The following is a 144,179-nucleotide window of genomic DNA, read 5'->3' as shown; positions in this document are numbered from 1 at the left end:
TACTAATCACAAAACATGTACTATCATATAATGGAAAACACAGTGAACTGCAAAAACTTTACTGCCCCCTACTGGAAGAGGAATGACAACCACCATAACAAGTAATAAAAACATAATTATAGGCTACTTGGAGAGGAAAAATTGTTGTTGACTTTTTAGATACAAAGATTTTTAGATCACCTTTTTGGTCTTTGAACAAACTGGATTAGGACATTTTTGGAGGGTGATGGATAGATGTTGACAAATTCTAATGAAAAAACAGATTACAAAACCCCTCTCTTAGGTACAACTTGGAGTATAGTAAATTGGATTGAAAATATCAACTATTTCTTTGATTTTAGGCAAAAACCTAGGTAAGTTTAAAAAGCAAAATGGCCCAAAACCAAAAGCATAAATAGTGATCATAATATACTGCCGCGTCTTCCCTTAGTCACTCCTTTATGGTTTTGTGGACCTGCAGAGTTGTGCTTCTGGGCTTGTTCGAATGACCAGACGCTTCATGCACCGCCGGAGGACCCACAAACGCAGCGCCCTTATCCAGGACCTCTTCTTTTTATTCCCCACAATCCTCTGCTCTAACCTGGGCTCCTGCTGATTTCCCCCGAGGACAACGGCAGCAGAGAAACTTTATCTGCGGAGCCAAAGTTAATGGGAGGAAATCAAGGCGTGTTGGAGCAATGATCACAGGGAGTGTTGTTATGGCTCAGAGGCAGAGGAAGACTCAGCCATCGATCAGAGACGAGGAGCAGATACTGGTGGATTCATTGTTCTGGGACAGAGGGACCTTCATGCAATAATTAGGTATCAACAAGGTCTATAGTAAACGAAGGCATTGTATGTGATGTACATCTTGATACACGCTTTCACAAGCTCCATTTTTGGATGAAAACTAACATCCTAAAGCTACCAAAAAGGCATGTGGAGAATGTGCTCAAGACAGAGAGAATGTGTTTCCCAGCTTATGGTCATGCCAAGATAGATATAGTCGGTAGATAGAAAGCAAAGGGTTTATTTGTGGACAGCAGTGTCTCCAGATGTTCTGTTAGGCTAATGGTCAGAAGAATCACTTGGCTGGACTGACTTTTCCGCACATCCCGATTGTTCACTTCAGTTATTAATGAGAAGCTCGTCTCAGTCAGAGTTCATAGCGAGACATGGTTGAGACGTGAACAAGGAAGATCGCCCAAGCAATCTAACTTCCTGGTTCAAATGCACTATATTTTAGCACACATCATAATTTACTGATAAAAACTTTAACATTTTCAGATATATTCACCCTCCAATGAGCATAGATGCAGCCAAGCTTTACATGCATGCAATGATATTTTCACATCTTACATATTACATTACAACTTGGTCTCAACCAACCAACACTGCGATACAGCCGCTCCCACTACTGTAACATTGTGAAGGAAAATAAATTGTTAACGTTGTGTCAGTTTAGTGTTTAAAATTCGTCATGATTTGGCCCCACAGCCCCTGAGACTGTTTGTGAAATCTCGTGAAGACGCAGGACATAGAACTACACGAGAGGAGGAGCCTGTTCTGTAAACTTTAGATCCTCTACTTTTGGACAGAATTGCTTCTCTGTGAAAGCTGCAGGGATGTGGAACTCATTGCCATTAACTGTTCAAGAGAGTAGCACCTTGCAACAGTTTAAACTTAAAGGAACAGGCCATCGTTTTTACATACTGAGATATGTTCTGAGCTTAGAGGAGTTGATGCGTACCTGTCTGGTCTTTGTGCGTGCCCTCAGTCACAACCAAAGCGACCAAAGCTGTTGTTAGCATTTGGCCTCTCCCAATGTATTCCTATAGCTCCAAACACGGGGGAAGTTAGAAGCGACCAAGCTCTTCCACGGACACAGACAAAGACCAGACAGGTAGGCATCAACTTTTCTTTGCTCAGGTAAGAACTTATCACAGTATGGAAAAAACGGGGGCCTGTTCCTTTAACCAGAAGAAGTGGTTGAATGACGGTCAGATTTGTGATCATTAGCACAAAACCGGTTAATCAGGGTAGTGTTAAAAATGTTAGAAGGTACGATAAAAATAAAAATAAACTATATAATTGTAATTGTTAGTGTAAATACTGTAAATATTGCATCTGAATGTTTGTTGATGTGATTCTTTTGCCGGTGCTTTATATGTATTTTATATTGTGAATGGACTCTGAATGCTCATTGGCCACTGTATAAAGCTGCTGTCACTCTGCCTCTGCAGGGACTATACAAATGTATCTCTGGTCTGTGCAACACATTTGTTGAGCAATGTCCCTGTCAAATAAATAAAATAAATAAACAAAAAATAAATAACATCGCACATGGTCTGTTTTTTTTTCACAGATGTCACGTTCACAGTAACAATGAATGCACATTATAAAAATCTAACTGCAGCAGATATGAACAATCTCCTAAAGCGCTCCTGAACAAAAAACTGATAAAAAACCATGATGGAGATTCATGGATGAACTATATTAATCATGTAAAACCCTAATATACCCGTGTATTTCCCTACAACACCTGACTTCTTTAACTCAGTCACTGGTTTTGCTTTATTTAACCTGTTACACAATCCCGGTTAAATAAAGGTCAAGAAATGCTGCTTCCTTTTTTGGTCATAAAACTTTGGAGGATTTCATTTGGTTGAGTAATTATGATTATTTATAAAACGTCCAAACAGTTACATTACCCAGATGTCAAACAGATGTTTCTGAATCCCTGACAATAGTTTACTGTCACACGTCCAGGGTCCTCTCATGACCTCATATAAACCAATGGAAAGTGCAGTTCTCAGGGGATGATCTTACTAAAGTTAATTCTCCATCGTAACCTCTAGTTTCCGTGGCACTGACTTTAATAAACTATTGCTATATGACTGTTTTCTACATTTGTTAGTGAATTTAAAGGTTGTATTTTGAGGTAGCATATTTGCACATTAGGTCGGGGTAGGCAACGTCAGGCCCAGTGGCCAAATCTGGCCCGCCAGCACAAAACCTCTGGCCTTTATAGGGGTATTCTAGAAATGCAGAAAATACTGTCAATTCCTTTAAAATATATGGGGTATGATGCCTACTCCCACTAGGTTTTCATGTTAACATTTTTTTCCTCTTCTTTTAATTGTAAGGTGCCCTTGGGTGTTAAAAAAGGCACAAAACTCCATATAATTTGTGTTTGTTTGTTTTCTTTAATATGTATTGATGTACAGCACTGGCTTTGGCTGCGTTCAAAATAAAAGCACACAGCTGGTCTCATTGATTAGTTCAGCAGGTACTTGCAACATTATAAGAATATAATTAAAGACACATTTTAAGTGGCGTGTCTGTTAATAGTTAGGCAGAAAGAAAGTTGAACTAATGAACTGCTGAACAAATGAATAAGATGGTGCTTTTATTTTGGTGTGCTGGATCGAAACAGGAAGTCACTTCTTGGGCGGTGTTTTCATGATTTGAAGTTATGCACAGAGTCAATTTTAAACTAAAGGCTCTTGAGAAAGTTGTGATGTCACGTGAACGCAAGCTATTGGGAGGTTCGGGCCTTGGTATTTTGAAGAAAAAGGTTAATTATTGATTCCTGAAAACAGGATAGAGGGAATGAGGTTGGTGTAGGTGCAGCTGTGACCATAATGAACCAATGAGCCGTGAGCATTAATAAGTCACTTATTATAATAATGATTATTGTTCACTCTATGTTGATTAAAGGGGCTAGATGCAAGTTAGCTATTTTACACTCACTGCTGCCACCTTGGGTCATATGTGTAACTGCACCTTCTATATTACGCTCGTGCATTACGGCAATTCGGACCCGAATGAAAACCTTTTTGAGTGACAGTGCAGGATTTCAGTGGTAGTTGTGGTGAACAGGTTTGGGCTCATTCTACACCTTAGGACATTGTTGGAACATGTAGGGGGAGGAAAATACTTATATTTGACATTGTTGAACTCTGTTTAGTCCCTTTAAATAAAATGTTAAATTATTGTTTTCATCTGACCAAAAACAAAGATGGCTCAATACATTCAAACATTTCTTCTTTTTTCCTGCACCTTTGGCTGTTCCTTGCCTCTAATATCACTTTCTATAGGAAGTTTACATTTCTCCCACAGCAGCAGCAGTCGTCGTATTTCACTGTCGTCCGTCATGTGCAGCTGCGGCTCACAGCTGGTGCCATCATTTCTCTCCGGCTGCTTTTCATTGTCATCGTCCAAAACTTCACTCTGTAAAACAACTGCTCACTTCAACAGAGTCCAGTGCCGGGAAGAACGAGCTGCGTGTTTTACTACAATATGGAGATGAATATAATGAGTTATGTGTCCTCAGTGCTGCTGGTTTACGGAGATTTGTTAAGATGGACCCGAATAGGAAGAGATAGCTGCAGAAACACAATGAAGATAGAATGGCCCGATGAGGAATGAAAAAAGCTTCAAATGTGATGTTGGTAAAGATAAGTCAGAAATGTAAATTGATACAAATGCTTTATATTTAGATGCACACTGTTTTCAATACACTGAAGGAGAACAAAATAATTTCATTCTTTAACTAGAGAAAAAGATGAGAGGAAAGGTGCTAAAAGACAAAGTATGACGGTAACTGTGGCCAACACAAGCTGTCGGCATCTGGCAATCACAGCTTTCGACTAGATTATAAACAGTTACCGCTGTAGAAAGTGACAATGAGTCCACTATGCATGTTTCAGAGGGATCTTGGAGATAGGCCGACTAAAATACCTTGTCCAAGTTGCTTTCAATAATTGCCAAACTAGAGTTCATTCCGGAAATGTCAAAATCAGCTGCTAGCTTGACCTCTGTCCGTAATCTTCACGGTTTGGATTTGCTTTTCAGTGAAGAAATAAATGAGGTGTTTATACAATGCGGACACATTAACATTACATCATGCACCAAAACTTATCAAATGCTGTTGTTGGCAGACCTTGTATACATGTACTAAGTGGTTCTGACCTCACACAACCTGAAAGTGAATGAGTTCGTCAAAACAGCAAGTCTCAAAAACACCTTTTATTGTCAGGCAGAGTAGAAAAATACAGATTTGTCTCATTGAATTGCATTTTACAGTCTCTAGTGGCTATAACAAAAAAATGAAAAGCTCGCTGAAACTTGATTACATAAAAGGCTCTCAATTCAAACATCCATCCAAGGTTTGTATCAAAAAACATTTTTATTTACAGTACTGCATTTGTATAAAAAGTTTTTTTTCTTTTTTAAACAATAAATAGATTTGATAAATAATAATGTTTATTACAGTGCATTTCAAAAGTGGCCTTCATGGACAGATTGGATGTCATCTCATCCTATACTCAGGCCTGGCATTTGTACGCTGCAGAAAAAGAAAAGTTTACAGGACTTCACTGTTTTCTTGACTGGTCTAGGGTTTTAATCGTAATTCTGACTTGTTTTAACATCAAGCTAAAACGTCAGCATTGGGAAACAGAAATGTTGTTTCAAAACACATTCCCGCATTTGGACTTTTCAAGTAAATTCATGGGAAGGATCACGGTCTCGAACTTGTGGGTGAGCTGGACTTTGTGACACGGCAACAACTCTTAAAATCACTTAAACTACTCTCTAAATAGCTTTTTGAACTCTCACTGGCATATTTCAAATCCATTATCTCCTATCGGCTCAAAACGAGACCAAAATCCTAAGTGAAAGTCGTGTAAACTCATGTATTTTCACTTTCTAGCAGAGTGTTTTTCCTTCTCCAGCTGTTAATCATTGTCCTCCCACTGGTTTTCCTCTGGAGTCCTGTCCCAAAGCGGCCCTTACAAAGACCGGCTCAGATCCAGCCGAGCTCACATCCTCCTCCTCCTCCTCTTCCAACTTCGGGACCTCGTCTCCAGATACCTCTCCCCCCCCCAAGACGGGCCCCTCAGCCTGGCCCCCTCTTTTTCTGTCTCTTCACCCCCCTCGCAGTCACTTCTCAATCCTCTTCTTTCGGTAGAGGCACTCGTGTTTGCGGGTCTCGTTTTTGTTTTTGCTGAAGAGAAAGAAGAGAGTAAGGTTAGACCATAATTGGAAACATCTGGAGTTTTCTGCAATAAAACCTTGTGTCAAAGACTGCAGGGATTTTAATTTATTTGTGAAAATAAACCTGATAGCTGGTTTGGCCTCATCTAACTTTTTGCTCTATTTGAGTTGTAATTTATTCCGTCCGGACGCCAGTTTAAAAGCTCATAAGTGGTTTGCGTTCCAACAATTCATAAACAGGTTTCGCTGAAATGCTTTGGAAGCATTTGCAACAACACAGGGGGTTCAAGATTACATATAAAACCATATAGAGCATATAGATTTGGTTTGTGATTGGCACAGCAAGACATTTTACAGCACAGAGCAGCTGCGTGTGGCAAAGATTCAAAAACAAATGCCTTTCCATGACTCTGAGTATCAGGGCTAGTATTAGCGTATTGATCTTTGTTTACAGTTGCAGAGAGAGTTGCTGGACTTTCGAGTTGAGTTCAAAATAGCTAACAACATGCTTACTATAAAGTCGATTGGCATGTTTCAAGTAAAAAAATAAAAAAAATACAATAAAACAACTTACTTCTCCCAGCATTTGATATAAGCCTTGGCCATCTTCCCAGCTGGATCAAGGCAGAGTCTTTCTGTCGAGTTTTCCGCAAGAGCCACAGTAACACTAAAAGCAACAAACAATATTCAAAACAACATCCATAAATCGGAGAGTATGTGTGCGCATCGGTTTACTTACATGACTTCGGTTTTGTCGCATCCCGATCGTCGCTCCAAAACTTCAAAGTCGGTTACGTTGAACTTGGTGATTTTCACAGTGTTGGGGCAAGAACAGCGTATTGAGATGTTTTGGGCTGCGCACGAGACAATGACAGTGTGTTATTAAAACTCCGGGCATGAATTGGTTTTTCGTGCAAATTTTGAAAAAGTGCAATAAAAACGTACCTTGGTGGATCTGAATGCACACGGCAGCCAGCGCAACCAGCAAAAAGGCAAATCTCCTCATTGGGGCAGGCATGGTTTCAAAGTCCCAGTGAGTCCTAGACAAAGTAAGCTGGATCGACTTGAGCTACTGAGAAAACGAGTGATGCTGTGCAAAGAGCAGCGGCCCCTTTTATAGCAGGCAGCAGGGGTGGGTTTTCCCAAACTTCCAGCCTGTTTCCCGTCAAGCATGCTCCCTCCAAGCAAGATTGCGCGCTGGGAGCATACTTTGGAATTTCCACAGTCAGAGGGCACAAGCTCTGAGGAATGCGAGCGGAGCAAGTGTGGGACAGAGAAAGTAAAGATTAGCGGGAGTTCAAACAGTGCCCTGGGTTCCTGACATCATGAGTTGGCCGTAGGGAAGAGTGTAAACAACAGTCTGAATCACGATGAGAAAAGATGTGTGCGGCACTGTGTCCGGGCATGTTCAGGAAAAGGCTCTTACAGTGAACTCCAGGAACATGTGAGGGCAGCGTAGTTTGTAAATGAGACACTGTGCCGTACTGTCTCCTGTACTCAAAATAACTTGAGTACTGGAGAAACACCACAAGTGCCAGCATTCAAGACCCTCACACCACAGCAAGCGGCAGCATATGCAGTACTATATCCCTCACTGTCACATGCAATTTAAGTCCTAATGGCCCTCCCATTTCTTTTGTATTACTTTGAAGTGTTGAGTCGCACCCTGAGCACATGGCTACTTAATATGCATCAAGAAGGAGGTACTTGTTTATCGCTCCCAATTACAGCTATTGACTGACTCTCAATAGGCTTCATGAAAGCAAAAGAAAAAGTATGTCTCTCCTTTCACTAATCGTTTTTGGCGCAACGCCTCCACAGTGAGTGTATTTATAAGCTGCAGTGGATGCTAGCTAGCCGTATTAGCATTAGCGAGTCCATTGGGATTAGCCTATTTATTTATTTATCTATCATGGAACCAAGAATATGACTGTACTACATGGCTGTACAACATGACCCATTATGATGAATATAATTAATTATATAATAATAATATAATTATAATGTTCCTCAAGCTTGAGCTCAACATTTCTCCTTTCCACCGCTTTGACTTGCTCTTTCAATTCTACTTTACAGTGCTTATCTACTGTGGTTCCCTCGTCCTGCAATCATTTCTACAGTTCTGGCACAATTACATCATTGTTTGACTGACATTAATCCCAACTTCCGCAGTCTATCTTTGCGCATACGTAACTCGCTTCAACTTTGACGTCACACATATTTCAAAAGTGAGGAATTATTCAAATATTTAAAAAAGTTGTGCCCTAAATTAAACAAAATTGCACTAGACTATCAGTAATGTGTAAAGCAAAAGGATGGGGCAAAAACAGAGAGGGAATTTCTCTACATGGATCAATAGAATATACCTTAAAAACAAATATCAGTCCAAAGTTAAGCATGGTCGAAAGGAGTTTGAAGGAAGCATATCGACATTCTTTCTTCATAGGCAAAAGTTGGCATTTCCCTGTCACGATACAAAACTATCTAAGACAAGAACACTCACACTTATCTATCCGAACTGTGACCTCGGAATGAGAATGAGTCTCTTTATTACGATCAGTCCAGAGCCAGACTCACTCCCAAAGTTTGGTGCCGGCAATAACAATCTCATACCTCCTCGGAAACATATTGCTTTATGTTTCATGCATTTGCTGTGTGGTCTTGTTCTACACAAGGCACAACATGACGGTTCGAGTCTTGCCAAACCTCTAACCGCGCAATGACATTCAATAAAGTCACTGAGTTGCCTCCCTTGTGGCACAACTTTGACGTGAGAAGGTTGGCTATTTGACAGAATGCCACCTTGTTTCTTCTGGGGACTTTCCAAAGATAAAGGCAGATGATCTGTCAAACTAATATAAATGCAAAACAGTCAGTGACGACTGACAAATTAACAGTGTCTAACAGTGTAATGCCAATTTATGTGGGTGGTTACCGCGTACTGAAATGCTTTGATTTTGCAACAACTCCGCTAATTATGCACAAATCAAAGCCATTTACTGCCATATGGTCCATTACTTCTTATTTTTCTCTGTAATTGTTTCAAATTGGATGAGACTAAGTGGAAAAATGGGTAAAAAAAATACTCTTTCTTTTTAGTTGTTGATTCTGTATAATTGGGCCACATTCCTCTGCACTTGTTAAAACACTTTACGGTAACCGCAAAAATGTGATGAGTCGTCGCCGTGGGGACCGGCTGATCGGCGGGGGTGTTGCGCAGGAGGTGGTGGGACTTGAGCGTCTATCTGTCTAATGAATGAGACACATGTTTAAATAGGGCGGCAGACGCACTTGTTTGTCCCCTGTGTTTGTGATTAATGCACAAATTATGGAGCAAGTGATGACCACACGTGTGACTTTCTCTGCTGTTTTCAAAGCTGCTTCCTGGTAGATTGGGCACTGGATAGTTTAGTTTGATAGACTTTTAATAACAAAGCTATTTCAGATTGCCTCCTTTTCCTGTTGTTTGATCTTTCTTTCTTACCCCAGAGCTGAAAACACTGAAGAGCACCAAAATGACGCTTTTTGTTGTTGTTAAAGAAATTAACCTTTTACGTAGTATGCCCTGTTGACTTGACCACAAATTCCTGCATTTACTGCTTGCGGTTTCAAAGAAGCCATGTCTATTGGCTCAGACCAGGGGGTGGGGGTGGAGGAGAGGTGCTGAGGTTGTTTAATGGGGTCAGTTCAGTCCAATTTATCCTATAATATATTATAGGATATTATAAACAAGGGAAAAAGGCAGCACATAAGCACAAACACAAGCGCTAGCTCCATCAGCATTAGAAATAGCAATAGCAAGTGAGTTGAGATTAGCCTATTTATTTATTATTGAGCCAAGATTATGGCTGTACTATAGAGATAGTATGGCTGTACAGCAGGACCCAATATTATAAATATACTGACTGATAAACTGATACACACAGTGACATGGAAATTCCCCAGAATGCCTAAAATGTTAAAAAAAAATTATATACATTTCATAAATCCTTGAAGACATGGGTTGGTTCTGAAGCAATTAAGTGCCGCTCACCCACTCCAGTGAAATAGGTCAGGACACCTCCCTGGAGCTGCACTATCTGACGTCTTTCCAGCATGATCAGCTTTGTTGGGCGGGACGGTGCAGGGGCCAGTCTTCTTTCAGTGATGGGATTTTCAGCTTATTTTGGTTAACCGGATCTTTTGGATCAGCTTACCAAAAAGACACAGCTCTTTCGGCTCCCAATTCGATTTTCTTTTTTTTACCAATACAGTTTAAGTTTCAGACAAATTTAGCTTTTACCCATCAAAAGTTTAAGACCAGTTTTTGCATAATAAAAATGCAAAATGTGATTATTGTTTTGTTTTAATTGGAGGAGTTCAAATATCTCAGGGTCTTGTTCAGGAGTGAGGTACGGCTGGAGTGTGAGATTGATTGACGGATCGGTGCGGAGTCGACAGTGATGCGGTCGCTGTGTCGGACTGTTGTGGTGAAGAGGGAGCTGAGTGGTCAGATTGAAAGCTCTCGATTTACCGATCGATCTACGCTCGCACCCTCACCTATGGTCATGAGATCTAGGTAAAGACTGAAAGGACAATATCGTGGATACAAGCGGCCGAGATGAGTTTCCTTCACAGGGTGGGTGGGTGGGTGCACCCTTCGAGATCGGGTGAGGAGCTCAGTCACCCGGAAGGAGCTCATAGTAGAGTCACTGCTCCTTCACGTCGAAAGGAGCAGCTGAGGTGGCTAGGGCATCTGTTTCGGATGCCTCGTGGTCGCCTCCCTCGGGAGGTGTTCAGGCATGTCTTGTTGGGAGGAGGCCTCGTGGAAGACCCAGGACACGCTGGATGAACTATGTCTCTGAGCTGGCCTGGTGTCGCCTCGGGGTCCCCCCAGAACAGTTGGAGGAAGTGTGCGTGGATCGGGAAGTCTGGGAATCTCTGCTCAGACTCTTGCCTCGGATAAAGCAGAAGAAAATGGATGGATGGATGCATGGATGGATGGATGGATGGATGGATGGATGGATGGATGGATGGATGCATGGATGGATGGATGGATGCATGGATGGATGGATGGATGGATGGATGGATGGATGGATGGATGGATGGATGGATGCATGGATGGATGGATGGATGGATGGATGGATGGATGGATGGATGCATGGATGGATGGCTGGATGGATGGATGGATGGATGGATGGATGGATGGATGCATGGATGGATGGATGGATGCAGGGATGGACGGATGGATGGATGGATGGATGGATGGATGGATGGATGGATGGATGGATGGATGGATTGTTTAATGAGCCATTTTCCTGCTCCCTGCAAAAAACTAGAATTGCCATGATTTGACTTGTAGTGGTCTGTGTAGTTGTTTGTTGACTTTGGGATGCGGTGGGACTATTGTTTATTACAGCAACACCCACGCCTTTAATCGCAGGTATTACTTCTTATTTATGTACTTTTTTATTTACAGTCAAAATCCTGTATTAGTGTTTTCCAGTGGGCCCCTAGTCCCTCTCCTGTGGGGCCCCAGTTCCTCTGCAGCCTGTGTCAGCTCCGCTCCTGTTCCTGCCCCAGTCCCGTCTGTAGTTGCAGCCTCCAAATGAAATTAAAGTAAAAACTTTTTTACCAGGATTCCTGTACTTCTGCTTTTGTTGCTTTGTAAAAGACTCATAAATGGAAATATTGTGTGGGAAAAGGCTGACACAGCGACATATCACATATTGTTTACTTTAAATTCCACAAAACCAGCGTAATTCTATCTGACCATTAAAACAAAGCTATGAGGCTGATTGTCGTTAATTAAAAAGTGACTAAAAGCTAGAGAATTTGTGGTTTCGTTTCTGTTTGTCGAGTTTTTGATTTTGTGGTTAATGTTGTTGTTTTTTTACTATTTTACTACTATTTTTTTCCCTCCTCTCTCTCCCTCTGTGGGGCGTTTGTAGTGCAGAGACATGCGGCGCTCAATCAACAAGTAGCTCGCTATTTCTCTCTTTCATGAACTTCATCCACTGCTGATTTATCACTGTTCTTTCCACGGACAGAAATGTATCAATACAGATCATTTCAGACCTCAAGAGCTGCATTGTGTTTTTGTTTGTTTGCTTTTAACTTCAATTTGATCAGACCTCCTTCGATAAATTGCTACCAGGTCCAGTCGCAAGAATACCACCCCTACTGTATCTTAAATCAATCCAAATGAGTTGATGGATCCACATGTTGTGTAATTTCGTTGGCGTATGTTATTGCTGTTGCGTGTCAAGTCTTGCTCGTGCCCAGCTCTTGCTTTAACGTGGGAGACTAACATTTTCTCAGACTTTAACAAAGCACTTAACTCAGCGGATGAAAGTCTGTCAGTATGTGACTGGTGTGTGATTAGGTAGTTTACAAAAAGTGTTTACAAAAAGTGTGAGCGTGTTAATACAAGATGACAAGGTGCAATATTGAGAACTGAAGGAGGTGGAATAGCCTTTTCCCCCATCTGCTCCCAAAGTATACTGCAGTATAGAGAAAGAGAGTGGCTGTATCTGCGCTCCTCACGTGTAGCGGTATCATCAACTCACTCTCCTCAAGAACATGCTTTTGAAAACTGACATTGCCAATAGAGTGAAAGAGTGAAGAATAAACTACCTGAAAGGGTGCAGCCATTGCTCCCCCATCCTGCACACACACACCCATCCTTTGAATAATCAGGACGGGGCCCGACCAATGAAAATTAGCAAAAGAGGTCACTGGTGTTAGATACAAACTTTATTGATCCCGAAGGAAATTGCAATATTGTCGGCTGCTCACATTCACACAGCACAATAAATAAATGACTAAAATACTAAAAAAATACACCAATTCACCGCATCAGTGTTGCATAAAGGAGTTATTATGGTTTATTTCGGCTTTTAAAACTGCATTTGGAAACCTTCACTTTGGCATGTTTGTAGTTTAACTTAGAATAATGTGTTCTAAACTTGAAAGCCGCACCAAAGCAATAACATCAGCCACTTTTTATCATCTCAAAAACATTGCTAAGATCAGAGGGATGGTGTCGAAATCAGACTTAGAGAGACTAATCCATGCCTTTGCCTCCAGCAGGTTAGACTACTGTACCGGACTGCTCACTGTCGGGTCCTGACAAGAACCAGGAAATGCGACCATATGGCGTCCTGTCGCTCAGAGAATAGAATGTAAAACAGCTCTGCTCGTGGACAAGTCTTTTCATGGTTTAGCATCGAGGTACGTCTCTGACATGTTGGAGCCACGTGAACCGTCTCGGGCCCCGAGAACTTCAGGGAGGCGTCTCCTGGTGCTTCTCAGGGTCAATAATAAACACGGTCAGGCTACGTTTCAGTTTTTTTGCAGCTTTATGAAGATGTGAGACAGGCCTCAACTCTTGCAATGTTCAAATCGTTTTACCCCTGCAACTGAAAGTATTTTATCTGCACTCTTTGCTTTTACTGGAATTAATAACATTTTATCTTGATGTTTTATGGATTGATTTAATCTGTTTTCTTGTAATTTTCTGCAACTGTGAAGCACTTTGAATTGCCTTGTGTGTGAATCGTGATCAACAAATAAACTTGCCTCACCTCCAAAACCTGCTCATGGTCATGCTACTATTGTGAAATTGCTGATCTGCAAACAGGATCAGAGTTCAGTGACAGTGCTTGGACCTGTGCAAAACAAGACAATGCAAATTCATGTGCAAATGAAGCAAAAACACCACCCCAGACATTGCTTTGGACGAGGTTAAAACTGCAACATTAAAGCTCAAAAAAGCTCAAAAACGTCCTTTGAAAACGGGGCGCAGAGCTCAAATTTGGCCAAGAGCAAATAAACTAGTCACAGTAAGCAAAGCAGCTGTAGCACATTTATCCGGTTACCGTCCAGCACATTGCACAATCGCCCAGATTTCTTTCTTGTCCTCTTCGCAGCGGGCCAGAGGCCACAAATCATGGTCATTATCCTGCAGTATTTACAACCTTGATTCACAATGCACTCTTCCAAACACTAAACAGCTAGAGGAACAATCTCCGGAGCCATAGAAAGTTGTGCAACACAAACACTGCAGATCACAAAAATAGCTGCCATAATGCTCCCCTGCTCTGAAATCAATAAAGCTGATCTCCTTTTATTGAAGACAGACTGGTTCTGGTTGTGCGTCGGCGTTGCCAGTTGGTTTAATCATCAAACTCGCTCGCCTTTCTGTTGTTGATATCGTCTGTTTCGCGGCTGGAAAGGGTCCAAACAAGCAACATCAGGTCTCAAGCTTTAATTCAGTCTTTAAATCTTTCTTTTCTTCCTCCTCTGCTGCTTCTTCATCAGGTTGCGACGGCAGTGATGAGTGAGTGACTAAGCGTGAAAGGGCAGCTGTGACTTAAAGTTGCTTACAGTCACCACATGAAGAGTAAACAAAAAATGTGGCGTTAAATTGTAAAGCAACTGAGAGCCCAGAAAGCTATTTAGTCCATTTCCGTTTCACATCTTTCAACGATTGGGGGAGTAGAAGGAACTCGGAGACACAGTTAGGCCACCCATCAACCACATAATGCAATACAAATAGACTTCTTTTAAATTGTAGCTTTTGGAGTTTTTTCCTGTAGCCCCTGTTGTAAAAATGTACAGCTATTCAACTCATACAGTAATATCTTCACGGTCAACCTGATATAATATTTGGCAATCTTAAATGACGTAAAACTAACTGGAGACATCGTTTATTGGATCATAAAAAGCTCATTTTTCAGTTTTCATGTTTCTTGTCTGATATCGTCTGTATTTGTGCAGTCAGCCGCAGCCGGTGTTGCTCAGGCCAGAGTTTATATCAACAGAACTCGCTCTGTCAAACACTTAAACATTAATGGACCATTCATTTTTCATTTGGAGAATCAAGCCACAACCGTTCCTGTTTTTTCTTCTGAAACCACGCGGCATGTTTGGACAAGAGTTCACCGGATTGTACTTTTAATACCGCCTTATCAGTTTGATTTATTCCTTTTTTTTTTTTCCTCCATTCATATTTTTCTCCACTGTGAGTACTAAATCCCCTCCTTCCACTTTGTGACGTTGTGTGAAAAGCACTACCGGTATATATTAAAATAACTGATATTTACTTATCTGACTTAACTTGTTTTATGAAGTGTTCCTTTCCCGAGGCTTAACTCACCCGCTGAATTACCGTAATAAAACTCTTCACAAATCCTTGTTCTCCAAATACTCAAAGCGGTGGTTATGAGCTCTTGCAGCCACATCTGCCCTAGGGCTGAGTGACTGAGGAGTGGCCACCGCATTCCTCATTCCCCCACAACTTCATTCATTAAAAGGCGTGTGTAGAGTCTCGCCCGAGGACGACAACATGTGACAAAAGAAAAAGTAACCACACGGTACGTCAGAAGTGTTGCATTAACTTTCATCAGAATCTTGTATTGAGGATGGGAGAGTGTGACTACGGTGCAAAGCCTTCTCCAGCACATCCCAAACATTCTCAGTGGGGCTCAAATCTGGACTCTGTGGTGGTTAATCCATGTGTAAAAAAAAGTCTCATGCTTCCACTCTTTCATAATGTGAGCCCAGTGAATCCTGGAATATGCTCGCGCCATCAGGGAAGAAGAAATCCATTGATGGAAAAATCTGGTCATTCTGGATGTTCAGCTGATCTCATTCTTTGAGCACATCGTGTTGCTGAACTAGACCTGGTCGACTGCAGCAACAACAGATCAGAACAGTTAGTTAAATCCATATGGCAGTAGGATTGAAAGGTCAGCTCGCATATTCAAAATGGCTCATCGTTTTTTTTTGTTCTGGTCAGGCCTGTTACGATAATTACTGCACCAAACTGATTCTGAATTTTGAAGATATTTTGCTATGACTAAAAAAAACAGCGACTGAATCAGTTTGCTCCTCAAGGTGACATAACCTTTAGAGCTCAGGAGCTCAGTGTAGAGTCGCTGCTCTTCCAGACAACTGAGGGCACTGAGGCATCTCTCGCAGAGGTCTCCCTTACCCTGGGAAGACCTGGGACATCCTTTGTTTGTGACATTTCTGCTGATACTTCAACCACAGTGACCTGAACTTAGAGAAAGTGGAAGAAAATGTCTTTCAGATTTTTGGCACTGAGGAAAAGATGTCTTTGGAGCGCAAGTGATTTTTCCATTACAACAGAACAAATGTCCACTGATCCAAATCAAACGCAGGGGGTCCGTCTCATGATGTACCCGAGTACATCGGGTTGTGTAAATGTTTCGAGACAGACAAAAGCACAAAAGTTTTATACAATAAAGCCTTGATAAAGGCGCTGTTGTGTTTAACTAGTGAACGGACATGCTCTCTTTGTTTATCTAACTCAGCGTTCTTGGAGGAATTACAAGCCACAGCCGCCCAATCTGTTTTATATCAGCTGCGGCTCAGAGTAACTCGCGCAGCTCTGTTTTCTTTGGTTTAATGAGGTTTTCAACAGTGAACAGTGGGTTTGTGCCCGTCCACTTCGTTTTATGTGAAGCAGAGCGCTCTTTTTTTGCTATTGAAATTGTCGGACACATACCTGTGCAGTATAAAGGATTCCATTGAGCAAAACCTTTCTCAGACATTATGTTTTTGTAAATGCTTAAACAAATATTGTCGTGTGTTGTTTGTGGTGCAAGTTGACTATTAGAGAATAAAATCAAAGCCACAGAGACTAATCACTGACATAAACGCAGAATCCCATTAGAATAACACTGTTCTAACCTCAGCATCGTGTGTTTGAGGCTCTTTCACCCTGAGCTGTCCAGTCTGATAAACACTGGGCAGCAACTTAAAAGAAGGGGGAATGCCAGAGACGTTGAAGTCACTCCAACCTCAGATATTCTGCAGTCTGACTTTCGATTTGACTGTGAAATTGTTTTTGTGACACATACTTGTTCTCACTTTTCCATCGTACCAGACTCAAATCTGACTCCAAACACTCTTGTCTGAGTCGGCACTTCCCGTAAATCATGAGCATTGTGCAAGTACAGGTTTAGTTATGGGTCATAACTTAGTTTTATCTCAACGTATTTCACATAAATGGGGCAAAAGTCACAGTCATTATTTATCTATTTTTCCAACGAAGCATCTCCTGTTCGTATGATTCACATGACGTTTTCAGAGTTGCTCAACACTAGCGCTGCTTCAGACCACATTTGGACAGGACTTCCAGCCTTTTTTCTCCAGAAGTCTCTCCCGGGAGCTGGTTTCTCTCTCTCTCGCTCTCTCTTTCTCTATCTCTCTCTAAGCCGACAACATTTTTCTTGGACTCGGATTCGGTGGAGTCTGCCAAGTCCCAGCTGGAGACCGTTTCCACATGTGAGCTGCATTTAGGGGAAAGAGAAACTTAAGAAATTGAAGCAAGAAACATGTTGAAAAGTGCCTGAAAGGATAATAAGGGGTTTAGAGGCCCAAAGCATGTCAGCAAGTCAAGTATGAAGCCGTCACAAGAGTCGGGTGCAGTTTATCATCATTTTATTCAGTCATTGTTAAGTAATACAGTGCAATATAGTCATAAAGTGCTTTTCAAGATGCAGTGCGAGATTTGAACTTCAGTTAATGCTTTGATATCTATTGACATTTATTTGCAAATATATGACTGAATATAATCGCCTTGTGAGCTACATGGACAACCCTAAAATGTGTTGTGATTTACTTTCTGAAACTGCAGAACAGGTTGATAAAACTCTCATCTAAACGGTAATTATATAATTATATAGCAGCAAAGACACCACAAACCATAAAAAAAGAAAAAATAAATGAATCTCTACAAACTGTAAAGCACTTTTCAATTCAACACGTCTTTGTGTCCAAGTCAAATCACAAATCTTCTTTTAGCTTCTCCCTCTTTTTCATCACACACTGTGTATTCAAACAGTGCGCTGTGCAAACCTCTGAAAGGAAAAACACAAAGGTAACAGAGCTGGTAACATGTGACTACCAATTTTATAACACCGTTTTCAGTGTTGGGATAAGTTACTTTAAAATTGTAATATATTCTATATTAGTGATTACAGCTTTAAAAAGGTAATATGTGTGTATTACATGTTACTGTTTCATACATTGCAGAGTTACACTACTTTGAGTTACTTTTGAGCTACATTTTTCGCAAAATCTAAACTGAATATAGTAATAATGCCACCGAGCAGAAGTGCAGTCAAAGATTTCCTTTTGCTTCACTGGGAAAAGCGACATTAGCTGCAGATCTTACACACCAGTGTCCAACTTGATTTGGTGCTGCATTTTAATTGGGGGGATTTTGGCGACTGGGGGGTCTTAAAGTGCATTTGACAGGTATTTTTTAATGCTTTTGGGAAAAAAAGACTTATTTAGAAGGAGAACACAGTTGAATTTTTAAGCTGATGACAGGAAGTGACATGGAAGAAAGTTCCATAGCAGATTGACTCATTTCCCATTGACTTAACATGGTTGGCATGGCAACAGTCTATGTCCCTTCCTGGCGGTGTTCAATCAGAAAGTGAAGCTAAAAAACAACTGAAAAAAAGCTGGCTACAATCTTTAGCAAAATTTTTGCAAAAAATATGTCTAAAGTGTCGTATGCACTTTAAAGGGAACGTAAGCGAAATCTATTAGAAACATTACATAAATAAATATTTTAAAAAGAAATTATATACAAGCTTTTGGAATCTGTTAATTTGGTCGTTTATTCTACTAAAGAAGCGCTTCAATCGATATTTCATTCTAAAGTCCATTTCACTGGACTATGAGCTGTTCTCCTCTCAAACAGCAATAATACAGCGCCATTTTGTTGGCTTCAAATGATCCTTAAGAATTATTTTTATTTTTTTTAATTCCCTACAAACAAAGACGTATTAATACAGGTCCGTACTCATCAAGTGTTCTGCTCATAGACATTATTTTAGGTTATAAACTGTAAAGTGTCAATGCTGAGGTGCCTAAGAGCAGGTTTGTGAATCGGGTTAAGAACAAAGATGGAGATATCCTTTTGAATCCATCTGTCAGTGATCAATGTGTCACTCTTGGAGCAAATTTCATAGACGCTAAGTTTATCTTTCAGTAAATATCATCATTGGGCCGTTCGCTGACCCCTGCTGTCAGTTCACAGTCCCGCGAAAACCGTCTGCGCCACCAGTCTGTCCACGACGCCTTGGCTTGAAGATCTGGACGCCCTCTCTCTCAGGGTGAAAGACACATCAGACAAATCGACGGGACTCGCGGCTGCGTACGCCCCGGGACAGTGCGGCCGGACGGGGCAGGGTGCGGCTCTCGCTCCCCAGCGCCGGAACCCCCTGAGCGGGCCGTGGAGCGGGTAGCAGGGCTGGGGCGGCAGGGACAGCTCTCGGATCGAGTCCATGTATTGGTCCATGCTGGTTCCAGGACAGTCCGTGTCTCCCTCTTCTGAGCCGAGCTCCTGGATCTCACTGATGGTCGGGAGGCGGTCCACGTGAGAGAGGAGACAGCGCGGCCTCATCCTGCAACATAAGAAGCACAAGCAAAGTGGTCGAGCACAGTCTCACAACGGGAGGGACACGGGTTTGATTCCTGGATCGAATAAGAACCTTTTATTATGGCTTGTATGTTATTATTCCAGCTGTAAAAGGCCAATACTTCTAGTTACCCCAATACACAGTTCCAGTTCATCTGTTACACAAACTAGAAGTACTTTACAAAATCAATTTACTACACAATCGTACACTTACAAAGCTAACCCAGTGAGTCTCAAACTGTGGTGCACGTACCATTGGTGGTACTTGGGCTTCTTCAGGTCAGGGTCATCTGCGATTTCAGACCATATTCATTTAAATTGGGCATTTGTGCTTTAGTAATGACTTTAAATTTCTGGTGTACACACAGTTTACATCCAGTGTAGACATAAGCAGTCCAATTTAGGTCTATTTTAGACCGTTTTTAGACCTGGTTTAGTCCGGATAGGCCTCTAGACATGGTGGCGGGGTTTCACTTCATTTCAACACAAACATTAAGGTTAACTGACAATGTAAAAATAAAGTTGAAGCAATTATGTGACGGCAGGCACATAAAAGGCAAGGGATTTTTATGGCCATTTATCAAGAAGCAAGGAGAGGGGTGACAGAGGGCCGGAACAGAAAGTTGGGACCGTCCCAAATCTGGCCGAAGATCGAGAGTGAGACCCGGACACAGACCTGGATTTGGATCACTTTAACCTGGCCAGCCAGACGCTCCTCCTTTCTGTTCAAAAGAAGAACCGTCTGGACAGCAGCCAGTCATTTCCTGATTTTACCACTATCGGTCCACTCACTCACAGGCCGAGGCAGGAGTTCATCGCACAAAGAGACGGAAGTCACTGCGCTCTCCCAAAAAACCTTTAAGATGGCGTGCTCAGCGACTGGTGCATTGTTATTTTCTGCTTGTTCGTCTGTTTTACATAAGAAACTGCTTTGTATTGGCAGAAATTAATGTTTACTGAAAAGGCTCCTTTGCAGCTTGTTCCTGCGTCATATCCGGCGTTGCTCTAATTGGATGATATCGTCTGTCAATCACGCCGACCGGGAAATCGCTGAGATCACGCTCGCTCCCAGACAGCACGTCTCTGTAAAAGCGTGTAGTTTGGCAGGTCAGGCGAGGACCACGACACAGAGCGAGAGGCCTGGTGGTACTCGGAAGGAATCATACAGAACCATATTTTACAGACCTTGGTGTGAAAAGTTTGAGAACCACAGGACTAAGTTTTGTTTCATTGCTTTAATGTTTGTGCAGTGTTTCCTTGATGTAAGGCGACCTTGAGTGCTTAGAAAGGAAAAATCCTACAAAATAAATGGATCCTTTTTGATGTTGAAAAAATAAATGTTGGGAAAAAAATACAGCAGCGTTAATTCAAGATGGACACACTTTCAAAAACTGTGTAGCCAATTACAAAATATGTCCAATATAAATGATATCTTAATATGTAAATATTCTCTAGGCATTTTGCAGCATTATGGGTATTTAAAAAGAGAGCAATAGAAGCTTTAATCATAGCTTTTGATGAAGATGCGATGCTCAGCCAACACACAACACAAACTACAAGCAGAAATGTCCCATTGCTTCCATTGACACGGCTGAGAACTGAATATATAAAGCCACTCTGTGAAACATCACCAAATAAATACTATAAAATACAAGGATCGATTCATAACAGGCTAGGTGCACATTATCACCCACCAGCCAATCAGAATCGAGTATTCACCCCTCAAGTAAGCAATATCCTCTTCCAAATACTTTATTTTCACAGCCTATTGCTAACAATAGCATTTTAGCTGATCATAGGAACACATTTAGTATCACCGACACTTTAACTCATCCACATTTTACTTGGAATATTCCGCAGAGTGGCTTTAATGAAGATAAACATTAAGCAGTAAAGGCTTTAAAAGTTGATGCTAAATCATAAAGCTGTATTTACCTGCTTCTCGTGTCCTCTCCTTGTTCTTGCGCCTCTTGACTGCACTGCTCTGTTCCTGTCCCGGTCCGTTACATGTCATTTAGGCGCTTGACGTGTTCAGATCACCCTGTCCACACAGATTTGTATAATGCATTAGCCAGACCGAGCCAATTATAGCGGCTCCCTGTAGGCGTGTAAAGGTTAAGCCCTGAATGTAGGTTGATTTGTACCATCGGAAAGTTAAAAGTCTGATCTCATTAGGAGGGAATCCAGAGAAAGTACAAATACTTGTGTAAATAAAGACTCTAAAATTAATCAATTCATATTTTGTGTGGTGTCTTTTGGGGGAGTTAAGTTAAGCGAGTACCTTATCTGAGCAAATCCTGTGGAAACTGACTCACTTTGGCCCTGAAGAAATGATTCAGCGACGGCATAAAGAAATGCCCAGATTTCCCAATTTGTTTGGCTTTATTTCACTGGATGTCAATGGATTCCTGTGAATCATTCCTACTGAAACATACAGTATGCATTTTTTTTTGTTTTTTTTTTGGTCCAAGTATCTCCATATGAGCAGAAAATGTTCAGTTTATGGAGATACTATAAAGCAGTGGTTCCCAACCTTTTTTGTCTCGTGTACCCCTTGAGTTGTTCATATATACTCCGGGTACCCCCCACCTCGAGGATCTTGCCAGTATTATTGCAAAGGGACCAGCTAAACTAAGTATTTAAGTGTGTTGTGTTAAAAAAAAATACAGCTAAAATACTCTCATAATCAACCCTTTTACTGAAAAACATGATTAAAACCATATTTCCTTTAAGATTGAGATTCTACTCAGTTTCACTTAAAAAAAAAAATCTGAAATTATTCCACATACCCTCTGCTACATACTCAAGTACCCCCTGGTTGGGAAACACTGCTTTAAAGTATTAAGTATTAACCAGCTCTCTGCCTGACCCCGTCAGACCTCGGTAGCTAAGCAGGGAAGGCCGTGGTCAGTGCTTGGATGGGAGACCGATCCGGAACAACCAATTAAAATCATGTTGCATTTTAGTTCCTCAAATGCCGTCATAATGCTGGATTTTCCCATTCAACATGTTAACGAGTCTTCTGTGAAATAATCCCACCATTAATCCGTCGCTAAAGTCAGTGTTACAGTAAGTCTCCTCAGATAAGACCCGACAGCTGAGTCACAGTTCTCACCAATGATCTAATCAAAGTTAAGAAACGGAGCTTTTTCCTGCAAACCTCTCAAAAAGTCACGAGCAGAGATTAGATATGTGACCTGACCATAAACATAAAGTAAGAGTAAAAATGTCTCAATTTAAAAAAGACATTGCATAATTGTACTTTTCTTATGGGATTATTATGGCAATTTTACTTAACATTTGTTTCTTGGTGGACTTTTTCTCAATCAGATTGTCTGATTGAGCAGAGTCAGAGTGTCTGATTGAGCCCATTTAGCTTAATGTCATTTTATTATACACTGCCTGGACCAAACAAAATAGATTCCACATGCCTGTGGGGGCATTGTTATGATCTGTTGTTGCTGCAGTTGGTCGATGTTCAGCAACACTATGAGTCGAAAGAATGAGATCATCTGACTACATGAACATACTGAATGACCAGGTTACTCCATCGATTTCCTCTTCCCTGATGGCACGGGCCTATTCCAACATGACAATGCCAGGATTCATCGGACTCACATTGTGAAAGAGTCGGACAGGGAGCCAGAGACATCCACAGAGTCCGGATCTGAATCCCATTGAGAGTCTTTGGGATGTGCTGGAGAAGGCTTTGTGCAGTGATCACACTCTCTCCCATCATCAATACAAGATGTTGAAAAATGAATGCAACATTGGATGGAGATTAAGCTTTTGAAATTGCTTATGACACAGTGAATGTGTGCAGAAATCACAGCTAACTTTGACAACATATTTTAATTTAGTTTTAGTCTTTTGACGAAAATGTATTTTAGGTTTAGTCAAGATTTAGTCAAACAATTCTCTTCAATCTTAGTCTAGTTTTAGCTGACTAAAATATCATGTAAATTCAGACAACTTCGCATTTTTAATATTTATTAAAATCCTATTACACAGAGGTCCACTGCTTCATGTTTGTTCTCCCACATGAACAAAGCACAGACCTGGTCCTTTGGCAGTGGATTTAATTCTATGAGGCTCTTTTAAGTTTGGATGATCGTAATTAGTCTCTTCTTTTCATTTTTACTTGTCTTATTTTAGGCAATGAAAATATCTGGACATTTCAGTCATAGTTTTAGTCTCACATACAGTTTTAGTCTAATTTTAGTCAGCAGAAAAATTACTTTAACTAAAATTTTGACAAAATAATTTAGTTGACAAATTAGCTCTAAGCTAAAGGGCCGTCTTTTTTCATCAGGCAATGTTTTCTGTTTAACTTTAATATTTTGTTCTATTATTACCATGTCCTCATAATTAATATTGTTAATCGATGTTTCATGTTACACTATTCGACAAAGGCAATAAAACAGAATTCTGATTTTATGCTGATCCAGCCGTTCTAAACGAGACCAGACCAGAGAATCTCTCAACCCAAACAGAAAACAATTCCTGAATATCACTTCCAATATGTAACACTGCTTTGAGGTCATTGTTTTTTTTTTAAATTGGTTTACAATATTTGTTTGCATCAAAACAAAAAGCATTGAAAAGCTGCCCACTGTTTCACGTCCTGTGCCATTGTGTGCTATTTAAGGGACTTTCTTCTGCCAATATTAGCCGGAGATTAGGGCCAAGGCCGAGAAGAGCAGGGCTGGGGTTAAGTATAGCCTCAGGTGCCGCTCACACGCTCTTTAAATAGGACTGAACTCTCTCGCTGTTCAGACATAGGACTAATCTGATTTAGTGGTCAATGTGTGTTAGCTAATGTGGCGCAGACCTGGATATGGTTTCATAAACATTTCAAGGGGAAGTTGAAGCTGTATTCTGGGAAAAAGCCGATTTACTGCAAAGTTACCAAAATAAATAAAACAAATCACACTGAAACTAAAACAAACAAAAAAAAGTAAATAAAGTTTTAAGTTTTATGACTGTAGACTTACAGCTTGTGGGAGCAAACAATGCAGCCATGACGAAGCTGCGTTTGGTGACTTTGAATCAAGTGGATCCAGCACTTTTTGACAAATTGGACTCAATAATACATTTTTCAAGAGCAGAGGTTCTCAAATGGTGGGTTAGGAACTGAGTGTGGCTTACAGAATCATTTACAGTGGATGTTTAAAGGGATATTTCAAGATTTATTTATTTTTTACATAGGGCCACATTTTCTAGTTATCCAGAGTGTTGTTGATTTCTGGAGATTTTTACATTTTTTAAATTCATGCAGTCCTTATATTTGAAGAGTTTAGTGGTGCTAGGCTAGTGCTAGGCTAGTGCTAGGCTAGCGCATGTCTATGGTAACTAGTAGCCTGAATTAAAAACCTCTTCAAAAGCATCGGGTAGTCCTCCAAACGTTGCCATATCTGATTTGTAGAAAGCTCCTTTGTGAATTCCACATGTAGTAATGTGGCCGCAGGTAAACAAACTACAGTAGATCCGGTAACCTAGCAGATCACTCGCTTACAACCAGGAAGCTGCTCAAAAAAAAGTTATTTTAAATGCAAAATGGTTATATTTAAAAAATGGTTCAGTCAATACAGACATTTATATCAGTAGTCTGGTGTTATAAGTGATTTGCCTCAGGTGCACTGTGCTTGAGTCAGACTGTCTTTAATGCAGGCGACTAGTTACCATAGACATGCACTAGCCTAGCACTAGCCTAGCACTAGCCTAGCACCTCTAAACTCTTCAAATATAAGGACTGCATGAATAAAAAAAAATGTATCTCCAGAAATCAAAAACACTCTGGAAAACTATTGGAAATGAGGCCCTTTGTCAAAAATCCTGAAATATCCCTTTAATGCTTGACCGCTGTTGTAATAAAATATAGGCCTAGACAAGTTAAGAGCCACAGATCTAGAGCAAATTCTGATATTCAAAACTATATGGACACAATGGGAAACGTCTGAGCAAAAGATTGTGAAAAGTTTCAGTCAGAACAGCAGATGAATTTGTTTTAGATCATACTTTTTGGCAAATATATGCAGTACAAAATAGTTGAGCAATGTTGTTGTGGGTCCATTTGGAAAAGAAATTCCCAAAAAATGTAAGAAATGCAAATGTAATGCCCTTTAAAGGCCTTAATTATGGCATAATTGATTGAGTGACTTTAATGCCCTGCGGAAAACCTGAATATAGGCCATGAAAATGTCTGAGGTGAAGGGGAATTTTTGTTAGGTTGGTGGATGCTTTTTCCACTAACCATATTCCTGAAAAAGAAAGTTTGACACTTCCAACATGTAACAGGCGTCTCATTTTCGTCGGGTTAAGTAAAAAAACAGCAGCTGAATACGAAGCCGTTTGAGCAGTACGTTTTATTCAGTGCTTTGACTTGAAAATAAATTATTGCATTTGGATTATCTGCAGTAGCTTTTGTTTATTGTCGAAATCGTGCAGCTCAAAGCGGCTCCGACAGGCAACAAATACAGACCGATTTGAGAGCATTAGAGGCAAATGAAGTGGAGCGCAGACAGATCAAGGTGAATACTTGACTAATATAACACTACAAATTGAAACACAAAGAGATTGTATTGTGTCTTATGTGCCTGTGCAGTGCCCCCATCTGACTAATAGACGGCATTACACCGTATATAGAAACACAACTTTTTATTACTACAGCACAAGGAGGAGGGGCAAATACATCTATACTAAAATACATTGTTTTGTTTTTGATGTAACAATGATTTAACATGTCTTTAAGAATGGGAAGAAGATTTGGTCAAAACCAGATGTCCTCTCAGATTGTGGTGAATACTTTAATTGCAATAATTGAACCCTAAACCTAATTGAAGTGTAATCAAGGCTAAACCAGGTTGTTTTTACGTTGAGCACAATAGCTGAACAATCTTTGCACAGATGGATGAGACCACCAGCCGAGTTGAGCAAGGAATATTTTTGTTTCGCAAGGCGATGAGGCAGATTGTTATGCAAGTTGATAATGCAAGCCCCGAGTCACAGAAGAACCACTTTAAATGAAGTCCATGTGTCATCAACTATAGCTCTCCGAGGAGCAGGCCCAAATCTAATCTATGTGGGACTAAAACTAAACTAGGGTCAAGCCATGGACTTCCGAATCATCTAAACTAAGGGCTAATGCAAGATCAGAGCTAGGACAAAGACAAAACTATGTGTTAAAAAAAGGTCTAAACTACTAAATTAGTAACTACGTCACTTTGTTGAACCGTACCCGTATATTGTGTCTTTTTACGTGTTTTACATATCGCACTTTGAGCTCTTTGCACATTTTTTTCCAATGTGTTTTTTCAAACTGCAAATGGGCCAATAAAATGAATCTGAATCCGATCTCTGAGGGTGCGCCCAGCCGTCCCTCACTCGTGAACAAGACCCCAAGATACTTGAAAGGACTCTCCATAGTTACCCTAGTTTATGTATCTGACCTGCTATGCCCTTACTCCTCGGGTCGCACCCTTAGGTCCTCGGGCCAGAAACTCCTCACTGTCCCAAGAACCCACTTTAAAACCAGAGACAGTGATCTGTCTTTTGAAGCCGCTGCTCCTAAATTGCGGAATGACCTTCCTTTGTCGCTCCGTACAGCTGACTCTGTTGATTCCTTCAAAAAGCAGCTAAAGACGCTGCTTTTCAGACGAGCTTTTAGTTGACAAGGCTGTGATTGTGATTGTTCCTAAGTAAATGATCTAGTGTTTTCTGTGATCCTTTGTGAAGCACTTTGTGATTTTATCTGTGAGAGGTGCTATATAAATAAAGTTTCTTCTTCTTCTTCTTCTTTCCATCGACCTGGAGGGGCCAAGCCACCTTTTTCTGGTAGAGAGCCATGGCCTCGGATTTGGAGGTGATGGACTGTACTTCAAGAAAACTACGACTACTACAATAATTTGGTCTCGAGCAAGACATAATAAAGCAGACGTTAAGCATAATACACAGAATGTATATTTTATTTTTAGTCAACACAATACAACTGAAAAACTCCAAATTAAAATCTCCTTAAATAAAATAATATCACTATAGTTTTAATATAAACACATAAAAAAAATGCTTAAGGGTTCATCTTTTCAACCAAAACCAAAAAACAGAAATTGTCCATGCGGAAAAATGACTTAAGACAAATGGCATTGTAATGTGCATGATTGTTCAAACAAATCCTAATTCAAAATGAAAGATTGATTTACATTTACATTCTTCCTAAGGTTTATTTTCACCTAATGCACTTCATCCAAGTTACTTTTGTCGGGATGCATTATTTTCGCAATTTAAAAAGGTCCCACATTATGCATGAATCAGGCTTTTAAAACAACAGCAACATCATGTGACTCCAGATCTGAATATCCAGGTTATTTCCTCGATGGATTTCTTCTGCCCTAATGGCACAGGCATATTCCAAGATGACAATGCCAGGATTAATCCGGCTCAAATCCATAATTTAACCCACTGAAGAACTTTGGGATGTGCTGGAGAAGGCTTTGCACTGTGGTCACACTCACCCATCATCAATGCAAGATCTTGGTGAAAAAAAACAATGCAACACTGGCTCTTTTGACATCGCTCATTAAACAATGCCACAGCAGCAAATGTGTGCTGTAATAAAGCTAAAGCCAAATATTCGAGCATGTGAGCTATTTTTTTCTGGGTTGGGCAGTGTATAAGTTCTTAGACGATCTCAACAACCTTGCGAAGGCGTCTGGACTTAAAAAACAAAGAAGCTTCATGGATTACAATGTGCTGATAGTCAGAGGAAAGCCCTTGAGTCTAGATTAGATTAGCAAAATTACTGAAGCATGACCACACGCTATATTTCATTTGCGTATAACATTATAACATGGGTAAAATCTTGATTTTGCGTAATACAGGACCTTTAAGGAATGGCACTGTTTTGGAACACATTCAATATGATTCTGAGCAAATAAATTAATGTTACATTTGCACATTTCGACTTCAATCTAATTCTGGATGGAAAGCTCTTATATAAATCCCCGATCAAACAGACCGCATTGTTACTAAACGGACATTGATTTTGTTAAGTTTTCACAAAAAAAAAAAGAGTTTTGGCACCAAGAGAAACCCACAGTGGGCCCAATTACTGACCATTATCATCAGCTTTTCAAACACAGCATCTGCTTTTAGTCTTTTTATTCTCAAAAAATATATATACAACTAAATAAAATACTATACTCCTATTCTTTTTATATCAGTGTAGGCAGTGAAAGTGGACTTAAAGTTCTATTGTCTTGAGTTAGCCCAGATCGAAAGTCACGGGTAGCTCATTTTCTTCCGTTTTCCTCGCCGTGAAGGAAAGACGGTAACTGAGGTTGAACTGGTAGCTGCAGTGGAATGATTTTATGCACGTTTTGGGCACATGCACAGCTTCGGCAGATGGCACAGTAAAGCAGGGCGGATTGTGACCATTACTTCCATGACAAAAACAGAAAATGGCGATCATTAAAAGCAGCCTGAAAAACCAAAGCCACTGTACCACAACGATGAGCAGGATCCGTTTGTTTTTGCTTTGCTTTACACTAATGCTAAATAAATAAGCTAAATAAATTATATTATCTTTCATTAAAATACTCTGGTCTGAGCTCAATCGATGACCCTTTTTTTCATTGATCACGTCAGTACAAAACATATAGGCCACAGTTCTGCCACACTGAGATTTGTTCTTACCTGAGCTTAGACGAGTTGATGTGTAGCTGTCTGGCCTTTACTCGTGCGCTCAGTCAAAAAGACCAAAGATGTTGTTAGCATTTAGCTTCTCCTCCTCTCCTTTATGGGGCCAAACGGGGGTGAAGTTAGAAGCGACAAAGCTTTCACGTTTTCCCTATTTCAATACGGTTACATGATGAGTTACACGATCCAAGTATCGTTCCACTAAATTAAACATGTCGATTTTCTAAGCGGATAAAAAGGGGAACTATATTGTCAGGCGTAATAACACCTCGGGAGCCTTCTCTGCACGGACGTCGACGCCTTATAGTACCGCCTTTGATCCGCTTAGACAATTGACATGTTTAATTTAGAGGAGAGGAGGAGAGGCTAAATGCTAACATCATCTTTAGTCTTTTTGAGAGACATATCTTAGTATGGAAAAACGGTGGCCTGTTCCTTTAAGTAAAGAAGAGCACTTCCTGGATAATCACCTGTGACACACCCCAGTCGAAGAACAGAGCATTTCAAGCTCTTAATAACATTTTCACAATACTTAGGAAAACCTCAACAATGTTATAGGCAGCAAAGAAAAGAAAATAGTAAAAGAATTGGTAATATTTTTTGAATTGATGTACCTGAGATTTGTATTTTTAGAATCATGTTTACACCAAAATGGCGTCTTGCGGCAAATAAGCTTCACTGTGTTGAGCGTCCTGCATTACGTTTGGCAGCTTGGTACTTTTCTCCAGCTCGTGTCGCACTGAAAAGGTAGCGATATGTTTTTAAAGGCTCCAAGTCAGCCCAAAGTCCGGGGTCCAAATGCGACCCTCAGAGTAATTTTCTTGCAGCAAAATTTGAAAATCTCCTCTTGGATGTAATGCAATAAATAGCGCAATCATGTACTTATTTGTGCTTGATATTGGGAGTTATTCTAAGTGTGATTTTGACTTCATTTGGCACTTATGTTATCCACTATTAAAGTCTTTGTTCCAGTAAAATTTCAAACCAAACTTGCTCCAGTGGCTCCTCGCTCTCATCTCCGGTGGCCTTTCTGCTTCTTGTTCCGGGACGGGGCTTTGATTGGCAGACTGACTCGCCCGTTCTCCCGCGCCGTGGGGGCGGGAGCAGCGGGGGGAGAGACAGGAGAGAAGAGATCAGGCTCGCCGTCCATGCTGGCTTTGAACGGCCCGGCGGAGGAAAACTGAGGGCTGAAAGACACAGGGAATGCGTTTAGGTTTTAGAGAACATCTACTGACCGGATATGAAGCATCTGGTGACTGCGTTTGTACCTGATGGGGGTGCGAGGGCTGCTGTTGTGTCGCCGCATCGTTCGGGCTTTTGGTTCAAACGAGAAACCCTCCTTCAGACTCTCCAACACAGACGGGGCAACGTAGGTGAAGCCCTGGGAGGAAATATTTCATCATTTACCATCACAAAGTTGAGAAAAACCCAACGCTTTTATTTGGAGAAAAAGCATCCGGGACCGGCCTCTCAGCAAAACATTTTGGCGCCAAACAATTTCAACAACAGAATATTTGGAGCTTAAACTGAAATGTAGAAAAACATCCCCTGTGATGAGTGCAGTGCTTCACCGGATGATTGGTTAAATAACGGCCACCTGTTGACTCAACACAAGCCCGTGCAAAAGCTCCGCAATTTACCACAATATTACAGTGTGAAGGGTTGCAATTATCAAATCACAAAAAACACAATTATCTAGGCAGTTGAATTTGCAAAAAACAAAAGGGGGAATTTATCCAGGCGGATGCCAAATAGCGAGTGCAAGCTGGAAAATAACTGCTATTTTGTGGGCATGTTGCACCAAATTTACCACTTCCAATTGAGTGTATTGGAGTTTTCGGACTCCAAATCTGATCTGTCTATGAGAGAATGCTACACGAGTGAAAAAATTCACAAATGAGTCTTCTGCTGAGCCACTTTGGCACATAAAATCTGAATCTACTTGTCAGAAAAATTGTCAGACTTTTTTTCCCAGTCGCACTTGTTTTTGTTATGGACGAATGCAAAGCTCCCAATAGTAAAAGAGTTGGATGGACAGTCTTTAGGTGCAGTCATGTGTGCAGAGTCATACATCTCAATGAAATATCGAACGCTGTTTCCCCACAGAGAGTAAAAGAACATCAGACTCACGGCGAAGGCCAGCTCTGCGCTGTGGCTCAGAGTGGTGTCGTCTGGACTGTCCACTGGAGTCTGTCGGGTGAATCTAGTGTCGAACTGACTCACGTCCTCCTCCGAGTGCTACAACAACAAGACGTTCACTGTTATTACACATTTCCTCTGGTTTAGTCCTCATTTAGACGGTAGTTAAGTCTCTGTGTAGTCCTGGTGTGGGTCTGGTCTAGGGATGCACTGATCCGATACTGGTATCGGATATCGGAGCCGATACTGAAGAAATTATGATATTGGATATCGGCTACAAATATCCAATACTGAACTGATACCAGTTTTGGCTATAAACACCTTAAAAACACAATTTTCACCGACTGAATCTTAGTGAATATGGACATGCTGTATGTCATTTTGAAGCCAAGAACCTGGAGGATGCAATTGCTGAGTAAAGTTTTAACATCCACAAATTCTGATTGCCCCGCACAATGTCGCACAATGCTAAAGCTAGCGGGAGAATGCTATAATCAAGGCTGGGTCTGAAACTACTGTATGAGAGCTTGTGCTGGTGCACGGAGGGGCGCAGGCGGATTATCTTCTGAGTGGCGGATCTATGTGCTTTGCACCTTCGCCACTTGTGAGAGGGCATCACAAGAGGAGGTGACTGCTCTGATGGGAGCACCACTGATATTCATTTCCTCATTTAAATTACGCTGCCTTGTATTCTTCCTTAAGCCTTAGGCTCTCACAGCTAAAACTAAAAACTTTATTTACCCCCACCGTGAGCTAAACAATGTTCATGTCTTGAGAGAGAAAGAGCTACAGCCGTCTGCTCTGGAGTGAATTGTCCCAATTGCTGTGAAACAAAACAAATGCACATGGTCACCCCCCACTCCCCAACAACCCCTCGCCAGGCCACGGAGTCGATCTGGCTGGGGGGAAAAAAAGGGTCTCCACCCCAGTACTTCCACTTAAATGCGCCAAGTCTGTATTGGCAAGACCATAAAGTGTGCTCTTACTAAGCATAAAATGTTATGCTATCGTCTGCGTTTTGAGAAACAAGATCGGGCCCCTCGACAAGAAAAGATAAGATTTTATTGAGCACATAAAGGAGATAAGAGGACCATTCACTTTTTCACACAGAGAAAGACACTTTTAAGAAAGTGTCTTGGTATTGGTAAATATTGGCAGATACTGAAACCCCAAGTATTGGTATCGGTTTCAGCCGCAAAAAAGCTGGATCGGTGCATCTCTACTCAGGCCTTGTCCCTTTTAGCCAGTCTAAGACACAAGTTAAAAGCAAAATGAACAGCTTTGATGGATGGATGGTCAGTTGTCAAGACATAACTAATTAGTCTCCATGGTGCCTTTATGTACGTTACTGGAAAAGTCTAAATTATGAACAAAATGAATGGTAATTTTACCAGTGGGTGGACTTGTATGCGGTTTATTTCCATATTGAAACTAAATGAATAAAACAAGATGATTTGGACGCCCCCCATATAATATTCTATCAAAGTTCTAACTTAATTTCAGACTTATAATTTCCTTTGATCTCACCAGCTGCGGCTTGTACGGCGGCTCCACTCTCTTGTTGAGCAGGTCGTCCCACTGAATGTGCTTGAAGAAAGGATGTTTCTAAAAAACACAGGAAGCACAGAGTTATTAATATTCTCTCTCATCTTTGAAGCGCCTCCAAGAACCCAAGTCTCCCCATCGCCACAGTGTGTGCCTCGCTTCACAAGAAATAGAAGTACAAATAAGGTCGATGGAATAACATGATCAAACTGTGCAGTCAAGATTAAGCAAATGCATGGAGCAGAACATGGTCAATGTAATTTACCTGAATATCTGCGCAGTCTGTCTTTCCGGAGCCAAGCCTCTGGGTAGGACTCTTCTTCAAAAGCTGGAAAAGAAATGAGTCTAATTTAATGTAAGCGAAAACATGCCTTTTTTTTTTTTTATAACAAACAAAAGCTTGATTTCTTGAGACGAGAGACTTTGAAATGTAATAATGAGAGGAACTAATCTACTTTGGAAAAGGCTGAGTGCTTTTTTATATGGTGATAAGTAACATGAGGATATTTTTAGCTCTGAAAAGGGACAAAGCGGATGTTGGAACAAAAAACGACATGAAACTGCAGCAGGATTTTGACTGTGGGCAGACAACGATAAATGATACATGAGTACAAACTTGAGGAATCTCCGATGTCCATTAAAAATGTAACTGAACAGAGTTTTAGACACAACGTTCTGGTGTAAAACTCTGGGTCTAAATCTGGTGTTATGTAAACTTTAAAGATTGATCAAAATTGGTGTATTTCGTACGATTTCAGACACATCTTTTCCAGCATCTTTCCCATTCTAGTGTTCCCCATTGAGACAATTTGCAAATCGTCTCCTTAAAACCCTCGTTCCGTTCTGCCACACCAATCACAACAAACGCCGATATATTTGTCAGAGAAGTTGCAATTACTGGACATTTTCTTTGCAAATCCGCTCGGTTTTAGCGCTGTGTTGACGTACCTTCTTAATGAGGTCCCTCGCGTCGATTGTCAGATACGGAGGCAGGTTGAGTTTACACTTCAGGATCCTATCAATGGTTTTCTTCCTGTTTTCAGCTGTGAATGGAGGCTGTAGAAAAATAGACATTGAATAGAGAGAAACTCATTTATGTTCTCTGTCAATCCATGACAAAATCTAATAAAGAACTGCCATCTAATTTGACTATTCTTCTTTTAATTCTTGAGGTTCATATCTTTCAAATGAGGAATGGCATGTGCATGTATTGAAAAATCTCTGCATGTGTCCTGATGTGCAACTTAAAGGGACTATACAGAGTTTAAAACTGTCCAAATGATGTATTGTCCTCCCCCTACATGTTCCAGCAATGTCCTTATGTGTAGAATGAGCCTAGACTTGTTCACCACAACTGCCTCTGAAATCCTGCACTGTCACACAGAAAGGTGTTATTTCGGGTCCGAAGTGCCGTCATGCGCGAGCCTAATATAGAAGGTGCAGTTACACATATGACCTGAGGTGGCAGTAGTGAGTATAAAATGGCTAACTTGCATCTAAATGGTAAATGGTAAATGGTCTCAACTTATATAGCGCTTTTCCACCTACATTAGGCACTCAAAGCACTTTACAGCAAGGATCCACTCACTCATTCATACTCTCATTCATACACCAATGCACGCAGACACTGGGGGCAATGTGGGTGAAGTGTCTTGCCCAAGGACACAACGACAATGTGCTTTCAGGAGGTGGGATCTAGCCCCTTTAAGGCAACCCAAGTTCAGCTGGAGTTGTAGTGCCTAAGAGTTCATACAGCGAACATTGCCATTAATAGTTTTACATCCATGTCTGTGAAATGCAAGGATGTGTAAAGGGTTTCTTTTTTTGCCTCTCTGAATATAATGAAATTTCACTCTTAATGTGAACCATTTCGTTTATCAGCTCTAAAGACCTACATAAGCCAACATATTTCTCATGATCGTGTGCGAACCACAATCCTACTTCAAAATAAAAACTTTCTAAATACTATTGACTGCACATAAAAATGGAAGAATATTTCTTGCCCTCTCTTGAATATCAAAAATGTGGAATTATACTGTTAAAATCTTGTTAAAAACATCTTCAAAATTGTGTCAGATCAACAGTGATTTGTTTGTTTCTTGCTGAAACTGATAATAAGTGTTGCTTTCAGTCTTGTCTTACCGATCCAGTCATCATGTCGAACATGAGTGCTCCGAGACTCCACCAGTCCACCGCTCTGTTGTGGCCCAACCTGGTCAAGATCTCTGGAGCCCTAAAGGGGAGAGGAGAAAAAATCTTTATACTCAAATATGATATCATTCAGAAGTAAAAACCAGCTGAACATATGAAAATATGTTCGGAGATGGAGAGACAGACTTGGGAAAAAGGGCCCAACCGTTATATCGATATGAGGTATTTTACAATATCAGCAAACTGCCAATATCGGCCGATATAATGTCGATATCTCCAAAACCAAAAGTGATAAAAACTTTCCATTTTTCCCGTCAGAGTTTTAAAAAGGGCCCTTCCACAATTTCCAAGGCCTCAGGGGAGCAGAGAAACATTGCAGTGAAAATCGGTCACAAGTTTGTACCTATTTTATACATTTTATGTTGTAGACCTTTGTGTAAAATTTTGGAACAATAAGAGAGAGACTTGCCGTTTTTTTTTTTGGAATCTACTGATTTTTGTCTTTCAAACAAGCCTTGTCTAAATTACCTACTAAACATGAATACACAACACCCCCCCTACTGTCACAGTTCAAGCCTGACACGTTTAGAAACTTAATTTATGGGATTATAGAAGAGACATTTTCCAAAAATATCAGCGGTGCATATCAGTATCAAAATCCCCAATAATCGGTATCAGTCTTAGATAGAAAACATTATCAGCCTCTGTTACATATATTTCTATGATTGAAACCTTTGCAATATCAACAAATGTTTCGCTATAGGCTAATTGAGAGATCAAAAAAATAATAATAATCAAATTAAATTACTTAAAATATAGGCCTATATATCGGCTAATGGCCAGGCCAACCCCTTCATATTGATATCGGACTTCAAAAATCCATATCAGTCAGGCCCTACTATGTATTAAGACTTTTTAATTAAAGAATCAAGAAGGAACTAAGGACTTCATTATGTGTGACTGTTTGTTCTTTTGGCAGAAAGGTTTCATTACCTGCAGGTAAACAAACCTTTCTGTCTTACCAAAAGAACAAACAGTCATAGTTTAATTGAAGAAGACAGTATGAACCTTTTACAAAGACTTCATTATGTTTAAGTGCACTGTGACCCACATGTACTCGATGGTCCCGCAGAAGGTGTGAGTGACGCTGCCGTCGTGAATGGACTCCTTACACAGGCCAAAGTCTGTCAGCTTTATGTGCCCTAACACAAAAAACACAACACAGGGTCAATATTTAAAGACAAACAAAATCAGAACATGGGTTTAGGAACATGTTTTTTTTTTTGTTGGGACAGTGTCATACATCAGGGCCTCTTTCTAAAGAAGTGTTCCAGATTTCCAAATTAGAAAATTAAGTATTTGGGCACAAATCTAGATGAATTTTGAACATTGTTAAATGCTTTTTTTGTCCCCATTTTCAACAGTTGTCTGTAGCTCTTGTTTTGACACTATAGGAGCATCATTTATTCCTTGTCACAAACGTCACATGAGAGAAATGCTTCTACATTCGTCCTGGGACAAAGAAGTGGCAGCCATTCAACATCTACATCTACTTCACTTCTTCACTCAATCAGCAATACTGGCAAGCAACATATTATTGACATGGCACAACATGCAGAGAGTTGGTTCAATATTTCATCAAGTTGCAGGTAAAATGCCAGGTTTTGTTACCTTGGTGGCTGAGCATAATATTTTCCGGTTTGAGGTCCCGGTAGATTATCCCATTGGAGTGAAGGTGACCCAGAGCCAGCGTGATTTCTCCCAGATAAAAACTATAAAAAGGTAAACACCAGTGGCATCCGTGAATAAATCTTTAAATTACCTACACAGGATCAATTTGTTATCCATCACTGCCACAATAAACTCGCGTGACTTTGAAAAGGAACCATAAAACATTAAATAAACAAGCTCCTCTCTCACCTAGCCGTGTCCTCCATGAAGATGCCCTCTTTCTCCAGCTGCATGAACAGTTCACCACCTAAAAGTGTAGAAAAGATCAAAGACTGCTCAAATGTGTCTCTTACCAGTGCCTTGTCAACAAACAGAAAATCTTTGAGAAATGCTATGAAATATGATGTACTTTTATAGATTAAACTGACTCTCAGATATCTGTAAAATTCACTTTAACGGAAAAAAGTGATCCATCGAACAGCAGAGACGGTGACATTGAAACAAATAGTGACTCAACTACACAGAAATTTAGCACCAAGCTAACAGAAAAAATAATAAAAATAAAAAAATTACCGATTACATTACTTTTCTTATTTTAAAATATTTATTGGGTCACACCTATTTTCTAGGCTTATAGTACTCCCATTGCAGTATAGTGTTTAAGTGTGCATTGGTAATAAGTAATACAGAAAAAATATTTGCCTGATTGAGCCCAATATAAATACACTTTGGCCATATGTGGTCATGTTTGAAGCAGCAACTTTCTCCCACCATAACTCTAACAAATGCTGAATTATGAATATATTTTTTCTACTAAATAAAGATAGAGACATAGAGAGAAACAAGGTGGTTCAACAGCTCATAAATACTTAAACGGACAATGCTAAGCAGGAAGCAACATTAGCTTCCTGCTACACAAGCTAACGTTAGCAACGAGTGCCGTTTTTGGCATCTACTGAAGAATTTGCGGTGAAAATATTCTGGCTTGACTTTATTTGTGTATTGATATATTTATATGTGTAAGAAAACGGCTAAAAAGTGGGAAAAGTTGCGATTCCCATAAGAGGTTTTCTTCCCCCTCTGCTAGGCCACGCCCCCTTTGTTGACAAGTTGCCGTATTGTAAACATTACCGGATCAATTTGTTTCCTGAAAATATGCTCACAAACTCAACCCCATTAAGTGGGGTGTGGGATGTGAGTTAGGAATACATTTGGACAAGAAAATTACTAACAATTTAAAATAAAATAAAATTAATAACAGCCACTAGAGAGTCCGGAAATTTTGATAGTCTCTTACTGCTCGAATACATTTGAATAATTGGGAGCCAAATTCAGTAATGGACTGTGGTCATTGTAGTTATTTAATATGTAGCGCGTGTCTTGTAGCGAGGGCCTCACCACTTAAACACTCCAGGATGAGGTAGAGTTTTCCTCCGGTCTGAAACGCGTAGAGCAAATCCACAATGAACGGATGTCTCACGGTCTCCAGAATCTCCCGCTCGGCTCGAGTGTGGGCTGTGTCTTTTGCATTACATACAATCTTTGCCTACAAAAGCACAATAACATGAAGAGCGTTAAATAAGTAAGAAGGGAATTGTTGATGTTCAATTGAGTTACACTGCTTGACCAACCTTTTTCAGGACTTTCATGGCAAATATTTTTCCTGTCTGGGCACCTTGAACTTTACGAACTTGAAAAACCTGAAAGAATGATTGTTTATTATTTGGGTAAAGCTTGTTTTATACACAATGATTTTAAGCAGGACACACAATCAGCAATTTAATTTAGTTTTACAGCTTTTGTCTGTGGAATATATTCTATTACATGCAAGCTTGCTGTGGGACAGACCTTGCCATATGCCCCTTTTCCCAGCACAGTGAGCAGCTCAAAGCAGTCAGGGCCAACTCGCTCACTGTCTCTGTTCACACTCTCACTGGTCAGCTCCACCTCCTCCGTCTGGACACTGGGAACACAATTATTAATTATGATAACATTTTGGGCGCCAGGCTGCTGCAACCATTGGGTTTTGCTATGTGTCTATGTGAGTCAGCAATTAAAAAAAACATGTTGCAGAAAGGACCGTTTTGTGAGATCATTTTGGGTTTGCTATTAGTGTTATTGTGTGTGGGTTAGTTGAGATTCTTGAACAACTTTATAGTCATTAATTTCATAGGTTCCTTAAAGAGACCAAGTTGGTCATTTTATGCTCACTACTGCCACCTCAGGTCTTATGTGTAATTGGAGCTTCTATATTAATAAGCCCGTGCATGATGGCCCTTCAGACCCGAATAAACACCTTTTTAAGTGAGAGTGCTGGATTTTAGAGACAGTTGTGGTGAACAGGTCTGAGCTCATTCTACACATTAGGTAGGACATGGCTGGAACACGTAGGGGGATGAACATACTTAGTTCTAACATTTTTAAACTCTGTGTAGTCCCTTTAAGGGTTGGATATGACTCACTTTTCTGGTTCAGGCACAGTGAAGTCACACACCTCATCCTATAAGACAAAGAGGGCAACATTTCTGCAATTTGTATGGACACCTTTAGTTAGTTAATTTTTATCATCCAATGAGCTGACATCTCCACAAGCTGATCATTATGTACCAAATTGATTTGAAGAAGAAAAAAAAGTTATTTTAAAACCATGAAATTGTATACTTACTTCTGTATCACTAATGTCTTCAGTCTCTAAATCAATGTCGAACACTCCAGCCATCCTGAAACAAACTGTACACAAAACAGATCAATTATTCTATAAATTCTGATTAACAACATTAAAAGAAAGCTTATAATACTACTGTATAATACTGCTACAACAGGGTGTGCAGTAAGTATTAAAGAAATGTGATGATCACAGTTTTAATATATTTTTGCCATAGACATCTCACCATGAGCACTCAGATGACACATCATTAGTGATCTAATGTTAAAAGCTGACATCAGGGTGTGGTGGCCTATTTGTCAATACTGTGCCAGAGAAACACATGAACTTAATGAACCCTTGATACCCTTACTTATTATTATTTTTACTCATAATTCTGTACAACAGTTAATATAACAATCGTAGCTTGTTGTTGTTTGCTTCCATGTGAAATAAGTATTGTTATTTCAAAGCAAGATAGAGATGAGTGCATCAGTGGGTCCAAAGTAGATAAAGTAAAAAAAAAAAAATCAGGTGGTCTTCGAGAACAAAACCCGTGAAAACATGGCCCGAGAAAAAAAAAAGAAGCTATTTCCGTGGCACACTGATTGTATAGATAAAAGTCCTTTATTGAGGGACGATTTATTATTGTTATTACGTCCTACATCAAATTGTGAAGTATGGCCAAGTATGGCATGGAGACAGGTGAGCCAAGTCAGCAAGCTGCTATGATTATTTTAAGTACTAAATTAAAGTACAAGCACTAAAGTGACCACGTACATTATGAATGCGCAAACTTCCCAAATATAAACGTAACATCGCTTTTACTTGGCACTACTGTCGGAGGTTAAAATAACACAAAATGATGTTAGCTTTAGCATGAAGCTAACAGCGCTGTGGTGGTTTGACAGCTGATTTGACAGTACGCGTGCTAACATGCTAATGCTAACTACAGATAAACAAACAAACAGTACCTTTGATTGGTCCTTTTGACAGCGTCAGATCGAGAAGCGAGGGGGATTACTTTATACACCCGGTGTCATTGTCGCTTTTGTTGAATTGGTGATGTAAATGTAGGGAGAAATGCCCCTTCCTCATGCTCTCGGTAGCAGAAGTAGCAGCTTGTGTTGTGGCCGTGAGGAGCTTTCACCCCGCGCGTCATCAGCAGTCCCGATCTGACCCCTGCCCCGACTTCAAAGCCTCTGTCCTGTTAGCAAATTCTTTTTGTTTCATTGCTTTTCGGGTCAAACTTCACAGTTACAGCCTGCAAGGGTTTTTTGGTCATATTTTAAATGTATCTTACTTTTCTAATCTTTTGTAGCTCCTTGGTGTATTAACAGAATTTTGTTCTCTGTTTAGTCTAAACTTTCTTTCTAAAATGTTTCAAATATAAAGAGAAAGAAGTGAGTATGGCTGGCCAGGCTATTGTAATAAGGCCCGGTTCTACATGTGTGCAACCTCATTTAAAATGTGGCAAGGCAAGCAACTCCATGTGCCTCACAGCAACACCCAAACACATTACAAAGCAATAAAACATAATAAAAAGCAATAAAACATATAAACCGATGCAATCACATAAAAAAAATATGTAGATCTTTTTTTTTTTTTGGCAGCAGTAAATAGGTGTCCTTTCAGCCTGGATTTTAACTCAGGGTTGAGGCTTTTTAGGTTGAGGTTGTAGTTGTGACTAGGGACCACCAGAAGACCCCTCTCTGAGGATCTCAAGGCCTGAGGTGGTTCATGTGAACCCTCAGTTTTAGTTTCCTCACAATCTATTTTACTCACAAAAATCTTTCACCCCTTTAATACGCAAATACCCCTTCAGTCAGTTTGTACTGTAGCCGGCAGTAATATTCGCCTTTCATTCAAAGGCAATCATGTGTCTCTGAGCTTTGAGCCAATGCAGCATTAACAAATCAATATGATTATCATTATTTTAAATATCCTTTATTTAACCAAGAAAGGCCCACTGAGATCAAGAATCTAATTTCCAGAGGAGTTCTGACCCCAAAGGGAAACACATTAAAAATGATCATCTTCTCGAGATTAAAACTAAATTTTGAAGACCTGTTCAATGTTGTTCCACATTATTTGTTATTTCCCTGACTCCTTGTAAAGAAATGTGTTCAAATCTGTTGCATCTCAAAATTGAGTAGTCAGCTGACAAAAATAATAAAGACTTTTTAGCTCAGAGGAACTCACCGTTGTCTTTGTTAGAGTGGACATGGTAAAGGTAAACCTGAATAAAAGTATTCCTATTATGAGACCAATGTGTACTACAATTAAAAGTTAATGTATGCATAAGTATGCAAAATACACCACACTTTTACCCATAAATGCTTGACTACACTACAGCCAAAGTTATTGAAAAACACCATACAGCATCACAATATATTTTCCCCCCCCACAAGATCTGTTATAAATTTCATGGTTACCTTTATTCTCCATTCAGGCCCTTTCCAGTTTGGCTTCTCCTACATCGCACAGCTGTGGGCGGTGGACTGTCTGTGGTGATTTGTGTTTGCGTGATTCACTACAAAACCAAAGTGCACAGGGAAAACAACCCTCAGTGAAGAACAAAGGATAAAAACAAGTGTGATATATTTGTATTTCGTCTGCAGGAGCCGACAACTTCACATGTCAGAGTTCACCGATTTCTGGTTATGACAAAACACTTTTTTTTTTATTGCGTGTGAAATAACTGAAACTAATTGAATCTAGTAAGATATTAAGATTATGTATTGTCTGTTTTCAAATATCTTGACATGGTAGATAGATTTTAAATATTTTATTTGCTTTTAAGTAGCATTACATGTTGCAATAAAGTGGTTGTGACATAAGTATGGAAGGAAGACAATCCTTTGCTATAACTACGTTATCCTTATACATGTCTGATGTTTGAGTGCTCTATGCATTCTTTTTTTCCCTCAAGAGCATTTACTATGTCGTCTTATGGTGATTTAGCAGCTTATTGGAATTGAATAATGTTACATCAACATTGGGTGCAACAGGAATAGGACACAACATAAATGAGTTGACAATATGAAACATACATTAAGACAATGAAAGATCATACTTAGTTTTCACTCTTTACATGTCTAAATAGCCCATCACCATGGATTTTTTAATATTGTACCTCTACCATTATGGAGCACTCATTTTTGTGATAAATATAAGTGTTTTCTGGAGGTATTTTTCAAACCCGGACGACACAACACTTCGATTCAGTTAATTCCGCCCCCTCTCTCCGCACATACTTTACCGTAATATAAATAAACAACAATAAGTGAAGTTACTTCACAATGCAGTTATACAGAGTTGACATCTGCAACACAGCTTCATGAATGGCTAACACACATGCTAATATGCTAACACACAAGCTAACCCGCGTTTGGATTGACTCACCGCTCTGCTCCATCGCTGTTTACATTATGGGACTCGCGTTGGTTATAAAAGTTAATCCACTTTGATTCTGGCGAAGGTTCACCAAACATCCATCAGTGACAGTCACAGAAAAACAATATTTTGGTGATAGTCGCTGAATCCCGGAGAAAAAAAACAGCTTCTGAGAGAGTGGCCTCTTCTTGAAAAAGGTTGAATAAACTCATCGTAGCCAAACGTGCTTCTTTTTCTCCGTGACATTATTTTAGGTAAGAATAAAGAACAGATGTCCAGAATAAGTTGCAACGAGCTCCATCTTCACAGCTGCAGCGCAAACATGACTGATCTGTTCAGACGCTCAGGGGATGTGTTTGTTTTGGCCTCAGCTGACCTGGAAGCACCTCGGGCACATCCTTTTTTATTTATTTTCCATCACTTTTTTTTTCTTCTCTTTGTTTCTCTCTTACAACAGAAATAATTAAAAATCTGTTTTACAAATTAAAATCTGGCCGTAAGCATAGAATTAAGACATTACATTACAGACGCTGAGCACTTCCGTTCCGTTGTTACGACAGAACTGAACACTCAGTCGTTCACCAGGAGAGGGAGGAGCAGCTGCTCAGAGAGCAGGATTCAGGACGATTACTGAGAGCTGCGTGAATGAAGCCACAAACCACTCTGGGGGTGTTTTTGATTAGGAAATAGCATAACAACATGGCTAAAAGCTCTAAAAAGTCGATTTTGCATGATATAGGACCTTTAAATTGACCTATAACTATCTATAACCTAATGGGCTTTATGTCAAAACATTATTGCATTGTGTAATACTTGCTTATTATGGTTTATTAAGTGTAAGAGTAATAGTTCAGATCTCTTTATGAATGTATCACATGAGTAGTTGCTCAGTAGAGCAGCAGCAGAACACAAAATGGAGAATCCAGCAGAGGCAGAGCAAAAGAACTATCGCCCGAACAGGGACTTGAACCCTGGACCCTCAGATTAAAAGTCTGATGCTCTACCGACTGAGCTATCCGGGCTCTGACAACGCAGTCAACACTAAGACTTTTTGTTTTTTCCATGCGGAACCAGCACGTGCATCATGTTTTTCACATTTTAACATGTAGACAAAAGACGCAGAAAAGCGCTATATATGCAAGATACAAACAAAATGCTTGAATACATTTGCACGACGCGACCACACATAGGCTTGATGCCAAATTAGCCACATGGTGCGTAAACCTAACAAACGCAGAGCTACAAAAAACAGCAAAGCAGTCTTTTGATAATCATGGACACACTTTAAAATAGCCCGTTTAGTAAAAAACAAAGCTAAAACGTAAGGTGGTTTAGTCTCAGTCAGTTTCCAGTTTTTAGTATATGCAACACAATACATGTTTAAGATAAGTCCGGAATTGAAGTTAAGGCTTGTAACATTAGCGAAAAGTAAAAACAAGGTTTAATGAGCTAGCATCGCGTAGTAAGGTTAGCTCGTGCCATCCAGAAACTTCCTCGCCACGTGCTTCACAAATATGCCATGTTGCAGAATAAACGCCCTCGCGTGCAACTATGCAAAGGTGTAAAATGCCCAAATAGGTATATAAGTGTAGAAAAAGTGAAAAGAAGTCCAGGCCCCAGCGAGATTTGAACTCGCGACCCCTGGTTTACAAGACCAGTGCTCTAACCCCTGAGCTATGGAGCCTTGGATGACGGAACTGACGTCACATTCGGCTAAATCCGTATCGCTCCCATCGTCCTTCCGGATAATCTTCCTAATAAATGCGAATAACACGTGGATGTATCAAAAGACTAAAGGCCTGACAGTCCCCTCCACGTTACTGAATGCTATGATGCGTGAAAGTGTATTTGAATTGACCTGCATTGATCAGAAAGTTTAATTTACTCGACTGGATCGAGTTTTTCAACCAAATTCAGAAGTCCATTTGAAGTAAATCTGGAAATATCTGACCTTAAGCAAAAGAGCGACCTTCTCCAAGCACTTCTGAGCATAATTTCCCCCAAATAATATAACATTTAGGTCATTTTATTTACCCCAGATACATACTCACCGCTGCGCACGAGAGGAAAACCTGAGTGTTGCGATTACATAATCCCTCCACAGGATGGCAGTGATTAGCTATTTTTTGTGTCCACAGCTTTTTTTTTTCTTTTACTTTTTTTTCCCTCACAAAATATACTAAATCTGTTGCTGGAAGACATACAAGCATTATAACATCTCGAGCAATTGGAAGTTGAACAAATAAAATCTCTGTAAGACTAAATAAATAAATAAAATAAATTAAGCACAGGCACTTTTTTGGGACCACAGTTGCTCCAATCTGCAAATGTGTTGTTTTTGCGGCTGTATTTCGCAATTATGATTATTATTTTCTCTCCTTGAATTTGTTTCTTGCAACAATAAAACATGTAAAGTAAGTCTGTAGGATTCTTCTTATTTTTTTATGTAACTATTGTACTTTGGGCAATATATGTATGATATGTATGATTCTGATATGGGTCAGTTATGAACGCTTTTTTAGATGAGATGAGATAGGACTTTATTGATCTTAAAAAAACACTAACTAGGTATCTTACAATGAATGGAAAACTTTAAAGGGCAAAAGTACAAATACATATAAACAATGAAACAGTAAAATGAAACCAGAATAAAAACAGAGAATCATTTGCTGTCATAGTGCACTGATAAAGTGACACTTACACAGAGGTTATTGCGCGTGGTTTAGAAGTGATTGCACATGAGTTACTTTACAGTATAGTGTTGTACTGTTATCAGTACTGTAGTGCGTTTTATCATTCATTTTCATTGAGCCATATAATGAATATTCAATGAACAGGTCAAATGTTTTGCATTTAGGCAAGCAAGGTCTGGCCATTGGCTGTGTGTTTCCCTGCGCCGTGGGAGTCTGTGGTGGGGGGCGTTTTAGGGGAGCCCAAACCCAGGGGCTGTTGTCCTCCCAGTCTCCACACACTATTCATTCAGAGAGCAGGTTTTTCTCGCGACAAACCGAAGATGGAGGCCACGGGATAGCGTTTGGGATAAATGATTCAAATATGGATGACTTAGGAGTTTAGTGTTCGGTTTTAGTCAAAGTTGAGCACCCTCTTCTGAAGTTTTGTTGGAAAGGGGTAGGATTTGGCCACTACCTTGGAAATAAAACGCAAATGGAGCAGCCAAAGGGTTGAAAAGAAACCCCCGGACAGACTTGGGACGGTCCTGGATTGAGTTCCAAGCGCGATAGGACATTTCAGCAGGTGACTATTTTTTTCTTCATCAATACAAAACATCCTCTCTAACAAAGCAACTAAAGCAGGCCTGTTTCCTGAACATGTAAGTGGATAAATCTAATGTTGGGCAATTGACCAGTGGAAATTTTTAGCTCACTTGAAATTGAGGGTGTCTCCAAATAAATAGCAAATTTTTACGGATCTAAACACGCGAGATACGCCGAGTAGCTCTGTGCACCTCAGTGTGATGTTTAGTAATCCACAGACCAGTTGAACCAGTTTCCTGACTGATTCAACACCGCAGAGACTGGCCGCGCGCTGTTGGAACCCACAGCCTTTTCTCTCTCTTTTTTTTTTTAATGAAGATTTGGTTCGCTCTACGCCCAGTGTGCACGCTCTCCGGACAACAGGCGTCAACATCTCCACTTTCCCTGAGCGTTTTATAACTCGGCGTGAATATTTCGACTTGAATTTGAAAGGAAGGAGGCGGAATTGAACGCGCACCGAGGAGAGGTTCCTGCTTTTAGCCTATACGATCAAGACGGGAATCCCACAAAGAAAGAGAGAGCGCGCCGTGCGTAAAAGGCCGTCGCGCTGAGGGAAAGCTTGGGGGGTTTCGGGCTCGAGCTAAAGGAGAAAGACACACAAGAGAGACCGGTGGTGTGTCGAGTCTCTGGCGGATATCCGAGCTCCTTATTACGGCGCTACGAACAAAGACCGCCCGCCCCGCCGAGGAGGGACCGTGATTTCACCCCGCTTTGCCATGCAGTCTGCTCGGATCTTCGCACAGAAATGTATCGCCGTCTTATCCCGGCGTTAGCTCTGCCGCTGCTTCATGTAAGAATGGGGATGTTTTTGTCTGGGTTCTGGTGAATGTTTTGCGTGTCATTTAAACACATATGGGCGGCGGGTTCGTGCGGGTTTGAACGCTAGAAAGGTTAATATTGACCGCCTGACAAAAAGACAAGCGTGAAGGCTCCTCGTCTGCTGGCTGGCCTCTGGATTAGCAGACGGACCCATTTATTTTGGCTAAGAAACCCCTCACTCATGTCAGCCGCGGCTAGCTCTGTTTGGCAGCAGGATACAGCCCTCTTTTGTCGTCTGAAAACCTCTTGATTTCTCCTCCAGGGCCAGCAGTAACAGCATGCTCATGGCCTCTGCGGTGGTGGTGTGGGAATGGCTGAACGAGCACGGACGCTGGCGGCCCTACAGCCCGGCGGTGTCCCACCAGATCGAGGCGGCCATTCGCAGCAGCGACCCCCGCGGAGGAAGCGTGGTCCTGGGCCAAGTGGACAGCCGCCTGGCGCCCTACATTATAGACCTCCAGTCCATGCACCAGTTCAGACAGGACACAGGTAGGAGAGACGGAGTCCTACATTAGCTGACTGTTCCTTGTTTATGTAAGATATGGTGTTTGCTCTCTTCTTTTATGGAGTCATGTTGAATTGAATTGTTGATAAGGAAGGGTAGAGACAGAGCTGCTGTTCCCTGACTGGTTAAAAAACGATAAATCTGGGTGACTGATTCTGCAGTGGTGCTACATCAGAAAATATTGAATTTCATAGTTATACTGCCTCAAATTAACAAAATTGTGCCACCTAACAGGACTTACCAAACAGGGTTTCATTCAGGGCGTGTGGCTTTCAGGTCTAAACTGGCTAAACTAAACTATTTGTTCAAGGTCTATAACAGAACTGTGCAAGGTCTACACCAGGACTAAGCTTTGCCAATTGGCTCCTGCATTCCACCAGAAAAAAAGCCCATAGCACCTGCAACCACATTTTGCAAACCATTTGCTGCAGCATTTCCATAGCAAGCGGGACTGGCGTCTGTGTTTGCATTAAAGCGCAAACAGCAACCTCATATTTTCGCTCCCAAAGCAACGGGGACAAGTGTTTTGAATCTGCGTTAAGTGTGGGTGGAGTGAATGAAGTGATTGTGAACAGATTTTACAAGGAGGATTCCGTTTGCAAAGGCCATGACATGTGTATGACAGTGTGAGTAAAGTTATGTGGGGCGCCATAGCAGCAACGCAATGATAATATGCACAAGCTGGATTTGCTTCAGAGTCCGGTGGTACCACAACAAAGGGCAGTCCCGTTGAGTTGAATGGGGAGGTAGATTTGGAAAAGGCTGTGTTTTTAAGCAGTGGGTGCAGAAGGGAGTATTGCAACGAGTGGAAAATATCCGTAGTTGTGATTTTTCTGGCATGTGCGTTTAACAAACCGAGATTCCGTTTAAATTGCGGATTTTTAAACATATCCAAGAGCGTCAACCTCTGAGAGAAGAATCAAAGAGATACTGTTAGCTCCTCAGCAACAGGTTGGAGATCCTTTATTTATATTCTACAACCATTACACAGAAGAAGAACAAGAGCAACAATGTAAGCTGTGAGTTTAAACCAAGTGTAGCTGCTCATGTTACCTAGAATTTTATTGTGAGTTTCTTCTACAATACTACCTGACCAAAAAAGAGTCCAACCAAATATTCAAGCACGCCTTTAGAACGCCTTTAGCTTCGATTACAGCACACATTCACTGTGGCATTGTTTCAGTGAGCTTCTGCTGTATCTAAAGATCCAGTGTTGCGTTCTTTTTTCGCCAATGTCTTGTATTGATGATGAGAGAGTGTGACCTTTGCGCCAAAGCCATCTCCAGTACATCCCAAAGATTCTCGAAAAGGGTTTAAGATCTGGACTCCGTGCCCAATCCATGTGTGAAAATGATGCCTCATACTCCCTGAAACCACTCTTTAACAATGTGAGCCCAATGAATCCGGGCATTGACATCTTGGAATACGCCCGTGTCATCAAGGAAGAAGAAATCCATTAATGGAATAACCTGGTCTTTCAGGATGTTCAGGCCATCAGCTGATCTCATCCTTTGCGGCCACCCCAGATCGTGAACAGTTGGTTAAATTCAGCAGGTGATTTGTCTTTGGTCAAGGCGGTGCATCCCCAAAAACAAGCAACACTGTTTTTTGTGTTTTGTTTTGCTTTGCACGGACGTCTGGATGCACTTAGGACTTGGTTTTGTTGAGTGTTTGTTGGAGGCCGTGATGGTCTGCAGCAGCTGTGACAGAGTGTGGAGCATTCTTCAGCTCTGAGCCACAGCGCTGAGAACACACGCCAGCTGCACCGGGAGACAGGCCACAGACAGACACACTCCCATTCTGTGGGGAATATTGCTCGTCCTAATGAGAAAAAAAAGTTCTCTTCACTCTAGGACTGCATGGTATTGATCAAACCTAGCGATGAGGAGACTTCAAAACACACAAAATCAGGACCAAAGCAAGGCTAAAATGGAACTAAATTAGGAAAATTAAGACTAAATATAGACTAAACTTTTCCACATTCGTACGTTTTTGTTTGATGCTGAATTTGAAAGAACAAATGTGACAATCTCAAGACTAGTGATCTCGTATATTGCCACCCAATTCAGCAATGTTTTTTGTGATGCACTGCACAGCCTTGCTCTGTCTTTTTGCAGGTACTCCTCTCTACTCCCTGTCTTTCTTTCCCCTCTCTGCGCTCTCTCCCCCTCTTGCCTCATTTGAGAGTTTAGTTTCGACAATGGGACAAATTTCCCAAGGGCCTTTCGGTTCAGGCGTCCTCTGCTTCACAAGAGTTGGGTGTGTGGGGAGAGCGGGTCGTCTCTTTTGGAGCAACAAGAGATAGTAGCCCTCTTTATGCACGGTTCTTCGAGTCTTCGGTTTGTGTGATATTTGTGAGATTGCGTGCAACAGATGTGACTGTGACATAAAAATAGTGTTGGAGGCTTTATGGAGATTGCATTTGAAGTCGTTGCTTATGCTGTGGTGCGGTGGTTCTCCGGCTGTGGTACTTGGGCCTCATGTTACTCAGTCATCATCCATTTTATTATTGTATCTAGGGCTGCTCGATTATTGAAAAAATAATGATCACGATTATTTTTGTCATAATTGAAATCACGATTATTCAAACGATTATTTGTTGCCTTTAAAAAAACACATCAAAAAAGTGACAAAAATCCAGCAAAAAAGTGACAAAAATCCAGCAAAAAAGTGACAAAAATCCAGCAAAAAAATGACAAAAATCCAGCAAAAAAGTGACAAAAATCCAGCAAAAAAGTGACAAAAAAAAAAAAAAAGGCAAAAATCCAGCAAAAAAGTGACAAAAATCCAGCAAAAAAAGTGACACAAATCCATAAAAAAAGACAAAAATCCCCCAAAAAAGTGACAAAAATCCAGCAGAAAAAAGACAAAAATCCATCAAAAAAGTGACAAAAATCCATCAAAAAAAATGACAAAAATCCAGCTGAAAAAAGACAAAAATCCATCAAAAAAGTGACAAAAATCCATCAAAAAAGTGACAAAAGTCCATAAAAAAAGACAAAAATCCATAAAAAGTGACAAAAATCCAGCAGAAAAAAGACAAAAATCCAGCAAAAAAGTGACAAAAATTAAAAATTGAAGAAAAAAAAAAAAATTTGAAAAATGGAAGAAAAAAAAATTATAATCGATTTTTTGCGATTATGCTAATTTTGTAATCGTTTTCTGTTGTAATCGAAATCGTAATCGAATTTCGATTAATTGCACAGCCCTAATTGTATCCATTCTAACTCAAGATCTTTTCATGCATGCTTTTGTAATGCATTTAAGTTCGTTTTTTTTTTCCTAGCCTGGACATGGTTTATACCCAGTTTATAAATAGTTTAGATCAATTTTAGACATTCTTTTACTGTGTGCGTGTTTACAACTTATCGTACAAATCCTAATTCGATATTTTACCTCTAATCAATGGAGCCATACCTGTTTCTTTCTTCAAATGTGAGCCCCGACCCTTTATTTTCAAACGCTCTGCCATGATTAGTTCCACGGTAATTGAGAATGTGCGATCGCCGTGTGTTGTAATAGTCACTGTTTGTGATACTAATCTTCAGTGACATTTTGCGTTTGCTCTATTCTGGTTTTTGGTTGAGCACATTCTTGATAACGCTGTCAGTTGTGGCTAGAGACGAGTTCTTTTTTTTTCCTTCAAGGTTACTGATCAAAAGCACAGTGGCACAGGCTGTCACTTGAATTCCCCAATTGGGTTGCCTCTTAACGAAGAATATCTGATAAGACATTTTTCAAATGCACCGTTTCAGCAAATATGTTGCACTCAAGCCACAACGTTAACAAGTGTGTGCTGACCGATAAGAGGAGCATAGTAGCAGCTTTTGAGGAGGGATTTAGCTGTTACTTCCTCAGACAAAGTAGCGGATGTGTTTAGCACATGTTTGTCATTCTCTGGGGACAGAAACCGAGATGAGCAACAACACATTATGACGCAGAGAAATAAACCAAATATTTTTCCGCTTCATTGTCAGTGAATGAAAAGATTATTATACTTAGACACACAATTTTCCCATTTTTCAGTATTGGCTTGTGTTTTGGCCAAATAACTTGGAGCAGAAATAATTCTTGATACTTGATGCAGAATTTGTTCATTGTCAGAGCTACATGATACATTTTTCTAAACCATTTCAACACTAAATACTAGGGCTGGGACAAAGTATCATATCAATATTTTACTTTATCAAATATCGCAATACTTGTGTTTAGAGGCATTTTTTTACAGTTACACACCACTTTTTACATACTGTGTTGATGCACATTTCAACCATAACACAATAAATGTCATTTGGTTTATATACTTTGGACACAGTACTGCTAAATTTTTACACATTTTAAAGGTACACTGTGTAACATTTTATGCTGTAAACAAAAAATGCTCCTAATGATGCAAGGTCAGTTATATTCCCCCCCCCAAAAAAAGAAAAATTCCCAAAATGATTCTATTGACACAGACATTTATATGGTTAGTCTGGTGTTATAAGTGAATTGCCTCAGGTGCACTGTGGAGCGGGTCAGACTGTTTTTAATGCAGGCTCGCTGACATCGTAGAAATGCGCTAGCCTTGCATTAGCCTAGCGCCACGAAACTCTTCAAACATAAGAACTGCATGAATTACAAGAAAAAAATATCTCCAGGTACCAGCAACACTGTGAATAACTAGGAAATGAGGCCCTATGTCAAAAATCCTGAAATATCCCTTTAAGTCGTGCATCTTGACACTCTTCCGTGCATCAATCCTGGAGTTGGCCACAGCAGACCGACTACGCTCTTTGGATCTCTGATAATAGGATTTACAAAACTAAAAGAAAGTGTCTTGGCCCAAAACAAGCAGACCTCTGGCTTTAGCTTAGCACTAATCATCTTCAAAGAAATCGCCCTCCGCTTCAAACCCATTCACCGATAATGTAATGAGAAGCGCCATATGGGCCAAGCTTTGATGCCTGGTCGACTCACGTGTACTTTCACATAAAAGGGAGCCCCATTTCTTTACGTAATTTGTCACCAGAGATTGCATAAAGTGAAAATGCCTGATATCACCCTTAAATTATGCATCTACTGTCTAATCTACGTTAGACTTTCCGACATAGGCCCTTTGTTGGTTCGCAGTCAACATAAATCTATGTAAAGGTTGCACTTTGTGGCTTTCAGTACGACGGAGGATTGTTCTGAAAAGTTGAATCCTTTTAAACTCGCTAACATAACCCTCTGTGACCAAAAGTTTTGCACAAATGGTATTCATAACCTTCCCAGCTCATAGAACGTTATCAGACGTTGTTTTATTTTGCTTACCTAAAACTAGTCGGAAAAACGTACACATCCAAGAGCGATACAGCACGATGCCAGATGTTTTTTGTCTTCAAGTTCATTCCAATCACATGGAGGAGTTTTTAGCACATTTCAGGGAGCAGTGCTGTAACCGCAATGTAAACAGCAATAACAGCAGGCCTGAGAGTTAGCTACAATTGATAAAAATGCTTTATTATTTCATTTCTTTCATTTCATTGTTTTATATAGTCATTTCAATCGTGTCATTTTCTTTTCCTCACATTATTTCATGCATAGTTTTCCACTGTCTGTGTACAGAATCGAAAAGGAGCACAGAAAGGACTGTCAGAACAGAAATAGTTAATTGGCATGACACTTGCGAGAAGACTGAAATATCGGGCCGATATTTGGGTATTTTCAATATCGGCTATATAAAAAGGCTGATATCTCCGGGTACCGAAAGTGATAGAGACATCCCGTTTTCAGCCACAATTTCCTAGGCCTCAGAGGAGCAGATAAACATCATGGTGAAAATCAGTCACAAGTTTGTGCCCCTATCTTATATGTTTTAGATTGTAGACTTTTGCGTATAATTTCAAAATCATAAGAGATAGAGACCTTCCCTTTTTTGTTTTGGAATCTACTGTTTTTTTGTCTTTCAAACAAGCTCCCTCTTTGAAGTACCTATTAAACATGAATGTCCTGAATAAATCAGCCCTATGCCCCCATACTGCGCCCCCTGCTGTCACAGTTCAACACTGACACGTTTAGAAGCATCACACACAGGATTATAGACGAGACATTTCTATGATTGAAACCTTTACTATTTGAGATATAGAAAACAATTACATCAAATTAAATTACTCAACATTGGCCTATGGACCCTTTGTTTGTAAACACTCCAGGCTTAGCTGGAGGCGGGAAGCTAGATTCCTATCTATCTCCATTGTAGCTGTTGTCATAGTAACGATAAACGTCTAACTGTTGTTGGAAATATCAGATAAACCTTATTTTATCGTCTCAAATGTCATTCCTCTTGTTCTTGCACCTCAAGCCACAACAGGTCAGGAGGACCACATTTTTTAGTTGTAGTCTTACATTTTTCACGGCTAGTTTTAGTTTAATCTAATTTCTCTTGATCACTTCCCTTCTCCAGCTGATGTCACTGATGATGTAAGCAGCGAAAGGGTCTATATATTGGCTATCGGCTGGGCCAACCCCCTTCATATCGGTAAAGGACCCTAAAAATCCATACGGGTCGGGCCCTAATCTAAACTACACCGTTAGAAGATTCCCATTTCTGAGTTTTTTATAAGCAGAAACACACTATTCAGAACCACTGAGACATAAATACCATTAGATATTATACTGCACATTTATTTAACCAGGAAAGCCTCTAAGCATCAGCAGCGTGCGCCAAGAGTCTGCGTAGAAGCCGAGACAATCAACGTAAACGCGGCGGCGGTTCTCTCACTGCTCCGTCGCCGTGTCTTTTATACGGCCATTTAAAAACCCACCTCCACGTCATTTATTTCTGAGCGGGGCGTTTCTCCAAGGCTGGGAGCATCTTTTCTCCTCCTCCCGCTGCCTGTGGATCGTCCTGCTCCAGCTGGTCCCACCAAAGGAGACGCATTCCCAGACCCCCACAATGCCTCGGGGCGCGGGGTCACCGGGAGCAGGGCGGGGGGAGCGAGGGGGGGGTGGGGGTGGAAGAATGGCGAACTCCCCTGAGACAGCGCAGCCCAGAGCGGAGGATTGTGCTGACCGAGAGGGGGTCCGCGAGCACACGGGATCAGTCTGGGATCAGTCAGCTGTTTTTTTTTTTCATAATGAGAAAACCGCACAGACACTTGTTGGGACTTGCGTTTGTTTGTCGTTCGTCGCTCCCCTCAGGCGCATCTCCTGTTAAGCTGCTTTCTGTTGACAAATATTTTCTCATGTACGTCAATTGGCTACGGACTCGCATAGGTTTTTGAGTTTAGAAGGTGGAGAAACAAATAGTGACACTGCCTTTTTATAACTGTGGCAACATTTGCAGTGATTCAGCATGTGTCATGATCGGAGTCTTGTATTTTGATAAAACCAGCTAAACCTGCAATATAAAAATACTGATTGTGACATTCAAAAATTCACCCTTCACATGCAGAGCTTCCTGAGATAAACTACTTTTTTGCTATTTCTTGTCACGTATATTGTAGGTTGTGGAGTTTAGTGCTGTGTGTTCAATAGTGGCACGTGGTTGTACACGGTAACACGGCACCGTTAGTGATCTCGCCTCACAACAAGAAGGTCATGGATTCGATGGATTCCCAGGGCAAGTGGGGCCTTTCTGTGTGGGGTTTGCACAGACTGAGAAAATCCTTTGTCCCTTTGTAAACCGGTGCTTTAACGATGCTTAGTTTACTATACCGATACCTGAACAATACTTTTTTTGACACCTATACTAAAATATTTTTCATCCAAGTAGAGCAGGGCTATTGGGAAGATTAATTCAGTGATATTAGGGCTGCAACCAACGATTATTTTGGTAATCGATTAATCTGCCGATTGTTTTTTACGATTAATCGATTAATCGACTTGGCTGTGAATGGTGTATGAAAATTGCATTTTTTCATTTTTTTTTATCACATAAAGCTAAAGTGGCATCAATTGAGGACATGTTGATGGAGTAAACTTAAACTGAGTCTTTTTGGAGGCTCTTAGTTCCAATTCTGCTTTATTAATTGGAAGAGACACAGACAGATATTTATGAAATTTTCAATGTACAAAACTCTACAGAAAAACTTGAAAAACAAAGTAGGTTTCCATCAAAAAATTTACAAAATCATGTAATTTTTGCTCTTTTTTAAGTCTCTGTTTACTAGAAAACGATTAATCGATTACTAAAATAGTTGACAACTATTTCAATAATCGATTAGTTGCCGATTAATCGATTAGTTGTTTCAGCCCTAAGTGATATTTTATTCTCTTTTTTTTAATTCCTCGCAAATATGATCTACTCAAGCAGTTTACATCCTTCATGTCATTTTACTTTTTAAGCACCTGTCCCCGTGGTGTGCAGTCAGTGTGTCCACAACGATATCAAAAAATTATATCGCAATAATAGGGATGGGACGATAATGAAATTTGGGGTCACGATTATCCTGGCCAAAATAATTGATATTTGCCGATGATTTAATAAATCACTGGAAGTGCAGAGATGATGGGGATTGGGCAATTATTAAATATTCCTCTTCATGTCTGCTGTATATGTCATATTTAGTGAGACATAAAGTGTTTAAAGGCACTGTGTAACATTTTGGACTATACTATTGTCATCAATACTATGGGTAAAAGAATGGATTTGGATGAGGAACCAACCTACTTAAATCTTAAATACTGCTGACGTAAGTCACATCTCCATGGAGACGTACCCACTCCCGGTAAAGTCACCCGCACTGGTTGTTATTATTAGCACGATAATAAAAAAATGTGGCGATCGATTAATTGACACATTTTTTATCGCGATTAACGATGTTGTTGTTTATCGTCCCATCCCTATGCGATAACGATATGTGATACGATAGCGGTAAATGTGTATCATTTATTTGAGCTGAAACAACCAAGTCACTGTCTTTAATGCTGGACCCAACAGGCATCAAAACTTGGTCTCTAAAGATATACATTTTTTCCATACCTGTTTTTGGTACTTTTTGGTAGCACCTAAACTTGTTGTCTCGATACCATACTGGTATCGTTTAAGGGTATTCAGCCCTCCTCGTGCCATTAGATCATACATTTCTCTGACTTAAGAATCCATGGATATTGTGCCATTTTAGTCATTCATATTTACTGTGCTGCGAGCTGCTGACTACTACAATGTAATTTCCTCCAGGATCAATAACTAAAATCTATATCTATCTATCTGGAGGTTTCTTCAGGTTGCTCTTGTTTCCACTTCCACCAAAAACATGTAGCTGACAATAGATTCCCATGTGACAGAGACAGTAATATGTCAGTCGTACTTCCCTGGTTAAATAAAGGCCAAATATATGAACAATCAATGCCTTTGCACTTTTGCAGCTGTCTACCAATAAGTTCTTGGTCATGTCAAAGTGGCACAGATATAGATCATTAAAAGAACACACTCTTTTTGACACCTGTTCTTTGTAGACTCCTATCAAAAGTTCTTCTCAACCGTAGCCTTTTCATGCCTTTTTTTTTCTTTCTCATTTAGTTAAAAGATCAAGTTGGATTAGATTTACATTTTGCCGCCAAGATCGGAAACATGCCGAGACCTGTCCACAGTTGTTTGTCCCTTCAGGGGTGACTCCGTTGTGCTACTTCCTGTTGTCTACCTGATCCGCGTTACTCCCATCTTTTCCTCCTTTCTCCTCCATCAGTTTTTTGTTTCCTCTTCTACACTCTCTCTGAAGCCGAAAATTGACTCTGAACTCAAAACTCTAGGGACGGGACGCTTTCAAGGTGATACAAAGTGGAGACAAAGGCACAGAGAGCGCGGAGGGGAGTCGGGACAAAGTTAGACAGGACGGAGGTGGCAACAACAGAGGAACAGATTTATAAAAAGGTTAAAAGACGAATGGAGTTGAAATTCCCTTGAGGTCTCTTTAGATAGTAACACGCAATCACCGGAGCGTCGCAGCTACAAGCGTCTACAGTGGAGAGTAGGACAAATCGCCTAGATCACCGATTCAAATATTTTCATTACATATTACTTTGTTCATGCGTTAGTAAGGCATCTTTGAGTTAGATCCTTTTTCTGGTTAAGACAGCTGCAGTTTCGTTCTTAGACGTTAGATTTAGTCGTGATGTAGACTCAGAGAAGCCAGATATTGTATTATATTGTATTTGGTGTGAAAAGTTTGAAAACCACAGACCTTATTAAAGGAATAGGCCACCGTTTTTACATACTGAGATATGTTCTTACCTTAGCTTTGACGAGTTCTTTAGGACCTGTCTGGTCTTCCCCCGTGCCTTCAGTCACGTAAACACAGCGCAGACGGCGTTAGCATTTAGCCTCTCCCCCTCTCCACTATTGCTCCAAAACAGGTCAAGATAGAAGCTACCAAGCTCTTCCGCGTTTTCCCTATTTAAATATGGTTACGTGAAGTGTTACACTACAAAGTATAATTACACAAAATTAAACAATGTGGATTTTCTAAGCGGATAAAAGGGGGAACTATAATGTAAGGCGTAGTAATACCAGGAGTAGTTCGAAATCCAGTAATCTTCACTTTACTGTGCGGATGCCAAATTACTCCTGGTATTATTACGCAATACAATATAGTCCCCCCTTTTATCCGCTTAGAAAATCCACATTGTCTAATTTTGTGTAATTATACTTTGTAGTGTAACACTTCACGTAACCATATTCAAATCAAACGTGGAAGAGCTTGGTAGCTTCTATCTTGACCTGTTTTGGAGCTATAGAGGAGAGGGGGAGAGGCTAAATGCTAACGCCGTCTGCGCTGTGTTTACGTGACTGAAGGCACGGGTGAAGATCAGACAGGTCCTAAAGAACTCGTCAAAGCTAAGGTAAGAACATATCTCAGTATGTAAAAACGGTGGCCTATTCGTTTAAGACAGCTGCAGTTTCGTTCTTAGACGTTAGATTTAGTCGTGATGTAGACTCAGAGAAGGCAAATATTGTATTATATAGTATTTGGTGTGAAAAGTTTGAAAACCACAGACCTAATTAAGTAGTTTCATCACCCAATCATTTCGGACTTCACATCAGGGGGTCTGGGGACCATGGCTGAATTTTTCGCATGGATTTGGGGACCAATCACAGAACGAGGAGGGACGGCAAGACGATGATGCACTATTCGGAAGCATACGGAAGCTTGTAGTTTGTTTACAGATTTTAAAAAAACTTTTCTAAATAGTTTAGCTCGAAAGTTTACAGCGGTTACGTCATACATCATAGGATACGATTGATGCGATTGGCTGTGGCTACGTGCAGACGCATAAGACATTTGTAGCGCCCAATAAACGGCTATGAACGATCACAAACCACACCTCTCATACGTGAAAATGAATTGGTGATCCTCAGACTAAATATAACTTGTGATATTTTGTCTGCTGATAACCAGGCTACTATTTTCCTGTACTTTTTCTCACTTTTTTCAAAAATCTTTCCCCACTTTTTTCTCAATTTTTCCCGCATTCCTTGACAATGGAGATAAACTCGATATTGTAAATTTGCAAATCTTCCAAACAGCAGTTTTGACTTTATCTTGGGGCAACGGTGGCGCAGTACGTAGAGCGGGTCGTCTCGTGATCGGAAGGTCTGTGATCTCGGCTCCCGCAAATGCACACTGTCGTTGTGTCCTTGGGCAAGACAGCGCTACACAGTAAGGAACCGGTCACCCATTCACTCTCTTGTCCATTCACCAATGTACGCAGACACTGGAGGCAACTAGGGTGAAGGCCTGATTAAGGTTGAAAAGCGCTATATAAGTTGAGTCCATTGGCTATCTTGTAGACGATATATTGCCCACCTCTTCATCCAAACCCATTCTTTGATTACCCACTGCAAAAACAGCATTTCCTGTGTCATCATTAGGAGCATATTGTGTCTTTTGCTGGCAACCGTATGATCATAAATAGTTAAACAGTGTGCCCATTGCTGCCCAATTCTTATTTGATTGTATGCAGATGATGCGCCCTGTCCCACACCATTTGCAGCCCACTATTCATGCCTCTACCTTACCAGAAAAATCACTGTTAGCAATGTTTCTCCTGTCAGCCCGAGACCACGGCGCGCCAAAGGGTTGCTGCTTGTTTTGGTAGCTCCAGCAGAGCAGTGGGAGCAGGCAGCAGCAGAGGGAGAGTGGGAAAGGTGGAGGTCAAGACACGGCTCAGTTGTTTTGAAACTGTGAGACTCCAGTTACTGTTTGAGAGAGGCCCCTTCACTCCGCACCGCCCTGCCACAGCTGACTCCCATCGGACAGGCTAAATATTTAGGAATCGCACATTCTGGGGGAGTTTGTTAGCCGTTTGAAGCTTTCTTTAGGAGGAAGTAGTTTTTTTTCCCGTCATTCGTTTGGGCTTCCTCTTTCCAAAGGACACCCGCGATGGAGTTTTCTGTTTTAATGAAGACATCAACTACTAGTACTTAAAAATAGCTTTACTTATCTATTGTGCCGTAGTCAATGCGAGGATGTAGCTTTGCATCTTAAATTGCACGCTGGAATTTCTCGAATGTTGCTCGCATTTGACCATGACACAGAGGCAGGTTGCCGTTTTCCACTGATTTCTGTAAAGAGTGAAAGAATGCGTGCTGTTTTGGCGAGACTCGCGTGTGCGTGAGCTGCGGTAATGCCTCTCATGTGACGGGCTTCAGAGCGGATCATCTCAACAAGTGCAGCAAACACAAGGAAAACGCGCGACTGATTTATTATATTCTGTTGATCTTGGAAGGAGAAGTTCAGTATGGGTCGACCTAACTGTGTATTTAAGCATATTTATTATCAGACGGATTTAGGTTTCAGTTCAGATGTGGTATTTCTTATTGACTTTTCTTAAAGGCCCTATACCTGATTTTTTTGCTGGTGAATGAAAGTTGCTTGTCCATCAGTACATTACAAAAGCAGACATTTGTGTAAAAAATACCACTGTGCATCTTCTTATAAGGCACTTGTGGCTTCCTGTACAAAATAAATGTGTTTAATTCTCTCACCTCTAAAAAATTACGGAAGAACAAAGCGAAGCGCGGGATAAGTTAATCAAAATCAAGCCTCGAGCGATTCACCTCGGACAAAGCTCGGAGCGGCTTCGAACACCGGGAAACTCCCAGTACAGGGGCCGGGGCGTGCGGGCAGCGCTTTGTTTTGATTTAACCTCTTATGACCCACCTTAACCGAGCTCATTGTCTCCAGTTTGGCTTTACCCAAATCTAAAAGCTTCTAAACTGGAGCTAGGCCAGTGTAACACCTCATTTGAAAGCTAAGACCTAGAAAAATGATCTAAGCAGATCTTCTTCCTTGCGTGTTGTCACTTTTTTTTTTTTGCTTCTATTTTTCCCCCCCACTTTTTTGTTTGACCTTCATTGTTTTTGTTTGAGTTTTTGTCACATTTTTGTTCCTTTTTTGTTGCTCTTTTCTGGCTTTTAGCCACTTTTTTGATGAGTTTTTGTCACACTTTTTTTTGGTGGGCATTTTTTTTTTCTTCACCTTTTTAATTTTTGTTGCTCTTCTGTCCCTTTTTGACACATTTTTGTTGCTTTTTCGTACTCTTTTAGATTTGGGTAATGCCAAACTGGAGAAAATGTGCTCGGTTCAGGTGGGAGTGAAGAGGTTAAGAATAATATAAGCGGTAGTGGTTTGTCACGGTTCAGTTCGGTTCACAATGCAGGACCCAGGGTTTGGTGCGTCAGGGTCAGGGTTGCCAGGTCTGGGCAGCCAAACCCGGCCAAAAATATCTGAAAACCGCGGAAAACCCGCGGACATGCGGCGCGGCTGGAATTTTCAATATTGTTTATTAGTTAACAGAGCCCATGTGCTCCTGCGATGATGAGAAACCGCCCCTACTCCCCTCCCTTATTGAAAAAGCAGCTTGCAGAGCTTTGGATTTGCCTTCGAAATAGTGATTTTGATGAAGTCAACATTGATTACAGCAAGACAAAAAAACGCGGACAGTTTTTTTCACCCACGGAATGGCTTTAAAAACCGCCCAATTCAGGGTGCAAGTACAATATAAAAAGATTAAGCTGGTTTTGATATAAAATAGCCTAAATGTTCATCTTTCAGTTGTATTCAGAATAAAATTGGCAATTCTTTCTAGCCCACCCCACTTTATAATAACATGTGCCCCTGGGCTCACAATACAAAATCAAATAGAACAAAAAACTGTAGCGCTCTCAAGTAAAAAAAATAAAAAAATCTTGCAGTGCGGTGTAGGCCATGTGCTCGTTCAGTGATGAGTTTCAGTTTCGATTTCCATTCACGGCAGGTGAAGCACTCGCAGCAGCGCGTTTGATTTGAGGCTTGTGTTTACTTTGGGCTGTCCCTGAACAACATTATACTTGGACTTTTTTTGGAAACAAAGCTTTGCGCCCCGATTGTGACCAAGACTGGATATTACACATTTGTCTCGCGCGCTGGATCGATCATTTATCGCAGCCTGATCCCACCCTGGCCATCAGCAGGACTCGGAGAAACCTTTATAAAGACCGGTAGATTTAACTTTGCATGTCGTCAGTGACTACAGCCCTCAGTTTTAGCGGTAAGTGATGATGACACACGTGCGCTGTTTGGGAGCGCAGTACACACGCATGGCATGGAGCTTAAAGCTGTACTAAGTAACGTGTTTACCTTAATAAATCCTTTCCGTAGTCCCTGTGGGGGTAATACAAGTGTTTATGGGATGATTGGAGGGTCTTTCATCTCCCCCTGGTGTCTCTGGACAGAAAACCATGTTTGCAACTTGACTGCCACCGGTCCTGAGAAAGCAATACACACTAATGGAATCACGAAGAAGAAGCTAACATGCTAACGGGCAAAGCTAACTGCGGGCTAACGTCACTTTAAACAGTATTAACAGCCAAGTTTGAGTGAAAAAAATGTTTCCATTTTATAATTGGATGCACAGTGACCCTCTGTCCCTTCGCCTTTCCTGTCAGCGTAGTATTTACTCTCCAAGGCAACTAATAAGTTAAAAAATCGTAACTTGCTACGACACCTGCAGTTGCGCTTATGGCCTCTAGGGGGAAGAGTTACTTAGTACTGCTTTAAATATTAAGAAATGTATACTCAAATTTGCACCGTCACTTTCGTACAATGCATTGTTTCACCCCTAATAATCGACCTTATCAATTTTTATGTTCTTAATCAGAATCAGAATTGGTTTTATTGCAATTGTTCATGAACAGGGAACAGGTAAATGTAGGATAGGCTACCCGTAGGCCGCCATTCTCTTGAAATATTTGACGGCGCACAAAGAGAAAAGTGTTGTTGTTTTCAGTGCTGATGGCGCTTCAAGTGTATGTACAATATAGGCCTACACATCTTTCTTCATAAATTTAGTCGGTGTGGCTTATAAGGTGCTAAGGTGCATTCAGTTAAAGTGCATACAGATCAATAAATACCGTCATAATCAATCGTGAAATTACAGGCGACCGTGACAGTAGTGCCCTGGATCTTGTGACACATGCTCCAAAACTCAACCAGAACACAGAGTATGTTCCATAAAATTGTGTCAAGTTTTGTCAAAAAATAGGCTAAAAGAGACTACAATGGATTTAAATTGGGAAAACTATGACCAAAGCTGAAGCTGTCTTTGCAAATATGTGTAACCTCAGATAGAACTTGTAGGACCTCAGTGATAATGCAGTTTATTGTGGCTTCATGTCAATGTCAACTCTGCGATATGGAAGAATTCTACAATATATTGGAAAGTCTTTGCTCAGAATTACAGCAAAGAATTAGTATTACTAAACCAGAAGGGATGATGCACTTCAACAAGATGAATCACATTTGGGAACAACAATGAATAGAAATGTTTGGATATTGATTTTGCTTAATCGGATCAGGTGCATCCGACTAATCAGACCCAAAGTTGTTCGCCCATTACTTACGATAAGGAGACAGAGGTTGAGATAAGGAAGAAAGGTGCAAAGATTAAAACACGGGATAAACAAAATAAACAGCAAACCAGAAAATGCCAAAGCCACGAGTAAGCAGCTGATAATGAGAAGAGAGGGCTTTTTTGTTTCAGAATTTGGGTTGCGCTGACCTCAAATAACGTCTCTTCTAATGCTTCTGGGCTGTTCCTCCTGTCGTCCACCTTTGTGAAGTACTTTCGGTCTTAATTGGTGCAGCAATAAAATGTTTTTCAACCTTTGGAGGTCATAGGAGCTGCAGAAGTAAAGCAAGTGTTTGATAGAAAAAAAGCTAATGCTCTTAATTATCTCTCATTATAGAAATTGTTTATTCTTTAAATGGGCCTTTAGTGTTAGTGTTTAGCCCCTTCAAAACAGGAATTGGGAACATACAGTAGCTGTGAGGAGTGACCTTGCCTATATTCACCTGTTTCTCTGTTTTCTTTGCATAAACTGGCTTTAAAACTGCCAAATCACCACGTTGATTTACTTCGAACATACTGTGTAGGACTAAAGATGCACTGATCCAGCTTTTTTGTTTTTACCAATACTGGGGTTTGAGTGTCGATATCCGACATTTACCAATACCAAAAGTCAATAGTCAATAGTAAGTAATATTTTATTGTCATGATATTACAGATCAATTAGCAATGTTTTTTATTGACAAACTCTTGGATAAAGTTTTACAAGGATCCCTGGACTACAACACTAAATATCCTTGGCTATATGTCAGGCTTTAGGTTACATTAATATAAACAACTCACATAAAGTGATCTGATCACTACAAATATCTTAGTTCAGATTTCTTTATTAGGCTACTTTAGGTATTTCCAGGGTTGCCAGGTATGGGCAGCCAAACCCGGCAAAAAATATCTGAAAACCGCGGAAAACCCGCGGACATACGGCGCAGCTAGAATTTTCAATATTGTTTACTAGTTAGCAGAGCCCATGTGCTTCTACGATGATGAGAAACCACCCCTACTCCCCTCCCTTATTGAAAAAGCAGCTTACAGAGCCTTGGATTTGCCTTCGAAATAGTGATTTTGATCAATTCAACATTGATTACACTAAGGCAAAAAACCGCGGACAGTTTTTTTCACCCGCGGAATGGCTTTAAAAAACGCCCAATTCCGCGGTTTAACCGCGGACCTGGCAACCCTGGGTATTTCTATCATAGTTTCTGACTCAGCCATGATTAGTTTTTGTTAGCATTAGCTCCCGCTAGCTTTAGCATACGGATGCTAACCACGGATTTTTGCGCATCGATCAAAATACATTTGCGGAGGTTAAAACTGACACCCCTTTGAAATAATATGCAGCATACCCATATTTACTTAGATTTAGGAGCCAAATTGGGTATCGGTTCAGTATTATATATATATATTTGTAGCTAATTCCCCATATCATATATTTTCCAGTATCGGCTCCGATATCCGATGCCAGTATTGGATCGGTGCATCCCTATATAGGACTACTTTTCCTCTCCGTGTATAATTAAACCATTACCCAGTGTAGAAGTATGAGAATGCAGCTGTGGCTAAAAGTAGGAAAGAGGCCTATACAGTACGTTCCTCGTCTCACGTGCTTCATTTTCACACACAGTTAAGGATTTCATGAGAATTTCAGCTGCGCGTAAAGCATGACCGGAGCTGGAAATGTGCAGGCCTGCTGGTGTGTCCCAAGTCTCTCCGTGCAAGTCTATGAGTGAGGGAGAGAGTGAATATAAAGGGTCAGCGATCGTCCAGGGAACAATAAGGACCAGATGGTCAGTCTCCCCACCTGCCTCCGGCGCCTTTGTCCACTCCCAAACGCAGTTGTCGTGACTTGTGCCTTTTAAAGTCCGCACATTTTCAGAAACTCGCAGGAATTTCCTACTTTGAGGCAAAGCCAAAGTTTGGGGGGAAGAAAATGCTGCAATTTCATAGTTACTGACCAGCACAGAGGGGGAGAGTTACGGGACACAGGGGTTTGATGAAGGAAATACATGTTTTGGTCTGGATTCATTTAAGACTTTGCTTATACAGGGTTTTCCCGGGGCATTAAAAAGCAATAGCAATATAGCAAAATTAGACAAAAACAAGGATGAAAAAACACAAAAAGCAATAAAAATGTGACAAACTAGTGACAAAAATGGGTGACAAAAACACAACAAAAATGTGGCACAAATATTAATTCAAAGGTGACGTAAAAGCAATGAAAAAAAAATCAAAAAAGTGACTACAACGAGGAAAAACATCCTTCTGGATCAGTTTTGTAGGTCTTAGCTTTCAAATGAGGCGTTACACTGGCCTATAGACTGTAACATAAGGTGGGGTTAAAAAGCATTAAATTATAGAGCCCATTTCCAACTGGCATTATGTCTAGATTTCTTGGAAAATAATAACACTCTCAGCAAAATTTACTGCATTAGTCGGTTAAATACGAAATTGGGGTCAAAAACACATTCAGCTGCTGTTTTGGCTCAAATTTTACACCATTTTTTGTAGGGCTGAAACGACTAATCAATTAATCGATTATAGAAATAGTTCCAAATGATTTTAGTGATTGATTAATTGTTTTCTGGTTAACACAGCCACGAAAAGGGTATATTGAGTGTTTTGTAGATTGTGAATTTCAAAATATTATTTGTCTATGTCTCGGGACAATTATCCAATCAGAAATCAGAATTAGCTCCAGTCCAGATCCTATAGTTTAAAGCAGTTTGGAAATAAACATAAGTAAACTCTGTCTCACTTCCTGAATCCCTTGTGCAGCTTTGGGCAAACCAACTTCAATTGTCGTGGCTTTGTTTGGCCTCCTGCCAACATTCACATTAAGTTTACTCCATCAGCACGTACTCGAGTGGCATCACTTCAGCTTTATGTGAGGAAAAGTTTGGAAGTAAACAGTTTGCGCCTTTAACAACCAAGCGATACAAATAACCATTCAAAGAAAGTTTATTTATATAGCATTTTACGATACAAAGGTAGACTTCGCTTCACAGAAAGATCAAACAATTTAAAAACAGAATTACAACATCCTAGGTATAATTCAGTAAGTCCGTGGTAAATTTACAGAATCTGCAGATCAATCAATTACCCAAATAATCCTTAGTTGCAGCAGTCATTTTTTGTAACCAATATCCTTTTGAATATCAAAATAATATTTTTTTCTTTAGTATTTGAGCACAAAAATGGCCATAAAAGCATTAAATGTGACTTGATGCTTCCTTAATAAACCGTGTTATAGATGAAAATGGAACGGTCATCCTGCAATCATGTGACCTGAATTAGACGCCCGATACATTTTAATTGTAGTCGAAATTGTAGTAGCAGCAGAAGCACATAAGTGAGGTGGGATTCTTCCACAAACAACCACTTGCCGTCATTTGTGAGGCACAGGTTTTTTTCCCCTCTGTATGATCCTAAAAAAGTAGTTGTAACAGTACACACAGTAGCACAGGAAGTATTAATTGCTGTAGTGGTGGTGTAGTACCAGTATATCTTTAAGTACTTGCAGGTAAAGATCAAGCTATTTTTACATTTATATTGACTTGTGTAAGAACCTTGTGAAGTCCATAATGATCATTAATAATTAGTACAATATTTCACAATGAGGTAAGGTGCTCAAAAACTTGCAGCAAAAGCTTGAATTCCTGCATAAATTGAACCAAACTTTTTCAAACCCCACTCTTGCGTTATGAGTTTCCCAAATCATTCTCCCATCTCGCTTTCACTTCAGGTTTTTCTCTTCGTTTTAAAACCACACATTTCAAACAACTTCCGTTTCACACGCTCGAGCCGACCGCATGTGCCAGACTTTGCTGCGACACTTATTTGGAGAGGCCCCGCCCGGAGCAGAGTCCAGCTGTGACTGACATGAGAACGAGAGAGGGGCGTGGCACCGGGAGAGGCGTGTGATCGAGTGATGGGTGCCAACTTGTGCGGATATAAGTGTTCCTGCCAGAGAGTACCAGGGAAAGCCCATTGGAGGGATGGGTGTGGCACATGGCAAGCGTTCATCCTTTGCTTCAAATATCGTTAGAACAATATCCATATCACAATATCCATATCACCATATATCGCTGATTGACTGAGATTTGCACATGCACACACTCGATCAGTTCCATTCTTGCCTTGTTTTGGTAACAATCGAGTATTTTAAGACATGTTCTGACAAAATTGCTTTGGATTTTTGTTTAAATGTAATGGAACATGCTGTGATGAATAGGCCTGTCACAATAATTACTACAATTAATTAAAGATAAGCAACATATTTTTGGGCTTAATATTTATCATTTGTTGGTTCTCAATAATCATTTAGAAAGACATTTACTAATATTATACCAAACTTCAAATTTTGTTATCGTGACTGGCAGGGTTGAAATGGTTTGGTAAATTATGGCAGTAATGTCACAATATTCAACACTGTTTGCGAATATCTCATGGATTTCTCATATTGTACAGTTCATTGCAGTAAATATTGTCATTGTGAAGGATTCTCACAAGGCAATGGTGATAGAAGGCTAACACAAAGTTTGGATTACGCTGGTCTAAAACAGGGCTGTGATGGACATAAACCTGGACTAAACTGTGCTTAAACTGAGTGCACTGTACACCTACACAAGACCACTCTTTAGTCTTAAATTACTTTACAAACAGTGAATGCAATCACATCTAAAGTGATACTCAACATTACAATTTGAGAACCACTGGTCCGTGGGGAAAATGAATAAAGAATGTTTTTCTTTGCGGGTTAGACTGTGCTGGTTGAGACTTAGCTGCCTTGGTTGATATCGTTCCTTTAGAGCCTGAAGAGAAAGAGTTCATGGCACAGACCACACACTGAAACTCTAGTGAAACTGGTTTTGACTTTGACAGTGGCTCTGCACATAATGGCCCACTGTATTCAAACTTACACAAAGAAAACCCCCTTCAGGGATCAATACGGCCGCGCATGACTCCTTTTATTGTCCTCATAAAAGACCGCTATAGGCTCCGAGTGCTCTCGTGTCCTCGCTTTAATTTGTGGTTTGCTACAGTCGGCCTTTTGGTCTACTTTGTAACTCTGCCTCTTCAATGACTCTACGGGGAGAGTCACTATACTATTCCACGTTATGCTGTGATTATGTTGCTAATATCTGTTTAAAGAAAGATCATCACTTCAAATCACTTTTCATGGTTAAGGTGCACTATCGACATTTAATGATGCTCTGATATGAATGAACATGCTTGAACAATTGTGATGTTATGGAGATGGCCTTGAAGTTTCAGTAATACCATGTCTTCCCTGAGAAAGCCATTGTAAAAAGATCAAATTAAGTTCTAAGTTACTGAGTTAAAGAAAATGTAATTTCATAAAGCAGCGAGTCTCAAACTGTGGTGTATTTGAGCTTCTTGAGGTGGTAATCAGTTTTAAAATTCTTTTTTTTGTGCTTTTTCTAGTTAAAACCTGGTTCACACCCAATTTAGATTCATTCACTCAAAATTTGATCTAGTTTAAACCCTTTCAGACCTGGTTTAGTCCAGATTTTATCTTGATCTCGGCCTGGTGGAACTTGCCAGATCAAAGATAAATTGGTACTTATTAAAAAGGTTGAGAACCACCATCATACATCCCTCAAATAGACTGTAAATTAACAATAGACTAATCTTTGCCTCCCTCTGTCTGGAGATGTAATAGAATGGTGAATTGGTCAAATAAACATTATTTTTAATGATGCTTTTCAGTAAAATATTTGAATTTGAGAGAATTTTAGCTCCATTTTGAGCACAACATGCTATGAATCACTAAAAATCAGAATTAAATTGATCATTTTGTAAAATAATTTGGTAGAATAGAGGTAGGAGTACTCAGAGAATAAATAAACGACTCAATCACTGCTCTAATGGACTTTCTTTTTAAACATTATTGACCCTTTAAGCCAATATTTAACATATACTATGGCTTGTCATTCAGGTCTCCACGTGTTTGTCCTAACATCGCAACTTCGTGCTTATATTTCCTTTCGTCATCTTTATTTTGATTTCCCCACCCAGCCAAACTGCTAGCATGAATGAGCTTCAGTTAGCTTGGAGCCAACCTCACTTAGTCCATTCTTAATTTACAGTCCATTCTGTCCGGCTGGCAAATAGCTGCTGAAATTGCTGCACCGTTTGCTCTACAAATTCATAAACTGTACACAAGTTTTAAATTGTTTCAGCCTAGTCCTGTCTTCATCAAAAACTACCAACTGTACGACGAGAAACCATTTTGTTTACTTCTCACTTGACGTCATTTGGTCTAAATTAACTCAACTGAATCCATTGAGCTCTTGTCTTTTGAAGTCTCCAAGTCCGATCCACTCAGACGGCCTTTTGTCCTGCTCTCAATGTTTGTGTCCTGGCAGCGGCACTATAATTACTCCTGGAGACTTGGGCTGAGCGATATGTGGCAAAAATATCCGACGACGAGTTTTCTGACGTTTCGCTATTAGATTGTGTGAACAGTCAACATTATAGACACGTCCAGGAGCAGCAACATTGAAGCAAACACTGAAATATGAACTGCTAAACTGATACAAGAATCACGTGCATTCAAGAACGTGTTTGTATGTCTTTGTTTCAGGGTTTAGCAGGTTTTGTACATGTTTATACAGATACAAGAACGTTTTATGAAGACGACGTTACACTCAAGCAATTCGTGATTTGCTAATTGCGACGACTGATTTCCTTTGGGGTTGGACATTTCCGGAGACTCACCTCCCATCCCCCCCATTCTCTCCGCTGGGATGGAGAATGACACTGTGGGCTATTTTCTGGTACTTTATTAATAACCTGTCCGATTAGGTGCCTCGAGCTGTGTCTTTGAACACTACGCTGTAGAAAGCACGAGAGGGAAATGGAAAAGATTTGGCAAAGGAGCTGCATCATAAGGTTGAAACCCTCAAGCACGGATCACATGTTGACTGAACATTAAAAAAAAAAGACTAAATCTGGCTCCTTGGTTGTCTCATATAATTTTTACTATCCTTGTTGGAGATTGTGGCCAGGCGTTTTATTTGAGTTTGTTTTTCTGAAGCAGCAACAGATGTTGGTTGAAAGAAGTGAATTGCATTGATTGTGATTGCAAGTTGTAGCTGTTGTAGTTTGCCATATAATTGAAGTGGTGATGTATTGGTTTAAAGTATTGCTGCGATAAACTGAAAAGTTGGTTTAAACCTGTCCAGATGCATTAACATTTGAACAAAGACAAAATGTGAACTGCTATGCAAACACAAACATCACACACGTTGGTTACAGAGTTGCAAAGTTTTAATTATCATAACGAAGAATAATTTTGAATCAATTTGATGGTACAGATTTGGAATAGGATGTTAGAAATTAAACGTTATCATAAAGATCCGCCATTTAAAGTAAGTAACTCATGCCCCTAGAGGCCATAAGCGCCACTGCAGGTGTTGTAGCGTATTGCATTTTTTTACTCATTAATTGTCCGTGAGAGTAAATACTACAATGACAAGATAAGAGATAATTTATTTTTACTCAAACTTGGCTGTAAATACTGTTTTAGTGGCGCTAGCCCACAGTTAGCTTTGCCCGTTAGCCTGTTAGCTTCTTCTTCGTGATTCTAATTGTGTGTATTGCGTCTCCGACCCGGAGCAGAGAAAGGGAGTCCCCAAAGGGACTACGGAAAGGATTTAGCAAGGTAAACAAGATACTTAGTTCTTCTTTAAGGGGGAATAGACATAAACATTAGCTGAGTACAGTAAGGAACATTTTGAGAAAGAGCCACAGAAAGACCATCAGATGCTGGGTCATTACAGTACTCTACATTTTAAAATCACCAGTCGTTTATTGATGTGGAATGTGGCAGAAATCGACAGCACAATCCAGAACTCCATAGTGTTTTGCACTCGCCGCTGACTTGAGCTTGGAGTACAGTGTGCAGCTCTGACCCCAGCCCTCACCTCCACTGCCCTCTCTTCTATTCCAGGCACCATCCGTCCGGTGAGGAGGAGCTTCTATGACCCCACGTCCGCTCCGGGGCAGGGCTGTCAGTGGGAGTGGGAGAACGACGCGGGGACGTGGACGCCGTACGACATGGAGGTGGCCATCGCCATAGAAGCCGCCCACAGCCGCCAGCAGACCTGCCTAGACCTGACGCCCCTCGGGTTCTGCTACCTCATCGACTACCAGAGCATGACCCAGGTGAGACAGGTCAGACTGAAACTTCATTCACTTATAAATGTTGGTTCATGTGGGGTGCAACTGAGGGAAAAGCTTGATGTTTGTATTAATAAAGTTTGATTTAGGCGTATCTATCTCAGCTCACACTTGTTGGTTTGAGGACTGTTTACTCACGATAAGTGCAATTAATGTAAAGATTACAGCACAGACTATTGCAGTTTAAAGTGAACTTCTCTACAGTATGTCTTTAATCTGATTATAGTTTAGGCCAACTTTAATCTTTCAGGTTTAGTCCCAAATTCCAGGACCTGCAGGAACCATGATGCTGTTGTCAATAAAATGTATAGTAGTTGTTTGTTTTACGGAGGCTGGTGTAAGTTCCCAGTAAGCCTTATAGCTGTTTGTGATGTTTGTTTAAACTTTTCAGGCCGTCCTAGTAAAATGTGTTTGACTCTGAGGAAGACACTTCAGGAGCAGTGAAATGTTTACTCAGCATTGTGTTTGTTCTGGGCAGGTCAACAGGCAGAGCCAGAGGTGCCGTAGGATCCAGAGGAGAGCGGACTTGGCCTATCCTCTGGTGTCAGGACCCCTGCCCAAGGGGGGAGGGTCGGGGGGAGGCCTGACCGGAGCCCTGCTGGGTGTGGGGGTCTCAGGGGCCAGTGTGGTGGGAGGGAGCTCGGTTTATCCCAACGGGGGAGTGCCGCCCTCGAGCCTGGGGCAGCCCTGCTCCTGTCAGCAGTGCATGCTTGTGCTGAGTGTGAAGTCCAACACAGGGGGCGCTATGGGGGCACAGACTCTGGGCAGGCGCTCTTTGACCATGCAGCGGCCGAAAAACATAGTCCCCGCTACAGGCCGGTCACTGAGCCCCTCTAAATCTGCCACTTTGGGCCGCGGGCAGCTGCAGACACAGGGGTACTACCAGACGCTGCCGCACGGTTTGGCCATCTCCAGAAACACTGCATCCGAAAGGACCAACGCGCAGCTGTTCGCCCAGTCAATGGCCGCGCTCACCGTTGGGACGTCCACTCTGGGCATCTCGTCTTCCAATAGGCCTCCGCCCCCTTCACTCCCGCCCCCTCAACCCCCAACATCCAATCAGAACCCCCCGTCCCTTCCAGCCAAACTCTCTTCATCCTCAGCCCACGATACAGTGCCAATCGCCACATTGATCACTCCCGCCAACAACGTGACCTCGCCCCCTTCACCTGTGCCGTCGCCGTCGCCCATGGTGTTGAAGCCACAGCGGGCGCCGTCATCCGCGGCAACTGTGTGCCACGCCCCTCTGCCCCAGAGGTCCAGTTTAGCCGGACTGAGCCGCCCAGCGCTACAGCGGATCGCCATGGCCCAGTCCAGAGCGCTCATCGCTTCAGGGTGAGTCCACTGCAACATTTATACTTGTTTCACTTCAGGAAGAATCCGTCAGGAATCTTTACACTCTTAAGATTACATTTTATCACCTTTGTACAAAACACAAAGAGACAAAATACATTCCTGTTGCATTTTATCATTGTTTTCCTCCAACGTTCTTGTCTGGCTGTGGATCTATTGATTGCACTTCGTTGCATTGACTCACTGAGATGTTTTGTCTGTTTTTTTGTTGCCTCTTTGGATTTTTACGCAATTCCGGGCAATCATGTGTGTATTTGCCTTTTGGCCAAGCTCACGCTAACTGGGTTTAGTGCTTTGATCAATGCTTCAGAGGGAATTTCAGCCAATTGATCATTTGAATTGTTCAAAAACAGTTACATCATCTATCTGTCATTACATTCCATGACAGCATGGGACCCACAGCAGTGGCGAAACAAATTAAACTGGTTCATCCTTGATTATGTGCTACAAAACGCTGTCTTTACAAGTTGTCTGAGTTATAGTTTTCAGTGTACTGTGTAATCTTCTTGAATCAGTCTAAATACTTGGCTTTAGTCTCACTGTTGTCAGCTAAACATCGTCTAATTTCTAGTTTAAAGTTTCAATTACTAACGCTCATCTCGTCTCTGCGTAAATCCCATATCTTGCCAAATCCAAACACAATCCCTTTTCAAGTCTGTACAGGCTTAGGCTTTCGCTAACAAAAAAGCACCAATTTGACACTCTGCGTGTTTCCAGTTTCAAGTACAAACACGCTAAAAAATCCTTACGGGGAGAAACCAGTTGGGACATGCTTGTCGATACTAGCAGGTGCCTTAACCTAAATATGTGTTACCTCCTCTGCAATTTGAGCCAATTACTATTACTTTTTGTTACACTGTTGAGCTCTCGTGTCGTTGATTCAAACATGAAACTAGCAGCAGCAGATGTGTGAGTCATACGGTTCAAATGGGCAGGTTGTTATTCTGTCATTTTTCATGATTATGGGATCAAGCCGTTACGTTCGCACCTTCAGTTAATTCCCCCCTCTCTACTGAAAATATTTAAGCATCAAGAGCTTGGTAGCTTTCCCCCAATATCTTTGTTTACTTTATTTAGCGCTTTATTGATCCAGAGATTAGTATCGGATCAAGACATTTTAAAAGTACAGTATTCGACTTGATTGCATTAGGGCAATACGACATGCCCCAAGCGCTGCTAAGCTGACGACATCCGCAAATGGTGCATTATTCAAAGGCGCTGAACCCATTTTCAAACTAATTTTTAGCAGAAGAGCGAAATTATATTTGCCTCTTTGGAATATATTGGCTTTGCAGATGCTTGTGTGAAGACGTGTGCAGCATATTATGAACTGTTTTTAGCGAGTGTGAACCTAGAAGTAGCGCTGATGCTGAAAACAACTACCCCGGTGCAGGCTGGGCATCCTAAGCCTTACTACAACTATCAGTTTTAACTTGACTAGCGCCTTTTTAAAAACAGGAAAAATTGAGGACATGGCCTTTAAATTAACATGCAAAAATATCAAACTTTTTGAAGAACCTCATGCCCCGTTCCCTTAGTAGGCTTCGCTTAATGATGTCCTTGAATTGCAAACACAGTTAATGAAAAACAAGTGGAGTGGTTGAGTAGGAGGGTCTTTACGCTGAGAGCCAGGGCTGAGTCCAAAATCCCATCACAAATGTCCCGGGCCCCTCTCCAAACGCTTTTGGATCTAACCCCGTTCTGAGCACATCTTGAGTTTGTCCGTTCCTGACTTAAGCTCTCGTTATGAAGGGATAGAAGTGGAATACAACGTCTCGGTGGTGCCATGCACTCGTTTGGCTAATTGGTTGAAATTTGGATTGTTGGCTTTTTATCTTCTGACAAAACTAAAAGACTCAATCATTAAAGTCCGAACCACAAGACATGGTGCAGTCTTATCTTTTCCGTAAGTGTCCACCGACCCTGCATGTCCATGTGTGAAGCGCCGTCTGTTTTAGCTGAGGCTGGGAGAACAAGAACTGCAGTGAAGGCCACGGCCCGGGTCAGCGGCACCTCCTCCCTCTCGCTCTTTCTAATAGCGCCAGATGTAGCAACAACAGACATCTTTTGGGACTTAAGATTGATGTGTTCTCAAATATATTGGATTAATCTGCTAATACCCCTTTTATGAAGCCGCATAATACACACTTGGCCATATGTGCCGGTATTTTATGTGGGAAATCTTTATTTTTTTATATTAAAAGGGTTTTCTGTGCTTCTTGTTATACACTGCCTAAGTCACCACAACAAAAAAGCTCACACGCTCTAACATTTGGTTATACGTGCCCTTAGTTTTTATTAAAGCCCTCATCACTGTGCCATTGTTTCAATAAGCTTCTGCAATGTCAATAGATCCAGCGTTGTGTTAATTTTTCACCAAGATCTTGCATTGATGATAAGAGAGTGAAATACTCAAGGGGGTTCTGTGGTGGCCTATTCCTGTGTGAAAAGGATGTGAGCCCGAGGAATCCTGGCATTGTCATCTTGGAACATGCCCGTGCCATCAGGGAAGAAGGAATCCTATAAACGAATAACCTGGTCATTCAGGATGTTCAGGTCGTCAGTTCATCTCATTCATAGTGTTGCTGAACCTAGACCTGCAGCAACAACAGATCATAATAGTTAAATCCAGAAGGCAACTGCAAAATCCTGTAATGGTATTGATATATGCTTAAAGAAGTCATATCATTCAAAGTCAACTTTCTGGCGCTTTTATCTGTGTAATTCACAGCTCCATTCACGCAGCTTTGACCACTCCTGTCATATCTTCTTTTACCGCTGTAGCGTTCCAATCTGTACTCTCTGGATAAAAACGCAACAATGTCCTCCACATTTTTAAATCCCAGTCATCCATCCCTGGACTCATTTGGAGCAGTTGTTCAGTGTGTGTTCACTACGGTGTGTTCATCACGGTGTGTTCATCATGGCGTCATAGATTTGCTCACTGCAGTTAGATGAAAGTGACAGCTTTGGCCCCTGTGTCTAACTGTATTATCTTTACATAGACCTTATGATAAATGTTAAAATGTAAAAATATCTAGGCTGGGGTAAGCAAAATAGTGTTTCTAAGCCTCAGTTATACATGATACACTATTTCCACTTAGAGTAGTGTAATGAATTGCTAATTTCTTTCTGCAATTCAAATTCAAAAGGCTGTTAGATATTCTTCTAAAATGGTTCAGTCCTAATTATCAAATGTCAAACAATCCATTTGCACAAGACCCCTTTGTACCAATCTTGCATGGAAAAAAAACAGTGTCAGTCATAATGCTCGTTAGAAAAATCATAACATAATATTCTTTTAATTAAAAAACCCATCTAACTTGTTGCATTTTCGCTCGAGGCAACAGTTGTTATCGTCAGGTTCAAATGTAATTCAAGGTCGCCCGGTTTAGAGAAGGCAGATGTAATTTTGCAGCTTGCACTCCTTCAACCGGCGGTCCCCTGCCCCCTTCACTGCCCCTGCCCCCTTTCTCTGGCTCGGGCCGTCGCGTCTCAGCTCTGGGCCCCTCCGAACTTCATTGTTGGTCTCCACAGTAACCTTTGTTCGGTTGCTCAAGCCTGGACCGCATTAGCAGCACAATGCGGCGCTGTGGCTGGGTTTGGCCGGCTCCTTCCCCCTCGCTCTCTCTCCATTTCCATCACTGCAATCTTTCCTGAAAATTACTCAAGAAATCCTCCTTTTCCTTTTCACTTGTGTTATTGCAATTTGAGGTGTATATCTGTGGGTCCATCATGCTTGGGTGGTTTTAAACATGCCTTTGTTCTCCTGACGTTGGCTCGTTTATTTGCCTGCAGCAGTCCCTTCGATAGCTCAGTTGGTAGAGCGGAGGACTGTAGTGGCCACAGCTGACATCCTTAGGTCGCTGGTTCAAATCCGGCTCGAAGGAGAAGTGTTTTGTCTCGCTTTGTCCTGCTCATAAATCTACATTGATCTGTTGATTTCATTCAAATAGCACATTTATTGGACTGTTTTCGGATGAAGTTTCTACAGCTTTTTACATATTGCATCAACAATACAAAACCACTGTTGGACATTTTGTGAGGAGAAGGTTTTGAGGGACATTTCTCTCACAATTTACTGACCACAGTCGTTAAATGTCAACACCGTAAAGTGGTTCAAACCTGATCGTGGGTGGAGAAGGTGAGAGGTGTTTGCTGGAAGTTTGGAAAGAGGTTTATTGAGTCATTACAGTTTTATTATTGGTTGTTTGATTTCAGGTTTTGTATTTGTGCACTGTTTACTGTCCTTTTAGGGAAATTTAGATCCGTCACCATCTTGAGACAGGATCTTAGTTTCGCTTAGTTTCGTTTTACTCTATTGTTTTTGATTATTGGGTGAATATGCAAACTTCACACTGAAAGGCAGGGAATCAAACCTGGGACAAGGGATGCACGATAGTAGGCAGAGCTGATACTGGAGAAAATATTTTTTTCGGGTATTGGCTACAAATATCTGATACTGATACCTGTTTTGGCTCAGAGACTCACTTTTTTAACCTTTCACCAAGTAAATCTCTGAATATGGGCATGGTGTGTGTTGTCTTGAAGCTTAGAACCTGCTTACCCTCCGCAAACTTGTTTTTAATCACTGTGCAAAATGCCTTTTCAGTGATGAGATTTTATTGATCTGACAATGGAGAAATGATGACCATTTGCTTTTTTTTCACTCACAGCAGCCAATTTTAAGAAAGTCTCTTGGTATCAGTTAATATCGGATATCGGCAGATACTCAAACCGCCAGTATCGGTATCTGTGGATTAGTCACTCTGCTAAATTGAAATGTAAGTAGGGCTTTGCCATATGGCTACAAATTATCACTATTTTTGATTGTATTTATTCATCTTCCTTTAAATTCAAATAAACATAGATTTTCCGATTATGCCTTTTAAATAATCAAAATGCGACGGTTTTACTTCTCCAATCTCATTTCATACACAAATATCTTCCCTTTTACTGCCATAGGAGGCTTTAAACCTGGCGATTACAGAGCTCTATGTCCAAAGTTGCGATTGCACAGCCCTATGGATGTATTCAATTTGCAGTTTCTTAGTTTTTGCTTAATTTGAATTATCCTTTAGAAATATGTCTTTGCATCGATAGTACAAATGCGTTGGGCAGTTTGGTCTGACCCCCCCCCCCCCCCGCTCTCCCTATTTATAAATGCCATATTCATAACAGGGATGTGACACGAGGAGGGGGCCTGTCGGACAATAGTTTAGAAAATACTGCTGTAGAGTAAGAAAAAACGTTTTATTTCTTGTTCCTGTTCATTATTTGTTGAGCATGATATTCTGTGTATTTATGGTTCAGTCACGCTTAATCTTTTGTGGTTTTAAAACTTAGCTCCGTACTGTGATTTTAACTCTATTGTTAGTATGAGCTGGTCCCTTCGATAGCTCAGTTGGTAGAGCGGAGGACTGTAGTGGGTGTGGCTGACATCCTTAGGTCGCTGGTTCAAATCCGGCTCGAAGGACAGTTTTTGTTGCCCAATTTTACACTTCATGATCGTATAGTTTCAATTTTGAATAAAGCTCAAAAAGGATGGCTATCAGATTCCGTTATGGTAATTCTCCGATATATTGTACAATCCTGAATGAAATAGAAGGACGTCACCTCAGACCCGTAACTTTGGGGGTGGAAATGGGGCGACAGTGGTACAGATGGAGGCCGCAGGTGCACACTGTCATTGGGTTCTTGTGCAAGACACTTCACCCACCTTGCGTACATTGGTGTGTAAATGGGGGAGTGGTTCCTTATAAGTTGAGACCATTTACAATTAGGAGCATGTCTGTTGTCACCAGAATTATTATTGTTTTATGTTTTGCTGCAGTTGATGATCGGCAAAGACAGGCCTCTTAAATACCGTATTTTCCGGACTGTAAGTCGCACTTTTTTTCATTGTTTGGCAGGGGGGTGCGTCTTATACTCCGGAGCGACTTATATGTGATTTTAATTTCTTTTTTTTAAATTCAAATATATAATTTCACATGCCTCTAGAGGGCACTGCAGGCTAATCGAGCAGCAGAGAGCGGAGGTTACTCTTAGAGAAGAAAACAAAACAAAGCTAATCACGGGCTAAAAGCTAGATGTCCACAGCTAGAGGAACGAGGTCGCAAATAAGAGCTTGAAAAACGTGCTGCCGGGAGAGGCTTGTCAACGGTGCAGCTACGCCTCTATGCTCAGGTAGTTGCCAAGGCGACTGTTCAGAAGTGACACCGAGGATGAAGATTTCAATGGATGCTATAGTTATCTGAACTGCATATGTGGTGTTAACATACCAGACACCTTTTTAGTTTGATGTTTATGCTTCATGTAGCTAGCCTTCAATGTACTACGTTAGCATACCGTGCGCCTGTTCAGCCTGTTGTTTTTTTTCTTCATGAGGCAATTTTTGGCTGGTGTGTCTTATACTCCGGAGCGACTTATAGTCCGGAAAATACGGTAATCAAAACGCAATAGTTTTAACTTCTCCAATCTCATTTCACACACAAACATCTTCCCTTTCACTCCTCCAAACTCTAAACCAGCAGCCGTTACTGCCACAGGAGGCTGTAAACCTGACAATTACAGAGCTCTATGTCCAAAGTTGAGATTGCACAGCCCTAGGTATGTATTCAATTTGCAGTTTCTTAGTTTTTGCGTCTCACAATTTTGATTATCCTTTAGTCTTTGCATCTATAGTACAGGTTGAATGGATCTGTATGTGAGCGATGGGAAACTTTTGCGTTGGGCAGTTTGGTCTGTCCCCCCCCCTCTTCCTCTTTATAAATGCCATATTCATAACTGGGATGTTACAAGAGGTGGGGGCCTGTGGGACAATGGCAATCAGTCTCGTCAGCATTGTTGCAGTTCTCAGGCGATCTTCAAATAGTTCGAGGGGGGTGAAGGTGACTCCGCTGTGTTTTTAGATTCTCAGACGGGACACCAAGGCCTGACGGGATTTTTGTCGACATGGGTGTGGGCAGGAATGACAAAGAAACAAGTCGGCAAACTGTCAAAGAGTGGTAACACGTTGATGCAACAGTGCTCATTCTGCTGACTACTATATTTCATCATGGTTTTCATCAATGCAGTAGCGTTGCTGACTAAGATTAGATAGATGAATAAAAAGTAATGACTATATTAAAATCTGCAGGACATTTTGACAGTTTAAATGCAAATCCACCATGGAAATCTGACCTCTCCTCCAGCTCAGGCAAAGACACACGCTTAATGAGAATTTCTTGTCAGAATTAACACCGTCATGCAAAAAAAAAAATGGAGATAGGATGATGGGTGGCAGGCAAGAAAAGCAATCCACCGAGGCATTTACCAAACACACACGTTCGCTTTGTCCTTGCAAAAGCTCACACAGTAAAAGTAAATATTGACCCTTCAGACAGGGGGAGATGCGATGAAGAATGTGCGCTTGGGTCGGGTCGGGACGGGCCGAGGCGGGTTGGGGGGGGGTTGGGATGCGAGGATTGAAACAAAGGCGGTGAATGAGTGTGAGAAAAAGTTTGTGTGTCGAAGGGAGGGGCGCATGGGCGAAGCAAACCAGCCCCGGCCAGGAGGAAGTGGGAGGCTGAGGGGAGGATATGAACAGATAGCTATGCAAGTCCTGTTATACTGCATTGTACATGGTTTCCCAAACTGTTAGAGCTTCTGTTTAGTCTGACCTCAATTCACAAATATGGGCTGTTTTAGATTAGAATTACATTTAAGTGTTAAGAATTTCTACACTGTATCTTCAAATCATCATGATACTTTCAAAATGTTTAATCCGTGCTGTGATTCGCCTGTGGGTTAGACTTAGTTTAGGTTCTGCATTCCCCTCCAGGTATTTATCGCTTAATTTCTTTTTATAATTACTTAGTTTCACTACTTTAGTACATGCAATATTGAAGGTCTCCCTATAGGTTTAACAAAGTGAAATCTCTATTCATTTTTCAGGTGTCTTTGCAGAAAACCTAGTCAATTGTTGCTTTTTTTTTAATCCATCAATTAAAGAAAACTGACAATGCATTTTTCCACATATTTGTGTCAGTAATATATTGTAAAAGTTTCAAATTACTATCTCTAAATGTATTTATTCTCCCTGTTCACCTGCAGTGTTTCGCCTTAAAGGAATATTTCATGATTTGTGTCATAGGGCCTCATTTCCTAGTTATCCAGAGTGTAGTTGATTTCTGAGATTATTTTATTCATGCTGTCCTTATTTTTGAAGAGTTTAGTGGTGCTAGTCTAGTGCATGTCTATGGTAACTAGTAGCCTGCATTGAAAACCTCTTCAAAGTCATCGAGTAGTCCTCCAAACATTACCATATGTGATTTGTAGAAAGCTCATTTATGAATTCCCACGTGTAGTAATGCCGGCTGTAGGTGAACAAACTACAGTAGATCCGGTAACCAGGTGCACTGTGTTTGACTGTTTTTAATGCAGGCTACTAGTTACCATAGACATGTGCGAGACCAGCACTAGCCTAGCACCACTAAGCTCTTCAAATATAAGGACTGCATGAATAAAAATCTCCAGAAATCATCAACACTCTGGATAACTATGAGACCCTATGTCAAAAATTCTTAAATGCAAGAACTTAAACATCAATTTACAAGATGTTCAAATCAATTTACTTACTTCATTAAATAAGCGGTGTTTTGCTAGATTTATAATGTAAGCACCTGGATGCTTCAACACCTTCATCGTTTTATCCCCAAAATGAGCTAGTTCTCCCCGTGTCCGTGTCAGTATTTGTCTGGGTGTGTCCCGTTGCAGCTGATGTCCATCTGGGCCCAGGGGAGCGGACAAAGGCTTCAGTAGTGAGTGGGACTCTGCTAAACTCTCTCAAGGGTTAGAGGTCAAGAGGCTGAGGTCCTACACACACACACACACACACACACCCTCCCCCCCAGAAAGACAACAACCACGGGACTGTCCTGTGTTTGAATGCCCCACGCTGCTATGTGTTTACTGTTAGCTCTCACATTTCACAGCATGCGTCACCTGCATGAGAGCCGCGCCGCACTGTGAGGTGGAATCGGATATTTCCTTGATCCCATAGATACGCTGGAGTCTCTGGTTGATCCCGGTTTAGATCTGGGATTTGGTTGGTATTGTCCTGGAATGACCTCAGAGCTCGTCTTTAGTCCTGGATGAAGATTATAGTAAAGAAGCAAAACATTTTTCTCTAAAACGTTATAAAATACTGCACCTAAGGGCAGCCTCATAGCGGCAAAAACAACTTTTCATACTCTTTTTTTTCTACTGGGCTCAGTCTCTGTGAGTCTCTTTTGTGTTTTTAAACATAGCTTTGTACTGTGACCTTGATTTTAACCCTTCGATAGCTCAGTTGGTAGAGCGGAGGACTGTAGTGGTCACAGCTGTCATCCTTAGGTCGCTGGTTCAAATCCGGCTCGAAGGACAGTTTTTGTTGCCCAGTTTTGCAAAGATTGATTTGTTAATTCCAATACATCAGAATAAAGCCGAAAACAATAGCAGCCAGATATATGGTAAGACTATCAGAATGAATCATGGTTGGAGCTGTTGGGACTTAATGAGAACATGAAGTGCACTTCCTATTGACGGTTCACTGCATAAAGAGCATTGTGGGTGTCTAGCTGACCGTTAAGAGCACTTTTGCTGTTTACTTTTCATTTTGTGCAAGAGCTTACTTGCTTTTGAGAATGAGCAATTTATTACCTTGAATCTTTCTCACTGTGGCTGTGGTTTTAAACATTACACTGTGATTTCAACTCTATAGCTAATGCAAGCTAGACCCTTCGATAGCTCAGTTGGTAGAGCGGAGGACTGTAGTGAGTATAGCTGACATCCTTAGGTTGCTGGTTCAAATCCGGCTCGAAGGAGAGTTTTTGGGCCCCAGTTTCAATTTTGAATAAAGCTCAAAAAGAATGGCTGCCAGATTCCATCCATTCATTTTCTTCTGCTTTATCCGGGTTGTGGCGGCAGCAGTTTGAGCAGAGATGCCCTGACTTCCCAACCCACGCACACCTCCTCCAGCTGTTCTGGGGGGGACCCCGAGGCGACACCAGGCCAGCTCAGAGACATAGTCCCACCAGTGTGTCCTGGGCCTTCCACGAGGCCTCCTCCCAAGAGGACATGATCGGAACACCTCCCAAGGCAGGCGACCAGGAGGCATCCGAAACAGATGCCCGAGCCACCTCAGCTGGCTCCTTTCGACGTGAAGGAGCAGCGACTCTACTTCGAGCTCCTCACGGGTAATTGAGCTCCTCACCCGATCTCAAAGGATGCGCCCAGCCACCCAGCGAAGGAAGCACATTTCGGCCGCCTGTATCCGTAATCATGTCCTTTTGGTCATTACCCATATCTCATGGCCATAGGTGAGGGTAGGAACATAGATCGGCTGGTAAATCGAGAGCTTTGCCCCTCGACTCAGCTCCCCCTCCACCACGACAGTCTGATGCAGCGACCGAATCACTGCCGATCATCACTGTCTATCGATCTCCATCCACCCCTCACTCGTGAACAATACCCCGAGATACTTGAACGCCTCCACTTGAGGCAGGGACCCCACCAACCTGGACAGGGAAAACCATAGCTCTGTACTGTGATTTAAACTGTATAGTTAGCTTTAGCTGGTCCCTTCGATAGCTCAGTTGGTAGAGCGGAGGACTGTAGTGGGTGTGGCTGACATCCTTAGGTCGCTGGTTCAAATCCGGCTCGAAGGACAGTTTTTGTTGACTTGAAGATCAAAGTATGCATATTGATTTGCTAATTCCAGTTTAAATTTTGAATAAGCTCAAAAAGGATGGCCGTTATGGTAATTCTTCGATATATTGTACAATCCTGAATGAAATAGAAGGACTTCACCTCAGACCTGTAACTTTGGGGGCGGAACTGGGGCAACAGAGGCAACTTTGTAGTGTGACTTCAACTATAGCTTCCCAGTGTACCATTCCTTTCAACAGCTCAGCTGGTAGAGCAGAGGACTGTAGGTCGCTGGTTCAAATCCGGCTCGAAGGACAGTTTTTGCAATGTTTGTAGATTTTTAGTTCCGGTTCCAATTTTGAGAGAAAAAAATACTAAATCTGAAAACTACTGAACATTTCCAGGTTTTTGTTAAGCTGTAATAGCAAAAAATGGATGGAAGATGGAAGACCTCAGTGATTTTGCAATATATTGTTGCTTCTTGCAATATGAAGATCGTGTCACCTAATATTGCCATGGCGATATATTTTGCAGCCCAAAAAGACAGGCTTAAGATGCCTGCCACGCATGAATAAAACCAGACATGTATTTTTATGACGGAACAACATTATAGCATGGTTAAAAAAGTCAGTGTAGCGAAAAATTGACACTTTAATTACCCCTACTCCTGCCATCTTGCCGGGGTGCGTCATCATCTCCGAGTGGGGCTGTAGAAAGTGTGTTAAGGAGGATCAGCGCTGACCCTCTTCCTGTCTGCTCACACTGTAAGGCCCTGAGCGCTAACACAGCAGCCGGCGCAGATAATACCGCTCTACGTAATGGTTTCATTCATTGACTGGGGACTTAATGAAGGTGATTCCCTGTGCCTCATGGGATCTTTGTAAGTGACCACCCAATACTAATCGTATCAAGTCCTAATGGAAATGCTGTATGATGTAACAGTGTCTGAAATTACAACGACTTCTATATCTGCCGTACATGATCGCTTTCTTTATTGGGCATAAAGGTGTCATTTGTGATATTGTTGACATCTGGTGGTGAAATTAAGATAGCAGTTTCATATTTGTGTACAAGTTATACTTACTGTATGTTTGCACAATCCTCAATGCCAGAGAGAAAGATGAAATCTCTAATGATCATTAAAGATGGAGGAAATAATTGTTTATATGGTTTACAACTGTACTGTTGGTGGATCCAATAGACACTTTTTTTCCACAATACTTAATTTTTTGCCTGTATAAAGCCACAACAAACTTTAAATAGTATGTTTACTTTGCATGTGAGGTCTAACGAGCACAAAGCCAGTTCTAAACCAGGACTAAAGTAGGTTTTATTGATTGACTTGGCTCAGGTCTGAACCAAAGCTTGTCCACTCCAGGACTGAAGGACTTTTAGAGGCTGCATGAAGTGCTTTTACTTGGTTTTAAAACATTGAAAATCAGCTTGTACAATGGATATTACTATGATACAGCTGAGCAGTTACATTTGCAATTCCGAGTTTCAGATCAGATTTGATTCGCCATATGTAACACAAGGCAACAATGCAATGAAATGCACTTGGATGAGAAGATAATCAGGGTTCATAGTGCAACAATTTAAAATACAGCAACATCTGTACTAATCCTGAAAGATGAAATGCAAAATGTTGCACAAGAAGCATGTGCTATTCATAACGTGTTTGTAAAAGTCAGAAAACTGCGGGGTTTTCAGCGATATATTGGTTGTTTGCAGAGGGCATTTTACTACATGCTGCAGCCCTTATTTTTGTGTTTGTCTATTTGTATAAAAAAATCATTTTGTTTCAGCACATTACCCCACGGCAGATCTAAATATATTTGTTTTCTTCGCACCTCACACCTTACATCCTGCCTGTTTAAAGTGTGAAGTCACAGATTCACACCCGTGGCTCGTATCATGTGTAGTACATTGAAGTCGGAGATTTATTTTTTATTTTTTTCATGCAACGATCATAGTGAGTCATTCAGTGCAGGCGGCTTTACACCACTGAATCCAAGCCAGGTAATGCTAAACCAACAGGAAACAGCAGATCCTCGTTGCACTCTGGCCCCGTCACCTACTGCGGCGTAAACAAATAGTCAACACACCGGCCCCTTCGATAGCTCAGTTGGTAGAGCGGAGGACTGTAGTGGCAGAAGCTGATATCCTTAGGTCGCTGGTTCAAATCCGGCTCGAAGGAGGACTCTTTTGACTCAGATATGTGTGTTTTTTGCAGCTGTCTCCTGCCGTTACGTTTTACGGCGGTAGATAAAAGAGCATTGACTTTGAAGAGCTTGTTAGTTGGGACCTGCCTTAGCCTCAGGGGATCATAGTGAACTGTAAAGAAAGAACCTGTCGCTGACCTCAATACCACAGGGCTCAAACACACAACTGCAGTCCCCATTGTTGTAGATCAGGACTTAAAGAGAGACATATCAAGCAAAATCGACTTTTTTGAGCTTTTACCCATGGTACAACATTGTTTCCTCGTCAAAAACATACCTGGAGTAGTATTTCACTACATTCACGCAGTATTGAGTAATCCTTGGATTCGCCGTTTCTTACAGTGTCAACACTTTGTTCTGTACTTTCTGGATACAATTACATCATTGTAAATACCTGAAACTGTTCTCCACATAATCCAACATCATGTATATTGGTTTGGAACCATTCTGTGTTTATCAGGCTGTGCTGTTTGTTTCTAGTTAATTCACCAGCTCTTGTGCCTCTATTTCAGTGCTACTATTTCATTCTTACAGAGACATCATGTATAAAATCTGCAATAACTTGTACCTATGTAGTACGTACACAATGGAATAACTTGTATTAGTACTTTGTAAGTACATAATGTAATAGGACACGAGACCCTTAGGGCTAGGGCAGGGGTGTCAAACATGCGGCCCGCGAGATGATTTAATCCGGGCCCTGCCAAAAAAAAAAGTAAGTCTCTAGCCCATTCCTGTGCAGAGTTATGAATTTTTAAAGGGACTATAAGGAGTTTAAAAATGTTAAAATTATGTATTTTCCTCCCCCTACATGTTCCAGCCATGTCCTAATGTGTAGAATGAGCCCAGACCTGTTCACCACAACTGCCTCTAAAATCCTGTACGGTCACTCAAAAATGTGTCACTTCGGCCCGAATTGCCGTCATGCACGAGCTTAATATAGAAGCTGCAGTTACACATATGGCCTGAGGTGGCAGTAGTGAGTATAAAATGGCGAACTTGCTTCCAGCCCCTTTAAAGAATAACCAGAATGCTACTTCTAGCCACTAGGGGGCATTAAATAAAAAAAAAAAAAGGATTGAGTTCCACATGTGTCCAGCAGAGGGCACTGACATAATAAGAGCTCAGGATATGAACAACACATTTTATAGCCATGTGGTAAATGATAGTCTGAATGATAGTCTAAATGACAGTCTGCCCCAGGGCGGCTGTGGCTTCAATAACAGTTTACCACCACCAAGTGAATGAATAATGACTACTGCACTTTCAGGAACTTGTGACACAGGCTTGTAAAGTGCAATACAAGTGTAAGCCGTTGTCATTAATGAAGCTACAGTCAAGTTGGGGCTTTGATCAAATCACAGCTTATTATTATTCATTTATTGGAAACATTTTCTCTATTATATGTGGCCCGCGACCCGCCGTGGGAGCTGAATTTCGGCCCGCGACCCAAAATGAGTTTGACACCCCTGGGCTAGGGCATAAGGTTGGGGTTGGAGTTAGAATTATGTCTTATTACATTATGAACCTACAAACTACTAATACATATTATTCCATTGTGTATCTAACCCATAGGTACAACTTATTACACATTGTTGCAGAGCACATTACATTGTACTAAATTTAGTTAGGAACAACGTTACAAGGGTAGTGTAAAATAAAGTGTTGCCTGCTTCTATTTTTAAGCCCCATGTACATGATTGTCTGCTTTAAATTTCCTTCTTTTTTTCAAGATACATATATCCAGTTTTCCAGAGTGTGGCATAAATAAAGACATTAAATTGCTGCACTGATTTTGGTTGGTCTTAGTTTAGTATTGGCAAAGTATAAGTTGTATTGGTACTGTAGTAAAGTATTTGTACTAATATCAAACTATAAAAGCTGGGTTACTGCTTTTCTAGCTACACCTAAAATGCGAAATATATGTTTCAATAGGTTGAGTTCTCATGATGTCACAATAGTCTAAGAGCTTATAAATTATAATTGAGGGTTTGGGTTGCCAAGAGTTTTATGATTGTCATAATGCAGGTGTTTTTGTTTGTTTCTTTTTTATTACTGAGACTATATGAGAAACAAAACTTGAACTTTGGTCCAGTTGTTTTCTTGCAACGGCGTCCAAAAGAGGTGCTTGATGTTGGATTTGCACACAGGTTCGGGGCCTCCATCCGAGATTATGACATCATCAACGTAAACACAACCTATTGCCGTTTACTTATTGGGGCTTGAAATACTATACAGCCATTTTTGCGGATACAACGTTGCCTAATAACCCCTCGAATACAAATCCCTTGTTATTTTTGCCCCGCTCCGTCCTATTGGTTTATGTGATGATGAATGTTATGATTATTTTTATAGTCCGTGACAGAGCAGGTAATCCTTTGGCAGGCGCTGTGTGACGTCTGTGTGTGTGAGCCTCGTGAGCAGATGGAAACTCAGTGGATTAGCCTTCATAACCGCGCCTCTCATAACGCTACCATTTTCAATTCATTCACACAGTCCTCATTAGGCGAGGGGCAAAGGATTTGGAAGAAGGGAAAATTGTGTTTTATTAACTTTGCTTCAAACGTCAAACGGCCAGACAGACGCCATGACAGTGGTCTCTTTTTACAAGTGAGGTTTTTTTTATGAAGGATAATGGAGTTTTTATGTTGATTTATTGTCATTGTGTCAGCCCCAGGCCTGGGTACAGGAGTAGTATCTTTCTGTAACCCTTAAAATGAATTTCTCTCTTTCTGAAGATCACTTATCAAAGACCTCAGAAGAAGTCTTTTTTAAAGTCTTTCCCAAGTCTGGATTAATTGAAAAAGTGAGATAATATGAAGATTGTATGTTGGTGAAATATGGGAAGGAAAAAGGAAGAGATAAATCTTGAGAAAGAGGTAAAATACTAAACTGAGTTTTGTTTTTGTGTGTTCTCTTGCAGTGTGCCAACTGTCCCAGTGAAGAACCTCAATGGGTCCAGTCCTGTTCACCCTGCGCTAGCTGGTAAGAGCACTTCTTGTTTTGTATTTGATTAGATTTGATCCAGGGCTCCACAATATGTAACCAAATTATAGTTATCGCAATATGAGGCGACACATCACCACAATATACTGACATTTTTTCTTTTTCTTTTTTTTTTCTTTTTACAGACGTGGATTTAAAAAAAAAAATGCTAAAGGTCGTGGGTTTAACTAATTTAGTTTAATTTCAGGCTTGTTTTGGCCCTGATTAGATATGTTTCATGTCTTGTTTTGACACAATGCAAAAAACAAATTGCTCATAACTTACATTTAATGGACTGTACTCTTTGTTTAAACAATTCAGAGAAATGTTGCAATTTTCAAGATAGTCAACATTATGTTTTATGTCTAATTTGATCAGTGGTTGATTTTGTCAAATTAAAAAACTATGTGTGGGTGGATGTGTTTAAAATCAGGCAGGTGTAATAGTGTTGTTATGGCTGCAGTGGTAGGAACTTAGGTCGCTGTTCAAATTCGACTCGAAGGAGGACTTTTTGCCTCATTACTGCCCAAATATATGTTTTTCTCTATAGTGAAGCATCAAAGCCCCATAATAGAGGCAATTTGAGCACAGGCATGATCAGAACAAGTCTGGGGAAGCTCTATGGAGAAGCCTTGTGCGATGTTGCAGCAGTGAATTCACATTTGTGCAAGCTGATTTGGAAACAATAGGTCAGTGGTGACCTCTGGTCTGGTGCTCGTACTATTGTTCGAACATATGGGGCGGCATCAGCCCTTCGATAGCTCAGTTGGTAGAGCGGAGGACTGTAGTGGCCACAGTGGACATCCTTAGGTCGCTGGTTCAAATCCGGCTCGAAGGAGGAATCTTTTGTCTCAAGTGCCTGTCATTACCCATTGTTTGCTAAGACACCCCAAAACAAAACTTCTGCTAATTTCATAATCTATTTAAGTTCTGCATTTTTGTTCTAATGAATCAATTCAATGTGAGCCTTGTTTTGTTCTTGCTTTAGTACATTTTGAGTATAACATATATAACATAACTCTCTTTATGTGCCCTTGGTCTTAAATTTTGTAATTCCAGGTTTCAAAAGGTCTTAAAAAGTCTTGCATTTCACATTGCAAAATGAACCTGGAAATTAGGGCTGTCAACAACCAACATTTTTTTGGTCGACCAAAAACAAGCTCTGACCAACGATTAGTTGGTCAGAGCTTGCTGAAAGGGGGCGTGGCATGGCGCTGACAAAACTACAACTTTTCTGACCCAAACTCATAGAATTATATCCCAAACTGCACTCTTAAGACATAAAACTTTGGGAGCTCGTGCTGTAACTTCTATTTATACATAGAAGCAACATAAATGCTGCGTTTATGTGTAAAAAGTCACATTAATCTCGCCTTTAATCTCAGACTCCAGCTCCCTGCCTCACTCCTGCTGCTGTACATGTGCTGTCCATACATCCATGTAATCCAAATAAAAGCGGTAGCTCTCTTCCTCCGTCATCCTCCCTGTTCTTAAATGTCGTCCGGGTAACATGTCCGTGTGTCTCTGTTTCACCGTAATGTAAACACGAGCCATGTGCTTTGTTGTGAAATGCTCCGCCCGTGGTTCCGTGTCAAACATCCTCTCAGGCTGTTGCATTTCTTCGACTTTTACGCTGCACGGTGTAGTGATGAATCGGTTCACGTTACATGGAGCTCCTCGTCTTATTTATCTCGGAAAAAGCCAGAATGAATCGGAGAAAGACACGAAAAGAAAGCCTGACGTTATAGCTGCTTTCAGTTTCGTTTCTCCCAAAGATCCGCTGACAGAGGACAAGCGTCAGACTTGCGTATCGGCTATTTCACTGTAGAACCAGGGTATTTGAGGTTTTAACAACAGTAGAAGTCTGGCCTATTGAAGGAAACATCTCGCCAAGACACAGAGCCCTGATCTCAGCTCTCTTTTTTTTTTGCAAAAGCATTTTACACAAACAATTCAAACTTCACTCTGTAAAACTTTGATATATCTGTTATTATAATGAAACATTAGCCCAAGGTAGAAGAAAAAAAGGGAGGTGGTCAGGGGGGAGATGCATCCTGGTGTTTCTTATTCTTATTTTGACAATATTTGCAAAAAACAAATTGCTTACTATTTTTGTTTTAATATAAAGGGCTGTACTGGATTGAAATGGTTTAGTGGAAAGGCAAAGACTTCACACATCAATAAAGATGGGTGTGTGATGGTTGCGGGATTTCTTTTCTATTACGGTTTGAAATGGCTTTGTAAAGAAAATCTTACAATAAAATCAATATGCAAGACAGTCACCAAATATCACAATTTCATCTCATATCGTTCTGCCCTTTTGGTCTATTCTAAACAACGGCCTAAACTCTGCGTTGTTGTAGGAATCACTGGTATCCTGATGAGCGCGGCGGCTCTGCCCGTGTGTCTGACCAGACCGCCCAAACTGGTGCTGCACCCGCCTCCCGTCTCCAAGAGCGACATCAAACCTGTGCCCGGCCTCGGCCACTGCTGCCGCAAGACCACCAAGAAACAGACGCGTAAAGGTAAGCGATGACTTAAACCTGCAGAATCCTTCATTTTCTGTATTGAGCTGTGTTCAACATGACTGACTAATCTCTTTAAGCACACCCTTCCACATGAGATAATGTATACTTTACTCAGTGTCTGTTCAAGCTGAACATATGAAACAGCAGGTCTGTGGTATCCTCAGAAATCCTGGGAACGCTACTTTGCAAACAAACACGGCATTAGCTGCCCCTTCGATAGCTCAGTTGGTAGAGCGGAGGACTGTAGTGGTCACAGCTGACATCCTTAGGTCGCTGGTTCAAATCCGGCTCGAAGGAGTTAATCTTTTCAGGTTTTGGTACCGCAAACTCTACTAGTTTAGCCTTTAGAGCAGGGGTGGTAAATTTATTTTTACAAGGGGCCACATGACTAACCTGAATTGAGATAGAGGGACGCCTTTATCCTCTTAACCCCACCTGAACCAGGCACTTTTCCTCCAGTTTGGCTTTACCCAAATCTAAAAGCTTCTTGAAAAAAAAAAGCGCTAAAATGGCGACAAACACGAAGTTGAATACACAACCAAAAGTGGCAAAAAAGCAACAAATGAGAGGCAAAAACACAACCAAAGAGTGATGAAAAAGCCACAAAAGAGCGTTAAAAAACGTGCCATAAAAGCAACAATAACATAAAAAAAATAAAAATAATAAAAAATAAAAAAGTGACATAAACAGGGCGACAATGCAACAAAATGTTGCAATCAGTTTTGTAGGTCTTAGCTTTCAAATGAGGCATGACACTGGCCTAGAGGCAGTCGACAAGTTTTTTTAGATTTGGGTAAAGCTGGACGCAGTTAACATTTTCTGCAGTACGGCTTTACCCAAATCAAAAAGCATCTTGAGTGGAGAGCTATAGGCCAGTGTAACGTCTCATTTGAAAGATATGACCTACAAAAGTCATCTCGTTGTTGCCATGTTGTTTTCACTTTTTTGATTATTTTTTTTGCCTCACATTAGGACATTGTTGGAACAAGTAGGCGGAGGAAGATCATTTTAACATTTTTAAACTCTGTCTAGTCCCTTTAACTTAACTCTGCTCAACTTTCTCCAATTGCAAAATGCACTAAATCGTATATCGGGAATTATTATTGTAAAAAGAGACAAGAAAACAACAAAGTGAATTAAAGGGTAGATGTCATAAGATTGCTCTTCTCTCTGCTCCTTTTCATCAAACTGCATTGATTTAGCTGTGTGATTGTATATATTTTATAAGATAAGATGCTTTATTGATCTCACAGTGGAGAAATTCACTTGTTAAATCAGCTCTCAAGAAACACTCAGGGTGTGCCAGAAAAAAAAAAACTAAGACAGGAAATGTGCAATCCATTAAATAGTAAATAAGGGTATCTTATATATAATGAATGCAAATAATAAAAAGAATAAAGAATAAAGTTAGAGGAGATTATTAAAAATGTCAGCAGTGCAAATTCTTTCAGTCTTAATGCAGGTAAAGTGACATAGACACTAATGTAGGGCCATTTGAGCCCCCTCTGGCATGGGACGGTCATGGTGCCTCTGAAACATCCAATTCGATGTGGAAAATGCCAAAAAAATATATATATATAAATTATGGAAAGAGAGTCGAGGGCTGGACATAATTGCTCTGGGCCCACAGGAAGCAGTTTGCCCACCTTTGCTTTAGAGTTTAAAGGGACTATACAGAGTTTTAAAATGTTAAAAACTAAGTATATTCATCCCCTAAATGTTCTAGCCATGTCCTAATATGTAGAATGAGCTCAGACCTATTGGTGGCAGTAGTGAGCATAAAATGACTAACTTGCATCTAGCCCCTTTAATGCAGAGACTGTTGCTATTTTGATGTGTTTTTGTGTTGCGAGCAGCTGAACAAGAAAGCTAAGAAATCAATCCAACTTTTGTATTTCCAAGGTAAAACTCCAGAAGAGGTGGTAAAGAAGTATCTACAGAAAGTGAAGAGCCCACCTGAAGAGGTACTTCAATTACAAGGCCTAAGTATTATACTATGTCGCATTGTGTCATAAGGCTCCAGACTGCAACGAGAATGTCTGCATATGCAACTATTTCATTGTGTGAATGCATTTTTCATGTGATCTCATCCGTGCAAGTAAACAATGATCCAAGCAATGTGTCAGATTGCTTTCTGCACTGTGTTATATACTTCCCACTCACACATGGGTGACGGCAAAATTATGGCCTCAAACTTGTCAGGACTGTCAGAGCAACTCAATTTATAGACATTTACAAGAGATTTCACTGTTATTAAATAAAAAAGATAAATAAGAGGAAAATGTCAGTCTAGAGCCATGACAATATCCATATAAAGGCATTTACTTTGTTTCTTCCTCTTAAGATTAGCTTATCAAATGAAATAATCTTGTTGTTCAGTCATTGAGCATAAAATAAACTTATAATATATTTGTACAGTGTTCATGATCAAATAAAGTGTAATTCAAATATCACTAGTTTTTTTCGTCTAACATGTTGAAGCTGTGAACCTGTAGCTGCACATTGTGAACCAAACTCCCCGTCCCTCTTGTCTCCTCCAGGACTGTACGATCTGCATGGAGCCTCTGGGGGGTCCGTCGGGGTACAAAGGCCCAGGCGTGGGGCCCGTCTCCAGGGCAGAGTCCGTGGGACGCCTTGCACAGTGCGGACACCAGTACCATTTCCAGTGTTTGGTGGCGATGTACAACAACGGCAACAAGGACGGCAGGTAGGACTTCAGGAGGTTTTCTGAATTAAGGCGAGACACGGCAGGTGAAAGGATTGATTTTTCACGCAGTGGAGATTTTTAGCTATTTTCCTCCCTTTACATGTTAGTTTTCATGTCAGAGTATAAAAATGACTCCAAACTTTCCAGTCTTGGGCTTAACCAGATTTTTAGGGTTTTTAATATCTAATTCCTTGCCTGATTTATTCAGCTTTGAACCGCGAAAAAAAGGCAGAATTTTTCACTTATGATTAGTTTACTGAAAAACTAAACAAGATAACCAAAATCCCCTCTGAAAAATATCTTAGTTACTAATACGTCAATAAAATAAAACATACATTTTAATCTGGCTCAATCCATTACTTTGATTAATGCCTTATTTTTCACATGAAAACATAAAATGACAGAAAAATTGCATTACATTTTTTTCTCGTATTTATATCTGTCATGTTCAGCAAAAGTTTCAAATTGATATCTGTAGAGTTATTTTTTTTCCTTTTCACCTGCAGTGTCTCATCTTCAAGAAGTTTATAGTTGTTTTCACACCATCAATGTTTGATTGGTGTGGAGTTTGTCCTGTTGTCCAATTTAAGACTGATGTTGGAGGCTGTTGCGGTGTCCTTGGGCAATACACCTCAACATGTCTATATTTGAATTGGGTTTGCACAATATGAGGAAAAAATAGCTAAATTCAATAACTGTCTTTAACTGAGACAATGATGTTATTGCAATATTTCACAAAACCAGTCCAACACAGTGGTCCCATTAAATTTTAAAATGAAATACATTTTTTAACAATTGTTTAAGTTCTGATTGAAACAGAACTCTTTCACATTTTTAATTCACCATATGTCTTTGTTTTATGCCATGTTTGTGAAAAATGCCAGTCAGATGGAAGTCCTTCGTGATACCGCAATATTTTGTGGCCATCATGAAGCCCTAATCCACTCCTTAATCAAATCCTTTCATCATATTTTGCTTCAGGGTGAAATCATGTCACCGTCCAGGGCTAAACGCTCCCACAAAAACGATGACAATAACCTAAGTTTTTTCCTTTTCCTGCCGCAGCCTTCAGTGTCCCACCTGTAAGACCATCTACGGGGTGAAGACGGGGAACCAGCCGGCGGGGAAGATGGAGTACCACGTCATCCCGCACTCTCTGCCGGGACATCCCGACTGCAAGACCATCCGCATCATCTACAACATACCGCCAGGCATTCAGGTAAATACATTCAGTTATCTGTCTACTTTCATTTTCTGTATTGTTTCGCTAGATTTGAGTGCTGCCCTTGTTACCCTTTTTTTCAGATCCACTGTTGTAATATCAGCCTCCTCGGGTAGCATTCCAACAAGTTATTTCCTCACCAAGGGTCATGTGTTGCTGTTTTTTTTTAGCTCAGTGAAGGAACAGGTCAGTGGTGCCCCCTGGCCGTCTGCTGAAGGTACTACTTTTTAAACAGACGAGGCAGCGGCAGGCCCTTCGATAGCTCAGTTGGTAGAGCGGAGGACTGTAGTGGTCACAGCTGACATCCTTAGGTCGCTGGTTCAAATCCGGCTCGAAGGAGGACACTTTTGCCTCATTGGGAGCTCAAATGTGCGGTTTTGGCTGTAGCTGAACGTCTAAGCTGCATGGTGACGGCACAATCTGTGATGAAAACGTTCAGAAGGGTGAAGAAAAACATCTGACGCATAAAATGATCAATCATCATCGCCTCATCCCTGCCAAATATAGGACTAGATCTAACTCACTCATTTATTGTGCCATAAGAGCTAATATAACTGTGGTATAAGAACTTGTTTAGTGTATTTGGTCGGGCTGGGCAATTACTTCACTTTGGTCAATCTCAATAATCAAAAGGAGTAACTCTCAAGTGTTCAAAAACAGCATCACACACTCATATCTCAATAATCGTCAAGTTTTCAAGTGTCCTGTCAAATCAATCACAGCATTTTAGAATTTGGAGGAGGACATTTCAAGATTTTTTTTGTGTAATGATACTGGAGTGGGAAGCATATTTTCTTACTTTGAAATTATATTAACTTCAACCCCGTCTGAACCAAGTGCATTTTCTCTAGTTTATGTTTAATCTAGAAGCTGACAGCCTACAGGTGAATGTAAGGCCTCATTTGAAAGCTAAGGCCTAATAAACTAATTTAAACTGATCTTTTTCATTGCTTCTTTGTCACTTTGTTGCCACTTTTCTGTCGCTCTTTTGCAGTGTTTTAGTCACTAGTTCACTTTTTTGTCACGTTTCGTCACTTTTTTGTCACTTTACTCTTATTCTTTGGTTGCTTTTTCCCCCTTTTTTTTCGCTATTTTTTTAAAGAAGCTTTTACATTTGAGTAAAGCCAAACTGAAGGAAATGTGCTCGGTTCAGATGGGGATTAAATCTATGTCTAATCCATGTTTATGAGGCTTATTAGCAATGATATGTGATGAGTCTAAAAATCAAGATCAGTCGATATCAGTAAAAAATATATCTTTATATATATTTGCCATGTTGCAGTAAGATACCTTCAAGTGTAAGCAGGCAAAACTAGGGCTGTGCAATTAATCAAAATTCGATTACGATTTCGATTATTCACTAAACAATTACAAAATTAGCATAATCGGGAAAAAAATAAATATTTTTTTTCCATTTTTTTTTTAATGTAATTTTTCTGTGTGAAACGGATACCTCTCCTTAATCAAGGCAAACTTGAAATCATTTGTACTTTTATGACTGTTCAGAAAACAGAACATATTCGGCATGAATATATAAATAAAATAAAGACTTTTTTTTAAAGGCAACAAATAATTGTTTGAATAATCGTGATTTCAATTATGACTAATCTTGATTCTTGTTTATTCAATAATCGAGCAGCTCTAGGCAAAACTGTGATATCCACGAGGCACTTGCTGATGAATGAACCAGAACCAGTGAAGGCCATTTCTGCGCTGACAGGAAGTTCTATTATGAGGTTTCCAGTTTGTTAAAGCTGATTTGGGAACAATAGGTAATTGGTGCCCCCTGCCTCCTATTGTTCAAACAACGGGAGAGACAGCAGCCCTTCGATAGCTCAGTTGGTAGAGCGGAGGACTGTAGTGGTCACAGCTGACATCCTTAGGTCGCTGGTTCAAATCCGGCTCGAAGGAGGACACTTTTGCCTCATTGGGAGCTCAAATGTGTGGTTTTGGCTGTAGCTGAGTGTCTAAGCTGCATAGTGACAGCACAATCTGGGATGAAAACATTCAGAAGGGTGAAGAAAAACATCTGGAACTCGCCCTGATGCATAAAATGACCAATCATCATCGCCTCATCCCTGCCAAATATAGAACTAGATCTAACTCACTCATGTATTGTACCATAAGAACCAATATAACTTTTTTAGTGTATTTTGTCGGGCTGCACTTTGGTCAATCTCAATAATCAAAAGGAGGAAAGTAACGCAATATATCAATATTTAAGATATATCGATATATTTTTAAATGAGATATGGAATTAGACCATATCGCATATATCGATATAGTTCAAATTTGCGCTGTAATACTTGCTTCAGGCAAAACTGAGCACTTTATTTTGTTATCTCTTTATATATAAATGCTGCCCCCAGAAAAAATTGACCTATTTTGTTTCATAGATTTATTTTTTTATTTAAATGTGGACCTTCCGGAGCTTTGTTTTCAATAAAACTAATAGAAATATTGGGATATATATTGTATATTGATATTCAACCTAAATATATGGGGATAAGACTTTTGGTCCATATCGCCCAGCCCTAATTTGGGTTTGTTAAAGCTGATCTGGAAACAATAGGTCATTGGTTCCCCTGGCCTCCTATTGTTCAAACAATTGTAGTGACCGCAGCCCTTCGATAGCTCAGTTGGTAGAGCGGAGGACTGTAGTGGTCACAGCTGACATCCTTAGGTCGCTGGTTCAAATCCGGCTCGAAGGAGGACACTTTATTAAATTTTTTCACTAATTTAGCTTGTGGGTTGTGAGACAGTACAAAAGGAAGTGACTCATAACATTTATGTAAATTACTGAAAGCTCATCTTCATATCAATTGAACAGGGAGAAATATTCATTCGGCAGTAATAAAGGTGATACAATAACAATGATTAAAACTGTGAATTGTATGTTTACAAATATTGATCTATACATTCATCTTCTTTACCATTTCTCTGTGACTTTATGTACACAGCATTGCATTATAGAGCTGTGCATTTAATTACATTTTAATCGAATTGTGATTTAATCTTAACCCTTTAATGTTACTCCCTACACCCTTTTTTGTATTTTCTAAGCATTTTTTATTTTTTTTATAGACCTCTTAGTTACCTGCCTTAAACCAGTCCAAGCCTGATCTAAACCAGCACAAACCTGTCCAGCCAGATCTGAAACCTGGTCATGACCAATCAAAACCACCTCTAAACCAGTAAAAAACAGCTCTAAACCTGTCAAAACCAGCATAAACCAGTCCAAATCTGGTCTAAACCAGTCCAAACCAGCATAAGCCAGTCCAAATCTGGTCTAAACCAGTCAAAACCAGCATAAACCAGTCCAAATCTGGTCTAAACCAGTCCAAACCAGCATAAGCCAGTCCAAATCTGGTCTAAACCAGTCCAAACCAGCATAAGCCAGTCCAAATCTGGTCTAAACCAGTCCAAACCAGCATAAACCAGTCCAAATCTGGTCTAAACCAGTCCAAAGCAGCATAAACCAGTCCAAATCTGGTCTAAACCAGTCCAAACCAGCATAAGCCAGTCCAAATCTGGTCTAAACCAGTCCAAACCAGCATAAATCAGTCCAAATCTGGTCTGAACCTGTCAAAACCAGCATAAATCAGTCCAAATCTGGTCTGAATCAGTCCAAACCAGCATAAACCAGTCCAAATCAGGTCTAAATCAGTCCAAATCAGGTCTAAACCAGTCCAAATCTGGTCTAAATCAGTCCAAATCCGGTCTAAACCAGTCCAAATCAGGTCTAAACCAGTCCAAATCCAGTCTAAATCAGTCCAAATCCGGTCTAAACCAGTCTTAAACTGCTCAAAATTGGTACAAACTAGGTCCAAACCGGCCCTAACCTGCTCTAAACCAGCATAAACCAGTCCAAACTAATCCGACTCCAACCTATACTAGTCCAAAGTGGATATTTTGAGTATTACAAACTTGAACCGAATGGTAGCGATAGGCAGAATTAGAAACAACACATGATTCGATAAAGTGTGCTCTACCAAACGGCTGAGCAAACTCTTAAAGGGTTAACGTAGATCACGGTTATCGGCATGTTGCTTGTTAATCGACTTTTTTCCTCCTATGGTAATAACGGGTCATTGATTTGAGTAAAATATAAACTTTTTTGTGTTGAAGGGCACTGCAGTGGAAAGTGTTCATTCAGGCCGATGTTTATTTTGTAATGTCTGAAAGATACAAAGACGAGATACTCAAAATTAAGTTTGTTTTCCAGGGACCAGAGCATTCGAACCCAGGGAAGCCCTACACTGCCAGAGGCTTTCCCCGACACTGCTACCTCCCAGACAGCGAGAAAGGACGCAAGGTCAGTTTAGCAAAGCCTTACGTATCACCTGTGCCACCTGTTTAATAAAGTTGACATGTTTTTAATATGTTTTTGTTGTATTTCAGGTGTTGAGACTGCTGCTGGTTGCGTGGGATCGGAGGCTGATCTTCTCAGTCGGTACTTCAAGCACCACGGGGGAGTCAGACACAGTCATCTGGAACGAGGTACTTATCTAGCTTTTATGTTACTTTCTATTATTTTACTTGCGTTGTAGTTGTTCCACATATTTCTACATTCAAATCTGTTAGAAGTATTGTAACTTGTACATTTGTATCCATGAAATTACGTTGTTCCATCATCAAAGACAGACCTGGAGTAGTATTTTACTACATTCACGCATTTGGAGTAATCCTCGGGGCAAAGCTCTTCATTTTAGCTGTTCCTTCTTCTACAGTGTCAGTGCTTCGCTCTAGTTAGAACCCACAACTATCCTCCACATTATTAAAGCGCATAATCCAACATTATATCAGTTCAGAATCATTATGCACTGAAAGAGAGTGTATCATGCCGTGCTGAAGCTGTAAACTACGGCATAAATCGAAACTGAACTCAAGTTTTTAATGTCATTCCTACGGCTGCCAGTAGGAGGAGCACCAGTCAAAGTCTTCACCAGCTCTAACGCCTGTATTTCATTGTACTATTTAATTCTAAAATGCCGAAGCACATAAATAATGTTTTAAAGTCTATTTTTAACTCTCGTATGCATATGCTCACTTTAAAGTAACTGATTAGCGATATATTGGACTTGACTGGGGACAGGTGCTCAGATTTTGGAGTCTTTTAACGTTTACTGCATACTGATTTTAGCTATAGGCAACCCAAAGTGTGGAGCGCGTACTGATTTCTGATAGGACAATAAACATTAACAACTTTTACATAATTTATGTTGTTTTTCCCTGTGAAAAGAAGTAAGCCTTTATATCATTAATGCCAGTATTCGATTTGAAAATGCCTTCCTCTAGATACATTAATAGGTAATAAACTCCTTCAATTTGATTCGTCAAATAAAAAGTCGCCATTTTACATTCAAATTGGCTAAAAACAGTATATTTTATCATTATGAACAACTTTTTTATTCATATAGTGTCACTTTTACTGTTCCAGGTCCACCATAAAACAGAATTCGGCTCCAATTTGACGGGCCACGGTTTCCCCGACGCCGGACATTTGGACAACGTTTTGGAGGAGCTGAGAGCGCAGGGCATCACAGAAGACGACGGACTGACAGAGAAATGAACAAACCAGCAACAAAATCAAGAAATCTACGAGAAAAAAAGAAAAAAAAAAGTCAACGGAGGAGACGAGAGACAGAAGAAGAGCCGGATCTGGCCCTGGACTCCGTGGTGCCAGCACTTAGATGGACTGCCGTGTGGGGATATAGAAGACTTTGGACATTGTTTTTCAGGGTTTAACCACTTTTAAAATCCCACAGGGGCAATGGTTCTCAACCTGGTGAAGTTTAGACTGTAAAGAGTCATCCTAAAAAGACGTAAATTAACGGATTTATAGAAAGACAAATGCATCAGTGTGCCTAACCCTGATAAAAGTAGCATATGTACACTGAGTAATAACTTTAAGAAGGAAGCAAACAGGTATGAATAAATCAAATTAGAGCAAAATGCCAGAATTAGCAGTGCAAAGAAACAGACTATCCATATTTGTGGTTATAGTGGGGGTGATAGTGACAAAGTGACAATAATAGTAGGTTTTTACATCTTTGTTATTGCACGTAATAACTATACAGTAGGAAAACCAAAGGGATGGACATGAACAAATGCATTACTAAGAACTAGTGTGCCTAAACCTGGTCTCAAACAGGACTGAACTAGGTCTAAAACATGATCTAAACCCAGAAATGAACCTCCGCAACCACAGCTTGAGAACCACTGCCCTTAAAACCCATTAAGTTTCATGAGCCTTTTCAAGTGGCGAGCTCGAGGTAGCAACATGGAAAGCAAGCAGCACACTCTTTTGCCTATTTAGACACAGGTACTAACTGTCCATAGAGAATAATGAGCTGTTACTAATATTTCGGGACAACACAAGTTCGCTTTACTGCGAGACAAGAGACACAAAGAAGACGGATTTTAGGTACTAAGCGGTGCATATGAAACGGAAAGACTACGAAGTTGAGGTTTTGAAGAATGAAGATTGCTTTAAGGATGGGTTTTATGAAGAAAGTAGCAGTGAGAAAGAAAGATGGCGCCTGGATGTAGTGTAGGATAGGAGTAGAGTGGATTAACTTGTATGGTACTTCTTTTTTTTAAGCTCAAGAGTGCAGCTGCTTTGTTGCTTTCCTATATGTAGCGTTACTGTTGCTCCCTCTTGTGGCTATTTATGGAACTTCACATCTCGCTGGGAAAAAAATGCTAAAAAAAAAAAACGTATCTGTTGGTTTTGGGGCTTGACATTAACCAATGGCCTCAAGTTTTACGTTCATTGGGCACTTTGGGTGTTGATTCAATAAATAATGAGATGACAACATGCGAAGAAACACAAATGAAATCTTGTAAAAACAAAATACTTGGCTGTAATTAGCCGCAGTGGCCAAGAATGTTAATGTCAAGCCCCTTTCATATCAAAAACAATCATCTTTACGCACTGTCATTCCATACCTCCTACTGTTTTAGTACGATTGATTTAGGTATATTTATGAATTGAAATATCATAAATCTACATGTTTTATAAATGACAAAAGACCAAACGGAAGTCTTACATTTGAGCCACTGTGGTACGCGTTACATTATGCTGGTACCAGTATTTACTTGCTATGTATTTTAAGTTTTATTTCGACCTTATGTTAGAGTTTATAATAATATTTGTTGAAGCTGTTGTTACTGTTATTGTTCTGACGCCCTACATCGAGGTCACATTGAAGCTAATGTTAAAATGGTTCAAGCAGTGGATCGTTTTGTGGTTCACTGTTGGAAGACATTTACCTAAAAGATCATATGCTTTGTCCACATTCATACAGTTTTATTACAGATTACAAAGTTGCACTAAAAGTATTTGCATTTAAGACTAAATCAGATACATTTGTTCACTTTTTTGTTTTGTTTTTGTTTGTTTTTTTGGATATTTTGGGTTGTCAAGAATGCATGATCCATGAGACACTCTTTTCACACCAAGAACCACCTCATGACTTAATTGTCTTTCTAAGTGCATAAAGTGCAAGCCCACGGTTAAAACCAGACCCAACCAGGTTAAGAACATACATACTGTAGATAATAGCCTTTTCAAAAAAAATGATGTCCTCTGGTTTTGCCGGGCTTGGGTTTTTAAAAAATGCTGAATTATTGTGGACACGGCATATGATTCTTGAAGTCCCCCTATTCTCTTCTGTTTGTGGGGTTATCGATAATTATTGAAATAAATTAAGAACAAGCCTCATGTACTGTATGTTCAAACAGCATTGAGCTTGAATTTGTTCAACATTTTTCCCCCTGAAAACTCGGCACCGCCCAGTTTCTTGTGTTGAGTTTGTATTTAACTCACAATGGTACAAATCCTATGTTTAAAGAGAGATACTGTGTACTGTGTATACTTGCAACATGCTCCAGTCCCGAGTATGTCTATGGTACTCCAATATGATGGTACTGCCCCATGGTAACTACAACTATTTCGATTTTAACATGAATTAGATTATCGCGTTTCTTTTAATAGTATTTTTGACACTATAGATTTAATTACTTTTTACAAAACGTGTACATGTTTTTATTATCTTCAAGCTGTTTTATTTGTTATTAATGGTTTACAACGACTATTGTTAAATGCATTGTCTGTCGAATTACTGTGTACAGTCACTTTTAAGCTGTTGTTCGCCGTCTTTTCTTTGGAAAAGGATTACGCTGGTAGACTTTTATGAGTGTGGATTTTTGCGGAGAGAGACATGAGCTAAAGCCACTTTGTTTTTTGTGTGACTTAAGCTAGAAAATGATGTATGTGCAGTTTGCGATATAAAAATATTATGTTTTTTTTTTTTTTTTACATATATATATATAGAAAGGCCTTACAAAAATGATTACATTTGGTCGTGCTACAGCAAAGCGGTCAAAGATGTTCTGTCACAAGTGGGAAATGGGGGAGAAGTGTCTTGCCCATGTGCTTTTTTAGGCAAGTTATGAACCAGCAACCCCAGCCATAGATTACTTACTTAGACTCTAAATTTGCATATTGATGAATTTTCTTTTACTATTGCACTGTGTTCCAGATGATGCTGAAAGTCCATTACTTGTGTGTACTTTTCTTTGGTGCCATTGTCTTTTTTATATCTGAGAGAGAAGGCTGCTGGACGAGAGAGAGCTCCTAAACATGCAACAACAACAAAAAAATATAAGTGTAAATAGTGCTATGTGCTGGAGTATGGATGATTAATACATGGAAAAATAAAGAATGAATGAAATTGACTTGTTTGGACTCTGTTTACTATCAGCAAATGGACATTTAGCTCTTAGGCCAGTTGTTTTTAATGAATATTCAGACTGTTGATAGGCCATTCCAGAAATGTATTTAATATATTGTTTTCCTAATTTTCAAGAAAGATTTGATTGAAGATATGATCAAAGCCTACATCAAGTAATATCTACAAAGAAATACTGCATTTTGCTGTTAAAGGGGCTAGATGCAAGTTAGTCATTTATATACTCACTACTGCCACCTCAGGTCTGGTGCATAACTGCAGCTTCTATATTAACTCGTGCATGACGGTTTCAAGTTTAAATATACTGTATCTATGGTCTGCATGATGGCACTTCGGACCCGGACATTGCTGGAACATGTAGGGGGAGGAAAATAGTTCATATATATATTAACATTTTAAAACTCTGTATAATCCCTTTAAATACACTAAATAAATGCAAAATATTAAAAGCAAAAGCTGAAATGAATGTTTTTGAGTTGCGACTTGTCATTGAAGGTGGGTCCGGAAGCCACACCTGTTGAGAACCCTGCTGGGCTTGATCACAGTATAAAAGATAATTAAACTTCATTTTGAAGAAGCTGGTGTGGACCCAGATTTTGTTTATGCCTGTGGTTCTCAGACTGTGGTGCGTCAGGGACATCACCCACGTTAGACTTTCTTTAAAGGAACACCATCGTTTTTACATACTGAGATATGTTCTTACCTGAGCTTAGACGAGTTGATACGTACCTGTCTGGTCTTTGTGCATGCACTCACGCAAAACGACCAAATATGTTGTTAGCATTTGGCCTCTCCCAGTATATTAATATAGCTCCAAACGGGGTGAAGTTAGAAGCGACCACGCTCTTTCACGGGCCCGCACAAATGGTACGTATCAACTCGTCTAAGCTCAGGTAAGAACAGATCTCAGTGTGTAAAAACGGTGGCCTGTTCCTTTGGTAATTTCATGTATGCTTTAGCAATGCATTTAAACTTGTTTTTTTCTGATTTACACATGGTTTACACTCAGCTAATTGGAGTCATTTAGTCCAATTTAGGTCTATTTAAATTTCACACTCAGTTTAGCCCTCGTTTGATCTTGATCTAGTCCTGGTACCGGTTCTTGGGTTAAACATTTGATGTGTGTATCTTGATGTGAAATGCCTGAGAATCACAAGGCTGCGTCACAAATGTTAGTCAAATGTTTATCTGTCACATCAATGGCAATGTAGTTGATTTATTCAGGTAGAATAGTGAAGTCGTTCAGAAACAGTATCGGAGCTTTATATTTACAACAAAGCTAGATATTCAAAGCGGCCACTAGAGGGTGCTGCCGTAAAGCATAGCGGTCTTGCCTGTGCCGGAGGATCAAGAAAGAGAAACAATGCAAGTAGTGATAATGTTTAAATGTTTATAAAATGACTGTGTTAAAAACGCTGCGAGTAATTTATTTTGTATGTAAACTGTGCATTGTCACTGAAAAAGTTTGCGTTCGCCACCAAAATGAAAAATGGAGATCGTCGAGTTGGGCAACGTGGAAAAAAAACAGATCGGAAGCGTGAGTCGCATCAGAATTTTCTTCGTTTTTCTGCTTGTAAATGATTAATTATGTGTTTATTTATTGACATCAGTCGGAAACACAAAGACGGAGAAATGTGGCTTGTCAAGGGTTTGTTTTGAATCATCAAGTTATAAGGTCTTTGCACCTCTGTGACGTACAAACAGACAATCGCAGCGTAAAAGAAGCAGTAAATGTCAAATTATATCAACAAGAAGGGAACAAAAATCTGTAAATCAAAAAATATCTATGAGTTAACGTCGTCGTTTTTTTAAAGCAACGTTCTGTAAGATCGCTGTATCCCCTTCGATAGCTCAGTTGGTAGAGCGGAGGACTGTAGGTCTGTACTGCGAAAGCGGAAATCCTTAGGTCGCTGGTTCGAATCCGGCTCGAAGGAGGAAAATCTTTTTCGTATTTTTCTCTGTTTTGTTGTTGTTTTATGAAGCTTGATCCGAGACCCAAGTTTCAGTGTTTTAGTCAGACATGGAAGGACGACGTGCTAAAAGTAAAGCTTAAAATAGCCTTTTTATCATAAGGATCAAATATAAAGAGGGCTACACGTCCTGCAAGCAAACCATTTCATTTGCCGTGTGTAGCAGTTCCAAAACACATAGATACAAACGGCATCTCTGGAATCGCCCATATATGGTCATTTTTTAAAACAGTTAAGGGGGAAAACAATATTGAAAAAATCTAAACTTTGTCTAATTATTCCAAAACTACTGTAACAAATGCTGAATTATGAATATAGTTTATACTAAATAAAGAAACAAAGACATGGGGAGGAGCAAAGTGGTTCAACAGCCCATAAATACATGAATAACGGAGAATGCTAACTTCATGCTACATGTTAGCATCGGGCTAATGCTAACGGCTAGCTAGCGCTTGCTACAACTGCCGTTTTTTCACTTCTACTGAACAATCTGCTGTGAGAAAATATCCATATGGGCCCGTTTTACATTTGACTTAATTTATGTGTGATAAATAAGTTCATATTCCACCAGAAAATGGCTAAAAAGAGGGAAAATTGTGTTTCTCTAAAGATTCTATTTTCCCCCTCGGCGAAGCCCCTTCTATGACGAGATGCCGTCTGTATCTATACTGTCTTCACTGAGAATTGATTAGCAATAGATCAGGACTTATTCCATGCCACAACTATTTAACATTCCGTAGTGTTTTGGCATGAAGGATATGGCTTGAAAATTGAAATAAGGTTGCACCAGTGTAAGTTGAAAGTTTGCTGCCTTTTTTTTTTTTTTCTAAATCATTTTTCCATTTTCAAGTTCAAACTGTTGGCTTTATCAAATCAGGACCTTCAGCGAGCTCTGGGGCGGTTTGGAGCCGAGTGAGAAGCGGCTGGGATGAGGATCAGCACCTCAAAATCCGAGGCAGTTCTCCACTGGAAAAAAAGGTGGCTTCCCCTCTTCAGGTCAGTGGAGAGTCCTTGCCTGAGTATCTCGTGGTCTCGAGTGAGGGACGGATGGAGCGTGAGATCGATAGACAGGTCGGTGCGGCGTCGGCAGTGATGCGGTCGCTGTATGTGGTGAATGTATGTGGACTGTTGTGGTGAAGAGGGAGCTGAGTCAGTGTGTTGGAGTGTCCTACCACTGCAGGGGATTCAGCAGCTCTGAATCGTGGTCCGGGGTTGAGCGTCGCCGCACGTCACTGCAACCATGGTGTGTGTTCTCTATGGCGTCAGATCACTATCTTTAAGTTGAGGGCGCAAATACAACATCAACGCGTGCATTACACAGGGATCGAGGGCGCATGCACTAAAAGTGAGCACAAAAACTATAACAGAGGCTTATGTGTCTTCATACGCCCGGGGTTTGCATTTCAGCTGCTGTTTTCAGCCCACTGCTCTTCCAAAGTTTGACCGCTCGGTTTTCTTCTTCATTCAGCACTTTAAGTCATCAGAATAAGGCTGACCAGTCGATCACAGATATACAATGCAGATAGTCTATGGACTGAACACGCGAACATACTGGAGTTTTTACTCACAAAAAAGGCTTTATTACATTCCAACAGCTACTTATTGTAGCTGAGGAGTAGTTAAGAATATTTCATTTTAATCTTTAATCCTAATCCATAATATATAGCTATGTTTGAGCAAATCTGTTCAATCACACTGCTCTGCTCGCACTGGCCAATCAGACTGCAGAACATGGACTTCCTTTTTCTGTCCTATCATCATTGTCATCATCATTTATTATCATTATTTGTATTATTTGTATTATTATTTTTAGTAGTAGTAGTAGTAGTAGTAGTAGTAGTAGTAGTAGTAGTAGTAGTAGTAGTAGCATCATCTATTTTTCACATTTTATTTATAATATTTATTTACTACTTTTATATTTTGAGGCAACGTATTAGGTCAAATATATCTGTTCAGTACAGACTGTACTGTTGTTTACTACATCTGTGATCGACTGGTCAGCCTTATTCTGATGACTTAACGTGCTGAATGAAGAAACCGAGCGGTCAAACTTTGGAAGAGAGAGGGCGCAATGGGCTGAAAACAGCAGCTGAAATGCAAACACCGGGCGTATGAAGACACATAAGCCTCTGTTATAGTTTTTGTGCTCACTTTTAGTGCACACGCCCTCGATCCCTGTGTAATGCGCGCGTTGATGTTATATTTGTGCCCTCAACTTAAAGATAGTTATCTGACGCCATAGTTCTCTTAAAGAAAATAAAGGAGGCGGCTCTTTTGCTGCGCATTGAAGCGTCTCGGTGCGCGTTGGGCTTTAGAGATCGGGTTAGGTGCTCATTCACCCAGGAGGAGCACGGAGTAGAGTCGATGCTCCTTCCCGTCAAGAGGAGCCAGTTAAGGTGGCTCGGGCATCTGTTTCGGATGCCTCCTGGTTAGGGCTGGGTACCTTTAAACAGTACCTACTTGGTACCACCGGCGGCGCTAGGGGGGTCTTGGGGGGTCTCAAGACCCTCCCAAAAAACGCCCTGACCCCCCATTAGACCCCCCAACCCCTGCTTGATTAAATACATATAAATCCCTCCTCTGTGAAAATAACGCGCCTGATGATCTCCGCTGCTGCGGGAGGCTGTAGTGACCCAAGTCAGAACTAGAGCTAAAACGCGCTCCTCTGTGTCTGTCTTTCGTGCGCAGTGTCTGTCACGTTTCTTTCCATGTGGTGAACGCCACGACTGGCGCATGTCTCGCTGTTTACAACATGCGCTGAGCGCGGCGGGGCTGACAGAGGGAGAAAGCCGGGCGGATGGAAGTCTGTAAACTCCACAGCGGAATCAGGATCTGGTCACGCACAAACTGCGTGTTCATTTTGACTCGTTACTGTCGCTGACCGACACAATGTCCACCTTTTGCTTTGACCGGGCTGAGCCTGTGCACTGGCCCGCCTGCCCCGGGTCAGCTGCTGCGCGCTCACTCCGACCACAGAACTAGACTACCCCTCACACGCACAGAGCGAGCGCACTGACCAGAAGGGCAGAGACAGGTACCACAGGTACCACGCATTCATCGCTCTGTTTGTTTGAGTTCTTCACAACATGGACCAAATGAGAGAGCGAGTCAGCCCCTCCCCTCAGCGTTACCATAGAGACCTGTTCCCACCAAATGCATTATGACCACATAATGTTAAAGAGCTTCAAGTTACAGTACATCAATCATTAGTTGATAAAATGTAAATTCTTATTTATGCTAATGATATTTTCTATACATAATGCAACAACATTGATGCTTTGTACATCCTGATTGGATGTAACATTATTTAAAATAATATCTGTATGTTTCACATGTGTCCTCACTTTTGACCTCAAGACACAGCAAGGCAAGGCACAGCAGACTTAAGAGAAAATTCTAGTAAATTCTAGTCAGGAGATTTTAGGCAGTTCATGAAGGCATTTATAATTAGATTTGCAATTAATTTGTAAACATTTTGTAAAAATCGATTCCCGGCCCTAATAATATTTAATAATTTATTTGGCTCATAAAAAATATAAACATAAGAATCCCTGCAACCCCCCATGAACTTCGCTGCACCCACTATTTTGTAAATATATTTTGTGTCATGGGCGTGAATATGGCAATTAAAGTTTGAGCGTATTGTTTGCAAACTGCAATTGATTCATCAATTAAAAACAAAGTAGTTGATCTGCTGTGTTGTTTTTATGGTTTAGTAGCAGTAATATGCAGTTATTAGCCGTGTCCACTATATTTTTTGTTGGTTTTCATGAGACCCCCCTTGAAATGACCAGGACCCCCCATTGCCCCCCCAATCAAAATTGTCTGGAGCCGCCACTGCTTGGAACCCTCCGAAAAGCTCCGGTAAGAGGCGGTATCCAAAAACTTTTTTTTTTTTTTCGGTGCTAATTTTCGGTACTTTTTCTCTCCAAACGTCAATAAATGATCCGCTGTGAGTCTAAAAAAGCCTGAACTCATGAGCAGCTTCAGCGCAAATGCAGAAGCGAAGCAAAGCTGTAACTTACTCACACTTCAGTCATTATCAGAGATGGCAGAGCCGCGGTCTGAGCCAGGACTAAACCAGGACTAAACAGTAAAGTGGTTAAAAACCAGGACTAAACCTGGACTGAATAAGAAACTAGACTCTTAGACAAATAGAAAAGCAGTGACAACACGGTATGACAGCACGAAACACATGGGCTTTACCTTTAGCTTTAGCCCCGCAGAGCCTGAAGTTACGCGTTGTTGTTTACGACTCCAGCTGCACCGGAGCATTTGGGATCAAAGATTGTTTCTGGAAAAGGTGAGCGCTCACTCTGCATTAGCCAATTTTGGAACAGTTACGGTACATTTTCAGTGACAGAGTGAGCGCTCTCACTATGTAACAGATCTGTGACGTGTGAGGCGCTTTCACTTCGTCGAATAGCGCAGTGTGTTTAGAAAAGTTTATCTCAAAGAAAACGGTGCCTGATGTGGATCTGGTCTGTTTCTGCAGCTCAGAAGGTAATAATGTCCTTTCTCTCTTTTTATCACGGCTTAAAACTTAAAACTGCTCAAAAAATGAGGTGACGCTGCTGCGGCCTGTTTTATGATGCTCCGTGTTTAGACTTACTCCTGAACAATACTTTTCCTATACACATTATTAATTAAAATAACATAGGTATCGAAAAAAGTACCGTTAAGGCACCGGTACCGAAAAGCAGGTAGCCTAGTGGTATCGAAAAAAACGAACGGTACCCAGCCCGACTCCTGGTCGCCTCCCTCGAGAGGTGTTCCAGGCATGTCCTCTTGGGAGGAGGCGTCACGGAAGACCCACGGCACGCTGGAGGGACTGTGTCTCTGAGCTGGCCTGGTGTCGCCTCAGGTTCTCCCCAGAACAGCTGGAGGAGGTGTGCCTGGATCAGGAAGTCTGGGCATCTCTGCTCACACACACTCTGCTGCAGTTATTTCATGGACGATATCGTGATGGATGAGCAACATCACGATGGAGAGCCACGATCGTGATGCCACGCCCCCTCCTGTCAGAAACAGCTGATCTTCTGTGGGCCTTGTAAACCTTCAAACTTTACAGGGATTGCACTGTAAATTAAATCCCGAACATAACTAATATGCACGTTAGTTTATGTAGCCTGCCAGAAGCCAGAAGACCTGATGTATAAAGACGCAGCGCTGCTCTATTTCTGACATGCGGAGCTCTCTCCCTGAAAGCAGCTTCACTGTTTAACACCGCGTGGTCTGGCTTCGCTTTACGTACGGAATCTAAACAGTTGTAAAATGACGAGATAGATATCACATTGGAGCTAGCTGAGCGCGCATGGGTTTGGATATTCGCACAAAGGACCGAGAGAGGAGAGAGAGGAGAGAAAGAGGCACGGTGCAGGAGGTAGTCTACAAGGCTACGAGGTGGTTATGAGCACACGGACCGGGCGGCACGTGGAGCAGCTTCTAAACATTATCCCGTTCACCCACTGTTTCTTAAACATTGCGTTCAAATTGAGCAAATGCAAAGAACAAGCTCCGATTTAGATTTGTATTAGTGTTATAAGAGCCTTGGATTGAGGAACAAATGATGCTCTGAAGAAGTCATTCTCCTCTCAGACTTTTACGCACATTTCTGTTGCAAAATTGGTGTTCAGATCATGTTTAGTTCCATGTTTAGTTAATATGCAGCCTATATATAAGCTATGTAAATGTCTTTAAAAAATGCTTATAATGAGAGATGAATCACGACGGTTCAGTGTAAACAACTGCCAATTAAGGGGACATCAACCAACCCCACTGCTGCCTCCGCGACCCGGCCCGGATAAAGCGGAACAGGATGGATAGATGGATAGATTGAACTCTCCTCCAAAAAAATTGCTGTTACTGCCACAGCAGCTGCTCCTGGAATAGGCACCATGTCAAAAAATGAAATTGCCCTGTTGCCCCATTACAAATCAAGAATGTTTGATGAATTGCACAGCCTTGATAATGTGCAAAAGCTATTGTTGCTATCTCATGCTTGTATGTAAAAGTATAACCTGAGGTTTGTTTATTCTTTCGGTTTAATGCTTTGGCAGTACTCCCAGTACTTAAAAAGGAACAAGGCTTCTGTGTTGCTTCCTGTCATGGGGCCATGTGAGCATGTGTTGTTCTGTTATTGAGTAGAAATGGGAAGAAATAGTAATAATGAAAGTAGTGATCTCATCAGCCCTCTGATGTGCAAGAACTGCAACATTACTGTATACACTGTATTATTATTAGGCTTCTCCAAAAAGCAGAACTCAGAGAATAACCTATTGAGCATCATTTTAAGGCTGTATTTATTTTGTGTGTTTATAAGTCTAGACTTTACTTCTGAGTTTGACTTGTAAGAGCAATTTTCTGACTGGCATAGAGGCTAGTTTTGCTTGAAACATCTCAACAAATACACAGTTTAGTACACTGGCAGTGAAGTCGTCATTACCTTCAACTCAAATAATCAAAACGTATACATTACAATCAGCGGTTCTCTACGGCATTACCATTGCGTATTTCAGGGTACCATTGGGTTACGATTGAGATTAGGGTTAGGACTAGAATTGGGGGTCTGGGTCGAAAGCTTGATGTTGGACACGTCAGTGGAGGAGGATTATAGGAACATCGGCCGGGTAAAGGTTAGGGTTTGGATTTACAGGCAGATCTAATGCCAAAATCATTGAACTTCTAAAGAGGGTCAACAGCCAGTTTATCTTGGCATGTTTGTTTTGTGCAACAGATGCAGCTTATTTATCATATTTTAAGGTTGGAAGGTTTAAGTGCAGTCATGGTTTGTACCAGTGGTTCCCAACCCTTTTTTAACTTGAAGACCCTCTTGTGCGTGTTGCAGTCAGGCCGAGCCCACTAGGCCCCACAAATGCATCAAAACATAAAAATACTGACCAAGAAGTATTTAAATACAACACATGAAGAGAAATGGAAGTGTTTTCTGCACCTATAGCCCTGTTTCTCCATTAAAATGAATAACAAAAATTAGGCCACTACATTACAAACCTTGAGTCAATCTATCTTGCATAGAATGCAATGGATTTGAGAATTCCTGCATCTTTCGTTTGTTTTCTTCTCAAACCACCTACCACGCCCCTGCCGACAAACAACCTTTTGCTTTTTGTTTTTTATGCAACAGCTGACAGATTTAACTCAGAACAGAAGTGGAAGTAAAAGAGCAGGGAGTTTCCAGCTGAGGAGGAGGGCTTTAAATACTGGACCGAACCCTGAACTAGACTCAGTCCTGGTTTAGTCCCGGTCGAGTTCTGCTGTGGTGAAGAAGATGAAGATGCAGGGCGTGGCTGTGGTTCTGCTGCTCTGTGCCGTGGCGGTGCAGGGGAAAGTCTTCGAAAGATGTGAATGGGCTCGACTTTTGAAGAGTCGTGGCATGGACAACTACTACGGAGTCAGTCTGAAAGAATGTGAGTAAAACCAATACTTCTGACCCCAAAACCAGTGTGTATTTGCATGGTGAAGGATTTGATTTTCTTGAATTACATGAATAAAAATATCTACTAAAGGAAGTTAAATTTCTGCAAACTCATAGTCTCTCATGTTCTCAGGGGTGTGTCTGACTCAGCACGAGTCTAACTACAACACGAGAGCCACCAACAGGAACACGGACAGATCCACGGACTACGGCATCTTCCAGATCAACAGCCGATACTGGTGCAGAGACGATGGAGTGAACTCTGCCAACGGCTGCGGCATCAGCTGCTCAGGTGTGAATATGACAGCTGCTAATGCTAAAACTACTGTTACTACTACTACTGGTGCTCCTAAGACTTTTCATGCTACTTAACTAAGGACTGTTTCTACTACGCCTACTGCTGTTGCTGCGACTTCACCTACAGCAGCCTGCAGGGCAAAGTAACCAAAATTAAAATAAAAAATATTGGCGATATGCGACCCATATCATGGCACAGGTGCATTAAGACTTGACCCATCCTCTTTAAAGCGGCCACTTCTGCTCATTTCTAAACAAATGCAAGTGGTGAAGAGTCGCAATAGTACTTTTATTTTCTATTTAATTCAATTTACCTTTATTAGAGGAAAAATCTGGAGGGTTCATACCTGGAAATTCCTGGCTCCAATGTAGCCTAATATTTCTGGCTACTTGGCCTACTCTGTGACAGGAGATGAAATAAATGTCAAAAAGCATGTGCGGAAAAATAAGAGGTTTCTAGTTTAGACTGGAACATGTTATACATGTTTATCTATTTTGGTTGGGACAGGGCATGTTAATGAACATACAGTACAGGCCAAAAGTTTGGACACTTTTACGTCTTGGCTTTTCTTTATTTTCAACATTATTAACACACTACGATTCTCTTCTTTAAAACACAATTCCATATGTGTTCATTCATAAATGAACGGCTTCGTTGAGAATCTACCATAGGAACAGTTTTGAAATGAAAGGAAAAACGAATACATAAAAAAAGTGTTTCCAAACTTTTGGCATGTTTACATTTCGTTGTCCCACACTCGCACTCTCAAACACACTCTCATTCATCCTGGCCTATTAGTGTAGGGGAAACTGGAGTACCCAGTGGAGACTCACGCAGACACGGAGAACATGTAAACTCCACACAGAAAGGCCCTGTCCCGGTGCAAATCAAACCCGGGACCTTCTAGTTGTGAGGCACGAGTGCTAACCACTGCACCACCGTGCATAGTTTATTTTCTCCGTGAGGAAATGTGTTATCTTCATCATTCAGTGATGTTAAGGCAATCTGCCAAGAGCGACGAGAACCCATCTCCAGCCCCTTGGGCCGGGAAAGGAGCTGGAATATTGGTGTATTTTATATAAATCAGGTTAATGGAAAATGAGGAATCAAATGTGGAACATGTGAGCATCACTCAAAAAGAACAGGAAATCATTACTTGCTGTGATGAAGGAGTGCTGCTTTCCACAGTACAACACGTTTAAAATGTTTAATCTCTCATCACTGAGACATATTAGTAAATAAATCTGTCTGGCTCTTCTCATTCTTCAGCTCTTCTCAGCGATAACCCGACTGTCGCCATAAACTGTGCCAAACGAGTCGTGCAGGACCCGCAGGGAATCCGGGCCTGGTGAGTCATAATCTTAATCTTCGTATCCATTGACTCCAATGACAGCATGCTCACGCTAATGAGAACTAATCAAGGCTGGTCAGAAACTGAGATAGAAATACCTAAAGAAGCCTATTATAACAATATAACCACTGATGGAGTGGTCAAGTGTTTTGTATTTTAGTTTATGACATTATTTTAAAGAATAATTGATCTGACATATTAGTTATGCATAAGTTGTAATGATCGGATCACTTTATGTGAGTTGTTTATATTAATGCAATCTAAAAGCCTGTCATGTCACCATGGATGTAAAAAAGTCCAGTGATCCTTGTTAAATGGTTTCCATTAGTTTATTAATAGATATAACTGATTATTTATCTGTAACATCATGACAAGATAAGACTTTTTTTTATTTTTTCATACTTTTTTGTGAAAGATAAGACTTTATTGATCTTAAAACATACATTTTTATTTATTTATCTTTTATTTATACAGGTTTTTCCCTTGAGACTTAAAGTCTCATTTCCAAGAGAGACCTGTTTCAAACATTTACATCAAAAAGAAATGAGGAATATTCACTTTTTCACTCACTTTCACTTCACTTTTTTCACACTTTGTATCGGTTAATACTGGATATCGGCAGATACTCAAACCTCCAGTATCGGTACCAGAAGCAAAAATGCTGGATCGGTGCATCTCTGGTATCGTACACCTTGTGTCTGCAATGTGAGGTATAAATAAAGTTGCCTTTCCTAGATCTCACGACTCAGGTTAAGCCGAAAAAAATGTCATTTCAACATTACTGCTTTCACCTCATTTTCTTGACTATTTGATAAGTGATTTTGCTGTAAACAACATTGTAGATGGCGTCATGTTGTTTTGGCAACTGCTTTTCTCCTGGTTTTCTCCTGGACTTCCTGCGCCCCTGGTTGTTAGTTCTGAAAACACAGGCTGGACATTAGAACCGTGTGTGTGGAAGCATAAATGGAGTGACAATACGCTTCTAGCAAGAGCAATTCTCCGATATCAGGGAGAATAGTAATACTTTGATAAGCCAAAACTGCTGTAACAAACATCTCATTTAAACAGAAAGTATATAGATGTAACTGTCATGCTCTTTTGAAATATTCTGATGACATTTCTTGTCATTTGAAGAAGGAACATTTGATCAACAACTGCGAACACAATCTACTTAGAGTCCAACCGGAAATACACACTCTAATGTCTCTCTCTGTTTTATTTCAGGGTGGCCTGGCAGCGTCACTGTCAGGGCAGAGACCTGAGCCAGTACACGGCTGGATGTGGGGTTTAAACTCCCGAAAACCTACGAGAACTTCATCTCAACTTCATAATAAAGCCACGCAGTTCAAAAAACAATCAAACCTGACCCATAACTGCACAAAATCAATACAATTCCTGTGATTTCTTGCTGTGAAACTAATACAATAAACTTTTAGAAGCATGTTTTCCTTTTTGTTGTTGTTTCTAGTTAGGATCATCAAATATGTCAGTTTATCTTGTACACTACATGTTTGTTTTGCGCAACAGCTGCAGCTTTTCGCAAAAATCATTATCATACATGACCTGAATGTGGCCTACTCATCATATTTTAGGGTTGAAGGTTTGTTTGAATGCAGTGATGGTTCGTACCAGTGGTTCCGAATCTTTTTTAACTTGAAGACGCTCTTATGCGTGTTGCAGTCAGGCCGAGCCAAGTTTCCCTGTCAAAAAACGCGGCTCCCTCAAATGCATCAAAACATAAAAATAATGGCCAAGAAGTATTTAAAGCAGTATTAATTAACTCTTCCCCCTACAGGCCATAAGCGCAACTGCAGTTGTCGTAGGAAGTTGCGATTTTTTTAACTCATTAATTGTCCGTGAGAGTAAATGCTACGCTGACAGAAAAGGCGAAAGGAGAGAGGGATATTGTACATGCAATTACACAATGGAAATATTTTTTTTCTCTCAAACTTGGCTGTAACTGTTTAAAGTGGTGCTAGGCCGCAGTTAGCTTCGCTCGTTAGCCTGTTAGCTTCAGTGTGTATTCGTTGCTACGATCGGTCCGGTGGCAGCGAAGATAGATTAAGTAGAAAGACCCTCTAGTCATCCCATTAACACTTGTATTACCCCCAGAAGGACTACGAAAAGGATTTATTAAAGTAAACAAGTTACTGCTTTAAATACAACACGTAAAGAGAAAGTGTTTGAGCCCTCTAACAGCCAAATGTTTTTTGGTTAATTGCATAACAAACCGATCATACGTTATCTTTTTAGACAATTATGTATATTTAATATTTGATGATTATAGGAAAGCAAAAAAAAAGTAATCCTGTGTAATTTGACATATTTAGACTGTCTTCTCCTCAAAACACTTGCCATCCCCCTGCTGATGTCAACAGGTGGCGCTCCTCTCTGTTTTAGAACCCAGAAAGGTACGTTGGACTCGTGCACTGATCTTTTTAGCTCTCAAATTGCCTCCTCTGCAAACCATTTCTTGCTAATAATATAATATAAACTTGCTTTGCTGCCCTTGGGGTATTTTCTGCTTAGAAATTAGTTTAGGCCTAAATGTGTTCAATACTTGTACGTTATTGCTATAAAGAATATGGCAGATACGTAGTCCAAAAGTATTTTTGAATAGTCGTAATTAAATGTAACCTTAAACAACCTTTTGCTCTTTGTTTAGTGCAACAGCTGCCAGATTTCACACAGACAGAAGTGGAAGTAAAAAAGAGGTGAGTTTCCTTTCGAGGAGGAGGGCTTTAAATACTGGACTGAACCCTGGACTAGACTCAGTCCTGGGTTAGTCCCGGTCGAGTTCTGCTGTGGTGAAGAAGATGAAGATGAAGGGCGTGGCTGTGGTTCTGCTGCTCTGTGCCGTGGCGGTGCAGGGGAAAGTCTTTGAAAGATGTGAATGGGCCCGAGTTTTGAAGAGAAGTGGGATGGACAACTACCACGGAGTCAGCCTGAAAGACTGTGAGTAAAACCAGGATCAAACCAGGCCCAAACTAAGGCCTGATCAGAGAAAATTACATGATGAAGGATTAGATTTTTGAAAAGTTATAAAATATCTATTTCAATTTCTGCAAACTCATAGTCTCTCATGTTCTCAGGGGTGTGTCTGACTCAGCACGAGTCTCACTACAACACGGAAGCCATCAACAACAGTAACACGGACGGATCCTCGGACTACGGCATCTTCCAGATCAACAGCCGATACTGGTGCAGAGATGGAGGAGTGAACTCTGCCAACGGCTGCGGCATCAGCTGCTCAGGTGTGAATACGACAGCTGCTAATGCTAAAACTACTGTTACAAGTGATGCTGCTCCTAAGACTTTATTTGAACTTACTGCTTCTAACAAAGGACTGTTTCTACTTTGTCTACTGCTGTTGCTGCTACTTCACCTACAGCAACCTAGGCCACGTTCAGCCTGCAGGTTAAAGTGACCTAGGTCCTTTTCACGGCACGGATCCTTGCTGTGATAAAGGAGTGCTGCTTACCACTCAGCTACAGGGAGAACATGTTTAAAATGTTTAATCTTAGAAAACATTACAGCATTGAGACTTAATTTTAGATAAATCTGTCCGGCTTTTCTCATTCTTCAGCTCTTCTCAGCGATGACCCCACTGTCGCCATAAACTGCGCCAAACGAGTCGTGAGGGACCCTCAGGGAATCTGGGCCTGGTGAGTTAGAAAGCATTCACCTTAGGGAAGCTTGAAGTAACTTTCAATTTCATATATTGACCATTGACTCCACGCACTACGTAGCCACAGCTGCCTTGGGTACAGAATGGGAGAAAAAGACAAATGTATTCGGATGGAGCTTTGTGTTCGTCTTCTGCGTGAATTTGTCCGTCTGCTCCATCAGTCGCTCCTTTTACCCACAGCGTGTGAGCGTCACAGCAACACAGCCATTGTTTAGATACTGAGGTCTCACAACTCACAAACCATCACTGCATTCATGTAATTTTCTTGACTATTTTTGTCACACTCACACAACAAGACCCGTTCTCGAAGTGTCTTCATCTCTGCACCATTATTTACTAGCATGCCATAAACTGGAGCAGAAGGCACCGCCAACAGAGGGCGCTCCAGGCCAATTCCAGATAAAGCCCTATTCGCATTAGATTCAAATTACTTCGGGACCTTGGCAAAACTAAAATTACTTGGGTTGGAGTAATCCCTTGGAAGCATAATGTTATTAATAAAGCTTAAAGGGACTATACAGAGTTTGTTATGTTAAAATTATGTATTTTCCTCCCCCTACATGATCCAGCCATGTCCTATTGTATAGAATGAGCTCAGACCTGTTCACCACAACTGCCTCTAAGATCCTGCACTGTCACTCAAAAAGGTGATAATTCGGGTCCGAAATGCCGTCATGCATGAGCTTAATATAGAAGCTGCAGTTACGTATAAGACCTGAGGTGGCAGTAGTGAGCATAAAATGACGAACTTGCATCTAGCCCCTTTAAATACAGCATGCAACTGGATGACGATTCAACAGGCATGTTCTTTTGAAATATTTGAACAACATTTGTAGTCATTTGAGACATTTGATCTACAACCGTGAAAAAAATCCCCTTAGAGAAATGAGAAGTCCAACCCACAACCTCTTTGCTGAGCGTCACAGTGAGGAAATACACTCTCTAATGTCTCTGTTTTATTTCAGGGTGGCCTGGCAGCGTTACTGTCAGGGCAGAGACCTGAGCCAGTACACAGCTGGATGTGGGGTTTAAACTCCGAAAAACCTACTAGAACTTCATCTCAACTTCATAATCACGACCAACAATCAACTAACAATCAAACCTGACCCAGAACTGCACAAAATCAATACAGGTCTTGATTTTTTGCTGTGAAACTAAAGCAATAAACTTTTGGAGGTTTTCATTTTCTGGACATGATCGTTACAAACTGTTGGAGGAAATTGTTGGGGGACTAACTAAGCCATAATGTGTGTAAGGCTGCACAATATATCGCAAAAAATATTTTAGTGCGTGATGCAATATTTGTATCGCAAGAAGCCACAATATAACACAACATCACTAAAGTCTTCATCTGACTGAGATCGACACAGTTTTGCAAACAAAGAATGTGTAAAAGTTCAGTTTTAGTTCAATTTCACCTGATTGATCCTGATTTTGTGTTTTTTGATGACTGTACGACGAACTGTAAACCCATGGTAAATATCGCAATTATATCGTTACGATTATTATGTCGTCACGATATTGCACCGCTGTGTCGCATATCACAAGTAACTTCAATATCGTGCAGCCCTTGTATTTGGTCATTTATTGTTTCATTAACTCTGTAATGATGGTTATTTCACTGAAACAGGACACAAACTCCATTTATTTCATATTATGAAAAGTAAAAACCTCAACATTAATCTCAACCTTGAATATAAACTGTCATTTATCAGGAAACATTGTATTTTCATAGTAATAAATAAATAGAGCTACAAAAGGCATTATCTCTCATTATTCTTACTTACTATGCTATTTCCATTATAACATCATGTTATTGTGCTCTAAAGTAAAATTGAACCACTACTTCAACTTACATTTTACATATAGGTTTTACAAGACATTATCTACTTTCAATCCAGTATCATTATCAGTTCTTATTAGTAGAAATATCAAATAAATGAAGCATTTTCTCATACACAGACCACACCAGACTTCGTTCGCTCTTATATTTGATCAAAGGAAACATTTCCTAAGCCGTGTCTTTCTGATGCTATGAGAGTTAAGACCATTTAAAGTAATTTGTTTGATGGTATATTTTAGAAAGGCTTAGTAAAAGGTGAGCGGATGTGGGTCACTGTCACTGAGCGCTAACCGCACTGAAGCACTGATCTTAACTTCTGCTATTTCTCTTTGAGACTAAAGACCGATCATGGCGGTACATCTCTGCGCTGCGCTCTTACTCACAGGTAAAACTGGACATTTATACATTTTACATGAATGGAAAACACAAGAAAGCAAGTGTGTTAAGGCATTTCAAGAAGAGCTTTGAGACACTAATGAGTGCAGTGTTATTTGATGATTTAGTTCAGGTTTAGAGTTTATTTATTTTATATTACATTTAAGGGGTTGTTTAGGAATTTGAGAAGAAATGTCAACTGTCTTTCTGCTCCATTTGTGGGCATTTGTAGCTGCAGAGATAGATTTACCATCACGGTTCATTGAGGAAAAGCTTTACATTGATGCTTTTTATTGGTATTGTACAAAATAATTAAAGCACACTTTAGAAAAGCCCCCAAAACATCCTAAAAACAGGGTTCAATGCCAATGTTTCAAGAAATTCACCATCCGTACCCATTTTGAATAACTGTATTTTACATAATAATTCTCAGTGAAAAATATACTTGGCTGTACTAATTATGTGACCAGGAAATGACGAGGTAAAATGTATCGCACTCAAATAGATCTCACTCTGGAGCCCTGTTTTTAGTCTAGAATCAATATGGCTTTTTATTTAATCAAGTTAGTGTATCTTTTACTTTAATTTCGTCCATTTTCAGTGTGATTTGAGAAATATTTTCTGTTTAATTTCACAGTGTTTCCATTGTGTTCGACTGAAGTGAGGGTGAATCTTACTGCTGTTGTGGGATCGTCCATAACTTTCTCTGACCCTGTGAAGGAGAGAGAATTTCTCATCTTTGGACCAGAGACTATCGCTTCGATTTACAACGGTGTCTTTGAGATTGAAGAAAACATTTATTTGAACCGACTTCACTGGAGCAGCTCTGGACTCTTCACTCTCTCAGATCTGCAGAAAAGTGACTCTGGAGTTTACAGCATTGACTCTAAAAAAGGAAATGTCTTTTCTAAATATTATGAACTGAAGCTTTATGGTGAGTATCAAGCTCATTGTCTATGGAGTCATTATCCATTATGGACGTCGACATCAGGCGTCAAATACCCAGCACAAAGTCAAATATAATAATTTATCTAATGATTATCTATAATCTCAAAACCATTCACCTAAACATAGAGTATTGATGTAAAAAATGTTTCCTGAATAAATTGGATACAATGGGAAACATTTGTCCAAACATTTGATAAAAACTTGTGATATGTGCATTTTGGATAGTTTTGTTTGATTATTTTATTTAGATTATTTGAGTTTTCCTGGGTTTGACATTTACGTGACACTTGTTATTTCACTTCCACTTTACTAGAATAGCTGCAATTTCCATAACTATGTGTGATACTGTGCATATGGGCCATGAGGGAGTCTTATCTTTAAAATATGTTACTCTCCATCTTCAATGTCACTTAACACAGACATTATCTCATGAAACTAATGGACTGATTAAAAGCTTTCTTTAAAGCTACTCAGGCCAGTTTTAAGCGACACTAATGCTTTATTATTCTATTGTATCCTCAGACCCGGTGTCAGCCCCTGTGGTGTCCTGTGTGAACGTGAGTGAGGACAGCCTCTCTCTTCAGTGCTCAGTGAATCAAACAGAGCAGACCACACTGCGCTGGTTCAGAGGAGAGCGACCTGTGGACACCGGTCACACAGGAGTGATCACTGTCCCTCTCTGGGATTATGACGACTCACAGTACAAATGTGTGGCTCAAAACCCCGCTGACACCAAGACCACCATCGTCAATGCAACAACAGTCTGTGAAATCAATGAGACACCTCAGCCTCCAATGAGAAACAGCAGTAAGAATAATTATAACGTAGCCTCTTGTATTTCTGTTTCGAAATGCTATTACAAACTTCATCTGTGGGTCTAGTTAAAGTGCATGTGACAGGTTTTCATGTGTCTAATTAGTTTAATTGGATAATGCAATAGAAATAACTTTTACTCCAGAGGAATGACATAATGGCATAAGTGAAAGGAAGAGGGACATTTCCATATCCCAAACAAAGAACTTGGACTCACTCACAGCCAGAGTTACTCAAGTACAAGTAACTTTTTGAAGCAACTGTTCTTTGTGAGAAGTTTTATTACTCACTACTTTCAAATTCACTTAATTTTCTGGTAGTTTATCTTAAGACTTATTGTTGTTTATGATGTTATTAGTTATAGGTTAATATCTGTAGTGCACAAGTAGCATTATTATTTGAGTAATCATTGGGATAACTACTGTTTACTTCTGCCTGAGTAAGATTATATTATGGCTACTCTATCCACTTATGCTCATGGCCCTTATGTACAGTATGGTTGCACCAGGATGACATTTTAACCTCTTTTGTATATCGCATCCTCTGACCTGTCCAATTACAAAGTGAAATAATAATTCACACACAGAAAAGTCAAATCAGGGGAAAGGGGGTAGTTTTAGTTTTCGCTTATAAGTGCGGGTGAAGTTCTGTTTACAATGAGCTCCAGAAATAAAAGTTACTATAAAGTGGCAATGATATTCTTAATCAGAAAATATGAATAATGCCATATGTGATTTCCTCCACAGATTGGGAAGACTGGGTGTTTCTGATCCCTTTGGCCCTTTTTGGAGTCGCTCTGGCTGCTTTCCTTACAGTGATCCATGTGAAGACAGAAAGACAGAAAAACAAAACAGCGCCCTCTGCTGGAGCATGAACGAATTGTTCAAGCAAATTGTTTATATGCACGTTTCACGCCTGTGTGCAGCTTTGAGCGGTGGCAAAGTAAAGAAGGGGGGACCACCCACAAAATAAATTCCACTAGTTCAGATTCTACTTCTATCTTCTATCACTCAATTAAGAATTAGGTGAAGACAATGCAACAACATCTGTTTTTTTGCTTTGTTTAGAAATCACTCTGTGGTGGTAAAACCAAATTTATTTTTCAACAACAAAAAGCCAGGTATCCTAGCTTTAAGCTTATTTCTTTTAGTCATTTGTTGTTAATATAATTAGTAAAAATGTCAGTTGTTTTCCCTGATGAATAGGCTCCTGTCAAGATGATTAAATTTGTGTAATTATTTTTATTTCAGTGAATTTGGAACATTTAAAATGAATAAATGATGCATACAGTATACACATGCATTCACATACATATACATATACATACATGCACATGCTTACTGTTTATTTCACTTCACAGTAGTAGTCACTGTACCCATGTCTCAAATATCCGATGAATCCATGAAAAGGCAAATGTTCTATAAAACAGTGCTTTTTTTTACTTTAAGATTCTGCTACTTAAAGTCCAGCAGTCCCAGCAGTACATGGGAATGTAACAGAACAAAATCAGCCTGCAGCCCAAAATCGCTTTGTATAGCACTCATATGCAAGACACTCAAATCATCAAATCAAAGTCAATTCAAACTGTATTTAAAAAGCGCATTTCATGCAAGATGTAACACAAAGGTCTTTACAGTGCTGTACAGTGTGCTGTATCAAATATACATGAAATAACAATGAACCCCCACCCGCACACACACACACATATATACAGCCTAAAGGGAGCCACGAAGTTTAAAATAATAGAGTAAAAAAATTAACATAAGGCTGAGTACAGATAAAACGAAAGAGGAAACACCATCTGAGGAGCCGTCTGTGCCAGGAGGAGCTCATCGGCCACAGCCACCAGGGCACCGACACTTCTTGAGCCCGCTCTTAAAAACATGACCGTTCTTTGTCCTGAGCTCCTCCGGCAGGCCGTTCCAGAGGCGAGGGCCATAATACTGGAAAGACGCCTCGCCATGAGTGTGTGTCCTGACTTTGGGAATGACAAGGAGACGCCTGCTGAAGAAACATAGAGGCCGCGAAGGATCATGACATGAAAGCCATTATGAAAGATAAGAAGGACCCAGACCATAAAGACACTTAAAATCCATTAAAAGAACCTTCAAATCGATTCTGAAACACACGGGGAGCCAATGCAGCGATTCTAAAACCGGTGTAATGTGGTCCCGCCTCCTGGTCTTCGTCAGGACACGAGCTGCTGAATTTTGTAAGAGTTGTAGACCTGAGATCCTCTTTATAGGAAGACCAGAAAGCAGGACATTACAGTAGTTAATACGACTGGTGATAAAAGCATGCATTAGCGTCTCTGTGTTGGCCCGAGAGAGAATGGGGCGGACTCTGGCTATGTTCTTTAGATGGTAAAAAACTATCTTTGTGATATTCTTAATGTGTGGAATAAAAGTCCGCTCAGAATCAAAAATCACGCCCAGGTTTTTCACCTGCGAGGAAGGATTAATAGACAGTGACTGTAGTTTGGGTAAAACTTTCTCTCTCTGGGCCTCAGGACCGATGACTCAAACTTCATCCTACATCCGGCCCATGAGATGATTCAGTCTGGCCCACGGCTTGTAGGGCATGAGTGCAGCATTTAAAATTAAAAAAGGAAGTCTCAAGCCCATTCCTGTGCGGAGTTATGATTTTTTTTTAAAGAAATTACCAGAATGCTCACTCCAGCCACTAGGGGGCAGCTTAAATAAAAATAAAAGGAATGGATAGAGGGCACTGACAAAATTATGATCAGGATATAAACAACACATTGTAGTCAAGTGGGAAATGGACAGTCTGCCCCTGGGCAGCTGTGGCTACAATAGTAGCTTACTACCACGGACATGTGACACAGGCTTGTAGAGAAAGGTTTCTGCCATCATTTATCATTAAGAACAAAGACTTTAACTTCTCTCAGCAGAAATTAGAATATGTTAGTAAGTGTTGATTTGGCAGAAGATGGCCCTTTTCAGTGCAATATTGCTTTAGATTAAATGTTTGCGTTCTCTGATTGGTTACTCAGCTTGTCAATCACGGCCTTCAGAGCTAGCTGAGATAAAACGGACTACACTTTTTTGGAAAGGATTGGAAAAGCATGTAGTCTGGCTGGCCAGGCAAATACAAACCATTTAGACCTTTAGATGGCAGTGTAACTTAAGTCCTGAACCAGCGTTGTATTTTATGAAAATGCAATATCTTCCATGCAGCAACTTCAGGGAAGGAAGGGGTTCTTCACACTACAGAATTCCTATTCCCCGGGATACATTTCCTGCAACATAGGATATCGTTATTACTTCTGGTGATGAGGCAAAAGAAAAAATCATCCTGGTGGTCCATAGTTTAAATTATGTGAGATTTGAGCCTGTGGTGCTTATCTCTGGCACATGTATACACATAAAATAACCAAAATGGCAAATTTAGCACTCACTTATTATCAGCTAACTAAGTGCTTATTAGTAACTGATAGTTAATTAGCTCTTAATTAGGGCTGGACGATTTGCCCAAAAAATGTAATCTCTAATTCTTTTTTACTCAGTATGGATTACTATTTTAATCAATTTTATTGGAAATAAACTTAAAAAGGAGAAGAAAACTGGTCAGAGTCCAGCTCATTTATATTTAGATTCATAATATAGCCTACAATTATTTCAAATTGTTATTTATGTTAAATATTCCTTGTCTGCTCTCAAAAATCAAACTTTATAATAAGTTTTCAAAAGCGTTTTAGTTTCATCGTTCTCATGCCTTGAGCTCTGCTGTGATTGACAGCCGTCTCCATGGAGACCAAAGGGGACGGGGCGCACTTAAACTGTGTGTCTCCACTCAGAGTGCGAGAGAGGCAGAGGATCAGACCGGGGGAAACTCTGTTTTTAACTCCCATCGCTCACACTGAACACACAACAAGGCAAGGCAACTTTAATTATACCACCGAAACAGTCACGCAGCTTCTATGACGGAAGTGAGCGGGGGAAGTCTTTAGGAGTTACTGCGCGGACGCTGTGCTCCTCGTATCATTACGCCTCACAATATAGTACCCTCTTTTTATCTGCTTATAAAATCGACATGTTACATTTCTGTGTAAATATACTTCGCATGAAAACACTTCACGTAACTTTATTTAAATAGGGAACACGTGGAAGAGCTTGGTAGCTTCTATCGTGAGCTTTTTTGGAGCTATGTGACATGTGGGAGAGGCTGCGTATGTGCTCCGTTTGCCTGACAGAGCGCACGGACAAAGACCAGACGGGTATATATTAACTCGACTAAGGTTAGGTAAGAACATGTCTTAGTATGTGAAAACGGTGGCCTATTCCTTAAAGAATTAATAAATGGGAAAGTGTTTGTTAATAGCCAGTAAGATGTTGAATAAGGACTAATAAGTGCTTTATAAACATCAAATAAGAGCTAATTAACCATACATTAGCACTTATTTTTATTGAGCACTTACTTATAATTCCTCTAGATCTTTGACCAAAACAATATGTTATGAGTCTATATGTGTGAAGGAAGTTAATGAGCTCTACTGAACTCTTACTTACATTTTCCAACATGCTGCCAGAACCAGAACCAGAACCAGAATCAAAACAATGAGGCCTGAGATGCCAACAGCCAAATAAACCTGGTTGTTTGCTGGGCTGGGCAGCTGGGTTGTTTGAGGATGATCTATGAAAAATGAAATTTACAGTAAATGAGAGATTTGTTATTTGAGACTCAAAACATGAATTTTACAAATGAAGACAGTAATAAATGCTTAATATTTACCAAAACCTTGCTCCTCAGTCACATTCAGTCTAAATATGGTGTCTGTCCTTGTATTTTGGCTGTTGATGATCTGGAGTGTGTAGTTTTTGCTGTCCTCAGTCTGAACATCGACTATCACAATAGGCCCATTGTTCAAGTCTGCCCTGATGTTGTGTTCAATTTTGATTATAGATCCGTGATCACAGTTGAAAAGAACTTCTTTACCACAGATCAGGAAGGCATGTATGCTGTCATTTAATCCTCTCCATAGGGTCAGGTTTTCTCCTGCTCTCGCTGTCAGCTCTACAAGGTTTGTAGATGCAGTCTTCAAAGGAGCTGAAAGGGAAAGAGATGGTCATCAATATATTTTTCCACAAGTTGTACACAGATTTAAGTGTTCTGCTGTATATTCTATACACCTAAACTACCGGGGTCAACCAGGCCAGTTCTACAGCTTCTCTAATCAGCACAACGGTTTTAAGCAGTGCTAGCACAATTGCACGAGGGTTTTCTAATCATCAATTACCCTTTAACACAATTAGTTAATACAATGTATCATTAGAACACTGGAGCGATGGTTGCTAGAAATGTGCCTCTGCACACCTATGTAGGTATTCCATTAAAAATCACCCATTTCCAACTAGAATAGGCATTCACAATAATAACAATGTTTAAACTGTATTTTTGATTCATTTAATGGTACCCTCATTGAACAAAATCAGTGCTTTTCTTTCAAAAATAAAGATATTTTAAGTGACCCCAAACTTTTGAGCGGTATGTGTTTCTGTGGTTTGCACATAGTTTTGGCATAATTAAGACCCATTTAGTTCTATTCAAGAACCCCATTTGAACTTGCTCTAGGGCTGGTGGTACTTGGAAAGTGTAGTATTTTATAATAACAATGCCGTACTTCTATTGTTCTGTACAAGCCTGAGTTGACAAGTATCTTAAAATATAATATATATAATAATATATACATATACATATATTTACACATACATATATGTATGTATATTCATTTACTTCACATCTGATAGTGGTAAACTAACCACAGCTGCCATGGGACGGGCCTAACCACACCAGTCACTACACCATACAGAGGCAGTGGGTGAAGTGGCCTGACCAAGGACACATAACATAATCGAACCACTGACGCTTGACTCCATGGACAAACTGAGCCAATTTTATGAGGTCATAGTTGTGAAAAAGAAAGTCCGCACAACTAGGTAGCTCCCAGAAAAAAGTATTTAATGATGACTTACACCGTGTAACGTTTCGGGCCTGCGCCCTTCCACACTATTCAGATTGGATGTGCGTGTTTTTCTTTTTTAACACAAAAAAAAAGAGGCCCACTGGCCTTGATCATAGGGATGCACCAATACCACTTTTTCTAAAGCCGAGTACTTTCATTTGAATTCTTGCTGATACGAGTACAAGGCATGTTCTTCAAACATATTTTAGCAGATAGCCCATGCTACAGCCCATGCAGTGAGTCAATTACTGTGTGGTATTTATTTTTAGAATTAGATCCTCCAGATATGGGTCCCCGGGTGTTGCACTGCAGTTGCCCCAATCAATCAATCAATCAATCAATCAATCAATCAATCAATCAATCAATCAATCAATCAATCAATCAATCAATCAATCAATCAATCAATCAACCAACCAACCAACCAACCAACCAACCAACCAACCAATCAATCAATCAATCAATCAATCAAATACAACATTTAAAACAATACGCCTGGCACAACCTCCCATATATATTATTTAGTAGGATTAAATAAATAGATGTCAGTTAAAAGCTAAGCTAAAAAGGTGGATCTTGAACCTTCTCTTAAAAACATGAACGTTCTCTGCAGCCCTGAGCTCCTCCGGCAGGTCGTTCCAGATGTCGTTGAGGAGCCTCCTACAGGTTGCCCCCCACCTCCTACAGGTTACTAGCCTGATAAACCACACTCACCTTCTTTCTGCACAGAAGAAAGTGGAATGGACAGGGAAGAGTATGGCAGAGCCAGGCAAACAGGTTACCGTCGTGGATCTGCTCATACCAGCAGAGGGCGCACTCTCACGGTTAAATCCGCCTCACTGCAAGCCCGTAGCCGACCTACCTCGGGTACGGGCATGCAGCTTTCTATTACTGGCTCTAAGGGAGCGAGGAGGAGGAGCGGCGGATGAATAAACGGTAGCTGGAAGATTTTTTTGCTGGGGGCATTTTGCTCTATTAGGAGGGTACATTTTGGTCCTTATATTGGAGGGGTGATGTCCCCATGGTGTAGACCAGGGTTGCCCAAACTTTTTGTCTCCAAGGGCCAAAATGAAAAAGTGCCTGTGGGTCGCGGGCCAAACACGGCGATGTCAAGCGTGAAACATATAACTGCAAATAATACTAGTTACTTTATTTTCTTTTTCTGGTATACCTTTGCATTTAATTCAATCTATGCAATTAACCGCTTAACTCCCGTCTGAACCGAGAGGATCTTTTTCCTCACGTCATCAGATTTTTTTTCATCACTTTTTTGTCAATGTTTTCTCACTTTTTTTGTCACATTTCCATCATTGTTTTCGTCTCAGTTTTGTTGCTATTTTTACAGCTTTTTTCCAGAAGCTTTTGGACTGGGGTAAAGCCAAAATGGAGAAAATGTGCTCGGTTCAGGTGGGAGTTAATGGGTTAACGTGCTACAAAAGCCTAGTTTTAGTGGAACAAAATCAATTATTGTAGCAATATAGAGCGAAATGGAAACAACAGCACCACCTGTACCTGCAGTACCTACAGTGACTTTAGCTCATTCATTTCTTTAAGTCAAAGAAAATGATCATTGAAACTCATTTTGAAAGTGTCAGTTCAGCATAAATTCTTTTATAAGTCATATATGTCAACGATTTTTGCAAAAAAAAAGTTGGAAAAATGGGAAAGTTGATGCTGCGACGCTCTATGATTGATAAATACCAAGACACCAGAACAATGTTTCCTTAACTTTGCGAAAGGAGTGAAGCAGCGCCCCCAATTTGACGCTGGTGGACAAAAAGTGAACTGCATCCATATTTGCCATTGAGAATGCACAGGGGCAGCAGATCGCATCATGATGCAACTGTCTGGTCTTTGTGTTCAATGTTTGAGTAGGGGAGACCGAGAATGGTTGTAACACGTTTTGCTTCAGCACCTGCAACTCACTGAATTTTAGAGCTAGAGTTCTCAAACTTTCATACAAAATGCTCACATGTGTTCACTACAGACGGTTCAATTCAAACCTCTGCAAGAATATCACAGACCTCGTGAGGTGACGTGAAGCACATGGTGGTCGTTTGTTACAACCACGACCGGGGTAGGTTGTAACACATGATGGGGTAAGTTGTAACAGTTAAACAAAAGAAGCTAAAACAGAGGCCACGCCATGTGATGTGCTTCAAAAAGAGGTTTAGTGAAATAAAAGAACAATGTCTATCCCTCTCTGACCTGTCATATGCTTATAACTGACGTGGAGTAGGTTAAGTCCATAATACAGGTCTGCTGCCTGAGTCAAATAATCAGCCAACACTTCCTCCTGCACCTCAGAGAAAACTTGATGATTTGTTTATGCTCAGATAACCTACACTGGGAAGATCACTGGACCCCTGTTCTCTCAGCTTCTGCTGTGTTTTACAGTATATGCTCAGTGTTATATGGCAGATCCCATGTGTCTGCAACGGATCTGACTGACTTGCCCTTCTTTGTGATCTCATCAAATGCTTCTTAAAAAACATTTGAAGGCACCTCTGTCAGTATTTCTTTTCCATAGGCATTCTGTAAAAGTATTAAAATCAAGTGTTATTAGTTGTATGTAAAGTGTCAGCCGGACGAACGGGTTGGGGGTGTGGGGGGCTGTGGGTCTCGGAGTGTCAATGTAATGACGACGTATGATCACACAGGATTATATCCCTTTAATTTAGTTCTGTTTTACTTTTCCATCCAATCACGTAATCCTTCCTCCCCATGTGTATCCCATCTTTCTCTTCTGTTGTGTCCTGTGTCCTTATCACTTGTGTAATTGTGCACTTTGTATCTTATATACTCATCACTTAATAAAAAAAATAAAGAAAAAAAAAGAAAAAAAAAAGGAAAGTGTCAGCCATTGTTTAGCTGTATCAGCATAATGGTTTGAGATTTGCAGGGGAGATGCGCATCACATTTTGCCTGAGAAACTACAATTTAATCTAATGTAAGACATATGGTTGTATGTGCAATAGTATCGGCACTAAACAAAACATAGTCTTGGTCATACCTTTCATACCATGCGTAGGTTTCCTCCGGGTACTCCGGTTTCCCCTACCACTAAAAACATGTGCAATAGGTGAATCCTCCAGCCAGGTGATTCTGACCATCAGCCTGGCTCCACATCATGGAGATGGGTCCCCGGGCGCGGCACGGCCGTCGACCACTGCTCCTTACGGGTTGCCCCAGTGGCATCGAAGGATGGGTTAAATGCAGAGGACAAATTTCCCTACGGGGACAATAAAGTATACAAAAACAAACAAAAACCTCAAAATCTGTTTTTCTCTATAAATGTATGTATTTAGTTACCCGCCAACACCACACATAGGCTATTACACAACATGACTATTAATCAACAAACCTATATCGTCTAGTACTTTACTGGGACACTGGTTCAGTTTCCTCAAGACAGACTTCAGTTTACTGTTAGGCTATAAATCCTGCGTAGTGATAGAATAGCCTTAGGGTATGCGCGCCACAGGACTCGGAGAAGAGAAGCAGAACGACGACAAGTGGCGGGTGGAGTCAGACTATCTGATGTCTCGGTCTCTTAACATTTCAAGGTGATATTTAACAACCCGCTTTATCGATGAGAAAGAGATCAGCGCGTAGCAGCTATACAGGCGCATCTGAGAGAGGCGCAAGACGCTCTGAGACAGCTCAAAGGTTATTAGCTCTGCACGTATTGACAAGTTCGACAGTGTGTCTTCGCAAAGGCAATCTAAGTCTACCCACAACACAGAAACAAGAAAAAGGCAGACTTACACTATACCTACGCGTTAAGAAGAGGGACAGCACTTGCCATGCCTGTAACGATATGCTATTTGCTCTCACTTGCCACTTGATCGAAGTTTATGTTGCGATTCTAAACAGGATCAGCTGGTAAAAAGAAAGATCTGACACAAATCCTACTCACCACAATGCACCAAAAACATGACAAGAAAACCCCACGTGAAATCCATAAGAACTCAAAGTTATCCGCGCAGCTCTGGACTGGATTGTAACAGTACTTAACGTAGGCTACACTGAAACCGGCGCTCCGTTTTCTCCTTATGTATGTAGCCGATGAAACCGCTCCTTCCTTTTCAGTCACTGCCGCTGTCAGGGGGAAGGCACGGTCTCTTCTGATTGGTCATTCAAATTGATGAATGACCAATCAGAGGCTCATTCATAAAAGGGCTTTCCTTCCTTCTCCTTCCCGCAGTGTTTCCCGGAGAGTGACAGCTGACAGTAGCGCCAAAGACAAAACAATCAAACAGCTGACAAAGTTTTGTGAACGAAAAATAATTGGTTTCTTTTGTTGAAGCAGTGGGGGAAGAGTCAAAGAGTCGCGTTTGCCTATATTGTGTTGCAATGCCTACTCTCAACTGCAAACCAATTCTACCAGCGGGTATAAATAAACATACCTACTTAAGGTGTAGCCTATGTGACATAGAGCCTAACGTTATTGAGTCAAGTACACTGAAAAAAGTACCATGTTGATTTAACACAATTTAATTGTGGACATTGGTTCCACACGTGTAGTTTGTGTAGATGCTACATGATGCAAATTGTGTTGCATCAACATGAAGTAATTCTGAAGAATTGACACTATAGATTTATGTTCAGTATGCAGAACTAAAATGTGTTAAAACTACTCAATTTCAGATGGTTAAATCGTGTTACCCTTACATAATTCTAATCATGTTGTTCTTACTTGATATTAATCATGTTGTTCTTACTTGATATTAATCATGTTGTTCTTACTTGATATTAATCATGTTGTTCTTACTTGATATTAATCATGTTGTTCTTACTTGATATTAATCATGTTGTTCTTACTTGATATTAATCATGTGACTTGTACATGATTCTAATCATGTGACTTTAACAAGATACCTCAAATCTATCACACATCCTGTATTCTCATTAACCTTAACTGAAGTAAAATACAATTTACAATAAATGAAGGATGACAATGCAAATGAAATGCATACAAAATGACAAACAATTTCAATACTTTTTTTTACCTTTATTTGATATAAATGTGAAAGAAACATAGTGCCAACAATTGAGCATAAAACTGCACTTATGTACGCTGTAAAATCAGTGTCAGTGAACACACAAAAACATGTTTGCTGTAAGAAGTTGAACGGGAAGCTCTGAAAGTTTCTTGCTGTAGTGACTTTTCCATCCCTCAGTTGAAGTTAGATTGAAAACACGTTTGTCTTACCATATGCTATATTGTCCCATTATTCCCCCTTTTGCTATTTTTACTTCTCTATTCAAAATATTGGAGCCAACAGCAAAAGTCCAGCCAGACTGCATAAACCAGGTTCAGTGAGACCTGCTGAACACTATGGGGGAGGCCACACAGACTTAGTTCATTGCTCTAATACAGTCTATGTTTGGAGTCAGGCTGAAGCTAAGCCCCACCCCCTCAGTCCAAAAAACACAACTCCCACAAATGCATCAAAAGATACAAATAATTGCCAATATAAAACAATGTATAACCTATTACTACCTTTTTTGTAGATAAACATTCTGACCATATCCATGAGTGCTTTAGGAATTTAGATTCAAACATTTTTTTTTTTTATAGATGTACCATAGATTTCTCCCTCATCTCCTCACTGTCAAAAACAAGTCAGTCAAGACTTAGTCAAATGATTGTTTTCAGTAAACAATAATTCAATGCACAATTAGTCCCACATGGACAAAGCTCAGACCTGTTTCTTTGAGTGAATTTAAATCATATGAAGTCCACATAATTTTAGTCCCTTTTACTTTTCAGTTTTTGAGTCATTTTTGGTCTTATTTTAATCAGCAAGAATATTACTGACAAATAAAATATAATCTTAGAAGACAAAATTAACACTGAAGCATGGGGCAAAGTTTAAATGCTATACAATGTTGACAACAACACAATACTGAACCACAACTAATATCCCTCCAGGAGCCCAAAAAGACAAATGTTCATTTACGTTTTCAGGGTGCAAGTTTTTCTGGACAGCAGAGTTGGCTCCAACTCCATGACGAGTTTATTCTCACTTCAAGGGCCACATTGTCCGAGTCATGGAGGACGACCTCACCTCAACACATCAGAATAGTCCAACTTTGGATCTTGCCTGGTGGATCCTCACAGCGGTGGCCTATTCTGAGCTTCATGTCCATGTTCTAGTGGGAATAAAAATAATAATAATTAAAATGAAACATGTTAATTTACAATGAGTAATTCGAAATTCATAATATATCTTGCATAAATATTCGACAATAATCCGTCTTGGGCCATTTTAATCGGTCATTAATTAATCTCTCGTTGATGTGAGCGTGCATCATGTTGGAACCATCAACCATAAAAGACGGTTTAGTTTACATATGAAATGCAAAGTGAAACTGCGTGCTGCTCCACAGTGATGTAGCTTTAGAGCAGTGCTGCTCTAAGTTTATGACATAAAATTATTTTCTGCTAAAATGTCGACAGAACAAAGGAACACAAGCGGGTTTTGAGGTAGCCTTATAACTACGCAATAAAACAGCAAAACAGATCACTGAAATCCACTGACTCCACTAAGTACTTACAGGCATTTTAGCAGCTTGGTCTTCGAGCTTCCTTCCATGCAGGCTGGAGAGCTTCCTGGACATGTTCAGAAGATTTGGAATCCAATAGTCCCGTTGTGACAGGACTCTTGCTGTACACGTGAACTCTGCATTTATCTGCAAATATACAATATCACACATTTCAACAGCTGAAATTACAATAAGAAGAATAAAAAAGCCTCCAAACATGTACCTGAAATGCACTGCACATGTATCCCATCGCTGAGCGCCTCAGTGGCCGAGCTGCTTCACAGAGAAGAGGCTGCAGCCCTTCCTCGTTCTCTATAATGAAGATATTTCACAGCCATGAAGGGGATACAGAACACAGAACTATTTCAAAAGGGGTTTTCGTGACTGGCTGATGTTAAAATTCTCAAAGGACATGTAGCAGTGATCAACTCCAAATGAATCAATAAATATATATTTTCTAAAATGTAAAGCTTAGAATTGTGGAAACTATTACACAATATTGCATAACTATATTGTTCCAGCACCATGGGCTGACTCTACAAACTACAGCACAATGAATTAAAATGTAAATTATAGCATACAATGGACTAAATATTAAAATATTGTTATTTATACTTACATAAATGAGGGCATGGCCTGACTCCATCCCCAGTCATCACATGTTGTATCAAACTACAATAAAATAAAAACAAACTTGAGGACAAAACATGACACATGTAGAGGTTATTGCTTATTCCAACTATACTCCTATACCACATTTTATAAACAGGAGATTACAAAGTGCAGTGAAAATAATGAAGTAAAAGCTGGAGGAAGCTGCTTGGATCGTCAGGTTCAGACAGCAGCCTCAAAAAACCAACCCAAGATAAAGCTCAAGAGAATTAATGGTAAAACCACAAATATTTCTTACCACAAAACGTGAGGGAGAGCCATGTTGAGTCAATGTTGAGCCGCGTGTCACAATCTGCAACAACAACAACAACAAAACTGTCATCGTTCACATAGCAAGTGGCCCTCCTTTAGGTATAGTTTTTAACTTGTGTTGTCTATGGACAGTAGCTACTGCTTTGCACCAGACACATCACAGACTTCCATTCTTTCCCAAACTCAGTTCGATATGTAGGAAAGCTAACAAGCTAACATAGCAAAGGACACCAGGAGTAAAGGACTTGACAAACAAGCGCTTCAAATCCTCTTCGTCCTGATGCATGTCTTTGCGTGGCTGGAGCGAAGCCGCGGCGCGAGCCTCCAGTCGGAGCGGGGATGCTGCACGGGGCTCCGCCCGGAGCGTGGAGGCAACGCGGGGCTCCCCCCGGAGCGGGGATGCAGCACGGGGCTCCGCCCGAAGCGTGGAGGCAACGCGGGGCTCCGCCCGGAGCGTGGAGTCAGCACGGAGCTCCGGGCAGTGCCCCGCTCCGGCTGGGGATGCGACCCCGCGGGGCTGCAGTATGGGGCGGCTAGGGGCGAGCGCGGAGCGGGCAGGGAAAGCGAGAGCCAGCAGGAGGGGAAACGCTTCTAAAAACAGTGACAATACGTTCTTGTAAACGCGTGTAAACTCCACAGAGGCAAAGCCAGCGCTCTGTCTAGCTAACATTAGCACTGTTGAAACAGCGGCAGAAAAAAGACGTTGCCCCCCCAAAAAAGACGTTGTTCCCCCCCCCAAAAAAAAGACGTTGGTCACTGAGACACGAATGTAACAGGCCATTTCCACAATTATGGATATACTTTAAATACATGTACACTCAGCGGTCAGTTTATCTGTAAGGAGTAACTTTTTAAAAAAAGGGTAATGACCACAAACGAAGAAAATGTTAATATGAAATTTTCATTTCAAAATTTGGGGTAATGGCGTATGATTCATTGGCAGAAGCCACTTTTTCCGGCCGAACGCTTCTTTGACATTAATAATAATAATACAAAAAATACAACATTCCTTTATCTACTAAAAACAAAATTATGTAGCTCTCATAAATGTGTACTTACCAACTTTTGATGGTTATTATTCCTATTTTTTGCTGCTGCTGATTGTCAAGACCGCAGTCTCCGGCTGTCTTCTTCCCATGATGCATTGCAAAAGCCCGCCTCTGTAGTCTTCGGCGGGAAAATGAATTGCGTTACTGTAACATGGACTGTTCATGTTGAGCTGACGCGTATCTAAGGTGTATGCGCATTTTATCGCCCTTTGTGTCGGTTCAACACAAAACTAACGTGCTGAAACACAGAACACGTTACAATAGAGTAGACGTAGCAAAATAAAATTTGGTCAATTTAACAGACGGCCTTTCCCATTTCTTTCAGTGTAAGACTTCTATTTAGAGACTACTTAAAGAGGGGGTATTAAGCTTTTTTCAATCACATAGCACCAGTCTATAGCACACTGTTATGATGACGAAACCTTCTGTTGGTCTGTAAATGCAGTAAATTAGAATAACTGCCTTGTATAAAATTGCTCTTTCAAAATGGCTGTAGCGAATGTCTTGAAATAGGCCTCTGTCTCTTTAAGAACCTCTGACCCTTTCCGACACGCCCCCTCCACACGCTGTCTGTGGCATCAGTGGGGAGGGGGCTCTGCAGTGGTTGGTTACTCGGCTGGTGACGAAAGCTCGGAGGCGTCTCCAAGAGGACTCAGGCAAACCTATCCCTAAAATGGCCGCCATCAGAGTTTTTACCAATGGCCGCTGGCTGCCCTGCTTTTTGACCACAAACGTGGGGGCCGCCATTGCTCCGCCGTTGCTGCAGTACCTCCATATCGCCGCTAGGCCCCCATTGAAAAGCATTGGACTTTAGACACGTTAAAAACTACTTTAAAGCCTGGTTTCAATTGTTCCAACACTAGACTAGGCTAGATATTCCTCCTGAGATAACGCTGGGTTAATCACAATATATGAAACCAGGCTGGTTTTCGTAATATGAATTTTTGAAATCTCGTACTTAATGAGGCTCGGACTGTTAGCATTGGAGCAGCGCGAGCTACATGTCACGCAAGGGCCGAGTCTACGGTGAAAATCCCGCCCGTATGACCTTTTTAGGAACATGCTTCGTCAGAGCTGGGGAGGGGGAGCCTGTAAATCCGCCATGAATTCCCCCACGACCGTGGTCATTCTGGTAAACGGGGAGGAGTGAGCATAAGACGTCCATTATTTTTACAGTCTATGGTTTTTACAGATTACTCAAAGATACGTGAATGTGCCAAGGCAACACTTCAGGCATGTTTTTAATGAGGGAATGGCATGATAACATGATGTAAAGCTTGAAAAAGTCAATTTTGCATAATACCCCCCGTTAAAGCATTTGTTATTCATTCTGCTGTATTTTCACAGTTTCTCTATCCCCTAATCTGGAAATTGATAATGTTTTAACCCAGTGCAACATATATAAGCCTGATGCATTTTGGAAACAAGCCCATGGTCCATGTCCAAATGCCAGTTGAAAAACTATAGAACTTTAGGAGGGTCATTTCTAAAAGTCCCCAACCTGTGTTTTTTTGCGCATAGAACTCCACAGGTGTATTTGCTTTATCCACTGTTCCCCCGAATTGATGATTAGATGAAATAAAGTAAAGTTCTGATAGCATGAGTCAACAGCAGTGCAGGACAGCGGTATTCCTCTTCTGTCCTGTGCTGCTGAGGAGGAATACACAGATTAAATATAGCTAAGAGAGTAATCTACCATTCAGTGTGTGATCTCCATATCACACGTATATGTACCGACTCTGGGTTGTGTTTATTGTACTGTACTGTTGGTACATATGCTGCTCTATAAAGGTCCAAGTCAATAAACAGATCAAATACAGAACGCCCCAATTTACCAAAACGCTGCCAGGCTGGTTCACAAAACTTGATGTGAGACTTTATTACAGTTTTCATCAACAGACGTAACACAAGTCAAGTTGTGCAAACTGTTCCAAAACTTTACCATATTTTTTGTCCAGAGCACCGGGCATTTATTTGTTTTTGTTGTGTGTTGTGTGTGTCATTCACAGCAAACATGATCCAAAAAGTGAACACATCTTCATCTGCCATATCGATTTTATTAAAAAGTGTTTGCTTGTTTGTTTCTTTGGGCTGTGTGCTCTGTTTATGCAGGTTCACAACAAAGTTCACATTTTTGCAAGTTTGATTTTGATCACAGAGTAAATTGCTTTGTAAATTGAGTCCTATTCATAAGGAATATAGTGTGTTGTGTTAAGGGAAATGTGTGTTGTGTGTCAGTATCCCATCAATCGAGAAAAACTGAGTTGCACTTTCAAAACACATTTGTTGCTTGACTTTGCCCCAAAGGGAATCTCAATATCACAATAATAGAATCAATGAGTAACAACAAGAAATGGAGTCAATTGACTAGGTTCCGGAGCAGGACCACACCTCAACCTATCACACTTGTCACACCAAACATTCTTGCTTTCACCTAAGCACGCCTCTAACTACTCAGGAGCCATTATTTACCAAGACAAGCCTTGTCACCTCAGTTTGTTTGAAACTGTTTGAAACCCCACCCTCCCTCCCTTCATGTCTGTTCCATTTCAGCAATAATTCTACTGCTTAGAAGGGGGGTCCCGAAGAGCTGGGTTCATCCGAGACATGGCCCCCACCCAAAGAGACACTCACCTTAACTTCCAATGACCACCTGACTGATTATATACAGTATATGTTTAGTTTTAGTCCCGTCCGTGGGTTGAGACTGAAATGTCTTCAAATCTTCAGTGTATTATCTCAATGTTTTTTTGCAGTCACCTGTAGCTTTCAATGGTTCAAAATTAAACCACGATCAGCTTTATACTTTCTTATAAATGTAGCTTATTTTGTTAATGTTTATGTTCATTTTCACCAACCAAATACTGCAGAAAGTAACATTTATCCTGCTAGTAGTACTGGAGTAGTGAAACCCCACATGAAAGAATAAGAAGGTCTCAATTCAGTCTTTTTGACTTCACTTTTGTATCTTATTTTGACTGAGACACTGAAAACTGGCTCTATGATTAATGGGGAAACAAGTCAACAAATTTTTTCTGTGAAGTTGAAATGAAAACAAAAAACAAAAAAACTTAAAAATCAAGATTAGGGTCATAGAGCAAATGTTCAACTGCACAAAGCCAGTAAATAAAATGAAATGAGAGAAAAGATAAATAAACATGAATTGCTTAATGAATACAGTAATCACAAAGTCAGAATTAAAATCACTCAAGAATTGTATTTATTTAGTTTCAGACAAGGCACAAATAAACACATGGTTCTCACTCAGTGTAAAAGCAGTTTTACAGCTCATCAGCTCAAACATTGTGAGTGCAACACACAGAGATCTAGGACTTCATGGTTTATCGAATCGCAATTGCAAACGAGGTTTTGACTACAGCGATAACCGAACCTCAAGAGGCTGAGGTTGTGCTTTTTTTTTCCCTTTCTGTCTCTGGCATTTGAATGATAGACGTTCCCCAATCATAATTGTGGAGCCTCAGATTCAGTTACAAGGTCTTGTATTGTATTTGTTGTATCTCCATTAGCTGTAACAAGTACAGCTACTCTTCCTGTAGTCTGAGTTTCCATAATATGTTCTTTGACAGTCCAAAAGTAACAGAACTTCCTTCACTCATCATTAATCAATGCACTGAAATGTATAAAATACTAAAAAATGCAAATTAAATTGCAATATTTGTCACAAAAAAAATGTCAAAATCATGCAACCCTACTGAGAACTCAATGTGCATATTCCTCAAATATGCACATTGAGGAATATGCTTATCACTGTGTAAATAAGAAAGAAATACTTTCTTATTTACCCAAGAAAGTAAATCTAAGACAATCTGCATAGTGGTCAATATTAAATAATAATATATACTAATATACAGAAATACAATACAATATAACTCATTCAACTTATCAGTTTTACAGGCCAAAATAAAGCAGAGATATATATTATCATTTATCCGAGTAAAAAGCCTGAGGAATGTTGGAACAAAGGAGTTTTTCAGTCAACTCTAAAATTCCTATCTAAAAGCTAAGGATTAATTTATATATTAATTCATTAATTTATATAAATTTATATTATTTTATTTTATGCCACTTCATACAATTTCCAATTCCAACCAATGTACTGCTCACATTTTAACAGAGAGACTATCGCACTGTACCAAGCTGAGATCACTCCTCTTCTTAAAAGTACCCCCTAATAGAGGTTTCTTAATGTTCAAATGATTCCCCGCCACCTGTAACACAGTCTTGTAACCGCAGACATGTTTGACAATGCAAACACTTTAAAGTCTGACCTCAAGGTTGAAGCGTAACACTTATATCACACTCAGAATTGAAATATTTCTAGTTCAGCAAAATGCCGTCCTTTTTAATCCAAATCATACGTTGAGTATTTGCTTGGATGGCATCAGTTTATCTTCCATTTCCTGAAACAAAACACATGTTTATTATCACTGAGGGTTTAAGCAGGTAATCATTACACTGTATTCAGATACACTTTTGGGGAGGCAAAGGTGCTTCTTCTTCTACTTTTAACAAGTACTTGCTCTATGTCTATGGTCTATGTTGAAGTAACGATACTACAACTTAAGTTTTGGCAACTCTGTGATTTAGCCCACACTACTTATTAACTATTGTATTGTATTTGTGCTCATTGGCCTTACTTTAACTCCAGTTACTTAGTACTTGAGTAGCACCAGCCGTACGGGCGACTGTGAGTCAGTAGTTGAAGCAAATCTAAGTCAATGGTTTGAGTGCTAGCACAGAGAAGTGTATACTGTTGTTGTGTCCTTAGGCAAGGCACTTCATCCATGTCGCCTGTGAGTAGTTGGTGGTGGATTAAGGGGCAGAGGCTTGTTTAAAAATAATGTAAATGTATTGTAATGTAATAAAATAATATGTCTTGGATTTTAATTGCCTTTTCCAATCTTTTTTCAAAGCACTTCAGTTGGTCTATTATTTATTCACTCCTCACACTCAGTGATTGGAAGTTTCATGTGTTGCCAAAGCTGCCCTGAGACAGTCTGCACAAAACTAAACACTTATTACCACATTCACACAAGCAAAGCGTCTCACATAAGGACACAATGACAGTCTGCACCAGCCAGAACAGCCAACCTTCTACTAATATGACAATCCCCAATAAAAAAAAAATCCATAAATATCTAATAGCATCTAGTATTAGTCTCACCGGTTCAACCAAACTGTCAGAACGAGAAGTAGAGCCACTGCTGCCAGCTCCAGTGACAATAATGCAGCAGAGCGGCTCTTCTGTTGGGCGCTGAGTGAACTGCAATGGAGGGGAGGCTGAGGAGACTGGTGTTCTCCTATAAAAAACAAAACAGACACAATATACTAAATGGTGATGAAGCAAGACACTGAAGTCAAACTGGTTAGTTCAGATTTAAGTACATGCACAATAATAGACCAATTTAAATACGGATGCATCTATTATTGGTTACTGGTTTATACATGGTTTACACCAGGCTTACATATAATTTAGTCCAATTTACATCAATCTTAACACCCAATTTTGGCACAATTTAACCCTGAGTTGATCTTTAAGGCTCGGTGTTACTTGAAAGGTCAAACATTTTATACCCAGTAGTCCGCTTCAGCTGGTACTAGAGTCGGACTATAGCATATATTTATTTTGGCTACTCTATTCTCCTCTATGTTTACTTTGTTGGCAACAATATTTTGTCATAGTTGCCCTCGAAGTTATATTTTTCTGTACTCAAAGGTAACAAAATCATCGTAAAAAGTAACAAATGTATACAAACTATGACTACATTTCTATGTATTTTTTACTGATTAATATAAACTACCAAAGAGTCAAGTCCGGTTCAGTCAAAGAGCCCTAACTTTACAAATTCAACATCCCAGGGTCAAGATTAGTTCTGTGTAATTCTACAACAGCGAATGACACGCTGGTAAATCAATAATATTAACTCACGACAGCAAGTAAATGTATCATGGATTAGTAAAACCAAATACGTTTATACATTGTAAGAAAAATTTAAATTCTAATTATGAAAATGTTATGTGTTGTTGCCTCTGGGGTGTGTATGTCTGTTGTATTTGTTCAGTGTTTTCCTCACTTTTTCCAACATTTGGTCAGCCAGAAAACAGAAGCCACAGCCACAGTTAGACAGATCAGACCCAGAGAGATGTAGACTCCCACTCGAACCCTCTCTATCTGCTGGGCACTGATGGACCCAGAAGTTGTCCCAGGAGACGGGTCTTCTGTAGTAAAAAACAAAAAAACAAAACAAAACAAAACACATCATACATAAATAGGTACATTTGTACACTGGCGTTTAAACATGAGCTGAGTTTATTCATTTATTTATATCATTAAGTATTTTTATGGCTTTTGGGAAACCATTTGCTGCCATCTTTAAAGTGTTAACAACAGCAGCGCCTTCAAAGATATTTGGTGGAGTAAAAAGTCTAATATTTACCTTTCAAATATAGAGGGCGAAGGGTAATAAACCCTCCACACAAATGCTACTCATGTTTTTACTGACCACCTCTGGTAAATTCCTACAGTCATGAGTACTTTTAGTCCATTATTGTGAATAAACATCCTCAAGTAACCTATGAATAGAGGAACAATCCATTATGTTATTCAAATTAAGTGGGAACAAACTTTCCAAGACTTGTCTATTTAAGAAAGAAATTACCGTTAGAATAAATGGAATCGGTCAATAAAGTTACTGTAAAACATTGTACGAAACAATCAAATAAAATATAGGAAAGTCTATTCTACACCGTACTTAAAAGAAGCAATTTGTGACAGTTTGAAGTCCCTCAGACCTGCAGGCAAGTCAAATAGAAACAAATATGTTTTAATATAGTCGTCTGTACTTGATGAATAATTCAACCAATAGCAATGGTGTTATTCGGTTGCACTTAACATTGCAGAACAGTCTGAAGACAGGATGGTAATAGGGACAACAGGGATAATGCATTTTGCAGCTCTGCTTCGAAATGATTACCAAGAAAATAACAGTATGTACATTCTCAGTCATCCAGGTGCTCCAGTAGTTTTATTTTTACAAAACTGTCTAAAGAACATACAAGCCTTTCCAGATCATTTACAGTCTTAATGCTGTGTTAGGGTAAGGGTTAAAACTATCATGGAATGGAATACATTTGGTGTGATAATGTTTCCATGTAGTTATTAGACCACTTCAATAC

The 144,179-nt window shown here is 40.4% G+C and overlaps 6 protein-coding genes across 8 annotated transcripts in view; 3 read left to right on the top strand and 3 right to left on the bottom strand.

Moving 5' to 3' along the window:
• Positions 1-5,032: 5,032 nt before the first annotated feature.
• On the bottom strand, positions 5,033-7,075 carry cxcl18b (chemokine (C-X-C motif) ligand 18b). The gene is made up of 4 exons (XM_079552792.1): positions 6,925-7,075; positions 6,719-6,833; positions 6,554-6,646; positions 5,033-5,989 (listed from the first exon to the last, which is right to left on the bottom strand). The coding sequence occupies exons 1-4, from the start codon at positions 6,995-6,997 to the stop codon at positions 5,926-5,928; spliced, it is 345 nt and encodes a 114-aa protein (XP_079408918.1). The 5' UTR covers positions 6,998-7,075; the 3' UTR covers positions 5,033-5,925.
• A 23,051-nt stretch (positions 7,076-30,126) lies between these two features.
• Positions 30,127-40,436, bottom strand: LOC306960853 (ribosomal protein S6 kinase beta-2-like). Its single transcript, XM_079553440.1, has 16 exons — positions 40,241-40,436; positions 39,288-39,352; positions 39,085-39,122; positions 38,471-38,585; positions 38,254-38,322; positions 38,021-38,168; positions 36,872-36,929; positions 36,623-36,723; positions 36,063-36,153; positions 34,943-35,033; positions 33,749-33,856; positions 33,066-33,128; positions 32,783-32,860; positions 31,247-31,354; positions 30,385-30,497; positions 30,127-30,303 (listed from the first exon to the last, which is right to left on the bottom strand). The coding sequence occupies exons 2-16, from the start codon at positions 39,339-39,341 to the stop codon at positions 30,129-30,131; spliced, it is 1,410 nt and encodes a 469-aa protein (XP_079409566.1). The 5' UTR covers positions 39,342-39,352; positions 40,241-40,436; the 3' UTR covers positions 30,127-30,128.
• A 5,204-nt stretch (positions 40,437-45,640) lies between these two features.
• LOC306960800 (E3 ubiquitin-protein ligase DTX4-like) lies at positions 45,641-100,635 on the top strand. Of its 3 annotated transcripts, none has more exons than XM_079553361.1 (12): positions 45,641-45,917; positions 47,019-47,245; positions 71,086-71,309; positions 71,794-72,650; positions 88,482-88,543; positions 90,907-91,068; positions 92,974-93,035; positions 93,612-93,778; positions 94,844-94,997; positions 99,226-99,315; positions 99,402-99,500; positions 100,441-100,635. In XM_079553361.1, exons 2-12 carry the CDS (start codon positions 47,035-47,037, stop codon positions 100,570-100,572), a joined length of 2,220 nt encoding a protein of 739 aa, XP_079409487.1. In that variant the 5' UTR covers positions 45,641-45,917; positions 47,019-47,034; the 3' UTR covers positions 100,573-100,635. The 3 variants fall into 3 exon arrangements, with proteins under 3 accessions (XP_079409487.1, XP_079409485.1, XP_079409486.1); XM_079553359.1 differs by lacking the exon at positions 45,641-45,917 and adding an exon at positions 46,252-46,727; XM_079553360.1 differs by lacking the exon at positions 45,641-45,917 and adding an exon at positions 46,253-46,727 and having other exon boundaries at positions 71,086-71,300.
• A 12,317-nt stretch (positions 100,636-112,952) lies between these two features.
• LOC306961095 (uncharacterized protein) lies at positions 112,953-119,645 on the top strand. The gene is made up of 9 exons (XM_079553706.1): positions 112,953-113,153; positions 113,295-113,453; positions 114,729-114,807; positions 116,035-116,100; positions 117,476-117,524; positions 117,597-117,765; positions 117,903-118,064; positions 118,397-118,475; positions 119,464-119,645. The coding sequence occupies exons 1-9, from the start codon at positions 113,015-113,017 to the stop codon at positions 119,528-119,530; spliced, it is 969 nt and encodes a 322-aa protein (XP_079409832.1). The 5' UTR covers positions 112,953-113,014; the 3' UTR covers positions 119,531-119,645.
• A 953-nt stretch (positions 119,646-120,598) lies between these two features.
• LOC306961094 (uncharacterized protein) lies at positions 120,599-123,351 on the top strand (the record flags this gene model as incomplete). The annotated part of the gene is made up of 4 exons (XM_079553705.1): positions 120,599-120,726; positions 121,354-121,650; positions 122,187-122,471; positions 123,224-123,351. Exons 1-4 carry the CDS (start codon positions 120,690-120,692, stop codon positions 123,349-123,351), a joined length of 747 nt encoding a protein of 248 aa, XP_079409831.1. The 5' UTR covers positions 120,599-120,689.
• A 19,722-nt stretch (positions 123,352-143,073) lies between these two features.
• The window catches only part of LOC306961093 (uncharacterized protein), a gene marked incomplete at both ends in the record, with an annotated part of 3,124 nt that continues 2,018 nt past the window's right edge, over positions 143,074-144,179 (bottom strand). Inside the window, one exon of the mRNA XM_079553704.1 lies at positions 143,074-143,222. Within this exon, the coding sequence (XP_079409830.1) occupies positions 143,074-143,222 (149 nt within the window). The remainder of the gene's footprint in view (positions 143,223-144,179) is intronic.

The sequence above is a fragment of the Gobius niger genome, assembly GCF_951799975.1.
Source record: "Gobius niger genome assembly, chromosome: 3".
NCBI lineage: Eukaryota > Metazoa > Chordata > Actinopteri > Gobiiformes > Gobiidae > Gobius > Gobius niger.
This window is presented reverse-complemented; position numbering and strand designations above follow the sequence as displayed.

What these genes read in the sequence shown, in the direction of transcription:
- LOC306961095 (XM_079553706.1), top strand. Translation starts at nt 113,015, where the DNA reads ATGAAGATGCAGGGCGTGGCTGTGGTTCTGCTGCTCTGTGCCGTGGCG. An exon ending in CGGAGTCAGTCTGAAAGAAT is followed by an intron (nt 113,154 to 113,294) that starts GTGAGTAAAACC and finishes TCATGTTCTCAG; the next exon opens with GGGTGTGTCTGACTCAGCAC. An exon ending in CCGCAGGGAATCCGGGCCTG is followed by an intron (nt 114,808 to 116,034) that starts GTGAGTCATAAT and finishes GTTTTATTTCAG; the next exon opens with GGTGGCCTGGCAGCGTCACT.
- cxcl18b (XM_079552792.1), bottom strand. Translation starts at nt 6,997, where the DNA reads ATGCCTGCCCCAATGAGGAGATTTGCCTTTTTGCTGGTTGCGCTGGCT. An exon ending in GTGCATTCAGATCCACCAAG is followed by an intron (nt 6,834 to 6,924) that starts GTACGTTTTTAT and finishes TCTCGTGCGCAG; the next exon opens with CCCAAAACATCTCAATACGC. An exon ending in TATATCAAATGCTGGGAGAA is followed by an intron (nt 5,990 to 6,553) that starts GTAAGTTGTTTT and finishes CTTTCTCTTCAG; the next exon opens with CAAAAACAAAAACGAGACCC.
- LOC306960853 (XM_079553440.1), bottom strand. Translation starts at nt 39,341, where the DNA reads ATGGCTGGAGTGTTCGACATTGATTTAGAGACTGAAGACATTAGTGAT. An exon ending in TTCATGGAGGACACGGCTAG is followed by an intron (nt 36,724 to 36,871) that starts GTGAGAGAGGAG and finishes ACCTTTTTATAG; the next exon opens with TTTTTATCTGGGAGAAATCA. An exon ending in CGCCGTACAAGCCGCAGCTG is followed by an intron (nt 31,355 to 32,782) that starts GTGAGATCAAAG and finishes TTGTTGTTGTAG; the next exon opens with CACTCGGAGGAGGACGTGAG.
- LOC306960800 (XM_079553359.1), top strand. An exon ending in AGAGCGCTCATCGCTTCAGG is followed by an intron (nt 72,651 to 88,481) that starts GTGAGTCCACTG and finishes GTTCTCTTGCAG; the next exon opens with TGTGCCAACTGTCCCAGTGA. An exon ending in ACATACCGCCAGGCATTCAG is followed by an intron (nt 94,998 to 99,225) that starts GTAAATACATTC and finishes TTTGTTTTCCAG; the next exon opens with GGACCAGAGCATTCGAACCC.